The sequence below is a fragment of the Camellia sinensis genome, chromosome 7 (genome assembly GCF_055761805.1).
Source record: "Camellia sinensis isolate YWXY chromosome 7, ASM5576180v1, whole genome shotgun sequence".
NCBI lineage: Eukaryota > Viridiplantae > Streptophyta > Magnoliopsida > Ericales > Theaceae > Camellia > Camellia sinensis.
This window is the reverse complement of record NC_138967.1, coordinates 151,637,679-151,755,000: the sequence shown is the minus strand read 5'-3', so window position 1 is coordinate 151,755,000 and position 117,322 is coordinate 151,637,679. Positions and strand designations below refer to the sequence as shown.

Below are 117,322 nucleotides of genomic sequence, written 5' to 3'. Positions count from 1 at the left end.
CTTACTCAGGCCCGGAACTCGAAAGGGTATTAGGCAAGCCTAGAGATCCGAGGCACTCAGACTCGAAAGGGTTCTGATCCACGAACCTAGAAGTCCGAAATACTCGGCTTCGAACGGATTCAGACGCAATCTAGAAGTCGCTCCGTTAATGAGTCCCAGAACACTTGCGGGCTCGGAGCTTTCCGGGATCTACGCACCAGAACCATGGGCGTAATGGAGTTCGAACAAAGGACCCGATCCCGAGGACGGTGAGTGGAGACAAATTCACTCTTCGGTTAAACTAGCCTATACCCGGGTCGAGGTGGCACGACCCCAGGGGGTCCATGAGACTCGGCAATATTTTGCGGCAGGACGTCCTCTGGGACTACCCCTGACCCTTTGGGATGATTGGGGATCATTGGTTAGGTGTGGCTAAGAAGAAGGGTTCGCCGAGGGATTGATCTCCTCTTCGGGGTTTTCTCATCCTCGGAGAAGTCACCTCCTCGGAGAAGTCACCTCCTCGGAGAGGTCACCCCCTCGGACAAGGTGGCTAGAGAGAATATCCCCCATGTGCCTTGCACATGGGCTCCATCCTACATCATGAGGTGCCTATAAATAGCACCCACCCATAGCTTTACAAGGGAGGGATTTTGGAGATTTTTAACTCTTGGGAAAGAACTAATTTCCCTTCTCCATTATCAACCTTGAGAGTGAAAGTGGGAGATCAATGGGAGAGCCTTGCCATTATTCTATTCTCTAGCCATTTTGCCTTCTTCTTCACCCAATCTCTTATCTCCATCATCTCCTTTGTTGTTGTGTTCCTAAGTTGAGATTATTAAAGAATCTAAGCCTCTCATTATATTCTAGAGAATTCGAAGTTATTCTTCAAGGATCTTCGAAGATCTTCGAATTTTTCAACTCCTTTCTTGAACCCTCTCCTACAGATAAAAAAGTCAATCATAAATAAGAAAATAAGAAAAGAAGACAATTAAATTTACGTGATTCTGTAATATTGTCTAAGTTCATGGTTTATAGTTCACTAATAGAAGAGAAGAGTATAATGTGACTGTTTATATAGACAAACACAATTTTAGGATTGAATTTATAATCTAACAAAATATATAATCCTACATTTGACTGAGATAAGAAAGTTAAATTCTAAACTAACATAACACTCCACCCCAATATGGTATCCCTATATGGGGAGATTACTAAGTCCCAACAGTGAGGGGGGATAAAAAATAAGATATTAAAGAGTGGTTCAAACTAACTAGTAAAATTACAAAATTTATAGAATTTTGTCAATCATTTTTCATAATCTTGAGTTAATTCAAATATGCGATAATATACACAATTTTAAGGGTAAATTGCAATTTGCATCCCTGCATTTTGTATCAAATCTTTAGCCCTTACACATAAAATCATGACAGTCAACCCTCTGCACTTCTGTTCAAATTTCACTTTGGTTCTTATATATGAAATTGTGACAGTCAACCCCCTATACTTTTATTGAAATCCCACTTTGATCCTGATTTCATGTATATATACTAGGAGGCGAAAATAAGATTTGGTGCAAAGTGTAAGGATGCTAAGTGTAATTTATCACCATTTTAAAAAAAAAAAAAATTGATAATTCTACCTAATCTAGTTTACTCAAACAAATATGACCTCAGTACAAATATGACCTAATCTAGTTTACTCAAACAAATATGACCTCAGTACAATTTGCTCATGCTATGTAATGTGCAATACTAATTAGGGTGTACAAGGATCGGATTGGTCCGATTTTAAAGTAAACTAAGATGTGAACTTTTTTTTTTTTTTTTTTTATAGTTTTGAAAAAAATTGGAGCCGTAAATGAACCGTTAACTTGTAGAATTGGACTAGAACCGTACCATAGAAACCGATTCAGTTCGGTTTGGTTTACGATTTTAAGAATTTTATATAACAATAAGTGCTCGTTTGGCAAGTAGGGTTTGGGGTTTTTTTAGCTAAAATACCTACAAAAAACAAAATAGGCGTTTTAGTCCAATAAGACAAAACATCACATGCAACCCATAATCATTATATATTATTTCTTTCACAAAAAAGTCAAAAAAGTCAAAAGCTATTCCCAAACCAAGCTTTTTAGCCCCAAGCTAAAATAGCTAGAAAAATCAAAAAGTCAAAAAATCAACTCACTTCCCAAACGAACCCTAAATATGATATGTATTTTATGTTAGTAAACAAACTAATAATAATTAGGGTTTGTTTGGGAAGTGGGTTGGCTTTTGGCTTTTTGACTTTTTTGACTATTTTAATCTAGAGCTAAAAAACCTCATTTAGAAAGGGCTTCTGGCTTTTTTGACTTTTTTGTGAGAGAAAAAATGTAATAATTATGGATTAGATGTGATATTTTATTTTTTGTGGCTATTTTAGCCAAAAAAAAGCCCAAGGTTTGACTTCCCAAATGAAGCCTTAGTTTGGTTAAGTTGGTTAGAGCATATTAATTTTACTATGATGGCTAGTGTTCAAATTTTATAAGAAATATTTTATATTTTTATATAAAAATATAAAAAATATATCACGGTCTGGTCCGGTCTGATCCGGTTGGAAATAGTAAACAAAGCCTTGGAACTAAACCAATTGAAACGGTTCCACTATTTTCACAACTATAACTAAAATCATAATTAAAAAAATCAAACTAAACCAATGATTTAAATCAAATTAAACGGATTTATCAATTTCGCCGATTTTTTGAACACCCCTTAATCAGCCATCACATAGGTGTGCAAAATATATTTTATTTTATTTTATTATTTATTATTATTGAGAAACTCACGGTTGTCTGCTACCCTTATGAAGCCACCAATGCCAAGTATTGAAGATAAGCATGTCTACCCCTTTCCATGATTTGCCATTTTCAATGGAATCCAGCTTTAAAACTCTTCCTATCTTCTCCCTCACCAAATCCACTAGAAATGCATTTCGAGATATCATCACAGATATATTATATTCCTGCAATTCCCACCACACAATTTTCACTTGTTCACATTATTCCTAATACATATTCGACAAGAAATAAAAGACAAAAAAATAAAATCGAAGCCTTTATTACATCATTATATTTTTTTAATGGAAAATTATAAAAAAAAAAAAAGAAAAAGAAAGAAAACCCTCAGGTTTGACCCTTTTAACAAAATAAGACCTTAGTTTTTTATTTTGTCAATTTAAACTCTTTTCTTTTGAGTTATTTTCAATATAAACGATCAACCTATTTTTGTTAAGTAAACCGACAGAAAAATAATATTTTAATTATTAAATTCAATGTGAAAAAGAATTTTAAACATTTTATATGCATATATATTGAGTTTAACAATTAAAATATATTTTTCATCGATTTTACTTAACGGAATTAGATTGGTGGTTTATATTAAAAATAAATTTAAAAAATTGGAATTTAAATTAATAAAGTTAAAATTTCAAGTTTATTTTGGTAGAACTGTCAAATTCGGAGTTTTTTTTTTATTTATTGTAATTTTCTCATTTTGCCAATAAAAAATTAAAAAAATAAAAATGAGCGAGAACCTGTAAGGTAAAGGTGGAGAGATCGTCTTTCCGTAGAATGGAGAAGTGTCGATTGGGCACAGCAGCATGAATCATGCATGTTAGTGACTGCCATTGATTCAGGCTTAGAGAGTCCCCCACAAACATTATTTTCTTTCCCCTTATTCTCCTCAACAAATCCTCACCATTAAATCTGCACCCACAATACCAGATTGGGTAACGTTTGATTTATTAGAATGATTTGAAATTGAATAATTATTTTATTATAATGTAAATTTTTGTATTTGGTTGACCCAAAAAAATGATGAGAAGTAAATTATAAATGAAGTTACCATTCTCTATTTTTTTAAAATTTTATTTTATAACTTAGAGTGTTCGGGTTAGTTTGCACGCACCTCAACTAATCTCTGGGGATTAATCTCACTGTCCACTAATGGGGGCCCAATTAAAGTTAGAGCAGAGTTTTATATGGACACTTAATACAAATACAAGGATTGATAATACTTCAAAGGTTTCGAATCTGACACCTAGAGAGGAGCAAATTCTTAAGTCTCAAGCCTACACCATTAAGTATTTTATTCTTCTTTTTTCTGGTACTCCGGAAAGAAATCACCATTCTGTATTGTAATCATTCCTTCCATAGAGAAGCTGATGAATGAATATTTCATTTCATTTTATTTTATTCTAGTGAATGTTGTTTGGTGAGATTAGATACAGGGACTAAAAGGGTAATTGTGAGGTTTATGCCGTAAGATTTTGTTCTGAATCCTTCCTAGGCTGGTGTTTGTTTGCTCACACGTGCATTACTATTAATTATTGTATCGAGAGCTATTGAATCTCACCTCACCCCCCCCCCAAAAAAAAAAAAAAAGAATTTATTGATGTAAAATACTCAAAGAAACACATCAATAAAGGATAGCAGATGTTGGTGCAAATCTTTCGGAATGACGATGACGACGTAACTTCGAATAATAGCTTCCAAAATTATAATTGAAGTCGCGTTATGAATGTAACTTTTTAAAGATAGTATTTTTCCTCACAAGATTGTCTACACCAAATTATCATATTTTTAATATGGGATAAGTCATAAAACTTAAAAGAACTTTTTCAAAAAAAGAAAAAAGATTTAAAAAAATTAACCCATTTTATTTTCGAAAATTCCCAACAACCGAGTCTGGAAAGAACTTAACCCAATTTAAGTTGGCTTAAGAACCACCAACACAGAGGAGATGGCAAAGTGCCCTCACCGAAAAGGTGAAGAAAATAACAAACAGAAAGTAAAACCACCCGGGATTAATTGCAAAAAATTGTATTTCAAATTCTATCTCATCTTTTATCTACATTACAATAAAATAAAATATATAAAAAAAAACACGTAGAATTTGAGTCTTATAACAAAATAAATTCAGAATTTTTAATTTTGTCAATTTAAATCATAAACGTTTGATTTATTTTCAACCTAAACGTTCCTTTATTTTTGTTAAATAAAACTAACAAAAAAAAAGAGTATTTTAGTTATTAAATTTAATATATACACAAAATGTGTAAAACACCATTTTTCATGAGTTTAATGAATAAAATATTTATTTTTCCATCGATTTTATTTAACTAAAATAGACAAATGATTTAGATTAAAAATAAATACAAAGTATAATGTTTAAATTAACAAAATTAAAAAGCTAGGATTTATTTTGTTACATGTCTCAAATCCTGGGATTTTTTTTTTTTGTAATTTGCACTTTATCCCATTTTAACCATAATTTCATAATACTCAAAAAAATAATAAAAATAAAATAAAATAAAAAATTGTGAGATCCGCAATCTTACTTATCTTTCATATCCATCTAATCCTATCGTCCAAACAAATATTATGTACCCGCACAGTCAATTGTTCATATATCACGTATATTGATTAAGTTCAGATTTTCCCGCTACTAAAAGTAAACTTAAATTTTTTATACATTTATGATTGAGCTCATATGATAAATAAATAAATATACATCATACCTTGGCAAATCACACCCATTGGGCTTCCATTTATACTTGAGATAAAGCTTATCTGGCCGTCCATTTCTCTGGCAATCAAATTCTGGCTCAATGAACGGACAGATGGACAAGTTGTAGAGAGGGTATGTATCATCATAGACCCAACTTCCTTGGAACAAATCACAGCCGCTTGATTTTGCTGCTTTTGGCTTGATCAGTTGTTCTATTATGGCACAGTAAGACAAACGAAAACATGAAAACACAAAAACAAAAACAAAAAGGATACATCGAAAAGAGCATAAGATGTGAAGCCCATATTCCATTGTTAGAGAGAGAGAGAGAGAGAGAGAGAGAGAGAGAGAGATAAGATGATGTGAGAATTGATACTTGGATTGGCTTGAAGACAAAGTCATCTTTTTTATTTGAAATATGTCTATATATTCATAAAATATCTAGAAATTTATGTAAGATGTAAGTTTAGACCGATATGGTTTGATCGTGAGTTACAATCAAGATAAATTTAGGCCAAGTTTGGTAAGTTAAAAAAAAAGTCAAAAGTTATTTAAAAAGTAAAAAACTTATTACTATTCACCAAAATTTAAAAATTACGGCTGCACAGCTCTCAATTCTAATTTTTCCCTACACACTAATTTATATAATTTTTTAATATATATTTTTTCATAAAAAGTCAAAAAGTTAACCCAAACAACCATATTTTTTTCCTCAACTTTTTAGTCTAAAAAGTCAAAAAATACATTTATTTAGGATATTCTAAACAACCCACAATTTACACATTTTTAAAGTTTGAGTATACGTTTTGAAGTAAAAAGATTTTATTATATATATATATATATATATACATATATATTTTGATATGTGAGGGAGTCTACCCCAACAGCAATGATTCATCCCACTAAAAACATCACCACTAATAGCACTAATGCATTAAAAAAGTAAAAAAAACAAAAATACAACTCTAAGACCAAAACATCACATCATTAATGACGGGACCCACTGCCACCTAATTAGTGGGAGCACTAATTAGTGCCCCCAAACATTTTTCTCTGCCCCAATCCAAGACCAAGGCAAGCCGCATGTCTCAGCGATAATTTATATTAAACTTAAAGATTTCCTATCAAGGAGGACTGCTGACAGTTGAATTCGAACCTAAGCTGTGAAGGCAAAGAATCTGATGCTTACCAAGTCATCCAACCTCGTTGGTTTTGTTCTTAATGATTGTTACGAAATAAAAATAATAATCATGACTATGGATATATTGATCTCAATCAGGACATTTGGATTAGTGATTATTCAATACCCTTTGTGAGGTTTTGGAATACGAAGATAAGTTTGATTTCTAGCTATTCTAATGTGAGATCTTGGGTTTAATTCATGTAGAGATGAATTTGATTGAAGGCAAAAGGATGTAAATATTCAAGATGCTTTAAAAAATTATAAAAATTATAATTAAAGAAAAAAAGATGAAATTATTTTTTCCATAATTATTGAAGGGTTACAAAAATCTAAAAAAGTTATAATTATAACTTAAAAAAATCTCACCTTTATATACATATATATATATATATATATATGTTGTGGGTTATGGTTATTGGTTGGAGGCCGCAGTATGTTGCAGGTTATGATTGTTGGTTGTTCTTGTGTTTGTATTTGGAACGATAAACCTGAGTTGTATCTCCTTCTAAAGGAGGAGGATAACCACCATGGCTGCATCTGTTTTTGTCTGAACTTTTAGATACCGTTTGGTAACACTTATCTTTTCAGTTTTTTGTTTATATTTATAAAAATTTAAAGAACTCAAATAAAAATTTGTTTAGTAAAATTTTTGATTTATAAATCAGTGGTCTCAGTTTATAAATTTGGCCAAAAAATAAAAATATAAAAAATGTGTTTTCATTTTGAGTTTTCGGTTTTTTTTTTTTACCACCCAACACTAGTCACCACCCGCCACCATTTTTCACCACCGTCTTCCGCCACCACCACCCACCACCCACCTACCACCACCACTCACCACCCACTTGCCACCACCACCACCCACCACCTGCCACCACTACCCACCACCCACCCACCAGACACCACTCACCTGCCACCCACCCCTCGCCGCCACCGCCGCTACCACCCACCACCCACCTGCCATCCACCCGCCACCCGCCACTACCATCCACCGCTCGCCATCACCACCTGCCACCTACATGCCACCACCACTCACCACCCACCTACCACCACCATCCACCACCAGCCACCCACTACCACCAGCCACCTGCCACCCACCCGCCATCACCCACCACTCACTCGCCACCCACCACCACCACCACCACCCACTCGCTACCACCTACCACCTACCACCTGCCACCGTCACCCACCCACCGACCACCACCACCCGCCACCTACCGACCACCACCACCAGCCACCCACCACCCACTACCCACTCGCTACCATCTACCACCCGCCACCGTCACTCACCCACCCACCTACCCACCCACCATTACCACCACCCGCCATTCACCACCCACTTGCCACCACCACCCGCCACCACCACCACCCACTCGCTACCACCTACCACCCGCCACCGTCACCCACCCACCCACCCACCACCACCACCACCACCACCCGCCACCACCCGCCATCCGCCACCTACCTGCCACCACCACCTACCACCCACCGCCACCGCTACCACCACCACCACCCAGTCGCTACCACCCACTACCGTCACCCACCCACCCACCATCACCACCCACCCACCTACCACCACCACCCACCATCACCACCACCCACTCGCTACCACCCACCACCGTCACCTACCCACCCACCACCACCACCCACCCGCCATCCACCACCCACCACCTGCCACCACCACCCATTCGCTACCACCCACCAACCGTCACCGTCACCCACCCACCCGCCACCACCCACCACCACTAGCTACTCACCACCCACCGTCACCACTAGCCACCACCGTCTTCCGTCGCCACTTGCCACCACTTGCTATTTCTCACTCTTTTTTATATTTTTAAATTTTTTTAAACATTTTGTCAATTATCAAACGCGTTTGTAGTTTATGTTTTTCTAAAAATAAACAAAAACCAATTTGTAAAATTTTTGTAAATATAAACTGAAAACGTAAACGTTACCAAACACACCACTTTGAAAAAAAAAAAAAAAAAAAAAGTAGGAAAATCCAAATAAGTTCTAATATAAAATTGCAACCAAACACCATTCGGCTGAATAAATAGGAAAATTCGAATATGTTATAATATAAAATTGTAAGTTGAGTTTTTTTTTTTCCCCTGGTGGAATAAGTTGAGCTATAAATCCAATCACTAAAAATAAAAAAATAAAAAATGTGTTGCCAAAGAAAACAAAAGGGGTTTATTATATTTTCTACCTCTAAACTATCGCTAAATTATCTACTTAACCCCTAAACTATAGATTGAATTTATTAAGACCCTAAAATATATAAATAAAAATCAGGTTAGATCCTAAACTATTGATTGAATCTATTAAGTTCCTAAAGTATTTAGTTTAAACATATTTAGTCTCTGAAAAAAATTTAAAAATAAAATATAAGTCATAAATATTATAAATTAGTAAAAACCCTACCTAGTTAAGATTTTATTCTAACAAAAACCTTAAATTTTTATTTTGTGTTTGAAAAGTGAATCAGTTCTTCTATTGAATTTTCTTTATAAAGATAAGGGTAATTTTTTAATAATTCTTTTACTTATCTTCTACAATAACTACTTGCTTTCCTTTATCTAGTATTATATGCCATGTGGCAGCTGAATTGTAATAACCCGACCCTCGTACATGTTTTCTGGTATGCTTTCAGTTCCTTACTCTGTGCAATTATATGCTTGCTGTGAAATTCCATGTGAAATTAAGTTTAATTGAGTGAATCTTATGATTATAGATTCATATCTGTCTAATAAGAGAAATATCTGTTACAATTAGGATGTTTGGATCAAAAATTGGAAGCCGTAGAAACTTGATAATCTGAAATTGACTTTATAATTGAGTTCAGCATAATTTTTAGATTATAATATGATTTTCCGTAAAAATTTGATTCGGAATCATTAAACTGATTGAATTTTGTCTTATTTAACCTTTTTATATCTATATGTACCTCTTTGGACATTTGACATAGAAGCTTTCTTACTAAAAATATCTCCTAAGAGAGAGAGAGAGAGAGAGTTTGAGAGGGAGAAGAGAAGTTCATCAAGGAAGAGATTGGGAAAATTGAGAGATTTGTAAAGATTTGAGCTCAAGGTAAGTTTAATCCATTTACAATAATCCCTTATTGGACTTGAATAAGGTTCTCTTTGTAATTATATGGTTAGGGTTTGTAATTGAATTAATTGTAAAGAGGTTGTATCATTTTGACCATTTTGAGCTTTATAGAGATGAATTACATTCTATTCCTTCCTTTTACATGCTTGAATTTGTGTATGTATTTAGATGATTACATATTTGAGAAACTAAATATGGTTAGAAACTCAAAGTGATTAAATTGTGTTTATGAGTTTAAAGCTTTTAAGGATCAAATTGAGTTTGTGAAGTATGTTTATGGTAATAATATATCCTAAAACTTACATTGTTGTACCTATTTTTCTACTCTTCCATTTGTTGGCTTTGTTGAATTTGTATCTTGGTTTGGACTGCAAAACAGGCGTAATCGCCGCATATGTGGGGCTTACAGTTGCACGTGCGGGAAGCACCACCGCACGTGCGAGGCTCACAGCCGCACGCGCGGAAAACATGGGAAATTAGGGCTCAAGACACTGCAATATATGCACGTGCGGAGCGCACGTGCGGCCACTTACCCGCACGTGCGGCGAAGGGCCCCCGCACGTGCGCCCCACGAGGAAAAAAATTTATATCCTCCGTTTCGTCTGCTTGACCCTCTGGGATTACAAAAATTTGTGTTTGATGCTTTTAAAATGGTTGTAAATTCATTAGAAGCGAACGAATATGATATTGTTTAAAAAGGAAACTGAACTAATGTATGAACTGTATGTGTGTATGTAGGTCACATACAGGAGGGGACTATCGCTCCACCACAACACAGTGAGTAATAGTACTGCAGTAGTACATTTGTTTATTGTTAATAATTATTATTAACGCTCTGTTATTCACAAGTTAACTATGCTAACCTACATAAACGACTGGAAAATCTATGTACATCTATACGACTCTGGAATTATTTTGCTTTGTTGGTATCTGGGCTAGAGGCCGATCTGTAAAGTCTGTTGGGACAGAGGCTGTAATGTCTGTTGGGCCTGAGGCCGTTCTGTATGTTACGGGGCTTGAAGGCACTCTGTATAAAGATTGGGCCCAAGGCCGTTCTGAAAATATTTACAGAATAAGATTAATCATTTGACCTCTGCACTTACGTACATTATAATTCAGGTTTATTCATTGAATCATGTAAGTACTATTGTTCACTGAGCCTTGCTCACTCTGTGTTGTGTCTGTCTTTGTAGGCAATTAGCTTGGAGGTCAACCCTAGCCCAGCTTTAGCAGTTTTCTTTTGTCAACCCCGCCGTGTCTATGAAGTAGATGAAGCTTATTCATTTTTGTGGAGTACCTTGTATAGCTCATAGCATTGGCCTAACCTTTTGTTGAAAATTGATAATCTTGTATTTCCCCCATATCCTTGGGGCTTTTGTTATACCCCCGGTTACGGGGTTGGGACTGTATATACATGTATGTCTGTGAATAGCCATTACTTTTGTATATGTTTCATTATGAATGTGTTATCTGTGAATGTTGTGATCCTGGCATGTAGGCGTTAGCTCAATGGATGTTTATCTAAAGTTGATATTTGCTTCTGTTCAGGCCCCAAGTTATATAATTATCATATTTAGGGACTGTTTTGGGTTGGTCATGCCCAAACTTTTAGGGGTAGGTTTGGGGCGTGACATGAATATTCTGAGGGCAATAAGGACAGATACAGGTATGAGATCAGTCATGGACGTAACTTGTATTCGGCATTGATCCTAGTCGATCGCAGAGCCGAATAAATATACATGCAATGGATTAAGGGTGGGTGAGAATATAAATAGAGGATCATCAGTAAGAGAAAGGTATGTAAGAAAAAAATAAGTTTAACTTGAGATATAAGCAACCAATGGAGTATGCACTGTATTCGTTGGAGTGCTAATTCCAGCATCTCTGACCAGAGTGTTTATTCCTTTTCTGATGACTAGCTGAGAATCACGAGCGTCTTACTGGATCCAAAGAGTATTTCTGAACCACTTCCCCGCAATTAGCGCCATCTGTAGGAATACTCCAGCATATCCATGGCAAGCGTGACGGAAGATCCTCCAGTAGTCCCTGACGACGTTACACCACGAGATGATACCACTCCAACAAACATGCTTGGACCAGAGAATATTGCCGCACGAAGGACCTTGAACTTCGACTCACCTTCGACTTCAGCACATGAGACAATGCAAGCGATTATGGATCAAGCGAAGCAAAATGAACAGAGGTTGGAAAACATGATAGCTGAGAACGAGCGTCTTCGACAGGATTTGGCTTTGGAGGTGGCAAAGTCCCAACGGACCGCACGCCAACACCTAGGCCAACCTCTGAGAAAGGGCGGTCGACGACCTCGAGTTTGGAGACACGATAGTGGCAGTGATTCTGACTCATCATTCCCGGAACCTGCAAAGAAGGGATGAGTCGAAGTCTCCAACTCTTCTGAAGGAAGCCCGCGTGCATGAAATAAGCGCAGAAGAAATGATCCAGACGAAGAAAACTGACATGATCCCTTTGTGCGACGGATTGCAAGGGCCGTACTACCCAAAAAGCTCAAAGCTCCATCGTTCACCCTATACGACGGGAAATCGGATCCCACTGATCATATCCGTTATTATAAGAAAGCCATGACGCTGCATACAGATGATGAGGCCCTCATGTGCCGAATATTTTCGAGCAGTTTGGGATCGTTGGCTGTCAGATGGTATTACAAATTGGAATTGACATCGATTAAGAGCTTCCATCAACTTCAAAAAACCTTCAAGGCAAGGTTTATCACCAATGAGGTCCAGCCGAAGCAAGCCGATTCTCTCTGGGCAATGCAAATCCAGCCAGGGGAAACCTTACATGCGTATTCGGCGCGCTATTGGGAATGCTTTAATCTCGTCGATGATGCCTGCAATGACTCCATGGCCATCAACGCCTTGAAAATAGGGTTGCATCCTGATAGTGCCCTCCGCAGTTCCTTGACTAGGAGGCCCCCTAAAACAGTCTGGTTGTTAATGAAGAAAATCAAGGAATACTGCAAAGTGGAAGATGATGCTTTGCGGGTCAAAGCCGGGCACAAGGCCAACAAGATGGCCCCATCTGAAATCGTTCAGCCGATAAATTCTGTACCATCAAGGAGCCCTGAACTACGAAATCGGACTAAATGAGACAAAAGACGCGATTCACACTGATCAAATGACCAATGTCCACACCGGGCTAATGAACAACTTCAAGTGGATAACAAGCGCATAAGGTGTATGGACAAGAAATATACGGAGTAGTCAGAGCCGATCAGCATGGTTATGTCTAAAGTTCAACATTTGCCATTCTTCAAATGGCCACCCAAGATGGTGAGACCTCCCAACACGAGGAGACGGGAGAAGCGGTGCGAATATCACAAAGACCACGGTCATGATACCGACAGGTGCTATGCTTTGAAAGATCACCTTGAGGAGTTGGTACAAGACGGTCGGCTTAAGCAACATGTCCGAAAGAAAAACTCAACCAAAATAGTTGCTATACGGTAGGATTCACCTCCACTCGGCGTAATCCATATGATATACAGCTTGCCGACAACATCTGTCGTACACACAATTCAGTCGCATCCTATTCCCCATAAGCTATCACTCCAGCGAAACGGCCCCATGAAGCTGCGAGTATCACTTTCGATGATTCAGATTTGGCCGGTGTAACACTCTCCCACATTGATCCCTTGGTCATCAAACTACACGTAAACTGATTCACCGTTGAACATGTTCTCATTGACCAGGGGAGCACCTCGGAAGTTATGTACTAAAAGACCTTCATCAAACTCGACTTCACTGAGTCGGACCTGTCTCTTGCCCATTATCCGTTATTCAGCTTCAACGCTAATTTGGAATATCCGTTGGGCAAAATCATGCTTCCAGTCCGAGCAGGCTCCCGATCAGTGGATATGGAATTTTTGGTTGTCAAGCTTCCTTCATCGAATAATCTCATCATGGGATGAACTTGGCTACATACCATGCAGGCTGTGCCAAGCACCTATCATCAACTACTTCGCTTCCCAATTGAACGCGGCATTGAACAAATTCGTGCCCAGAAATCGGCACAAGCATGTTATCTTCTTGCCGTAAAAACACCAAGAGAGCTGGAAGTGAATTCTATTAAGGTGCCGGATCGAGAGAGCCTTGACGATGTTGGGCGACCCCCAAGTGAAAAGGCAACCGAGGCATTGGATCAAGTTGAAATTGACGAAAATCTTGACAAGTTCTTCATGGTCGGCGCTACCCTAAATAAAGTCGACAGGCAGCAGCTAATTTCATTCTTACTCGGCAACCTTGATGTATTCGCGTGGTCGCAGTATGAAATGCCAGGGGTGGATCCATCTATTTCTTAGCACCGTTTAAACGTTGACCCCAAATGTAAACCGATTATTCATAAAATCCGACGGTCAGCCGCAGAACACACTATTGTCATTGTTGAAGAAGTTGATCGATTGCTTAATGCAGGGGCAATCCGGGAAGTGACCTATCCCACATGGCTGTCGAATACTGTCGTTGTCAAGAAGAAAAGTGGGACTTGGTGTGTTTGTGTGGATTTCATGGACTTAAACAAAGCTTCTCCCACGGATTGCTTTCCCCTCCCCAGAATAGACCAACTCGTAGATGCCACTGCACATCATCAACGTATGAGCTTCTTGGATGGCTACAGAGGCTACCATCAAATTGCCATGCATCTGGAGGACTAAGAGAAAACTGCATTCCTCACCCCAAGAGGAGCCTATTGCTATAAGGTTTTGCCTTTCGGGCTGAAGAATGTGGGGGCAACTTACCAAAGACTAGTCACTGCCATGTTCAAGGAGCAACTCGGCCGTACTATGGAAGTATATATTGATGATATGGTGGTCAAGTCCAAAGAAAAGTAAACTCACCTGGCCGATCTGGAAGAGACATTCGACATTCTACGCAAGTACAAAATGAAGCTGAACGCCTCTAAATGTTCATTCGGGATCAGATTCGACAAATTCCTTGGCTTCATTGTTAACCACTGCAGAATCGAAGCCAACCTGAGGCAAATCACAGTAATCCTTGAACTCGGCTCTCCTCGGTCGGTCAAAAAGGTTCAAAAGCTGATAGGGATGGCCGCTGCACTCAACAGGTTCATCAGTCGTTCCACAGATCGATGTCGACAATTATTTCATACTCTTCGGCAGGGTAAAGCTTTTGAATGGACCTCCGAGTGCGAAGCCGCTTTGAACGGTTTGAAGACTTACCTCCGATCAGTTCTGTAGACGCGCCCTCGGGCCTCACTACAGTTCAGACTCAATTTGTGTCACGGTCCTATATCTAATCTCGCGGAGTGCAATGCAAGACCGATGAATCATCAAAGAGTCCAAATCCAGCAAATCGTTTTTGAAAACATATTTTTTTGAAAGAAGTGCCAAACATGGACTGCTTTGCCAGATACAGAGTTGCCACCTAAATATTTTATTTTGGAAAATTTAGGAAACCCTGACTCGTTGCCTAAGGCCACGTGTCCGTCATCACTAAAGTTGCCTCGGCTCGGGAACTTGGGTATGATTGGGGAAGGTCACTTCGTGAGCACCCCCGCTCGCCCGATCAAAGACCGGCCTCTACTAACCATGATATCTAGTTTTGAAAACATTATGCGTTCTTATTCCGGTTATTAGCCTAGATTTACTATGTGATGCGCACAACATACAAGTATAGACTGGGTCGCCTGAATTGGAACAAAACATTTCATGTTTTTTTATTTGAAAATGGTTTGATGGTGCTACCCGCAAGTAGGCTAAAATGTGGATTTGCCACCCTCAGGTGGGCTTAGAAAACATGATTTTGCCACTATCTAGTGGGCTTGAAACTCGCAGTCGATGAATTGTTCCAATTCAAATAACCCAACTTTCACCCACAGGCATTCAGGCAGGTATATCATATAAGCAAATAGCCTCATGGTAAGCATGCTATCATGGCAGTCACTCACATGCATGCAAGGATGCTAAAGCATAAAACTTACGGAGTACTCCAAGCCAAAACAAAAAGCTATGTTAGAGATCCATGCATGATCCTAACTATATTGGAATGCCTAATGCAACACATGCAAAATGCTACTACAATAGGCTCGACTATTCTAAGATGGCATATGGTGATGCTACAGCTAACATGTATTCAACTTGGAATTGAAATACAAATGCAGTTAGTATGATGCACCGAGCCCGGTGCATGCAATACAGATGAATGAATGCAAACATGCTATCATACTGTATGCTAATTGAAACATGCCTTAATCTAACCATCATAAGCAGGTAAATAAAAGGGAGAAAGACGTGGGATTGGAAGACATACATCACACGCACGCACACTTATTACAGTTGTGCCCTTGCTCGGAGGGTCCGAAAGAATAATACAGTCTGAATGAATAGTACAATCCGAATGAATAATTAAATATTACAAAATCCTAATTAATTAACAAATTAACTAGGAAAACAATAAACTAGCACGCAAGCCTATGGACTGCCTCAGCTCTGTTCCGAATGGTGGAATGATGCATGCTTGAGTTGCCTGGCGTGGAAATCCACTGCGATGCCCCGATTCGCCTCTGTTTGCAATTAACCTCAGAATGTTGTGCAAAGCTCCAGAAGGCTGCTGATTTATGATTTACTGCAACAGAGAGCAACAAAGGGGCATGGCAAAGTATTTTCACATATGTATGCGTGACTACCCTTCAGGGAGTGTAGTCCTCGATCCTTGTGCCACCAATCATGCATATCGATGCATGATGGCCGAGGAGCCAAATTGCACGACTCAATGTGAAATGAATGCACATGAAAACACAACAAGGCCTAGACTCCATCATTGTTAATCCGGAGTGTCGGGGACCGGGGAATTGAGCCTCGCAAACCCTGATAGCCTTTCAAACCCAGTTTTGGACCAAGCCTATCTTTTTTCAGTCTGCAACCTCTAACGACCTGCCAACCACTGCTAGAGACTTGTTGGACATCACGTTTTGCTTGCCAACCTGGTGCCAACCATTGATGTGGCTTGCAGGCCACCAGTGTGTTTTGCAGATATTTTATGCCAGCTGTTTGCACAGATGCATGCATATATCCCCACGTGTAGGGCTGGATCTCCTTGAGGGAATTTCATGTTTTCTGTATATAGGGGACCCCTCTCTCTTGTTTTGGGGTTAGAAAATTTTGAACTCAAAATTTTTCCTCTCTACAATTCCCTCTGTCTCTAGCATTTATCTACACTTTAGCCTCCATTTCCTTAACCTTTGCCTATACACCCTTAACCAAATCTTCTCATCTTTGAACTGAGGTGTTCCTAAGCTTGGTTTGAGCTTTAGAGGGTGTACTTACTTGGTTTTGTTGCTTGGGATTACTCTTCTCTTCAAAAGGTATAAGGCTTTGCCTCTTTGCTTGCTTTCTCTACTATTATTTCTACTATTTTCCCACTATTTTTGGGCTGTTAAAACTTTGTGTTTTTTGGGCTAAAGCTTGGGTTTAAGGCCATTAAAGGTTGAGGGGTCGATAGCCCTTCTTTGTACCTTGCTTTGAGGCCTTTACCCTTGTGTTTCCCACACCTTCTACTACTTGTTTTTGAGCTTTTAAACACTGATTTTCAGAGCTTTTTCAGTAGCCAAAATCACTTAAAGTCCAAATTTGGAGGGGTTGGCCTCCCCTCTTTGTGTCTTTTTTACTAACCTAGTTTATGCTAAGTGTTAGCTTAATTTTCTAGCCATTTATAGCTTAATTCCAGCATGTTTTAACCTCTGATTTGGGATATTTTAACTTTGTTTTGGGCTGGTTAAGTCATTTGAGCCTTATTTTGCATGGTTCTAGTGTAAGTGTCCTCACAAGCTTGGTGTTTTAGGTCTTTAGACACTGCTTGTTTGAGTTGATTGCCTTGTTTTAGTGTTTTTCTCACTTAATTTCAACAAGCATAATCTCTACAACCTCCCTCATTTCTCCACTCTTTGTTTGCTTTGAGGGTTGTTTCAACCTTGGGATTGTTTTTGCTTAAGATTGAGATCCATGCTTAATGGTTTAATCCTCTTTTGGGGGTTCATTATCAATGGCATGACACCTCTCTCTTGCCTTAAACTACCGCTTGTTTGACACTTCCTTATCTTTTAGTGGACTCAACTCACCAATGGACTTAATTGGTTAAAGAAAGGAAGGGTAATTAAAAGGAGTAACTAAAAGTTGAAACTAAAATTGTGCAAAGAAAAGAATTTGATTGTGTCTTGGTGTGTTCAATCGGATGTTAATTGAACACATGAAACTTAGACCAATTTGTAGACACTCCATTTTTGGCCGTCCTCAAGATTTGGACGTCATCGTTTGAACACTCGATGATCATCTATGTTTGTGTTCGTTTTGAGTTCTCGAAAGTCTCGGCTGCGCGCCTTGCCTTAGGATCTCTCAACTTGACTGTTTTGTGCTTGGTTGCGGACCAAGGACTTGTGGTTTTTGCACCTAAGGGTAGGAAGTGGCTCGTTGGCCACCCCTCAACCCACCGGCCATGGCCTGAGGCCACCGGCCTTGTTTTCTTTCCACCGGCCAAATGTATTGGTCGATCGGCACTGTATTTGGTCGGCCGACCGGCCATTGTTTTGGTCGATCAGCCACATTTTCTAGCTGAGGCCTTTTCTTTGCCTTTTTCAGGCATTGTGCATGCCAGCTAGTGAGCACAGACTCTGCCCTTCATACACGTGTATGGAGGGATTTCATCCTTACACTTAGCTTCCCTTGGAAGCTTGGAATTGGATTTCCTATAAGAGGAGGGTCTCCCTTCCCCTTTCAAAGGTTGAACAATCTGATATATGAGATATATATCACTCTCTCTCTATATCTTCTCTCTCTCTCTATAGTTGTGTGTGTAATAGTGTTCTAAAGGGTGTTTTGATCATATTTTTGCACTAAAGCACCTAGTGGTACACTATCCTTTAGTTATTGAGGTGCTAAGAAGTTTTTTCCAGAGTTTTTGAGTTGGTTTTGATCCAAAGGAGGTGCTGGGGTTGGTGTTCTTGAAGTGTTCTTCAAGGGTGAGAAACTACTCTTTTATTCCCCATTTTTGCTTGAGCTTTTAGCAATACTTGCATATTGTTTTAAGCTTAGTGTCCAACTGAAACAAGTTCTATTTTTATATTCTAAGCATGTTTGTTTAAGGTTACTTTTGGGTTTGGGGTTGTTTACCCCCTCTTAGGCCTTGTTTGGCCCCATTTTTGTGTTTTGTTTTTGTGAGCTTCGGGACCACCTTGTATTGGCCTTCTCACCACTAAAATTCAGAGGGATTTCAATGGTGGGGATGGTGTTTTGAGGTCCTAAGAAGGAGAGGGTCATCCCCTCTCCTTGTTGTCTTCAATACTTGTCACATTTGCCTTATATGTGAGCACCTTTGTTAAGTTCATGTTGGCCATATCTTAGCTGGTATTTGTGGTTATTTTGCTGTGATATACCACTGTTTTTGCCTATCTTGATCATTCCATGCATGGTCTATACACTTGTAGTGTAAATTTTGCAAACTAGTCTTGTATGCTTCATGTTTGAGCATGTCCTTTTAGACTATGTTGACCTCATTTCAGTGGGTTTTTGGTGTTGTTTTAGCATGCCATGACTCTGTTTTGGGTGGGTTTAGTTGGCTCTTACATCCTTCATATACTTGCTTTGCAATCCCCTCATTTTCCTTAACGTGCACCTTGTGTTTAGACCACCATGCTTACATGTTTTGGCTTAACTTTGAGAAGCTTTTAGCTTTGTTTGACCATGCTTAAGATCTGATTTTGGTTGCTTGGGTCACATGTGCCATGCTTTGTATTACCACCATGCAATCTAGCTTGTTAGCTTTGAGTGTTCAAGTCATTAGCATGCTCTATTTCGACCATTTCAATGATTTGGCATCACTTGTCATGTTATTTCAGTCCATATAGTATGCTCCTATGCTTGCACTTGTGACTCTTTTAATGTTTTAAAGAGTTGGTATGTTGTGCCTCATGAATGTATCATTGTGTATGCCATCATGTTTATGCCTTTAAGATGTCATCTAAGTGGGTTTTTGGGCTCATTTTGGCGTGCCATAACTCTGTTTTTATTGGCTTAAAACATGTTATGTTTAGTTGTCTTAGGCGCAGTGTAATACCTCTTTGGTAGCTTTACATGCCTCATGTTCTTGCCCCTTTGTCTTAGCTTGTTTTGGCTTTGGTCATTGCATGTTTTAGGCTTACTTTGCCATGCTTTAGGACTATTTTGGGTCATGCTTTCCATATGCCCTTTGTTTTGTGTAGCGTTGGTTCAAGTCCTTTCACTAGCCTTAAGCTTTAGGCCTCCTTGCATGCTACATTTGTTTTGTTTGGTTGGTTTGGCATCACTCCTCACATGATTTCAGAGCTTAATGCATTGCCATACTCTCATGTTTATCACATCTTGCTCATGCTTGAAGATTGTGCATTGTTGCCTAAGTGTTGGACCATTTGCATGTGCATGTTCGTTTTGCATCCCAATTCATGACTTCGGCCACTGTTTTGGGTATGGTTGTGGTCTTCCCATGTCGGTTTAAGTCTATCTCCGCATGTGTTGCATGCTTGTCTTGCACGTTGCATGTTTACACGTTTAGGTTGCATTAGATTTGGCGTGTTTGCTACCTTAAGCTTTGTGTGCATACTTGAGTCACATTGTGTTTGACATGCATGCATTGCATTGTGTTTGGTTTGGGGTGTCAAACCAAACATGAGGAATGAGGGACGTTCGTACTTGAAGTGATGAAACGAACCTCAATTCTTGGTCGCCGACGCTCTTGATCAAGCATGATAGAGTTCTAGGCATTCATGTGTTTTGTTGCATTCACTCCACATTGATTTGCACACTTGGCACCTTTGGCCATCATGCATTGAAATGCGTGATTGGTGATCTGAGGGTCGAGAGCCATACTCCCTCGAGTTCATAGTATGATAGGGAGGGTGGTCGTGCACACATTGTCTTGTAAACACCCTGCCATGCACTGTTTGTCCTCTGTTGCAGCAAAAACAGCATTCTGCAGGAAGGGATGGCCGGTCGGCCATCTTCAGTGCCGGCCGGCTAACTTAACCTGGCCGAGAGCTCCACTTTTGGTCGGTGATCATTTTCCCATGGCCGGTGACTTCATCTATTGGCCGGTGACCTCCCACAGTGCTCAGGGAGTGTTTCAGAAGCATCTTAAGGATGTTCACAATTTCCAGAGATGCAAAACAGTGCAAAGAGAGGCAACATGTGGCATGGGAACGGGTTTCCGAGCAAGGCGATCGAGCATGCATCATTCAATTATTCCAAGGTGGAGCTGTGGCGGCCTCTTTTTTTGTAATTAATTTGCTAATTAATTAAGGGTTTGTAATAATTAATTAGCTAGGATAGTTAATTAATCGTTTGGGTTTGTATTATTTATTTGGACCCTCCGTCGAGAGGGTGACTTTGTAATAAATGTGCGTGCGTGTGTGAATTCCTTCCAACCCCACGTCTTTCTCCCTTTTACTTACCTGCTTTTGATGGTTAGCTTCAGGTCATGTTTCAATTAGCATACTTATGTTAGCATGTTTGCATACATTCATTCGTATTGCACGCACTGGGCTCGACGCATCATACTAATTGCATAGTATTTCAATTCCAACTTGAATACGTGTATCGAGTTGTCGCATTTCACATGCCATTCTTAGAATAGCCGAGCCTGTTTTAGTTACATTTTGCATGTGTTGCATTAGCTATCTTAACATGAACTAGGATCATGCATGATTTCTAACTAGTTTCTTGTTTTGGCTCGGAGTACTAGGTAAGTGTTAATACTTTAGCATCTTGCATGAGTGTAAGTGTTGCCATGTCAGCATGCTTGCCCTGAGGCTATTTGCTTATGTGATATAACTGCCTGAATGCCTGTGGGTGAAGGTTAGATTACTTGAATTAGAACAATTCATTGAAATGCGAGTTTTAAGCCTACTTGATTATGGCAAAATCATGTTTTCTTAAGCCCACTTGAAGGTGGCAAATCCATATCTTAGCCTACTTGCGAGTAGCACCTTCAAACCATTTTCAAATAGACACGAGATGTTTTCTTCCAACTTAGGCGGTCTAGTCTATACTTGTGTGTTATGCGCATCACATAGTAATTCTAGTTAATAACCGGAATAAGAACGCATCCGTTTTCAAAAACAAGATATCATGTTTAGTACAGGTCGATCTTTGATCGGGCGAGCGGGGGTGCTCATAGATGACCTTGCCCAATCGTACCCAAGTTCCCGAGCCAAGGCAACTTTGGTGATGACGGACACGTGGCCATAGGCATGAGTCAGGGTTTCCTAAATTCTCCAAAAAAAATATTTAGGTGGCGACTCTATATCTGGCAAAGCAGTCCATGTTTGGCACTTCTTTCTTAAAAATCAGTTTTCCAAAACGATTTGTCGGATTTGGACTCTTTGGTGATTTATCGGTCTCGTATTGCACTTTGCGGGATTAGATTCAGAACCGTGACAAATGAGTCCGAACTGTGGAAAAGCATGAGGCCCTCGGGGCGCGCCCACACATTTCATACTTGCTAGTGATGAAATGATCCAAGTCTCCAAGGTCAACCACTTTCCTTGATCTTTCATGAAAGGGACAATGTTTGTGTCTTTTTTTCTTGCATTTATTGAACTTGCGCTCTTGGATTCACAAGCCATCATGCAATGAAATTGCTTGAATTGGTGGTTTGTGGCTTAGGTTCACCACTCCTTGGATTTCTTCATGAAAATGAGGGGTGAGTTGTGCAGACAATCCTTGAAAATACCCTGTATATGCTCTGTTCATCCTTTATTGTAGCAAGATGAACCTAGGCATCAGTGGCCGACAGGTGGCCGGCAGACCACCTCCATGGCCGGCTGGTGGCCAGCAACCTTCATCTTTGGCCGGCTGGCCACTGATGCAAATTTTAGGAGAGTGTTGGTAAGATGGAGCAAAGTTGTTCTGGAAATGTTCAACTATGCAAACAGAGGAATTCAACAGCAAAACAATGGTCTTTTCGGGTGAAATCCGAGCACGCGCATGCACATCTCTCATTTCCTGAGGCAGAGTAGTTAGTTTCTTAGTTTAATTACTTATTTTAATTACACTTGTGCTGTAATTATTTAATTAGTTAGTTAACTAGTTAGTTAATTCAAGCGTTGTAATAATTAGTTACGTAGTTTAGCCAGTTATTAATTTCTTTTTGTGATAGTTAGCTTAATTAGCTTTAGCTTAATTAGTTGCTAGTTAGCTTAGTTTATTTATTCGAATTCTTCTTCGTGAGAGCGTAATGTAATAATGTGTATGTCTTCCAACCCTACATCTTTCTCCCTTTTATTTACTAGCTTACGATGGTTAGTTTAGGGACATCATGTTTTGTTTAGCATACTTTATGTTTGCATCCATTTGTATTTCATGCACCGAGACTCGGTTCATCATTCTAGCTGCATTGTTAGTTTAAAATACATTCTTTGAATACGTGCTTAGACCGCATGCTGTTTAATCGATTCACATGTTAAGTAGCCGAGCCTATTAATTGCATTCTTTGTATGTGTTTCATTAATCATATAGCATAGTTAGGAATCATGCATTTTTCTAACTTATTTCTCTTTTGGCTTGGAGTACTAGGTGAGCCTTTACTCGCTTTAGAATAATTGCATGAGTGTGATTGTCATTTTTGTCATGTCGAGCATGCTTGCCATGAGGCTAAATGCTTAATTGATAAATTGCTTGAATGCCTGTGGATGAAGGCTTATTGCTTGAATTGGAATAATTTGAGTAATGTTCATATGCCATCATTTTTTCAAGTGGTACATTTTCGAAACAATTTTCAAAACAAACATGAATCAAGTGTTCCAATTCTTGCGATTTAGTCTATACTTGTGTGAGTGTGCATCACATAGTAATGCTAGCCTAATAAACCGGAATAAGAGCATATAATGTTGATAAAAATCATATCATGATTAGTAGAGGCCGATCTTTGATTGGGCGAGCGGTGGTGCTCAATTCATGACCTTCCCCTCTCGTACCTAAGTTCCCGAGTTGAGACAATCTTGGTGATGACGGACACGTGGCCTTTAGCACGAGTCATGGGTTTCCCTTTAACACAATTCATGGGTTTCCTAAATTTTTTCAAAATAGAATATTTAGGTGGCGACTCTGTATCTAGCAAAGCAGTCCATTTTTGGCAATTTGATTCAAAATCGATTTTTAAAAGATTTGCTAGATTTGAACTCTTTGGTGTTTATCAATTTCACATTGCACTTGTGAGAGTAGATTCAGAACCATGGGAGTCCGAACTGTAGGGCTTCTTTTAAACTTCTGAAAGGGGGCGCGAAAAAGCCGAGCTACAGTTTCTGGTGACTTTGCTGGGGACTTAGAGAACTTGACTTGAAATTCATGATATGAAATTTTATCTACACTTATATGTTCTTTGCATTGCATTTGCATTGGTGCGCTTAAGTCACTGTGCTTTCCATCTGCTATTCCTAGATGGTTTGCCGGAGGCTTGCTTGAAAAGCTTGCCGAAAGGCTGATCGGTCATGGGCTCTACCACGATGGGAACACAACCCTTAGATCTGGACCACCGCTGTACTGTTTAATCCTCCCTTCACTTCTCAGTGTTAGGTGTGAGAGGTATATTAGGTAGTCTTGCAGAGGTACCCTTTTTGACCATATGGGTTAGTTGCATATTGAGAGCCGTGGAGACTGTTCCAAACTAGGACATGATGCTTACCCAAATGTAGGATTGCGTGAAACCACTTTGTTTGAATAGTGAACCCTAGTTCCTGACGAAACTAGGACAAGGTAACCCTACCTCCTCATAGGGATGTTTTGGCTCTCTTTAACTGGTATGTGCTTTACAGTGAAACTGTACATGAATGTGCATATCAATTGCAAGGTTGGTATCCATTTTGGGGCAGAATACAGTGGGGAGTACATTTATTCAGCTGTGATCATATCTATTATAGTGAAATTGGGCTGAGGTGCTGTCTGTTTTCTCTTTTGCTAGGCAGTCTTGGAACCATAGCTTCAGAAGTCTTTGATATCCCCTAGGTACTCTGGACTCATGTCGATAGACTTCGTCAGGATGGAAATTTAGTTCAAGGGCAACCAGTGTTTCCTTCACCGGTGGCAAGGCAAAGAAGGGCCAGACAGGGCTCACCGGTTCCACTGTTCCGACATTTACCAGCTAGATCACCACTGTTCAGAGCACGACCATCTACCCCTATCATGGCTCAGCCTCCTACAAATCTAGAGGATTTACTAATCCGTCTTTAGTAATCAGTAGGTTCATTGCAGCAAGATATAGCTAGGCAAGCTGAGATATTGCAGAAAATGATATTCAACTTTAAGGGCCTCCATGAAATTGGGGTTCAAATCAAGGAGGCCATCAGACAAGGGCTCATTGTGGAAGGTAATGAGCTTATGAGGAAGAATTTTGTTCACAATTCCAATGCTACTACCAGTGGTAGCACAGTTGTGAAATGTTCAGAAGTAAACACTGTCACCATTCCCATCAATAGCCAAAAACCAACCACTTTAACTCGGTCCAAGCCCGAAATTTTCATCCTCTTTTCATGAGTCTCCCTTAAGCTTTAATAATGCTGCTAGAAAAGGACGCCTAGAGCTCCTAGAACCCTGACCCCTTCCAAATCCTCTTCCACCAAGACATAACCCCACCAAATACTGCGTGTATCATCAGCAGCGCGGTCATGGCCCCGATCGTTGCTACCGCTTTCGTTATGAGGTTCACAATCTCATCGACAATTAAATGATGGCTCTACCTCAAGACCCCAATGTTACCACCAACCCACTTCCTATCCATGACCAAGTATCTCCTCCTTATCTTAACCTCATCCATACATCACTTCCTACCTTCAACCCCAGCATATACATCACTTTGGTCCATTTACCCAAGCCTGAGGTGTTCATGCTGGAAAGTACTGATTTGTGCATGATGGATGCACCCAATCTAGCTCGGGTATGCCAAACCCACTACTAGTGAGATGTTGGGAATGATTGAAAACCTTTAAGGAACGGTGGTGGATTTAACATTTGGGGTTTCGATCCCGTCAAAAATCTCTTCAATCCTAGGGCGAGCTGCAGATGAAAAGGGAAACCCGAAACTATCTCAAGTCTGGGTGATGACAGATCAATAACAAATGGGTCTCGCTTTGATATAGACACCCAATCTCTTGGCTAAGCAGAAGCAAGTGACAAGAACAAGGCCGGAACAAGTATTGATCCCTATGCACAACTTCAGTGGGCTATTGAGGCTTTGAAGGGCAAAGGGCTGAACAAGCAACAAATGCTTGCAGTTGTTGCAAAAACTGTGGATGACACTTTTGTTGCGCAGGTTGGGAGCATTTTGAATCCAGGGATAAACCATGAAAAGGGCTGCCGTACCAGAAACATTCCTTTAAGCTTCAATCCTACACTCGAAAAAGATCATCAAACCCAGTCAGGACCTGCCAGCCCCTTTGTCAATCATGTCAGGACTGGTAACCGTACCTTCAATCCCCTTTACATGACCTTGTCCAAAGCTCTCCAAATCCTCATAGAGCAAGGCTATCTCAAACCCCTTGACCTTCGACCTCTCCCTGATCTCCTTCCATCCAGGTATAATGCTGCCAAGTACTGTGCCTTCCATCAACAAACCGGCCATGACACTAATGGTTGTTTTCATCTTCGCCATGAAATACAAGATCTGATTGACAACGAGGTCATTGTTGTACCCGGTCCTATAAAGTCTATTGGCGTTGGATCGATGAACTTGGGGGAAAATGTGACTATGTGATTGGGGATGAACCACCTACTGATGGCGCTCATTTTACTCTAGATATGGCGGATAGCACGCACTGTTTTGAGCAATTTGCAAATGTTGTTTATTTTATTTTCATCCTTAGGTATTGAGTCAGTCTTTTTGTATTGAGGTTCATGATTTCGAGGGTGTTAACTTGGACATCACTTTCTTATTTTGTGTTTGTCTTTTACACTTTTTCTTTTGCATGTGTTTATGCCATTGAGCCAGTTGTGCCAGAAGATTTGAATAAAATGGCAGTAATTTTCACCTGCTTTTTATGTGCCTTTAAATCAATACGTTGACCAAAGTTTTTCAAAACTGTTTCCAAAACAGTGGTGCAAACAAAGAGGAAGGAATTCCTCGGGATTTGTAAAAGTTTGATCAATTGAGAGGAAGAGAGGCGTGCTAAGCCCTTAATGAATGAGATCATGTTTGTTAATGTGAGTACTGAGAAGGACCCAGGCTTGATCCAGATTGGTTCTACATTGTCTTCAGAAGAGCATGAGCGACTAGTCGCTTTATTAAAAGATTTCAAAAAATGTTTTGCGTGGTCCTACGAAGACACGCCTAGAATTGATCTTAAGATTGTACAGCGTAGGATCACTCTCAGCCTCAAGACTTGACCCCTTTGTTATCAAACCTTGAACCTTGATTCATAATGTTCAACAATCAACCACATTGTGAGGCTTGCATGGCCGGATTTGAAGCAACTCGTGAACTATGGGCAATAAGATCGTATGTCATCAAAAGAGGCTTGTATGTCCTGATTTGAAGTAGCCCTTGAATTAGGGGCAATAAGGCCGTATGTCATCAAAGGAAGCTTGGATAACTAGATTAGAAGCAACTCTTGAACTAGGGGCAAAAAAAGGTCAAATATGTTCAAAGATTCAAAACTAGGTCATTTCTCAAGCCAATGGAGATTGACAAGAAAGCCAAATCCCAGAATCTAAGAGAAGAAAATTTATTGTTTAAAGGCCAATCGAGTTCCTATCCACGACACTAGGGGCAAATTCAGACCCAATAGGATGGGCTCTTACATCATCAAGACTATTTAGTAAGAGACAACAGCCATTCTCGTGGATCCAAATGGCTTGGAGATCCTACGGCCAATCAACATAGACAAGTTAAACTTTTCTGTCCTTGAGAGGCTCGCTGGGCTGAAAACTCGAAAGGGCGACCAAGGCAAAAGTTAGAGCAAAAGAAAAAAGAAAAAAAACAAGAAAAAAGAACAAAATTGAAAATTTGAAAAAAATAGAAGAAAAAGAAAAGAAAAACAAAGAAAAATGAAAAGAAAAGAATAATGGAACTCATAAGGTTGAAACCCGAAAAGACGGCCTTGGCAAAAGTTAGAGCGCAAAAGGAGAGTGTTAATACCCAAGTGTACCTTAACCCCAGAACTACGTAAGGCCTGATTCCCATCTTTGGGATACGTAGGCAACTTCATCCTGAAGTTCAACCCCGACCATTTTCACCCTGCTGGTCTCATCCGTGTTGATTGGCTTATCTTTATTCAAAGTCGACTATCCTCTCTATGTGCAAATTGGCTCATCTTCATACTAATCTTCATTCAAAATCAGATTCAGCTGGAAGACAAATCAAGTTCAGATCTGAGGTTGTGCATCTCAAGAGTTAAATCCACGTCGATTGAGCAGTGGCCATTTGCAAAAATAGTTTTGAGATTTTTTTTAATGAGATGACTAATTTTCTTGAAAATTATTCCATTTTTTTCAAAACTGGACCATTTCTTAGACCCAGAAAAGGAAAATTTTTAGTGCTCATAGCCTGACTGACATGATTTCAAAGCAGAAAGTCGAACAAGCACGTTAAGCTAACTCTCATGTTGATCAAAATTGTTTTAGCAAAAAGCCAAAAACAAAAAATGGTCAAAGTGATAAACTAGGGGTACAGTTGAGTCAGGTTTTCTGTCTTTTCGCCATTATCAACGTATTTGCCAAAAATGGCACAATTGAAGCTAATAGGAGAGGGTCGAAAGCTCTCTCATCCTCCAAGTAGCGAGGTATCAAGCCAAGTGCGAAGCACGAACTAGAAATTGAGCTAGATATTCGACCCCCTCATCTAGACGGGTTTGATCACACCCAAATTGGTGTTTGACTCCGAATGGGGACGTAGAAAACGTAATGCGTGAGACCAATCAATTGTATACCTGGTTGGTGGGACATACTGTAACTCATTTCGGTCAAGTTAAGCCAAAGACATCGCCAACCGATGTCAATTGTAGATCTGCTGCACGTCCAGTCGCACCATAACCCCTCTACGGGAAAGCTCACTAGTTACGAGAGAAAGAAGGAGAATCTAGCAGAAAACCAGGGGCAAGAGCCCACAACCTCCAGCTTATCCATCAACCACCAAGGGAAGGGATAAAAAATAAGAGAGATTAAAGAATAGAGAGATGTGTGCTGAGAGAAAAAGTGAGGAAATGGCTTGTTAGAGAAATAGAGATTGAGTGCCAGAGTGATGTGAGAATCACAAATGAGAAAGGGTGGAAAACAATACCCGGAGAAACAGGCTCCTCGCGAAGTAAGAAGTTTCCCGCTGATGGAAAGCAAATGTCCGAGTGTTGTGTTTGTGGTTTTGTTTGTTGTGAGTCTTGTTTTGAGTTGTTTTGTGTTTAGGTTGTTTTTACTTTCCCTTTGTCGAGTCATTTTAACTGTGGTCAGTCGTAGGCTCAATACCCGGTCAAGAACTTATTCTCAATTTCAATTTCAAAAATAAATCGTTTTGTACTCAGAGTGCCGTGACATTCTCAACATATGTGCAAAACAGGATTCTTTCTTTTACAAACTGTAGGGTCCAACCTCGATCAAGAGAGAGTAATAGAAGCAGGACCTATCTGAAGCTATATGGGTTCCGGACTGCAAATCAAAAGAAAAAAAGAAAAATTTGGAGCATCTTAGTGTGTTTCAACTTCAGCAAATTCTGAGACTGCATTCCAGGTGCACCTTCTCAGGCCTCACAATTTCTCTAGAGTTTGAGTGTACCTCAACCCAAGTTCAAGCCTCCTTCAAGTCAGAATGGTGATCAAAACGGCATGCAGATGTTACCCCTTGCCAAGATGAATAGGATGTATCCTTTTTGAGCATGTTGCAAAGTCTCCGATGGGTAAATTAGAGGTTGTCGCCAAACAACACCTTTTGTGCGATCTTTCGTTCTGCGAAATTACATATTTGATTCTCTTCTATTGTATAGAATGTGCACTTTCACATACACTTATGTTGCATGCATGTCTTGCATCATTCTTGATTCATGCATAGAACATGCTTTCAATTTTTCATAGAATATGCTATTGATTCATGCATAGAACATGCTTTCAATTTTGCATAGAATATGCTCTTATTTCTTGCATAGAACATGTTTTCAATTTTGCATAGAATAACTCTGAAAATCAGAATTTAAAAGCTCAAAAACAAGTAGTAGAAGGGTGGGAAACACAAGGGCTAAGGCCTCAAAGCAAGGTTCAAAGAAGGGCTATCAACCCTTCAACCTTTAATGGCCTTAAACCCAAGCTTTATCCCAAAACACACAAAGTTTTAATAGCCCCAAAACAGTGGAAAAACAGTAGAAATAATAGTAGAGAAAGCAAGCAAAGAGACAAAGCCTTATACCTCTTGAAGAGAAGAGTAATTCTAAGCAACAAAACTAAGTAAGTACATCCTCTAGAGCTCAAACCAAGCTCAAGAACACCTCAGCTCAAAGATGAGAAGATTTGGATAAAGGTGTATAGACAAAGGTTAAGGAATTAGAGGCTAAAGTGTAGAGAAATGCTAGAGAGAGAGGGAATTGTAGAGAGAGAGGAAAATTTTTGAGTTCAAAATTTTCTAACCCCAAAGCAAGAGAGAGGGGTCCCCTGTATATAGAAAACATGAAATTCTCTCAAGTAAATCTAGCCCTACACGTGGGGATAGATGCGTGCATATATGCAAATAGTTGGCACAACTAGCATAAAATATATGCAAAACACACCAGTGCCCGGCAAGCCGCATCAATGGCCGGCACCAGGTCGGCAAGCAAAACGTGATGGCTGACATGTCTCTAGCAGTGGTCAGCAGGTCACCAGAGGTTGTAGACTGAAAAAAGATAGGCTTGGTCCAAAATTGGATTTGAAAGGCTATCAGGGTTTGTGAGGCTCAAAGTTGTGGCATTCCGTTGAGGACTTCGAGCACTTGGCGAGCAAATAGACTCATCATCGGGTGTGCATGAGAGGATGTCCAAGTCGCAAGGGCAGTAAAAAATAGGGTGTCTACAGTTTAACTAGTTAGTTAATTCAAGTGTTGCCATAATTAGTTAAGTAGTTTAGCTAGTTATTCATTTCGTTTTGTAATAGTTAGCTTAATTAGCTTCAGCTTAATTAGTTGCTAGTTAGCTTAGTTTATTCATTCAGACTCTCCTTCGTGAGAGCGTAATGTAATAATGTGTATGTCTTCCAACCTTACATCTTTCTCCCTTTTATTTACTGGCTTACGATGGTTAGTTTAGGGACATCATGTTTTGTTTAGCATACTTTATGCTTGCATCCATTTGTATTGCATGCACCGAGACTCGGTTCATCATTCTAACTGCATTGTTATTTTAAAATACATTGTTTGAATACGTGCTTAGACCGCATGCTGTTTAACCGATTCACATGTTAAGTAGCCGAGCCTATTAATTACATTCTTTGTATGTGTTTCATTAGTCATATAGCATAGTTAGGAATCATGCATTTTTCTAACTTATTTCTTTTTTGGCTTGGAGTACTAGGTGAGTCTTTACTCACTTTAGAATAATTGCATGAGTGTGATTGTCATTTTTGTCAGGTCCAGCATGCTTGCCATGAGGTAAATGCTTAATTGATAAACTGCTTAAATGCCTTTGGATGAAGGCTTATTGCTTGAATTGGAACAATTTGAGTAATGTTCATATGCGATCATTTTTTCAAGTGGTACATATTCGAAACAATTTTCAAAACAAACATGAATCAAGTGTTCCAATTCTTGCGATTTAGTCTATAGTTATGTGAGTGCGTATCACATAGTAATGCTAGTCTAATAAACCGGAATAAGATCATATAATGTTGATAAAAATCATATCATGATTAGTAGAGGCCGATCTTTGATCGGGCGAATAGGGGTGCTCAATTCATGACCTTCCCTTCTCGTACCTAAGTTTCCGAGTCGAGACAATCTTGGTGATGATGGACATGTGGCCTTTGGCACGAGTCATGGGTTTCCTAAATTTCTCCAAAATAAAACATTTAATTGGCGACTCTGTATCTGGCAAAGCAGTCCATTTTTTGAAATTTGATTCAAAATCGATTTTTTAAAAGATTTGCTGGCTTTGGACTCTTTGGTATTTATCAATTTCACATTGCACTTATAAGATTAGATTCAAAACCGCGGGAGTCCAAACTGTAGGGATTCTTTCAAACTTTCGAAAGGGGGCGCGAAAAAGCCAAGCTAAAAGCCGTTGCGATTGTCAAAGGAATCAAATGGAATGTCTAATCGGAGTCTCAATTGAGATTGGCCATGACCTATGAGTTAGTGTTTGAATATGAACTTGGGTTCGAACAGTAGCAGGTATAGGAGAAGAGGAATATAGGGTTCCTCAATTTTCACCGCCAAAGAGAGATACTCAGTGGTGGTGAAATCACCAGAGATGGAAAGAGAGGTCGCCGGTAGCAATGGCAGTGGTAGTCGCAGGTGGAGATGGTGATAAAAAGGTTGGTGGGTTAGGGTTTGGGAAATTAGGGTTGAAATGTTAGGAAAGAGGGAAAAAATGTAACTACATGTTTGGACAAAATTGGAATTATAAAAAATAAAAGAGATGGGAATTACAAAAAATAAAATAGATGGGAGGTCTAAATAAGAAATGTTGGTGCTAATAGTAGCACTCATATTTTATTTTTGTAATTATTTCAAGGATTAAATAAGTTTGAATTAAATATTTTAGGGACTTAATATATTCAATCAATAGTTTAGGAATTAAATATATTTTAAGGACTTAGTAGACAATTTGATGATAGTTTAGGGGTAGAAAGTGTAATAAATCCAAACTAAAATGGTTACATAACGTTTTTAAGTACTTAGAATGATTAAGTCTATGTGCAGAGAAACTAAATACAAAATGAGACAAAACCCCCTCTCACAAGGGGTAGGGCCTACATGTGGAACCCATCCCTTGTGAGAGGGTTGTGTCCCATTCTGTATTCCTAATATTACTGACTCCAAATTAGATACGGAAAGAAAATTGACCTATAAAATAAATGAACGGTTGAGATTAAAATGGTATATTGTGAATTTATATATAGATTAAATCTAAATCACATATTCATAATTCAAGTAGATATAAATTTTAACGGTTATGCTACATGCACCAATTAGTGTACTAACTAGTTATGTTATTGTATTATTATTGACTATACTCATTATACAAATTACAAATATCAAAGATCGCTTAAATTATATCACATCATCAATTAGTGCACTAATTGATATCTTAATTAATGCATATAGGATTATTCAAATTTAAAATATGTTGTGTGATTGCGTTTTAAATCAATTTATTTTCCTATTATATTGCACCTGTTTATGGTTAGTGACGTAAAGCCAGTTTTTTCATGATTAGTTTCGTCATAATTGCTTGTGACCCTTCTAAGGAAAGGCTTCTTTTCACTCTCTTGTGCTGTTTGGTTACTCGAAAAACACAAGAAATGTTGAGAAAAAAAATGCGAGTGCTTTGACAGGCTAACGAACTTGTAAGAAAAATGTAGCAACACAATAGGAAAAACCAGCTAAGCATGAAAAGACAACATTACATGTATAAAATAATGACAATTGACTACTCACCTCCTCAATTTATAATGTGCACAATTTGGTTTCCACCCACCACCACCTCCAACCACTAATAACTCTATAGTCACCTCTCAGTTTCCTCCGTAGACCTCCAAGCACCCTCGATCTCTATTATCATATACCATTTAGCAACTCATTAAATATGTATTTGTTTTTGTTCTCTATGTCTTTTCAAAATATTTGTTTGCACAAAATAAATTTTGTTTTTCACATCAATAAACAAAAATATATTTTCCAAAACATAAAACATAAAATTAAAAGTTATCAAACACCCAAAAAAATTTGTTTGTCTAAATGACACTCATTAAGCATACTTAACAAAAACAAAAAGATTGAGACACATAATCTATTTTACAGAATATTTTGATGAATTTCAGAGAATGATATAAATTTCCTATATTATACTTCCATTATATATATCAATTTTCAATGACAGATTACATTGATATTTATATACATTCATAACCATCTAATCTAACTCTAGTTCTAACTAATTCTAAACTCAACATACTCTAACTACAGCTAGTTACAACCACTAACTAATACAGTTATTATTTTGTTACACTTGATGAGCTGGCACTGCTTATTCTGTTACACTGGATGAGCTGACACTGCTTGTAGGGGACTAATGTTGCTGCAGCTTACTCTGCTTCGGTTGCTCTGAGTTGTGTGATATCCAATCATCCCCCCGCAAGCGAATGGGTGGAGGAGACACCAAAAGCTTGGTTGTGAGAAATTGAAACCGGGAAGTGGAAAAAGGTTTGGTGAACACATCCGCAAGTTGATCCAAAGTAGGAATATAGCGAAGAACTAACTGATGGGCAGCAACCTTTTCTCCCACAAAATGGCAATCGACCTCGATGTGTTTGGAGCGATTATGGAAAACGGGATTGGCAGCATGGGAAAGAGCAGATTGATTATCACACCAAATGATAGGAGGAGAGGGAAGAGAAATGGCAAACTCAGCTAAGAGCATTTGCAACCAAGTGACCTCAGCAGCAGTATGAGCCAAAGCCCGATATTCAGCTTCAGTGGACGAACGGGACACAGTAGCCTGCTTTTTAGAAGACCAGGAGATGAGATTTGACCCAAGAAAAATGCAATAGCCGGAAGTAGAACGCCGGTCTAAAGGATCACCAGCCCAATTGGAATCTGTGAAAGCCTGCAACTGAAATGAGCTAGGAGAAAAGGTGAGGCCATGAGACAAGGTACCCTTAACATAGCGGAGAATCCGCTTGACAGCAGAAAAATTGGCATTAGAAGGAGAATGCATAAATTGGCAAGCTTGATTCACAGCATAGGCTAATTCAGGCCGGGTAATAGTCAAATATTGAAGACTGCCAACAATACTGCGATAGAGAAAGGGATTAGAGCAAGGAAGAACATCAGCTGCAGAAGAAGAAGGCTTGCTAGAGACTGGGGTGGCACAAGGTTTACAAGCCACCATACCAGCTTTTACCAACAGTTCAGAAGCATATTTATGCTGGGAAAGAAAGAAACCAAGGGAAGAAGAGGTAACAGAAATGCCCAGAAAATAGGAAAGGGGACCCAACTCTTTCAGGGAGAAAGCCTGGTGCATATGTGTTAACAAGGATTGAATATAAACAGAGTCATTTCCAGTGAGAAGTATGTCATCAACATAAATGAGCAAGTAGGTAATAGTGGAAGAAGTTTTGTGAACAAACAAGGAGTGGTCACATTGACTCATGACAAAGCCTTGAGAGATAAGAAAGGAAGAAAATGTAGAATACCAAGCCCGAGGTGCCTGTTTGAGGCCATACAAAGCCTTATGAAGTTTACAGACCAACTGTGGGTGAGAAAGATCAACAAAGCCGGGAGGTTGAACCATATAGACCTCCTCTTCCAAACGACCATGGAGAAAGGCATTGGAGATGTCCAATTGCTTTAAAGACCAGTTAGAGTGCAAAGCCAAACACAAAAGAATGCGTATAGTGGGCTGTTTGGCAACAGGACTGAAAGTGTCCTGAAAATCAATGCCATGTTCTTGAAGAAATCCCTTAGCAACAAGGCGGGCTTTATGCCGAGCCACAGTACCATCAGAATTTTTCTTAAGTTTAAAAACCCACTTACACCCAATGGCTTGTTTATTGGGTGGAAGAGGAACCAAGGACCAAGTGTGCTGCATTTGCAAGGCAGAATATTCATCTAACATGGCTTGAAACCAAACAGGAGAGGTAAGAGCAGATTTGTAAGAAAGAGGTTCATTTGAAGAAACCGGACTAGAAGTAAGAAAACAAGAAGAAGAAGGAAGAGAAGAAGAAAGTTTAGACTTGGATCTGGTTTGCATACTATGAGTGTTAGAATTAGAAGGGGGAGGAGGAAGAGGTAAATGAATAGCAATAGAATTAATAGGAATAAGAGGCTGGTGAGACTGGTGAGACTGCTGAAGCTGTTGTGTATGCTGCGGAGATTGCTGCGGGAGTCGAGGCTGCTGGAACGGTGGAGGCAACTGAGATGACTGAACAGGCTGTGTGGACAATTGATTAGGATGGGAAGGTGATAAAGGTGTAGGCAGAGGCTGTGACGGCAACAGAGGAGACTGTAAAGGAGGCATGGGATGCCGAGGCTGTGAAGGAACAGACTTAGGAGAAGAAGACCAAAAGAAGGAAGAGAGAGTAGATTGAGTGGGTGTAGTAAATGTAGGTGATGGAGTAGAAAAGGGGAAAATTGTTTCATGAAAAACAACATGTCTAGAAATAAGAGTGTGACCAGTTTGTAAATTGAAGCACCTGTAACCTTTAATGGATGGATGATAACCCAAAAATACACAAGGGCTAGATTTAGGTTGTAGCTTATGAGTGGAAGCAAATCGAAGCCAAGGATAGCAAAGGCAACCAAACACTTTAAGCAAAGAATAATATGGAGAAGTGTGAAATAAAAGTTGAAAAGGGGAGGCATGAGACAATGAAGCACTAGGAAGCCTATTAATAAGAAAAGTGGCAGTGGCAATAGCATCAAACCAATAGGTGGTGGAGAATTTATTAATCATCAAATGGAACATTTTATCAAAACACATGGCATTTTGCATCAACAATCTTGCCCTCATACACCCTCTCAAAATGGTGTTGATATAAATTTCCTATATTATACTTCCATTATATATATCAATTTTCAACGACAGATTACATTGATATTTATATACATTCATAACCATCTAATCTAACTCTAGTTCTAACTAATTCTAAACTCAACATACTCTAACTACAGCTAGTTACAACCACTAACTAATACAGTTATTATTCTGTTACACTTGATGAGCTGGCACTGCTTATTTTGTTACACTGGATGAGCTGACACTGCTTGTAGGGGACTGATGTTGCTGCAGCTTACTCTGCTTCGGTTGCTCTGAGTTGTGTGATATCCTATCATATTTTACCTGCAACTTACAAAGGAATAGACCCTTCGCATTGTGATTTCAAAATTAAAATATAGAGATAAATATGGAAAATCATAAAAATTTTACCAAGCACTTTTCTCATTTCCAAGGTAGATTTGTTTAGTTTTAAAATTTAAGCGAAACTCAAAATATGGTTTACCTAGTGGAGCCTTGAATGCCATACGATATCAATTTTAATAAACTGATAGTTTTCTAATTGAAATTGTCAATGTGATCAAGTAATGACTTGATTTTTTTGAGAAACAATATTATAAAGGATCTGGTTCTAGTTTTAGCACTGGGTTGTTTTGTGACAGAAGTAGTGGAGATACTCTCAGCTGTGGTCTGCTCTACAGAATGGAGGTGTATGGTTGCATGTTGCTGTATTTCAGTGATGCTGTATTGCTGTGATGTTGCTATATCAGATCAGTTTGGGGCTACTTTGGCACTAGTTCTGATGCTGCTGGTGTTATGTGGATGTTCTTGCCTCTGCAGAAAATAAGCCAAGCCCCAGTTCCCAGAGAGTACATAGTGTCCCTTGTTTGAAGTCTGTGTGGGAAGGCAGCATCAAATAGCCATGGTCACTGCCAGGTGTTTGTGATCTCAGGATTGAGTAGCCAGATTTTGAAGATTTGACTGAGGAGGTGTAAGCATGCTAGGGTGTGTAGTTGAGAGTGTATTTAGTTCAATGTATGCCAATGCTTTTGTCTTATCTGTTGTCGTGTTGGGTGGTCCTCTTTCTCGTTGGTCTCTCACCAACTCAGGGGGTGCTAGCAAATGATAAGATGAGCTAGATGGTGCCAAACTCGTTGTGATGATTTAGCTCATTGTGATACTTTTGCACCTCCCTTTTCTTTATTGATGCAATTCGCTCTGTACTTGGTACTGGTTTATTCCATCAATAAAGTTCTTTTTTTTGCCGATCAAAAATAAAGGATCTGGTTCCAAGTATCAGGGACTCTAGCAACGCACCAATGAGTGGAATCAACACCATTCGTACCACCATTTCCATAAATAGAAAGGTGTCCATCTTTTCTCAACAGCGAGAGAGTTGTTATGTCAAGTAAAATATCTTAATGAGTTTATTGAGAAATGTGAGCTTAATGATCTGCCTCTTCATGGAAAGACATTCACTTGGTGTAATGCTTAGGAGTCTGAGAAATGGAGCCGTATAGATAGAGTACTGCTTGGTCTAGAATGGTTGATTAATTTCAGAATGAAGCTATGGGTGCTGCCTAGATTAATTTCAGATCACTGTCCTCTGTTGATGATAGAGGATGAAAGAGATTGGGGGCCCAGACCTTTCAGGTTCCTAAATGCCTAGTCTCTTCATCCAAGCTTCTCCAAGTTCTTTGTGGATACCTGGAGCAGCATTTCTGTTTTTGGATGGGCTGGCTTCATACTTGTACAAAAATTAAAGCATTTAAAGTTACAATTAAAGAAATGGAATGTTGAGGTGTTTGGTAATGTCTCATCCAAACTCAAAGTTTTAGAGGTGGAATTACATGCATTAGACATCTTGGCAGAGGGAAGACCTTTGGTTGAAGTTGAAATGGCAAGAAGAAGAGTGGTCAGAGGAGAGATGTGGAAACTGCACAGAATGGTGGAATGGATCTGGTATCAAAAATCCAGATTGAATTGGACTATAAATGGGGATAAGAATACTAGGTTTTTCCATGTTTTTGCCAATGCTAGACAGAGTAGGAATATGATTAACTCTATTGAAGTTAATGGGGAGTCTTGTGAGGATCCTAGCAGGGTTAAATTTGAGGTTAATCAACACTTCAAGAAACAGTTTGCTGAGGATTAGGCTAATAGACCAGTCTTGGGAGGGGTATTCAAGACCATTGAGGCATGTTATGTTTCTCACCACCTGGTCTTAGATTTCAGTGAAGCTGAGGTATCGGCTGCAATCAAGTATTGTAATAGTAACAAAGCTCCTGGCCTTGATGGTTTTAACTTGCTGTGCTATCAGAAATTTTAGAAGGTCATGAAACCTGAGGTCATGCAATTTTTTGCAGACTTCCACAGGAACAACAAACTGACCAATGGCATCAATAGCACTTTTATTAGTCTAATTCCCAAAGTGGAAAATCCTACTGGCCTATCAGATTTTAGGCCTATCAGCCTTGTAAGTTCTCTCTACAAAATTCTGGCCAAGGTATTAACACATAGGCTGAACCCAGCTCTTCCCTCAATCATTGGTGAAACACAAACTGCTTTCATAGGTGGGAGGAACATCTTAGATGGGGTGTTCATTGCCAATAAAGTAGTGGATGGATGGAAGAAATCAAGAAGCATGGCCTGATCTTAAAGCTAGACTTCGAGAAAGCCTTTGATTCAGTTAACTGGGAATTCCTATTCTCTTTGATGTTCAACTTTGGGTTTGGGGTTAAATGGATTTCGTGGATGAAAACTTGTGTTTCTACAGTCAGAATCTCCATTCTTGTGAATGGTTCACCAACTAGCGAATTCTCTCCACAAAGAGGTCTTACGCAGGGCGACCCGCTCTCACCTTTTCTATTCAATATAGTTTTTGAAGGTTTAAACATACTTCTGGGTAGAGCAATTAATCTTGGCATACTTAAAGGGGTGCATGTTGGGTCTAAGGATGTTCTTTTGTCTCATCTACAATTTGCAGATGATTCAATTCTCTTCTCTAAAACAGATTGGGATCAGATGGTGCTTATTAAAAAAATTCTAAGATGCTTCGAAGTCTTATCTGGTCTTAGAATAAATTACCACAAAAGTATGGTGTGTGATGTTGGTGTGGATGATGCTCTTTTGCTCTCTTTTGCTAAGCTTCTCAACTGTCAAGTTCATAGCTTACCTCTAAGATTGCTGGATCTGCCTCTCGGAGCCAACCCTGGAAAAAAGTCTACATGGAAACCTGTGCTTGACAAGATCAAATTCAGACTTTAGGGTGGAAGAGAAAATTGCTGTCTTTTGCAGGTGGACTAACTCTAATCAAGTCTACCTTATCTAGTCTACCAATATATTTTCTCTCTTTATTTAAAATGCCAGAAGGTGTGGCCAGAGAATTTGAGAGGATTGAAGCAGCCTTTTTATGGGGTGGAAATGGCCTAAAAAGGAAAGTTCATTTAGTAAAATGGGGGGAGGCAACAAAAAGCATTGATCAAGGGGGTCTAGGCATTAGAAGAATCAAAGATGTAAATGCTTGTCTATTGCTCAAATGGTGGTGGAAATTTGGAACTCAAATTAATTCACTTTGGAGGAGGGCTATATGTAGCAAATACAAGATAGATGAGGCTTGTTGGTATCCACCAGTAAGATTCTCTTACAAACATTCTAGAGTTTGGAAAGACATCTTATCTATTGGAAATCATAACAGCATTATTTATAATTTTTATGTGGATAACTGCCAAATTAAAATGGGGGATGGAAATAGAATTAAATTTTGGCATGACAGGTGGTGTGGTAACTCCTGTCTTAAGATTGATTTTTCTCTCCTTTTTAATCTTCCAACTGATAAAGATGGCACTCTTCATCAATTCTTTGCAAGGAAGACCAGCAAAAATAATTGGAATTTTCCCATAAGAAGAGTGCAGTTCACTTGGGAATTAGATGAAGAAACTAGATTGCTTGGAGTCCTAGCTTCAGCCCTTTCTCTGACTCTTCTCAAGGCTGACTGTTTTATTTGGGAAAATGCTTCTGCAAGCTCTGGTGAGTTCTCTGTTTCTTCCCTCTACTCTTTCAGTAATTCCACCCTTGGTCCACATATTCCAATCTGTAAACATATTTGGAATAGGGCCGTCCCACCTAAGATTTCTTTTTTCTGTTGGTTGGCCTGGAAGAATAAAATCAAGTCAGCAGAATTTATGCACAGGATTGGTATTTTAGAATCTTCTATCTCCATCAGTTGCACCTTTTGTAGCTTTGAATCTGAATCTGCTACCAATCTCTTGCTCCATTGCCCTTTTTCATGGCAGATTTGGTCCTCTATAATTCATGATTGGGGGCTCTCTTGGTGCATTCAAGATTCAGTAGATGGCCTTCTCCAATGGTGGCTGAGTGTCAAATTTATGCATTCTGATAGGTTAATTTGGAGAGCTATCCCACACATTGTCCTCTGGTCGCTTTGGAAACATAGGAACGAATGTATTTTTGCAGAGGCTTTACCCAACTTTTCTGAAACAAGTGATTCTATCAAAATCAGATCAACTCTCTGGCTAAAAACATCTATTAAGGACCTTCCCTACTCAGTTACTGACTTAATCTACAATTGGAGACAAATAAGAGATGGGTTTCCGAATCAATAATTAGGCTGGAATCTCTGATTTTGCTTGTTTACTCTGTTTGTTCTGGTTCCGGGTCTGATTGTGGTTGGCTCTGGTTCTGCTGTGCCTATGGCTTTGCCCTGGCTTTTACTGCTATACAACTTTGGATTGTCATCAGTGGAAGTGTATGTTTTTGCTGGTCTGCATCTGAGCTCTACTGTAGGTTGGGTGGTAGTCTTAGTAACTGCTGCTTTGGATTGGCTTTGTTCATCTCAGTGAAGATCTGATTGCCCTGTCTGCTGATTTATCTTAGTAAAGTTCTGTGGTTCTAAGGTTTGGTGATGTAGGGTTGATGCTCTTAGTATTTTTGTTCTTTCTGGTTGAGTTCAATTTTAGTTTTTGGCTGCTTCATAGTCTGAGTTCTGGGGTGCTAAGTTCTGAAATGAATTTCTGATATGTTGTGCTGAAGTGAATTTCTGCAGTTTTGCTCTCAACTCTGGTGCTGATATGTTGGATTGGTTTTGGTGCTGAGTAGTGTGCTAACCAGGGTGAAGTCTGGGTTCCCAGTCATGGTCTGAATTCTGTAGCTGCCTAATCTTTCAATTCATGGTTGTTGATCTGTTATGCTTTTCTTGTTCTTGTTTTGTTTGTTGGTTTCTCACCAACTGGAGCTTGGAGCTTCAATTGGATCCAAGCTCCTCTTTATTCATGTTATGTATCTTATTTGCATGCTTTCATCAATAAAGATTTTCTTTGCCGATCAAAAAAAAAAAAAAAAGAAAGTAAAATAACAGGATTTTTAATCTTTCTTATTGCCCTCTTCACCACCTCTACTACCGGTGGATACTTCCCCGCATATGTCGAGCCTGCCACTGGTGGTGCTGTTTGCCCTAAGCATTTGTTTGCTTTGGGTTCATTCCAATCCGAGCCACTACTTTATACCATAAGAGGAACACAATGAAGATAATGTGTATACGGTTAGTACTGTAAATGTACTCAATTATTTTTGACTCTTCAAATGAGTAAGATTTTAATTTGTGTTTTAAGATTGAGAGTACAGGTTCCTCCCCTCCATAAAAAATTTGGGGCAATATCAAATAAGTTTACTTTTTGTATAAAATTTTCATTGACTCAAAAAAAATTTATAATAATTATGAGATAAATGAGACGTATTGAAAAAAAATTTGTACCAATTTTCAACATGTTGACTGATTTTCTTTGGTATACATCTTGCACTTCAATTTTGTATTTGCGATTTAAAGTGAGATGGGCGAGAAATTATAATTCGTTCCGTGCTTCAGAACCCCCACATTTAATTACAAAATGTTCACTTATATTGATGGGATCGCCACTATTACATAGTAGATGGTCCCACAAACAAGGTGGTCATCTTACATTTGAGTAAAAGTTCTAAGAGCAATATGCAAAATTAGTCAAATTTTTTAAAATTTTTTTTTTTATTTGTGGATAAAATGAATTTTTTATTAATGCAAAATAAAAGTACAAAAGAGTAGAAAGACCTTACAAGTAATGGGATGGAGAAATGCCTTGAAAGAAAACATAGTTTTGATTGGATCAGTGTTGGTGCCCACAACCACCCCATGTAATCAGAGCCCTCTCAAATGCAGCCATTCTATCCATGTCCTTCATGACTTGGTTTGAATATAATCCCATCTGCATGTTAAATACAAACAATTTGATAATTTTGGCCATATTTGTTTCAAGATTATTTGTCTTGGGACTAATGTGAATTTTCAAATTTTTTGGATCATATTTCCTGGCACATGTTTGAAATGTTGTCAGATTTAGAATACAATTTTTAGATTTTAGACTACATGATATAATGATCATAATTTGAGGATATTTTGGTATGTTTCCTCTTATCCAAACCCTCTTAATATTTTATTTTGCATCACACCTCCCTATGGTACTCAAATATTACCCTTTATGGGGGATATACAATCTAGAGTGGCTGTCAATCTAGAGGTTCATTTTTTATCCGAACCTGGATTTCGGAATTGAGCATATAAAGTCCAATCCCATAACTTAATCCCAAAACAAACACAATCTTAAGGTTAAAATTACACTTCACCCCTCTAAATTATCACTCAATAGTCAATATCACTTTACCTTCTACTAAAAAATGCTACACTTTGTCACGTTGAACTATCAATTTTGTATCAATATGAATCTTTTGTTAAGGGTCTGACATAAAATTTTGCACATGACATCTAAAATATTTCTGAAAGGGAACAACTTGCCTCCGATCCGAGATCGAACTGGACGGGACTGTTCGCCCCGTGGAGGCCCACCACGGGTTCCGTTTTGATAATCTGAACCGTTTAATGTGTAGATCTCGTCGAGTACTATATGCATGTAAAAAATTGCATTGATCGGATATCGATAGCTATGTGATTAAATCAGTTTTGTATATAAAAAAAAAATAGACGGTGAATAAATTAACGGTTAACAAAAAACTAATACGATGAGACAGTTATCGATATTTAATCAACGTGATTTTTTGTAGACATATAGTACTCGACGAGCTTTACACATTGAACGGTTCGAATTATCAAAATGGGACCGGTGGTGAACCCCCACGGGCCAAACAACACCGTCCAATACGATTTCGGACTGGAGGCAAGCTACTTCCTTTATGAAATATCTAAAATGACATTCTTCTCTTTTTCCTTCGTTTCTCCTATCTGTAGCCATATTCATGTATCCATAGTGTAGACAATTAAAATTGCTAATAATATTTGAGATATCATGTGCAAGTCACATTAATTTCCCATCAATGTAACAATTGTAAACAAGTTACTACAAATTGATGGTTCAATAGAATTATACAACAAAGTGTAGCATTTTTTTTGTTAAAATGAGATAAAATGATACTGAGTAACAATTCATGAGATTAAAGTGTAAAAATATTAAGGTTGTATTTGAATAATAAATTTGGCTAAAAAATTAAAAAAGAAAAAAAAAATGAAATGTCAATAAAATATCTTTACATTTCATTCTTTTTTTCTTCTTTTTAAATTTTTATCTAAATTTATGTTCCAAACATAACTAATAAAAAGTAAATTTGAAGAAGGAGTATTGACGAACGGTTGTAGAGCATTTCAATAATTCCACCAATGCCAGGTGTGCATCCCTTTCCAATTATTGCCACTATTCACAATGGAGTGCAGTTTCAAGATTCTGCCCTGGCTCTCCTTCACAATGTCCACCAAAAACATATTCCGATCCAACAACACTTTTACTCCATACTCTTACATCCAATGTCATACATGTTTATACCATTTGATAATTATAATCAAATAATTTTATCACATTTACTTTTTAAAAAAATAAAAAGAACTAAAAAGATATAATCTTGTGATTATAATTATTTGATTAATCTGATTATAACATTATATATTCTATATTATATAAATTAAATGTTTGAGTTGGTATTAACACAAAATGTCACAAATTTTACTTTTCGAAAAATGTCTTTATGTAACTGTTTGTCTCCTGTAACTATCTAGATCAAAGCCTCATATAATTAATTAAATTTAAAATCAAATCAAAAGTTATAACCTCTTATGAATTTAATGACACATCCATCTGGTATGCACAAACTGCTAATTATATTATGAGTAGAATTTATTTCAAAAAAGGAAAATGATAAATAGAATCTTTTAATAGAATTCTACGAGAAATTATGTGATATCATATTTTTAAAACTAGGAATCAGAACTATATATATTTTAATTTGCAATAAAAGGAACACATAAAAGGAAAAATTCAATTTGTTAAGCATACCGTGATTGTGAATGTGGAAATCATACCAACTCTAGTTAGAGTGTATTTTAAATTGGGAGTTGCATTGTAGAGCAAGCATGTTAATGACTGCCATTGGTCTCGACTCAAGGAATCCCCTACAAACGTGATGCTCTTCCCTTGAAATTTCTTCAAAAACCCTAGCCCATCAAATCTACAAAAACCAACATTTGTTATCAATTTCAATATACTTAATTAAGATCAATGAGAATGGAAAAGTAGAAGACATAATATAAATAAGAAATCATAAATTACACATACACACAAAAATACGATATTTATATGCTTAAATCCAAGACTGAGGTTATGTCCATATTTTGTTTTTAGTCAACTGGGAAGAGATTATCTATTCTATTATAATATGTGAACATTTGAATTGTTGTTGACAAAAGTGCCTCAAAATACGTTCACAAGAATTATATAATTCCCCATGTATTTACTTTTTTAATCAACTAGAAAAATGTTAAAACCCTAAATTTAGGAAGGCAATACTCTAATATGTGTCATGTCTTCCACAACTGTCTAAATTAAAGCCTCTTCTAACTAATAAAATTTTATTAGATCAAAATTTATAACCTATAATAGCACATTCATCCGGATGGGCACACCGCTAGTTTATGAAAATGATTATATCACTGTTGGAAATTAGACTTTTAGTGGTGTTTAAAAAACACTGCTATAGCTATAAAAAATGCCACTAATTCTTTTTGTGACGTTTCGTACCAAACGCCGAAGATGCGGCCATCGCTGTAGCTTTATGACGTTTTAAAAGCATCACTATATTAGTATAGACGACGTTTTTGAAAACGCCGCTAAATGCACTACATAACGATACAATGACGTCACGCCATATTTAACAATGTTTTAAAAACGTTGTGATAGCTCTTTTCTATTTTAAAAATAAAGTCGTTAGCACTATACTATAGTGGCGTTTGAAAACGCCGTTATAGCTTTATTTTTTTTAATTTTATTTATTTATTTATTTATTTAAAATTGTGCTAATTCTCTGAGATTTAACCAAAAAAAATACCTGTAATAAAGCTAAAAAATAGGAGTAATATGGATAAAAAAGTCTGTTGCTATTTCAATATATTGAGTAAATTTAGACAAACATTGCATAATTTTCTAAACCAAAATCAAGCAACAAATACAACCAAAGGAAAAAATGTTTTATCACATATGGCAAACCTGTCAAAGACAAATTCAACAAGACAAGCAAAAAAAACATGATTTCAACAGAAGTTTCGCATCAATTTTCTACAATCTTGGTTAGCACAATAATAAGCAAATAAAAATGATGAAATGCTTGGGAGTTCACAAAGGAAATATCATCCAACAAGCCCAACTTCATAAAGGAAATATCATTCAAAAGATCTGTTGGTGGGAGTGGGGTGCAAACCACTGTTGGTGATTCATAATGAGAGGTTTAAAAACTGAACCAAACTGAAATTCAATTCGCTCAAAATAAATTCTGAAAAACAAACAGAGCACTCTTGCTCTTCTTTCTCCCACACTCTCATCAATATCTGATACACCACACACAGCTATATATATAGATAAACTAACAGTGTGAACATATTTATTGCAGATACAACTATCAGTGTAAATGCATTTAATGCGTATACAACTATCAACCACCGCATTGAATGCAGCAACCAACGCATTGAATGCAGCCTCTAATTAAGATTACTTCACAACATCCCCCATTAATCTTGATTCTCCATGCTACTTCATCCCGAGCATTATCTTCATTCTGTTGAACAGATCATTTTTCAATGGCTTCGTGAAAATATCTGCAAGCTGATTTTGAGATTTGCAAGGAAATAATTCCACCTCTTTATTTTTCACATGCTCTCGAATGAAATGATAGCAGGTGTCAATATGCTTACTTCTTTCATGATAAACTGGGTTCTTTGTCAATGCAATTGCTAAGCGATTATCAACATAGATCTCAGTGGGTGTTTCTTGTGGAAATCCCAAATGCTTCAGTATGTTCCGTAACCATATTGCATGGCACACAGCTGAGTTGGCTGCAACATACTCAGCTTCGCAAGTTGATAATGTCACAATGGCTTGTTTCTTGGACGACCATGTGAAGGTTGCATCTCCCATAAAGAAAGTAAATCCCGTGGTACATTTCTTTTCATCCAAGTCACGTCCCCAGTCGCTATCTGAGTAGCCAACAAGACTAAAATTATCAGTTGATTTATAGAATAAACCATCATCGATTGTACCTTTGATGTAGCGAAGAATCCTCTTTGTTGCATAAAGGTGTGACTGATCCGGTGTTTCCATATATATGCTGATTAGTCCAACTCCATAGAGTATGTCTGGCCTAGTGCAAGTAAGATAGCGAAGACTTCCAACTAGGCTCTTGAAATAAGTTGGATCCACATCACCTGCCTTCGTACCTTTTCTGAGCTCCACTCCACTGTCTACAGGAATGTCCACTGGATTGCAATTCTCTATTCCATATCTCTTGAGAATTTCCTTGGCATAGCCACTTTAGGAAATAAAAATTCCATGTTTTCTTTGTGCCACTTCAATGCCGAGAAAATGAGCCATCAATCTAATATATGTCATTTCAAATTCTTAGACCATGCTTCTTTTAAAGTCTTTGAACATGGCTGGATTGTTTCCGGTGAAGATTAGATCATCAACATAAAGACAAGCAAGCAACATCCTTCCATCAGCTGCCTTCTTCAAATATAGTGCGCGCTCATATGGACATTTTTCAAAACCATTGTCATGAAAATACTGATCAATTCTAGTATTCCATGCACGCAAAGCTTGCTTCAATCCATAAAGTGTTTTCTTCAATTTGTACACTTTGTCTTCATGCCCATTCTGAACATACCCCAAAGGTTGTTCAATATTGATTTCTTCTTCAAGGAAACCATTAAGAAATCCAGATTTCACATGAAGCTGATAAATCTGCCACTTGTGCTGGGTAGCCAAAGAAATCATTAGCCTGATAGTCTCCAATCGAGCAACTAGAGCAAACACCTCTCCATAGTCAATTCCAGCTCTCTGCTTGTAACCTTTTGCTACTAACCTTGCCTTGTAACATTGCACTTTGCCTTGTGCATTCCTCTTTGTCTTGTATACCCATTTCACTCCAATGCGTTTGTGCCCTTCCAGTAGATTGGTAAGCTTCCATGTGTCATTTTTCTCAATGGCATGAATTTCTTCATCCATTGCTTTCTTCCATTTATCTTCTTGGATGGCTTCTGAGAAGGTAAGTGGATCACTATCTGCAAGTAGACAGAACAAATTCAGATCTGCTTCTTCTGGAGCTTCTTATATCTCCTTCAAATTTCTCATTGGTCTTGGTTGTTTGAAAAAACTATCATCTAATGATGCTGATAATGATGATGATGATGCAGCACTTCTGTGAGAAACTGGTGATCTAGGTGCAGGTATTCTATGTGGAGGAGTTTGTGGCTCGTCTTGAACTTCTCTTGTAATTTCAACTGGAGCTTTTGATGTTTCATCTTCAAGAATGAGTTCTGCATCTTTGACAACTTCATCTTGATTCCAGTTCCAAGCTTCTTCTTCTTCAAATATCACATCTCTACTCATGATCACCTTTCTGGTAATGGGATTATACAACTTGTATCTCATTTTTCTATCTCCATATCCGACAAGGATACATTTTTCTTCCTTATTATCGAGCTTGGTTCTTCTTGCTTCTGGAATCTTGGTGTACGCAACACACCCAAATATTCTGAGATGGTTGACACTTGGCTTATGTGAATTCCAAGCTTCTTCTAGAGTCATAGAATGAAGGCTCCTAGTTGGGCATCTATTTAGTAAATACACAACACATGATACGGCTTCAGCCCAAAATTGCTTGGGTAGTCCCTTTCCTTTCAATATGCTTCTTGCCGTATCTAAGATTGTGCGATTCTTCCTTTCAGCAACACCATCCAGCTATGGCGTATATGATGGTGTTGTTTGATGCTTGATTCCATGCTCTTTGCAATAATTCTCGAAAGCATCTAATGTATATTCTCCACCTTGATCTGATTGCAATGTCTTGATGTAGTAGCCGCTTTGCTTCTCTACAAAAGCTTTGAATTCTTTGAAGATACTGAACACCTCCGACTTGCTTTTAAGAAAATACACCCATGTCTTTCGGCTATAATCATCAATGAAAGTGAGAAAATATCTATTCTGTCCATTTGACATTGGCTTCAATAGACCACACACATCAGTGTGCACTAGCTCCAGCGGCTTTTTTGCTCTCCACTTCACTTCATTGGCAAAGCTAGTTCTGTGATGCTTGCCAAGAATGCAGCTTTCACAGACCTCATTAGTATGAGCAATATGAGGGAGCCCTTTCACCATATTCTTGCTTGACAACAGCTTCAAGCTTCCAAAGTTGAGATGTCCAAACCTCAAATGCCATAGCCAGTCTTTGTCTTTGATGATGGCACTTAAACACTTCGCAGCATCATGTTGGATGTTCAATGCAAACATCCGATTCTTGGACATTCTTACCCGAGTGATCAAATTACCATGATTGTCTTTGATGGTAAGATGACAATCTTTCATGTTGATGTCGTATCCTTTCTCTAGGAGTTGTCTCATACTCAAAATGTTGTTCTTCATGGCAGGAACATAATAAACATTGGAGATGTAATCAAGATCTCCATTCTTGAGCTTCATCAGAATATTACCTCTTCCTTTCGTTGGAGTCTTTGAAGAATCACCAAATGAGACTTGTGCTTTTATAGTCTCGTCAAGCTCAACGAACAACTCTTTTTTACCACACATGTGATTACTAGCTCCCGAATCTAGATACTAAACATTGTTTTGGTTTTCAGTGTCTCCATTGTGGACAAACAGGACTGTAGGTCCAACTTTGTTTGTTTCCTCTTCGGCAAAATTTGCTTGCTCTCCAGCTTCTGTTGTTGCTCTACTTCGGCATTCATTGTTGTAATGCCCGAACTTGTGGTACTGGTAGCACTGAACATTGCTTTTGTCAAATCTTGGTCGGTTATTGTAACCTCCTCCTTTACCTCTTGCTCTTCCTCTTGGAGCAAAGTGTGGTTGACTTCTTCCTCTTTTGACTGGACTTCTTCTACCTCTTCCTCTAAAACTAGAATTTCGGTAATTGTAACCACGGCCTCTTCCTCGGCTTCTTTGTGATGTCCTCCTTGCTTGTTTCTGTCATCTCTGAAAGATAACTTTGATTGAAGAGCTTGCTCTAGAGAACTTGAGGGAGTCTTCTTGTTGATCCTTTGTTCATGAATCTCAAGTGTGCTCATCGGTGGTCATGGCACTGAGATCCTTGGACTCTTCTATTGCTACAACCACATGCTCGAACTTGGGATTGAGTGATGGGAGAATCTTCTCTATCACTTGAAGAGATTTCATATTCTCTCCATATTTTCTCATCTGATTAAAAATGATCAATGTTTTGTTAAAGTACTCAAAAATTGACTCATTCTCATTCATGTGCAGTATCTCAAATTTGCCACGTAACACCTAAAGTCAAACTCTGATCGTCTTCTCAATTCCATGGTGTGAGTTGTGAAGAATACTCCATGCCTCTTTAGAGATTGTTGCTGCTGAAATCTTCTCAAAACTTGACTCATCAATGCTTTGATAGAATAGATACAAGGCCTTTTTATCTCTCTTCCTTGAATCTTTTAACGCCGTCTTCGGAGCATCATTTAAATTTCCTTCATTTGCGAGAGTAGCTGGCTCGTCATATCTTCAATCTACTAACTCCCACAAATCTTGTGAGGCTAGTAGGACTTGCATTTAAATATTCCAATTTTCATAGTTCTCCTTGCTGAGTTTTGGAAACTAGGGCTGAAAGAAGTTGTTTGTGTTGGCCATTGGTTGTCTTTAAAAATCTACAAATTTTCAGGATGGAATTTGTAAATTCTGACAGTATAGATGTGTCTGGAATACTCCAAATAGTTGGAAAGCACTATTCGATCACCAGAAACAGACTCCGAATGGCCCAGATCAAGCCAAAACAAGTTGAACAGTTCAGATCTGTGGCAGCACCTTAGCCGCGTCACACTAGATTAATCCTCCGTGTGCTGATGTCAGCGACTCAGTCAATGGCTCAGTCAACATGTCTTGGTTAGCGGCGCGACTCAGGCTCGGCTCCGTCAATGGCTCAGGTCAACGGAGGCTTGGCTCGGTCAGTGGCTCTGGTCAACGGCGGCGTATCTCGGCTTGGTCAAAGTTGGTCAGCAGCTCAGATGACGTCAGTGGATGATGTCAGGCTCTGGTGCGCGGGCGTGCTTGCGCGTTGGATGACGCGTCTTCTTTCTCTGGTAGCGTGTGTGGCGCGTGGGTGCATGGTGGCGCATAAGAACAGCGAGGAGGCGCGTGGGGCGCATGCGGGGCCATCTGATCTGCGTTTTCGACTCGGTTTTCACAGTTGTGCTCGTCTCATCGGGAGTTTCAAGCTGATGTGATCAAAAATGAATTTCGACCACTTTGATTTCTAGGCAATTTTTGAAAACACACTCTGTTCTTGAAAATTTTGCAAAATGTCTACAAATTGAAGCTACCTTCGGCTCTGACGCCACTGTTGGTGGGAGTAGGGTGCAAACCACTGTTGGTGATTCACAATGAGAGGTTTAAAAACTGAACCAAACTGAAATTCAATTCACTCAAAATAAATTCTGAAAAACAAATAGAGCACTCTTGCTCTTCTTTCTCCCACACTTTCATCTATATCTGAAAAACAACTATATATATAGATAAACTAGCAGTTTGAACATATTTATTACGAATACAACTATCAGTGTGAATGCATTTAATGCGTATACGGTTATCAACCACCGCATTGGATGCAGCAACCAACGCATTGAATGCAGCCTCTAATCAAGATTACTTCACAACAAGATCTAGGCTACTTAGAAGTTCTATGAGCGCTCCTCCACAGTTGAAAACAAAGAAACAAACAAAAAAGTCAGCAGGTACATTCTGCATCATTGGCATTAATAAATTGAAAACTAAAAAATAAATTCTTCATCAATCAAAAGAGAAACAATACAAATATGCCAAAATAAAAAATGGTTAGACCACTAAAGAAGAGCAAAAAAGCTAAAAACAAACCAAATCCATCAACACTCTACAAAAATCCTAAACCTACAAACCATTATACGTGATAATCTAAACCGAGAATTACACGACCAATGTAAACGATATCTCTATATGTATATAGAAGTGTTTTGGTTAGATTGAATTTGTGGTTTGTCTAAGTGTGATGAAGTCGATGTTTAGACCAAGGAATATTTGATCAAACATATAAATCAATCAGAGCTAAACAATACAAACATGCCAAAAATGGAAAATGACTAGACCTCAATTGTTGGACGTAGCTGTAGAAAAGAAATGGAAGGTTCAAATATGGTTTACATATATAGATATATGATATAAGGTACTACATGAGAACAAAAGCTCTCTCTTTATTTCCATAATCAATAAGTTCTTGATTCATCTATTGAGGTAAAGAAAAAATAAAAAGATAAAAAAAGAAAGTAAGGCTAGCATAAGTGATCAAAATGAACATCGACACACAGTAAAAGCAGGGCCTTGGGCAACCAACATGTCCTTGCCTAGGCTAGACATGGTATTTTAAATATCATGCTCAATTAGCTATTGAAGCTTTAATAGCTAGTTGATAACTTCAAATTCCAAAGAATAACAACCTAAATTTTATTCTAGCATGATTACCAAAAGGGTTGTTGAGCATTGACATAAAATAAAGGCATATCTAACAGGAGATGTATCTTGTCTATTGTGGGCAGGGATAGTCATGTCTGAAATCATTATATGTAGGTAATAGAACTCAGTTAATGGATAAAAGTGCACCATCCATCTGCATCAAAATGTCCACACATTGGAAATGCAGGATCAAATGCCATTTTAACAATTAGGAAATCAAAATCCAATATTTCCAATTCCTTGTTGATGGGTGGGTAATAGAATATGAGAATAAGAAACAAGATTTCTAATAGATACTAAATCATCAAATTTTGTTTTCTAGTGAGGGTGAAATTGAAGAAAATTGCTTTTTAAATGAAAAAGAGATGAAACACAAAGATGCTGGAAAATTTGTTATTACAATTTACATGCTATCTGCCTAACTAGATGCAACAATGCTAACATGTTATAAGAGTCCTTCCTAAAAACCAAAATATTTAAAAATTGCCTCCAAAGAAAGATAAAATGAATATTTCCTCAGAAAATTCCTACTCCATTCAGCTGTTTCCTCCTGAACCATTGCCAAGTTAACATTCTATAGTGTAACAAAAATATATGGCCATCTGAAATAAGTAGCCTTAGTCTCACATCACACCTTTTTTGTAGTTGCCAGAGGTGTCACAAATTCAAAATGCTTCAATGGTAAACAATACTAACGCCAATTAAATAGATAATGATATTTTTGGACATCAAATTTGTTCTGTGTTCAAACAAGACGAGTTGGCAGAGATTGGACATACCTGATTACCATCTAAGTCAAACTCCTTCCCAAGTGACTCCATGATCAACTGTTGTAAATACCTACTAAATAATAATAGGCTATCCTTGTAAGGAAGAACAATCATATCTTGTGGAAAAACAAAGAAACCAGAGCATAAATATTTATGAGTGAAATTGAAACGTAACATAGGTAGAAATGAGGCTGAGAAAAAGACAGAGTGAAGCAAAACCTTGGATCCTACTCCACCAGAGGCCCAATACCAGCTTAAAGCCAACAATGTTACAGGGTTATCCCTCACCTAAAAATAAATAAATAAATAAATAAATAAATATAAATAAAAAAAGGAAACTTTGATATTCTGTTATCATAACTTATTTTCCTACTTACAAGCATGAGCAATGAAATAAATAATCATTTCACATTCAATTATGCAATTTCACATCAAGTGTAATGCGTGTGTGTGTGTGTGTCCACTTGAAAAGTAAGAATTCAAAATGTATCCCCCTAGCCAAAACTGGGATTTGAACCTTCAACTTCTCCCCCACTGGCTTGGCAGGAGATAGCACCAAGATAATAGCTGGTGGCTACAGGTCTATAAGTCATCAAGAAGGGAGATGAGATACTCCTTAGAAATTATAGCAAAATAACCAACATTCCAATTGATGACATGTATTGCACAAAGCTAAACCAAAACAAAGCCTTGCCAAGATGTACTGCTTGGAAACAACTGAATTTCAGGACATATGGAGGAAAACTGATAAAACAGAAAAACAAAACTCTTAGTTTAGTGAAATATTTGTGTGGGTTGTGCAATTTTGATAATGGTCTAATCAAACAGCTTTCTCATAATGAATAAGTAAATCCAAACTGATTTGATTAATCATTTTTTAAAATAGAACCAACCAATTTTTAACTTTAATTTCCCTATCATGATTAGTTTACACCAATAAACATCTCCACCTACTCCCATTTCATTGACTATGCAAGAAAAATAACCTTTGCAAATACACCAAATCCTCGCCTATTTTTTTGTATATAATATTTAAGTTCAATAGACCACACAAAAGGTACACAACTATTGTGGGAGACATACACCTCAACATAATATAATACCTTTGTACAGCGAGAACGAGATGGACCATCCTTTGCAAGGCCAGAAAAAAGAAATATGGAGGAGAAGAATGAGAAGATGAAGAAAGTGAAGAAGATGTGTAAAACAAGTATAACGCAGCGGGTAAAAATTATCAGATCATACCTTAGGTGATCGAACCTGAAGCGAAAAATCTTGTAGGTAAATCACGTGCTTTTAAAATGCGAACAACGAACACCCAGCAGTGGAGTGATACCACAATATGAGTATCACCCACACAAGTCATAGTGCAAAAAGCTCGATCGTTATTTTAATGGGAGAGAGTCAGTATGGGAAAAAACATACGTTATTTGATTCATCCCATATCCCATATATCATATCAGATATATAGGCTAAGTATATCAGCAATCCATATTAGTTGATATGATAGATATAGATATCATGAGTGGGTTATCCAAATAGGTTTTGAATTCAAATTCGAACTTATATGGATAAGATTCAAAAGGGTCATGGGTCATGCCACATGGGCGTCCAATTTCTAACATCTCCCACTCGCACATGAGTTGGCATGACACTGCCACATCTCTATCTCAATCTCCCCAAAAAATGAACAATCTCATACTAGCCAATGCACCGTGAGACCGCTGAGAACACCTGCATGTGGGAGCTCTACACTAGAAACTCAAAAATGAGCCAGCATAGAGACATCAACCAAAAAATAAAAATAATGTTTCATTGTAGACACCCCATTTTTGACTGTCCTCAAGACTTGGACGTCACCATTGGAACACTTGGTGATTACCCTTGTTTGGGTTCGTTTGGAGTTCCCGAAGGTCTCGGCTACGCGCCTTGCCTCAGGATCTCCGAACTCGACTGTTTAGTGTCTGGTTTTGCACCAAACACTTGTGTTTTGCCTTGAAAGGGCAGGGAATGCCTTGTGAGGCATCCCCACACACCACCGGCCATGGCCAGAGGCCACCGGCTGGTTTTTGCTTCCACCGGCAATGTATATTGCCGGTCGGCATTATTTATTGCCGGTCGGCACTCCCTTTTGCCAAAATGGCATCTTTGGCCGGCCGACTACTGTGCATCTGCTTTTACAGATATTTTATCACAGCTGTCTTGCATTTGGCTCCCCTCCATACACGTGTATGGAGGGATCTCCCTCTTTAGAAGCTTGTCTTGTAAGCTTTACAAGACAATAAGCTCTATAAAGAGAGGTCTTCTCTCTTGTTGCAAGGGTTGGAGACTTTGGACATTTTAGAGACAAAAAACACAGGAGAGAGCTCTGGTTTTAGGGTTAGGGTTAGATACACATTCTATCTCTCTTTTTCTCTCTTGAGTGTTCTAGGTGCATTTATTCTTACTATTGCACACAAACACCTAGTGTTTCACCTTCTCTTAGCTACTAAGGTTCTAAGAGGTTAGTTTTGGTGTTTTGGAGCTGGATTCAAGCCAAGGAGGGTTGTTGGAGCACCATTGTTGAAGGGGTCTTCAAGGGTAAGAAACTAGTCCATTTATTCCCCATTTTTGCATTGTATTTTTACCTATCTTAAAATTGTTTTTGAGCTTGGTGTATAATACAAAAAAGTTCTGTTTTTTAGCCCTCTTGATTGTTTATTAAGAGTGTTTTGTGGTTTGGAGGTGTTTGACCCCTCTTAGGCCTTGAAAGGCCCCATTTTGTGCTATTTTGAGTGAGTTTCGAGACTTTGGTGTTTGGGCCTCTTCACCACTAAAATCTTGAGGGATTTCAGTGGCGGAGATGGTGCCTTGAAGTCTCCAAAAGGGGAGGGCCACCCCCTCTCCTTGTTGTCCTTGAAAGGGACCCTTTTTGGCCTCTTGAGGGAGCATCATGTTAGACTATGTATTGATCATGTCTTGGCTGTTTTCCATGCTTATTATGCCATGATATAACCTTGTTGTGTGTTGGTTTTGGTACACCATGCATGCTTAGCATACCTACCTTGTAATGCCATGTTTAGGCCTTAACATGCCTTAGGTTGTAAACCCTTATTCTAGCATGTTTTAGGCTTAGTCTTGTGAAGCTTTTGTGCGTATTTTGCCATGTTTAAGGTCTGTCCATAGTTTTCTGGGTCGGCTTTGGCATGCTTAGTATAGCCCCTTTGCATTCCGGCTTGTTGGCCTTAACTATTTGAGTGTTTAGCATGCCATTCTTGCATTGATTTAGTGGGTTGGGACTATCCACCATGTCATTTCAGTCCACTTAGCATGCTTATATGCTCGTATTTCATGACCCTTTTGATGTTTCAAGAGTTGATGTTTCATGCTTCATATTTATGCCATTGTGTATGCCTCTAGGATTAGGTTATTTGGATGCCATCTAAGTGGTTCTTGAGGCCTGTTTTTGCATGATTTGGGACTGTTTTGATTCAATTTGGTCATTTGCTTCATGAGTCATATGATCATGTTTTAGGTCCTTGGGTCTCGTTGCATGCATAGCTTGCATTGGTAGGTTAATTTGGCATCATTTCCTACATGTTTTCAAGGCTTATAATGCATGTCATATGTCCATGATTATTCCCTTTTAAATGTGCTTAGAAGTAGCCCTTTGATGCTTAAGCATTTAGGCCTTAAAATGTGCATGCGTGTATGTGTGTTTGGTTCCATTTTCTTAAGCTTTTGGCCACTGTTTTGGCCCTTTTTAGAGTTGCCTAAATCATGTATAAGTCCACCTTTTCATCAGTTTGCATTGCCTCATGTTTGCTTGTATGCTTGCATAAGTGTCTTGCCATGCCATGTTGCATCCTTAGCTTGCATGCCTAGGTTGCATTGCATCTTGCATGCATGCCTTGTTCCTTGACTTGGTGATAGGAATTGGGCCTTGGTTTGTTTGTTTGGTTTGCATTTCATTTGACATCAAATGTGCACACTTGGTCCCTTGAGCCATCACGCATGGAAATGCGCGATTGATGGTCCGAGAACCGAGGAGCATGTTCCTTTGAGTCATTACCATGATAAGGGACATGATTGGTGCATATATGCCTTGAATTGTACTGCCATGCTCTGCCTTGCCTTCTGTTGCTGTCAATTGCAGATTCTGCAGGAACACTCTGCCGACCAGCAATGCCAAATGCCAACCGGCAATCCTCTCTCTGCCGATAGCTTCACCAATGGCCGGTGGCCACATAACACTGCCGGTGGTAATCCTACTCAGCCGGTGATGTCTCCCAGTATCCATAGAAGCAATCTTGAGGTTTTTGCAGCCTCCAGAGGAGTAAAGAAAGGAAAACAGAGGCAGCCTATGCATAGCGGTGCACTTCCGAGCAGGACCGAGCATGCATTGCATCGAGCTCTCCTCCCGAGGCGGTCTATCTGTTTTCCCTAGATTAGTTAATTTGCTTAACTAATTAGGTAGTCTGTAATATTTAATTAGCTTGTAGGTTAATTATTTGTAATATTCTTTCGGTCCCTCCGAGCGAGGGCGAATCTGTAATAAGTGTGGGTGCGTGTGTGTGCATGTCTTCCAATCCCCACTTCTTTCTTCCCTTTTACTTATACTTTTGGATGTGGCGTCTGGCATGCATTTTTGAGCACCGTTGAAACCGAGTTTTGTAAATTCTGGCTTGGGTATCGAGTCAGTCTTTTGTTTTGAGTCTGTCTCTTTGTCTTGAGTCAGTCTTTTTGCTTAAGGGTCTGTCTTGTTGTATCGAGTCAGTCCCCTTTGTATAGAATACCAGGTGATTCTGGGGTTGTTGTCCCGAACACCGTTTTGTCTTGTAATTACCCGTTTTTGTTTTTGAGTTTGTTCTTGCCGAGGGGCCAGTTACACCAACAAATCTGAATGAAATAGTTGTTGCTATCTCATTTTCATGCTTGCTTTCACTATAAGTACCAGAGGATTTGAATGGACTGACAGTACATCTCGCCCACTCTCCTGCGCGCTGAACTCATTGCATTAACCTAAGTTTTTCAAAAACCTTTTTGAACACTGCGGTGATAAAAACAAAGAGGAAGGAATTCCTCAGCTTTTGCAAAATTTTGATCATTTTGAGAGAAAGAGAAGCATGCTAAGCTTTTTTAATGAATGAAACCATGCTTGTCAGCATGAGTACTGGGAAGGACCCTGGCTTGATCCAGATTGGTTCCACACTATCTTCGGCACGAGCAATTCGTCGCTTTCTTAAAAACTTTCAAAAACAAATGTTTTACACGGTCCTGTGAAGACCTATGTGGAATCGTTCCTGAGATTGTGCAGCCTAGGATCGCTCTCAGCCTCAAGATTCGACCTGTTTGTTTTGAACCACGAACCCATCCGGAACATTCAACGGTCAACTGTCGGAGGGGGGCCCGTATGGCCAGTTTTGAAGCAGCCCTCGAGCAAGAGGCACCGAAGTCAAATCAAAAGATTAGATCCCACGAGAAGAAGCCCGTGAAGCAACCATGATGGATTCTTCTGCAAATCATTGCAACAGCCGTTCTCCTAGATACAGAGAGGCTTCAATTTCAAAAATCATTTGGCATGGACTTGTTACACTTTTACCCTTTGAGAGGCTCGCTGGGCCGAAAACCCGGAAGGGCGACCCAGACAAAAGTTAGAGCAAGAGAAAAATACAAAAAAAAAAGAAGCAAAAAAGAAAAGAAAAGAAAAGAAAAGAAAAAATGTGGAGAAGAAAAGAAAAAGAGATGAACAAAAAAGGAGAAAATGAAAAGAAGCTCGCAAGGTCGAAAACCCGCATCGGGCACCTTGGCAAAAGTTAGAGCCTAAAAAGTGAAGGTTAAAATACCCGAGTGTACCTTAACCAGAACTACGTAAGGCTTGATTCCCATGTTTGGGATACGTAGGCAACTTCTTCCTGAAGTCCAGCCCCCAAGGCTTTCATAGCGTCTCGGTCCATGCAATGGTTTCGATTTCATCCCAAAGTCCAGTCGCCGACGCCTTCCAAGGTGATTGTGTCCATATATTCATTGTGACCGTCTTCGTCATCTCTGTGTCCAAGCGTTCGACCACCACCAATGAAGACTGTCTGCGGACTGCTGCGGCACCATCCAAACAAGGGGCAACTTTCCGTTGCCACGAGTCGTTGTGAGCCGCCATCCAAACAAGGGACAACTTTCCGTTGCCATCCACCCCCTTTAAGCCAGGGGCAATTTTCCATTGCCTCCGACCCGAGGTTGTGCATCTCAAAGAGTAAGTTCCATGCTCGTTGAGCATCAGCCGTTTGCAAAAATAGTTTTTGAAAATTTTTACTGAGGTTGACTATTTTCTCGAAAACTATTCCATTTTCCAAAACTGGACCATTTTCTTGGACCCAAAAAGGAAAATTTTCAGTGCTTACAGCCTGACTTGCATGGCTTTCAAATCAAAAATCGAACAAGTACGTTAATCCGACTCTCATTTTGATCAAAACTGTTTTAGTAGAAAACCAAAACAAAAAAAATTGTCAAAGTGATGAACTAGGGGCACAGTTGAGTCAGGTGTTCTGTCCTTCCCCCATCGTCAATGTACTTGCCAGAAGGGCGCTCTACCCACCAGAAGAAATAGCTGTGAGCTAATGGCATCGGGCGCGAACCCGCAACTTCCTATTCATTCATTAATCACCTTGGGAAGGGACGAAAAATGAGAGAACAAAGAATAGAAAGGTGTAAGTTGAGAAAAAAAAGTGAGCCAAAGGGTTTTGAGAGAAAAACCGAGCCTGAAGGCCGAGTGATGTGAGAATCACAAATGAGAAAAGGGTGGGAAACAATACCCAGAGAAACTGGCTCCTCGTGATCTGAGGTCCCCCGTCTTCGTTAACGCGTCTGTATGTCGTGTCTTTTGTTGTTTACCTCAATCTTTGTTTTAGGTTTCTCCCGAGCGTGTCTCGTTGTGTTTAGGTCGTGTACCCTCTTTTTTTGAGTCCTCCCCACTGTGTTTAGTTGTAGGCTCGGTACCCCGGTTAAGAAAACCCTTTTTCCGAAAGTTAATCGTTTATGCTCAAAATGTTGTGCCATTCTCTATATTCGATTGTGTTTCAACTCCAGCTGATTTCACCTCCGTAGTCCGTCTTGTCAGATTGGGCTGTTTGTTCGGGATTTGCTATGTGCAAAATGAACCAAATGCTGTGTTACGGGCTGTATGCAGATTAATCCCCGGCAGGGTAAGGGCTGTGTGTCCAGAATCAGGCAGTGGGTTGCTTGGGTTATTTTGCTGTTGGCTGTTTGGTTATCTGATTAGTACCGTGCAAGTGTTCAATTTTCAGGCAACCAGTCAATTCCATTTACATTGAGGTGTAACATGATGTAACATGATGCAATACATGAGATATGTAAATGTAACACTTTTTAAGATAAAAAGTTCGTTTCATTTCATAATCTTTTAAGTACACAAGTTTTGGAAAACAAAAATCTGCCTGCAGCAGTATAAAGTATCCTAACTACCAACAAAAAAGGAAAAGTACAAGAAAGAGAAAAATAACAAAAATCTCTATCCATATCAAGCGACTCCGAGGGCTAGCGGTCTGTCCTAGTCCTCTTCCTCAACGAAGGTCCAGGAGCATCATCAGCATCATCGTCAGAGCCTGAGCTAGTGCCGTCTCCGGCCTCCTCCTCCGATGACTCCGCCTCCGATTTTGCCTCCGCCTCCGACTCGTCATCCTCGTCATCATCATCATCAGGGACTAGAGCTCACGAACTACTCCCGACATGAGTGCGCCCCGCCTTGGTGCGGGGGAATGCTCTGCCCTCCTCATCTCTCCCTCGGGCAGGGACGGAAGGTCCAGCTGGAGCACCTCCTACCACGGGAATCTGGAAGGGAGACTGAAAAGGTACATAAAAGGCAAATGCATCAGTATGCTGCGGACAGTTTATCAGTGCAGAATGCAGTGTATGAGTACAGTGTGTGTATGCTGTGGACAGTTTATCAATGCAGAATGCAGTGTATGAGTACAGTGTGTGTATGCTGTGGAAAGTTTATCAGTGCAGAATCCAGTTTATGAGTACAGTGTGTGTATGCTGTGGACAGTTTATCAGTGCAGAATGCAGTGTATGAGTATAGTGTGTGAATGCCGTGAGCAGTTTATCAGTGCAGAATGCAGTGTATGAGTACAGTGTGTGAATGCCGTGAGCATATATCAGTGCAGAATGCGGTGTATGAGTACAATGTATGAATGCCGTGAGCAGTTTATCAGTGCAGAGTACAGTGCAGAATGCAGTGTATGCAGTGTATCAAATGCTGTGAGAGCAGTGTATCAGGTGTCGTGCCGTGCATCAGATTGCGTGAATCAGTTTGTGAGTGATTTGAGGTCGTGATCAGAAGAACATACCAAAATGCTGTAGAGGGCCAGGAGATCAAAGGTCCGCTGTAGCATCCCCATCATGGAGGCATTCATCTCCAATGACTGCCGGGTGTACTCAGAAGAGGCCTGCAAAAGTATCAGATGCATCAATATTCTGTGGAATATCAAATAAATTGAAATGAAATGACTGTACAAAAATGCAGTAATACATACCGGAGGCAAGTCGGGGACACCGACAAACTCGTGATCAGCCGGCGGAGGGGCGAAGGGGATCTGATAGGTCGCCCCACCCTGTCCTCGGAAAGTCAATAAAGTGGGCAGAACAGGCCAACCGGTCCCCCGTCCTCCCTGGACTCCGCCCCTGCCACGGACTCGAGCCCTCCTCGAAGCTCCTGCTCCAGCTTCCGCTCCTGCCCTAACTGCTGGCGCCACGGGCCTGGCTCCCTCAGCTCGACGGCCACCGCTCAGAGACCACATAATGTACGTCTGCACGTACTCTCTATAATCGCCGATGCCTCTGAAGCGGGTCGCCTCCCAGCCGATAGTATAATCGGCCATCTGCTCGGTAGTGAGCCTCTCGGTCTCCCTCATATCCTCAGGAGGGTGAACCGGGACTATCTGCTCCGGTAACCCTAGGGTCTGGCATAGGAAACGCTCACCCAAGTACCAAGCCCGACAGACCGGGCCCTCCAGTAACATCCGGAAACGCGAGGTCTCCTCAGCGCCGGCAAATCGGTCCCGCATCGTCGCCGGCAACGGAGCCCAAGGCTGCCAAGTGATCTGAAAGTGACATACAGTCTGTTATCTACTGTTATTGAAATATGCAGTGGAAAGGCGAAGCTTAAATGAACTGCAAGTAAAACATACCTCGGCAGGGGTGATGGTATCGAAGTAACGGCGAAAGAAGTTGAATGTCTCTCGCGGCCTCCGGGTACATCTCCCGTCAAAGCGATGCGAAAAAGGGACGACCAGAGGAGTCTCCGTCGCCGGTACGGGAACGAGCCTAGGAAAGTAGGCATAAACCCACAACTGCAAGGTAAATACCAGTACATTCGTTAGATAAAGCAGAATATAGAGTAAAAGCAGAAATAGTAGAGCCATGTGTTGTACAGTGTATTGTGCAGAGTGTGCCGTGTGTACAGTATACAGTCAGTGCAAAGCAGAGTATGTGTGTGCCGTGTGTACAGTATACAGCAAGTATAAAGCAGACTACAGTGTGTGTAATGTACAGAGTACAGAAAATATGGGATAGGAATGAAAGGCAGAAAAGGAAATGTACCTCCCAAACATGCCAATAGCCCCTGAGCAACTGTCCGCTACCGCGGGAAGTTGAGCTCATATATCCGTAGAGAGTGGCCAGAGCGGCGCCACCCCAGTCGTAATGCAAGATGTCTCTGACGTCCACCAGTGCGCTGAGCAGGCAGAGAGGCACGGTGTTCGCCCGGTCGGCGAAGATGGTCGTCCCCAGCAAGAACATGAGAAAGCCGCGCGCATACCTCTCCACGTCCTCCTGAGTCATCTGCACCTCCTCTACCAGCGCAGGCTGAACCCTGAACTGCACCTCGAACCAGGAATATCGGACAAAGCCTGGACGAGCGAGAGGTGACACCTCACCAAGCAGATAGATTTGGGCGGCAGTCCACTCATCCATGTCAGTATCAAAAGGGATCAGATCACCCCCTACCCTGATGCCTGTGAGCATCGAGAAATCGTAAGGGGTCATCGTCATGTCCCCTGCCGCGGAGAAATGGAATGAATCGGTGGTGTCCCACCACCTCTCCACCAGAGCGGCGAGGAGAGGTCTGCATGTAGTGAGCCTGGAGAGTCCTCTGCAGAAAGCACCGAACCCCGCCTGGTCCACTATGCGACGGACCGCATCAGGAAGCTCGGCATACCACTCCCGAGCGCCAGTATTCCCATACCCACGGATGGTATGGGAATCCCCCTGTAAACAGAAAATAATGATTGCAAGGCAACATTCAAAATGCAGTTCTAAGAAGCATATAGATATACAGCATGTGTGCAAGTTTGACAGATTCAAGCAAATACCGGGTGCCGGTGTGCTTACAGTGAACTACAGCGTGTGATGCGTCAGCGTGTTCGGGTGGTTCAGTACAGTATAGCATGTGTGCATATTTTCAGACTCAAATAAATATTGGCTACCGGTGGGTATACAATAAAATACAGTATGCACCGTGTGTTCGGGTGATTCAGGGCTAGTGCAGTGTGTGTGCATGTGTCAGTCTCAAGCAGGTATCAGTTGTACGAATGTTTACAATCAACTACAGTATACAGGGTATCTGAGCTAAAGCAGTTAAAGAGCACAACTAGCTACGACAGTTTTGTGTCCTACATTGCAGAAAGTAAAGCAGATAAAAAGAGAGTTACCTCGGAAGCGCTGAAGGACGGGTGGGAGGTAGGCTCACGCAGTAATAGCTCAGGTGGCATGTGCCTTTCGAAGCTCCGAAACTGGCGAAGTCCATCAGGGGGCAGAATATGAATCGCCGGCCGGAAGGTCACCGGGTCGAACGGGCACTCGCTCAAAGGTAGGAGCTCGACCCCGGGATCCATCTCGTGATCCGGGGGAGTCCCGCCCTGTGGAATATCGTCAGCCATGTCAAGAATGGTGAGAAAATAGCCGGAGGGAGGAAAACCGGGCTAGAATATGGATAGTCAACCGAAAAGTCAACCCCCAAGAAGGTCGAAAATGGCCGAAAAGGCCAGGATGTGAAAAGGGTACGGAAATCAAGAGGAAAGTGAGCGGAACAAACCCCAAAAAGGTGGGAACGGCAAAAGAGGCACCAAAACAAAGATTTGTTCGATTGAAAATGTCCGAAACGCGAAGAAAATCGCGAATCCGACGACGAAACGGGCGTAGAACGCGAAGAAACGGAGAAAAGAGGGTAGGAAAACACTCTAGAAAGAGAGGGTGTGGAATTTCGGCGAAGGAGGAAGTGAGAAATAGGGTTTAGAAACCCTATTTTAAAACACCCATGGTGAAATGTCGAATCTGCCCCGATTCAGGAACTTTTTGCCGGTCGGCAACATTTTGTGCCGGCCGGCAGAATATTGTGCGGATGAAATTATTTTGCAGCCGGTGGCTTTCCCTCCCGGCCGGTGGTGTTCCCACAACCTTTTTTAGGCCATATGAGTAGTTTTTGGTCTTCATAGCTCAAGAAAGTGCAAGAAAGTGTATCTCCGACGCTCAACCGGCCTCCGTTTTGACCTTGGACCGCGTCTTCTGTGCGTAGCACTCCAACTCATACAATGTTGTATCCTTTCGTATCCTTTTTGCCTTTTACAAGATCCAAAAGTTACCCCGTGTGTGTTGCACGCGTTCATCGCACTGTTTCGGTGCATTACATCGCGCTATCATGCGCCTCACAGTTGCCTTGTTATGCACATACTACATGCGTTGTAACACGCACCCCTTGCATTGTCATGCACATCTCTCATGCATTGTCATTGCATTTTTTATTACAAGCATTGTCATGTATTTCAATACATACGTCGCCTCGTGCATTGTTCGCATTGTCGTGCATTCCCTTACCATGCATTGTCATACATTCCGAAACACGTGCGTTGTTACGCATTTAAGTCCGTTCGCATCATTTTACACTCCGTGTGGCATGCGTGTTACACCTGACATCATTTTGCACCTTATGAGGCATGCGTGTCTTATTTGTATCATTTTGCATCTTATGAGGCATGCGTGTCTCATTTGTATCATTTGCATCTTATGAGGCACGCGTGTCTCATTTGTATCATTTTGCATCTTATGAGGCATGCGTGTCTCATTTGTATCATTTTGCATCTTATGAGGCATGCGTGTCTCATTTGTATTATTTTGCATCTTATGAGGCACGCATGTCTCATTTGTATCATTTTGTATCTTATGAGGCATGCGTGTCTCATTTGTATCATTTGCATCTTATGAGGCACACGTGTCTCATTTGTATCATTTTGCATCTTATGAGGCACGCGTGTCTCATTTGTATCATTTTGCATCTTATGAGGCATACATGTCTCATTTGCATCATTTTGCATCTTATGAGGCATGCGTGTCTCATTTGTATCATTTGCATCTTATGAGGCATGCGTGTCACACTTGCATCATGCCTCATTTTCATTGGCACGTGTGCCTCATTTGCATTGGCAGGTGTGCCCCATCTTCTTCATCGATATGTGTGTCTCATTTCCATTGGCATGCGTGTCACATTTTCGTTGGCATGTGTGTCGTCATTTGCATTAGCATGCGTGCTTCATTTGCATTGTCTTACATTCCTTGCGACCTGCGTTGTCATGCTTTCATTTGCATTGTCATGCATGTTGCTAATAACATTGTACCTGTTAAGTTTGTTTTCTTTTCAGGCACGATATTGTATGTACGGTTCATTTGAGGCTGGAGCGACCAGACGAACCGCACAGGTATTGGTATGGTCTGGCGAGACCTTAAACACGCACGGTCTAGGAGACCCTAAATCCTCTGAAGGTGCAAGTCCTTCGGTGTTTGTCGTGCCCGAACGAATTTTGATAAGTTGCATCATACATGTATCTTAAGTCGCGTGTTGTCGCCCATTTCATGCAACATGCATTTTATACATCATTTGCATTTCAAAAACAAAAACAAAAAAACACGCATTGTCATGCATCATCGTAAGTAGTTGCATTGTCATGCATCATTGGAACACAATGCATATTGTATTATAGATTGCATGCATTCATTGCATCACTTCTATCTATGGCTTGCGCCTTTCCATGTTAAGCTTGGTCTGGTATGTGCCCATACTTCTCGTGTCAAAGCATAGTTCAGTGGACCGTTCTATGTTAGCCGTGGCTTGTATGTGTACAGGCCTTTCCTAGGCAAGATTTGGTTTGGCCCGCGTGCCATTTCCATTGCATTTCAGATTGCATGCATTCATTGCATCACCTTCCATCTGTGGCTTGCGCCTTTCCATGTTAAGCTTGGTCTGGTATGTGCCCATACTTCTCGTGTCGAAGCATAGTTCAGTAGACCGTTCTATGTTAAACATGGCTGTATGTGTACATGCCTTGCCTAGGCAAGATTTGGTTTCGCCCGCGTGCCATATCCGTTGCCATTTCCCCAGCATTTTCATTACACATTACATTGTAGTGTATTTTTTTTTGCATCCAGCATTAGGATCATTGTCCTTTCCCCAGCGGGTCGTTTCCCCACTTGTGTCAATTCCCCCCCAATACTTGTTCTTGTGTCTGTCTACGTTGCTCATAGTTCAGTAGACCGTTCTATGGTAGACAGACTTGTTACCTCCATCAATCTATTTGACATAGGTGTGGTTCCGAACCACTCGTGATTGGATCATGATTCAATTGCTTTGCATATAGTTTGCATTGTTTCAATTACATTGCATCTTCATCTGCATTGTTTATACATTGTTTTGTATATATTGCATATCATTTTGCGTCCATTTTGCATTGTTATGCATGTTGCTAACAATATTGTACCAGTTAAGTTTGTTTTCATTGCAGGCACGATATTGTATGTACGGTTCATTTGAGGCTGGTGCAACCAGACGAGCCGCACAGGTATTGTATCCTCCGAGCGAGACGTATTGAGAATTGCATAATTCTCTTACATCATTTCTGCATTGCAGTGTAGTTCGGTGTATGCTAGCTTAAAATTGTCGCATGTGTGCTTCATTACAGCTTTCTTTGCATGATCATAAGTTATGCTCGACTTCGTGCATTGTCTTGCATTTTGCCCCTGTCTTCGGGCGCATACCTTGTTTGTCTTGCATGTTTGTCTGAGTCTTCGGCCTTGTCAAAAATGGGTCGTCTCTGGGCTTTGACATTCACTCCCGTCATTGTTATGACTTTCGAGTTCTGTCAAAGAGGGGCAACTGTAGACACCCCATTTTTGACCGTCCTCAAGACTTGGACGTCACCATTGGAACACTTGGTGATTACCCTTGTTTGTGTTCGTTTGGAGTTCCCGGAGGTCTCGGCTACGCGCCTTGCCTCAGGATCTCCGAACTCGACTGTTTAGTGTCTGGTTTTGCACCAAACACTTGTGTTTTGCCTTGAAAGGGCAGGGAATGCCTTGTGAGGCATCCCCACACACCACCGGCCATAGCCAGAGGCCACCGGCTGGTTTTTGCTTCCACCGGCAATGTATATTGCCGGTCGGCACTATTTATTGCCGGTCGGCACTCCCTTTTGCCAAAATGGCATCTTTGGCCGGCCGACTACTGTGCATTTGCTTTTGCAGATATTTTATCACAGCTGTCTTGCATTTGGCTCCCCTCCATACACGTGTATGGAGGGATCTCCCTCTTTAGAAGCTTGTCTTGTAAGCTTTACAAGACAATAAGCTCTATAAAGAGAGGTCTTCTCTCTTGTTGCAAGGGTTGGAGACTTTGGACATTTTAGAGACAAAAAACACAGGAGAGAGCTCTGGTTTTAGGGTTAGGGTTAGATACACATTCTATCTCTCTTTTTCTCTCTTGAGTGTTCTAGGTGCATTTGTTCTTACTATTGCACACAAACACCTAGTGTTTCACCTTCTCTTAGCTACTAAGGTTCTAAGAGGTTAGTTTTGGTGTTTTGGAGCTAGATTCAAGCCAAGGAGGGTTGTTGGAGCACCATTGTTGAAGGGGTCTTCAAGGGTAAGAAACTAGTCCATTTATTCCCCATTTTTGCATTGAATTTTTACCTATCTTAAATTTTTTTTGAGCTTGGTGTATAATACAAAAACGTTCTGTTTTTTAGCTCTCTTGATTGTTTATTAAGAGTGTTTTGTGGTTTGGAGGTGTTTGACCCCTCTTAGGCCTTGAAAGACCCCATTTTGTGCTATTTTGAGTGAGTTTCGAGACTTTGGTGTTTGGGCCTCTTCACCACTGAAATCTTGAGGGATTTCAGTGGCGGAGATGGTGCCTTGAAGTCTCCAAAAGGGGAGGGCCACCCCCTCTCCTTGTTGTCCTTGAAAGGGACCCTTTTTGGCCTCTTGAGGGAGCATCATGTTAGACTATGTATTGATCATGTCTTGGCTGTTTTCCATGCTTATTATGCCATGATATAACCTTGTTGTGTGTTGGTTTTGGTACACCATGCATGCTTAGCATACCTACCTTGTAATGCCATGTTTAGGCCTTAACATGCCTTAGGTTGTAAACCCTTATTCTAGCATGTTTTAGGCTTAGTCTTGTGAAGCTTTTGTGCGTATTTTGCCATGTTTAAGGTCTGTCCATAGTTGTCTGGGTCAGCTTTGGCATGCTTAGTATAGCCCCTTTGCATTCCGGCTTGTTGGCCTTAACTATTTGAGTGTTTAGCATGCCATTCTTGCATTGATTTAGTGGGTTGGGACTATCCACCATGTCATTTCAGTCCACTTAGCATGCTTATATGCTCGTATTTCATGACCCTTTTGATGTTTCAAGAGTTGATGTTTCATGCTTCATATTTATGCCATTGTGTATGCCTCTAGGATTAGGTTATTTGGATGCCATCTAAGTGGTTCTTGAGGCCTATTTTTGCATGATTTGGGACTGTTTTGATTCAATTTGGTCATTTGCTTCATGAGTCATATGATCATGTTTTAGGTCCTTGGGTCTCGTTGCTTGCATAGCTTGCATTGGTAGGTTAATTTGGCATCATTTCCTACATGTTTTCAAGGCTTATAATGCATGTCATATGTCCATGATTATTCCCTTTTAAATGTGCTTAGAAGTAGCCCTTTGATGCTTAAGCATTTAGGCCTTAAAATGTGCATGCGTGTATGTGTGTTTGGTTCCATTTTCTTAAGCTTTTGGCCACTGTTTTGGCCCTTTTTAGAGTTGCCTAAATCATGTATAAGTCCACATTTTCATCAGTTTGCATTGCCTCATGTTTGCTTGTATGCTTGCATAAGTGTCTTGCCATGCCATATTGCATCCTTAGCTTGCATGCCTAGGTTGCATTGCATCTTGCATGCATGCCTTGTTCCTTGACTTGGTGATAGGAATTGGGCCTTGGTTTGTTTGTTTGGTTTGCATTTCATTTGACATCAAATGTGCACACTTGGTCCCTTGAGCCATCACGCATGGAAATGCGCGATTGATGGTCCGAGAACCGAGGAACATGTTCCTTTGAGTCATTACCATGATAAGGGACATGATTGGTGCATATATGCCTTGAATTGTACTGCCATGCTCTGCCTTGCCTTCTGTTGCTGTCAATTGCAGATTCTGCAGGAACACTCTGCTGACCGGCAGTGCCAAATGCCGACCGGCAATCCTCTCTCTGCCGATAGCTTCACCAATGGCCGGTGGCCACATAACACTGCCGATGGTAATCCTACTCAGCCGGTGATGTCTCCCAGTATCCATAGAAGTAATCCTGAGGTTTTGTCAGCCTCCAGAGGAGTAAAGAAAGGAAAACAGAGGCAGCCTATGCATGGCGGTGCACTTCCGAGCAGGACCGAGCATGCATTGCATCGAGCTCTCCTCCCGAGGCGGTCTATCTGTTTTCCCTAGATTAGTTAATTTGCTTAACTAATTAGGTAGTCTGTAATATTTAATTAGCTTGTAGGTTAATTATTTGTAATATTCTTTCGGTCCCTCCAAGCGAGGGCGAATCTGTAATAAGTGTGGGTGCGTGTGTGTGCATGTCTTCCAATCCCCACTTCTTTCTTCCCTTTTACTTACCTGCTTTAATGGTTAGTAATAGGACATATTTAAATTAGCATACCTTATGCTATGCATGCGTGCATTCATGCATTTGTATTGCATGCATCAGGCTCGGTACATCACGCTAACTGTATTTGTACTTCAATTCCAAATTGAATACGTGCATCAATTGATTGACTGCATCTCACGTGTCATCGTAGATTAGCCGAGCCTATCCTAATCACATTTTGCTTGTGTTGCATTAATCATTTTAACATGAACTAGGACACGCATGTTTGTTAACTAGTTTATCGTTTTGGCGCGGAGTACGATGTAAGTATTTTCGCTTTAGCATCTTGCATGCGTGTGAGTGCTATCATGACAGTATGTTTACCATGTGGCTAGATGCTTATGTGTTATAAACTGTTTGAATGCCTGTGGGTGAAGGTTGGATTGTTTGAGTTGGGAAAACTCGTTGAAATCCGTATTTTAGCCTACTTGCGAGTAGCAAATTCCAAAACATTTTTTTCCAAAACAAACGGATATGCAATGCTTATTTCCAAATTAGGCAATCTAGTCTATACTTGTTTGCTGTGCGCATAACATAGTAATTCTAGGCTAATAACTGGAATAAGAACACATAACGTTTTCAAAAACGGATATCACGGTTAGTAGAGGCCGATCTTCGGATCGGGCGAGAGGGGGTGCTCATAGCTGACCTTCCCCAATCGTACCCTAGCTCCCGAGCCGAGACAACTCCGGTGATGACGGACATGTGGCCTGCGGCACTGAGTCAGGGTTTCCTAAATTCCCCCATTTTAAAATATTTAGGTGGCGACTCTGTATCTGGCAAAGCAGTCCATGTTTGGCACTTCTTTTCAAAAATCTGTTTCTCAAAACGATTTGCCGGATTTGGACTCTTTGGTTCAAGATTAAGAACCGTGACAATTCGAGAGTCCGAACTATAGTAACCCCAAATGAACAGAACGGGACTCACCCTCCCGGGGCGTTCGGGGACGTCTACACTCATATACCCCAGACTGATCTAATTACACTGGTCCAAAAAACATCTCTAATTCCTCAAAAAAGCACGTTTGACCCTCTCAATTCTTGCAATATATTCACACTGAATCTGCCTCTCATACAGAGCGGTGTGAGTTTCCAGCAGTGAATATACAATAGTGGTGTAATACTAGATGATCTTCCCTTTGCCCTCATGCCATTTAGTTTAGGATTGACTGCTTTCCCAGTGAAGTCCCTTAAAGTCGAATCATACATGACCTCAGGCAACATACTAAAGTAGCAGAACATCAACCCCTTACCTTATAACATAGTCAAAGGTCACAAAAGGGTACATAAATGAAAGTCATATCAATAATGATACGTAATACTCCCACGGTGAGGAAACAAGGATCCATTCTCTCACCTCATTCCTCGGTCGCCAAGCACATATAGTATGAATACATGTTACGGTGGAGTAACTCTTCCAAAAGAGTGACGTCATACTCGATACACCGTACAGATCTTAGTCTAGTCGGTTTTTAGTGCCTAACCCGAATTCTCTATTTGCTCGCCTTCCAGGTGCCAAATGAGATGTCGCATCTGGCTAATCATAACAGGCACAACATGGAAAGTGGGTACTAGCATCCATGTTTGGTCCTTAACACGACCTCATCTTGGTTATAACCAAGGCGACATACATAGTGGATAATTTGTCTCTCTTGGCTCCAAATAAAAATAAACCACTAGTCTCATCCTTGCTTGCTCCCAAGCGCCAAGGGCGATTGCTCGTGTGAGTGAGCCAATCTTGCCTGCTGACATCATCATCTGCTAATCATTATGACACAAACCATAGTAGTGTCAACATCTCATCATCTCACAACAAATAAGTGATCGATTTAAAAAAAAAAAAAAAACACGATCACAGCTTGTGCAATTCTAGATTCCAAACATAAGTCTTATCAGCACCTCTTGCGATAAGTATATACAACGGAATCCACCATGTGCACCTCACATGAAGTGATTCAAGATCACTACCTCTTGCGCAATAACATCTCTAAAGACATTTTGGTGACAAATCTGTGTTCATTCAAGATGCGCCCAACTAGGGCATTGAATCTTACAAGGAGAAAATTAATATACTACTAGTAAAGCATTCTATCCACAGTCTAATGAGCAAGGTCAATGTCTAAACAACTCAGTTGACCATTTACCAAAGATAACACTTATCATGCCAAACACGCCCACATAACGTATTTCAAGCTCCCACAACCAAAAAAAAAAACAAGGAATATAGGTCATCTGTTTCTCCCAAAGAAAATCCGATAATTCACTCAATAGCTAAGGCTCTGGCTTTTACCGATAGGTAAGTTAATGGGTTTGCAATTTTGCATCTAGAATTATTCTAGGATATTCCTTATGTAAGTCATCAAAGACAAACCGGAAATTCTCTCAAAACAATCCCTAAGGATCGTACATCCGAGCATATAAATTGCATCACTCATGTCCATCATATCTAAAACAGAGGACCGCCCACCCTATGTGGCGACAACCTTATAAATTCCTAGCTCATAATGATTAAGTAAGGAAAAACTTCTTTTGGACCATTGATCATGCCTCAGTGGTCTTCATCGATCATCATTGGCTTATCATGGCTCGACGAAATCTAAGAACCACTATTTGGATAATTGTTTTAGGCTGTAAAAGATTTATTGGAACTAGCAACCTTTTTGCGCTCCTAACTTTTCACCATAAAATCAGAAGGTAAATCCTTACGGATCTACTTATCCAATTCTCCAACGAGAAGTTGGGTCACAATGTCCACAAATCAATGTTCCAAACTTATGTCAATCATAGCCTAAGTCAAAATAACCTCACTCCCCAGGAGGAAGTCTTCTCATGGTCTACACTTTTCTCAATGGTGCGACTTTTCGGTATCTAGCGAGCCTTATGCATCAACAATGACTATCCAAATTGCACATAACTTTATAACAGTTTCGCGTCATAATGGAAAGTCAACCAAATTATAGAAATGGTTCATCCTCAAAGACTTTGTCTTAAACTGCGCAACGTTGATCCACTTTCTAAAAATAGGGGACTAGAGCCTTTGGCATTATCCTAGGCTCTTTATCATCTTGCGGAGCAATCATGAATGTTTCCCTCTCAATCACCCAGTAATGACGTGAAAATTTTTCACATTCGCTACCACGCAACAAAGAATGTAGAGTATTCTTCTCTAGTGGAGTAATCCACTAGTAGGCACATCGCTTCCACTGTCCCTAGGATATTGGAAGTTTCTCTCCATTCTCAACTAGGCTACATAAAGCGCTGTGCTTAGAATTCTCTATCTTATAGAGTTCCAAAACTCTATTCACGTCACCTTTACTAAGAAAACTTTATGTGACTTAGTTACACTACCACAAAGTTGCTTACCTATATGCACATGACCCAGAGGGTTTACATGACAGCATACAATAATGCGCCACATGACCCTATGTGTTTACAAGACAGCATACAATAATGCACTATAGAACCCTAGGTCTTAACTTCGCAACCTTATGAGAAGTAAAATAAAGATAAGTTGCTTAACGGTTACAGATCACCCATAGATGGCTCTTCACTAACCCATTACTCAAATGAAGTGTAAAATCTGATATGGAGGGCACTTAGTCAGGGATATAGGCAACAAACTAAAGTGCAATTCCCAATTGGGAAACATTTTGCGCCATCATCCATATAACATTAACAATACTTAATTCCTTATCTCTACTACACTCTTGTGTTGCTGAGTACTAGGAATAATCAATTTTCTAAGCATCCATTTCTCTTCACAGAGCTTTCTAAAAAATAACTCAAATAGATACTCGCCACCTTGGTCAAAACTAAAAGCACGAAAGCTCTTATCTAATTGATCTCGATCTCATATGTGCAATGTCAAAAATTATTTCAAAACTTTTTGACTTATGGGAGATCAACTAGTCTTGACTAAGATGCGTATTATAATCTATAAATGTGTCGATATTTGGGGCTAGTTATCATACCCTTACACATATCCAACCAAAAATATCATAGTGGACTAAATGTGCCAATACAAATGCCCTTCTGCGGCTTTCCTACTTACTTTGTGTGCAACCATTGCAAACAAAGTTACACATTCACATGAGAGTAGAATGTCACAAGCGAGTGGGCCCGAGAGGGCCTACTCAAACCATTCAAGTCATCTTCTCATTAATGTGATTAAGTATAATAAGCCACCGGTTCATGACCAATGTCATAAACTAATTCTAATCATCCTAATGTGTGAGTTCTTGAAGACAAGTTTTAAAGGTTTAGGCCCAACTAGGTAATGACTCACGACTAATTCATATTCACTAGATCATAAAACGATGTCATGGAAATATCAAGTGCGCCTAAGTCGCAAATTTAACTAGTAAGTGCTAATCCCCTGCACCTTCAAGTCAATTTTATTCTCCATACACTTTACTGCATCTAGTTGAAAGATGACGATACTCCTCTTGCCATCTCTATTTCTCGCTTCATAGTTACTTGCAATTAATTCTACTATCCACAAGAAGGAGAGAATAAGCTATCAATCTATGGCTGCTCCCGAATTAACTTAAGCGCGAATTAGGCTAAAGAGTCTAATTCAACACAATGCTCTCACGAGCCATGCGTCAAATTCTTAGAGTCATAACAACCTTGTCAGCCTTGACCTTTTCATTACTATGCTACAACGTTTGCGCTTAGTGGTAAACGTTATTCAAAAACATTAGCCTAGCTAAGGAACCATGCAAAGAAGCACCTTATCATGTCTCATACTTAACTAGGGAAACAGTAAATGTCCAGACTTAGACAAGTTGGCAATGCTAATAGATTTTGTAGCCAATTGGCGCTAATCTTTTCACTTAGTGTTAATAGATTTTGCTGCTACTAAGCACTAATCTTTTAACTTCAAGTGATACTTCAATGCACACTATTATAGTGCGTGAAATTTTGCTCCATCCACTCCCAATAGTTGGGTAGAGAGCAAAACACTACTCGTATTGTCTACTCGTCTTACACTTAATTACTAACTTATTTAAGCTCACATTTCTTGGATGACGTGACTCTTGAATGTTACTTCATCCAATGATGCAACATCATTACAAGTCAAATTACAAAGTCAATCCGCGCAGCTCAATAGTCAAGATCATATACAGATCTATTGAGGGCTTACTAATTTCAGAACTCCAAAACTCGCCAATCAAAACTACGTAGCCTGCCGCTAACCATAGCACACACATCAATTTTTATTATGCCAAACAAGGCAACAAAACCATGGCAACTTTGAGTCATGTTTCTTTACTTTGGCTTAATTAAGGTCTGACCTAAAGTCTCCAAGACTATTGCTTATCTAAAGAAAAGGAATACATTATTCACATTTGAACATCTCTACTAAATCTAGGTCAACCAAATTAACTTCCATAAACTAAATCAATTTAGAGAGAAATTCACATTGGGATTAATTTCATTAGCATAATATAATTTTGCCACAAAAAATCAAAATTAAATAGTGACAATATTACACAAGTCGCAAGATCGAAAATCCGCTATGCTCGTAATCATCTCTTGCGCCACAGGTGACAATTATCCAAAAATTTAATTTAATTCATGCGCAAAATATTAGTTTTCGAGAGTAAATCTACAAAGATTTCTCTCAACCGAATAACCTCCCACTGATTATGGCATGTCTAAAATCATGATAAAATATTCTAATTCCATACAATAATATCTTAATGTAGATTCACAATCAACTCATGCCATGTTACATTTAATAATGGAATTTAAATAAAAAAAATAATTAATCATGCTATTCTAATTACAACATAATAGAAACTCTAGGCAAAAAATAATAATGTGTTGTGTTTAATATTCAGATTATGCCATAACAGAAAGTATATCACTTCTGGAATTTTTTTGAAATTTTCTGGAATTTTAAATAATTAATAAACACACATAAAATCATAAATAAATATTTCAGAATTTGGGAAAATGCAACAACCATACCAGTAAATAGTAAACCATTACAGTGGTCTATAGTAAAAATTTCAGCATCAGAAATTTAATCATGCAACACCAGATGCATTTTAAAGCAGAAATAATGAATTATTATTTCAGGAAAAATATCTTTTATTTTCATAAAATTTTGAAAATTTTATAGAAGATAGAAAATTTAATTTTGAATCTAACAGTACCAACCACGCTTAAAACAAAGCTATAACGAATTACTTATGACCATTTAAAGAAATTCTGAATTTTTAAAACAAACAAACAGAACCTTATACCCAGCTGCCAAACCAACCAAAACTGGCGCGGAAAACGGCGTGGCTCGGCTCGGTGTGTGGCGCAATGCAGGGCGCACGCATGGACGCTGCAAGACGGGCTCGTGGAAGACGCAGACAGCATGCGCGTGATGGCGCATGGGAAGTGCGCCTGGCGGAGCTGACGTCGTCAGATGGCGCGTGCGGCTCTCGCGCCGCCTGTCAAGGTATTTTCTGGTCCAATTTTGGTATTGTCGGACTCCATTTTTCAAAATAAAATCAATGTGGTATCAAAAATTACATTTAGCAAACCCAAATAATATGGTGTATTACACTCTCTCTCAAATGAGAGTGAAAGTGCAGAAACTCTGCACTTCATCTTCTTCCTTAAACCACCAAAAAATAAAACGAACCGAAATTAGGGTTTGATGTATCTCATCAATCGTAAATCCAAATCTAACAAATAATATATGGTTTCAAAGGTCACGAAACAAGGATTTTAAATATGTAAGATTTGCAGACTGAAATTAAAGCATGTAAAACCATCATGCATGTAAAGTTTCAAAAATATAAAATGGGTCTCCATTTTTCTTGAAATCTAACCGTTGGATTTTCATGAAACTTTGCAGATATGTTCTACATTAAATATACTACAATATATATAAATTTCAGGTCGATCGGAGATAGTTCGAAAAATTATTAATTTTCATACATATATCGTGTATATATTTATATAAAATAATACACCTATTTTAATGCATAAAAATAAGCACAAAAATATCCATTAAAGCTCTGATACCAATGTAAAACAAGTGTAACGCAGTAGGTAAAAATTATCAGATCATACCTTAGGTGATAGAACCTGAAACGAACAATCTTGTGGGTAAATCACGTGCTTTAAAAATGTGAACAACGAACACCCAGCAGTGGAGTGATACCACAATATGAGTATCACCCACACAAGTCATAGTGCAAAAAGCTCGATCGTTATTTTAATGGAAGAGAGTCAGTATGGGAAAAAACATACATTATTTGATTCATCGTATCAGATACATAAGCTAAGTATATCATCTATCCATATCAGTTGATATGATAGACATAGATATCATGAGTGAGTTATCCAAATAGGTTTTGAATTCAAATTGAAACTTACATAGATAATGTTTAAAAGGGTCATGGGTCATGCCACATGGGCGCCGAATTTGTAACAAGATGAAAATGCATTTCTCACAATTGTAGAAAGTCCATTATTCAGTTGCTTGAGAAGACAAGAATAGTTTGGCTACTCAAGTAACAAAACTACTATTAGAGGACAACAATGATTAAAAATAATAGTAATAATAATAAGAGAATGAATAATAAATCTTTACCACAGTGGTCCTATTTGCCTCATCCATCAATGATGCACCTTCAACATTTCTTTAATGTCAATTCCCTAAAATAAGAATCTATTATAAATAATTGTGAAATCCTGAAGTAGAAAAGATGACACATTGGATTCTGCATATAAGGACAACTTGCCTAAAGCGTTGCTGAAGTAGAAAACTCTCTTAGTTGCTTCTTTCTTTTCAATTTTTTTTTTTTTTTTTTGATCAACAAAGAGAGAGAAACTTTATTGATGAGATGAGCAAGAACAAGCATCAAGATACATCAATAAAGAAGGGAAGTGCAAAAAACATCATAGCTAACACTCCAAAATCCCAACTAGGTTGGCACTAAGGAGGAAACACAATCATCTGTTAGCACTAAGCCCACAGATTGGCGAGAAGCCAATCCAAAACAAAAGACAAAACAAAAGAGAGAAATAAAAACCACCCTGCTGCCTTATGCCCAAATTTACTCTTAAACCACCCTAGCAGATTCCAGCCAAATGCCCAAATTTACTCTTAAACAACAAAACATCATCACAGTGGAAACTTCAGAACAGCACCAATGCAGCATAATGCAGCATTTGGGTGGAATGCATGACAGCAGAAACTTCAGAACAAGTCAAATGTATCATAACAGCAACACAGCAATGCAGCATACATCAGCAGACAGCACAATAGCAGAACAACAGAACACACAGCAAGCAGCACAATAGCAGAGCACTATAGCAGAACAGCAGAACACACAATAGGCAGCACAATAGCAGGCTGCATACATCAACAGGTAGCACAATAGCAGAACAACAGAACATACACACACCAGAGCACTCAGCAGAACATTCAGCAGCAAAACACAGAAGCAGAACAACATTGAATTCATCAAATGCACCTCCTGGTCTGGTTGAAGTTGAATACAAAATCATGAATGGAGTATGAGTATGAGTTCCCAATAGAGTGACTCTTCAACGAAATGGCAACTCTAGTCTTGATAAGCTCACAGAGCTGCAGGGAGTTAGGTTGAGCACTATTAAACACACAATCGTTCCTGAGCTTCCAAATTGACCATAGAACAGCAGGTGGTAAGTCTTTTCATATTTGGAATTCCTTCTTCCTGATTTTAGTGCCAATCCACCAATCAAATAAGGCCACCACAGAGCCTAGACATACCCAGTTTAAATCCCACCAATCTATAATGTCAGACCAAATTTTCCAGGTAAAGGGACAAAGGAGCAATACATAAGTAAGGGACTCAGGTTTTTCTCTGCAAAAGAGACACTGAGTAACAGCCTCGCCTCTAAGAACACCAATACTATGAAGGAACACAGATGTTTTGATTTTGCCTTTCCAAGCCAACCAAGAAAAAAATTGAACTTTTGGTGTGTGATGTTATTCCAAATGAGCTTAGGCAGAGACAAATCTAGACCTCTATTAGATTGCATCCAACAAAATAAGTCACTTGATCTGAAGGCACCCTAATTTGAAGCTTTCTATCTCATACTATCCTCCACCTCATGCCTTAATAATGGCCCATTACCCAGTAGGACTTGCAAATTTTGAACTTCCTCCTCTTCCTATGCCAACAGGGGTCTCCTAAAGGTTAAGTGCCAGTTAGGGTAGCTACTTTTCCTATCAATGAAATCTTTAAGAGAACCATCTTTATCAAAAGAAAAACAAAATAGTCTAAGAAAAAGAGATTGAAGGCAGTCACCACCTAGTCAACAATCCTCCCGGAAGGAGATGTTGGCCCCATTACCAACAACCAATTCTGAGTTAACCAAGAAGTAGTTGAGTAAGGTAGGGTTATCTGCAGCTAAACCCATAATGTCTTTCCAGATCCAAGAGCAACTGGTAATAGTACCTTGGGAGTGAAACCAACTACCTGATCTGCTACTGTACTTGCAATAGATCAATCTTCTCCACAGGGCTTGTTTTTCATTATAGAACCTCCACCACCATTTTGCAAGTAAACACTCAATTGTTAGCTTTTTAAGCTGAAAAACAAACTTTCTTTTTGGCTTAAACAGCCAAAAAGTGGCTTTTTTAGTCGAAAAAACAGAGCCATCAAATAATGACTAACCATTAGCAAGTACTAATAGTTACCAAAATCGTACATTATTGTATACAAAATCTACAAATGGAAAGGATGGTAATATGTCAATGGCATATGCTGGGCCATGAATCCAAGACGGAGAAATGCTACAAGTTTGATTCTTCTGGTTATACTTCACCAATATTATAAAACTTCGTACCTTAGGAATTTGAAAGAACTCAGAACTCAAACCATGATGATCCAGAACTCGTGGGATGAGGTGTCGAATTGCTATTTTAAGCTTTTCTTCATGTGTATATCCTGGCAGTTCAATGACTTCCATCCTGTCTAACAGTGGTGGAGGAATAGGTTGCACCCTATTTGCAATCGCCACAAAAACAACCTTCAAAAGGTCAAATGGAACAATTAAATAGTTGGTAACTTCAATTAAGGAATCATTATGGATATGTTACAATTGTACTATAATGAGTACTTCATTCATTGAACATTCACTCGCATTCTTGATTCAATTTAAAATATCTATCAAACCTATAAAAGGAGTACTGGAACATATTGAGATTGATTTTGATATAACAAGAACTTGACATATTCTACTTGCTTGCTTGTGGATGGGCTGAGAAAGGCACTAACCCATTTATTTAATTGCGTTAAAAACCTTACCAAAAGAGAGAAAGAACAAGTCAATCTATCAAAAACTGGCATTACAAAGCTATGGCAGGAATTTGAGACTAACGCAAGAGGAAAATCATCAGATGAAATTACCTTCATGATAGTGTCAGCACCAAAGTCTTTCCTCCATTGAAGCATCTCAGCTCACATATGCTTTGTTTTCTTAATATCAAACTTCCTCCCTTTCAAGAATCTGCATGGAAATTGACGTAACAAAATAAATCAACACCATCTCGCATGCAACGTAGTCAATCAAATGAAATTTACAGCAACATAAATTCAGTCTAGTACGCAAAACGTACAAAAATTTAGAAATTCAAAGACACAACATTATTTAATGTTAATATGTGTTAGCTGATTCTTTGACAAAGAGTGTTGATTAGGAGGTACAAGTGCTAAAGCCTCATGTTCATTGATGTCATATTCCCTTAAGAACACACCACAAATGGAATTAACTTGTATAAATCAGCTAGTACTTTTTTAGAGTATAGCATGCTGCCTATAGATATTTGAAGTTTCATATGCAAGGAACAGGGCATAACTAATAGCAATATGTTTTCACTATTGACCTACTCTAATCTTGGCTTCACATCATAACCAAAGTAAAACAAAAGAGAAAAGAGGTAAAACAAAAGAGAAAAGAGGTAAAACACGCTAATTATAAATACCATGGCATACCACAATATCTTGCGTTGTTGTATTCAAGGGCCTTTTTGACCATTAGGCCACCAGTTGGATTATTTTTCTACTGCAGTAAGTAGTTGTTGTAGAATGGTAAACAATAGTCAAAAGTGTAAACATTGCCACATTATTTTACTATTGCAGTACTCTAGGCATTGTTGCTCCATCAATATAGAAAAGAGAGCCATGAACTTGTGACTTGCCCTCATTAGTTAGCTGAAGGAGCAATATGTTGATGAGCATGTATCAGCATACGCCTATCTTGTTATGTTGCTTTATTTAGAAAATATGAACAATAAAGTTGTCTTGGCAACAGTATCGTCCTGGTGAAGAGCTCAACTCAATGCTTCATAATTTTTTTTTTCTTTTCTAAATATGGTCCAATTTCATGTTGCCATCACGAGACATATAAAACTCATCATATTTTAATATTCTTTTATTGAAATTATATCTACTTTATCTGGAACTTAATTAAGAAAACAAAGAAATCGATAATGGCTTAATATACTTTTCAAGGATATTCTGTGATGTTAGTGGAGTATTTGAAAAGCACCTGTGGGCTGACCAGGAGCATTTAAGCAATTACTCTTTAGATTAGATGTAAATATCTTAGATTAGTATAGTTGGTATTTGTTGAGCTTTTTTTATATGACGTCCCATTTTAATCTATTAAGTCTATAGTCGGGGTTGCCTTTCTAGTTCACCTCACCAATCTATATCTGCTGCCGTGGCTGCTGCTTAAGGCTTGTTGAGTTCTCTGCCAAACAGGCTATTAGATTCATTTGAATCATTTTGCTACGGTTAAAGGTATAATAGGTGCACTACATCTGTGTGCTACTACCAGCTAAGAAACTGGATGCTACAGGTTTAACCCTGTATTCACATTTTTATGAAATGAGGCATTGTGTTTTGGATTCTTAAAGATTCACTGCTTTTATTGAGTGTACAGGCTGTTACATGTTCCATATCTTTTGGTTGTATTAGGCATGAATGTGGTTGGAATTCTTTGTTCAGCCTCACATGCCCATGCCCACCCCTACCCGTACCCCTACCCCTACCCATACCCTCTTCTTTGGTAACTGAATGTTTCTAAAATCTGTACAAAGAAGAAAGTTTCTGACTCAATTCAACAATAACTTTCATGGTAGTACGGATTCAGTGTCCTTTTCTTTTGTGTTAAAAACTTACTGATGCACGCTATTTGGTGGTTGCACTCATCTTCCTTGAGCAAATATTTTGTCGATTGCTTATCTGAAGTGTTTAATCTTCTGCATATGTATGTATACAGGTCTAATCCATGTGATCAATTCTACAACTTTGAGCATTTTAAATCTTTCATCAAATATGCTATCCGGTTCTCTGCCTTCTTTTGTGGGAGGATGTCTCATAGTGGATTTGAGCAGAAATGTGCTCACCGGTGATATATTTGTTATGCAAAGTTGGGAAGAAACTTTGGAGATTCTCGACTTGAGTTCAAATGAGTTATCAGAAAGCATTCCTAACCTGACATCTCAGTTCCCGAGTTTGACAACTCTCAATATTAAAAATAATTCTTTAGAAGGTACCTTGCCTTCTGTGTTGGGGAACTTTCAAAGGCTGTCTGTGGTTAATCTGAGTTTGAATAAACTTGATGGACTTATTCCACCTAGTTTTTTCACATCAATGACCTTGACAAACCTGAACCTTTCAGGAAATCATTTTACTGGACCTATTCCTCTTCAAAGCGCACGCGCAATTGGATTATTAGTTCTACCTTCTTATCCACAAATGGAGTCTCTTGATCTCTCTGATAATTTTTTAGCAGGTACCTTGCCTTCGGACATAGGTAATTTAGGTAGGCTTAAGTTTCTAAATCTTGCAAAGAATGGTTCATCTGGACTGATACCAAATGAATTGGGCAAGCTTGGTGGGTTAGAGTACCTAGATTTATCCAGTAATAATTTCAACAGTAACAAGTCTAAAGGTCTTTAATGTGTCTCATAATTAACAAGAAATAAGAAAAGATATTCTATTCATAATCAATCTTTACACTCAGTCATGTGCCTATTTATATTTGATACAAGAGAGTTAGTTAGGAGTTTGTTATAACAAACTCTAACTGAATCCTGACCACCACTACTACAACTCTGATATTTATATCTTTTTGCAGCTATATTCAATACACTAAGCTGGTGTGGCTTCAACTGCTGTGACTTCAACTGCTGAGGCTTATGTTGTAATGGCTGCTGATACAATGGCTACATAGTCTTATTAGTGCCCCTCAAGATGATGGGGCTAGGTAGCAGCAGAAGATATCAGCAGTATGATCATCAGTAGCAATATAAGCCAAAGAGATTTGTTTAGAAACCACTCTTTCTTGGATGAAATGACAGTCCACCTCTATGTGTTTAGACTTAGAATGGAACACTAGATTGGAGGCTAAGGCTATAGCAGAGACATTGTCACACCATAGCACAGGCACAGTGGAAGAAGGAACATATAAATCTTTGAGCAATTGTTGAATCCAACATATTTCTACTGTAGTGTGAGTCATAGACCTATATTCAGCTTCAATGGAAGATCAAGAGACTGTGGGTTGCTTTTTAGCAGACCAAGAGATGAGATTTGACCCAAGATATATACAAAATCCAGAAGTGAATCTTTTGCCGGTGTAGTCCCCTGTCCAATTAGAATTAGTAAAGGCATGGAGATCATAGGACCCTTTTCTGAAAGTAAGACCATGAGAAACAGTGCCTTGAATATATCTTAGCAGTCGTTTAACTAGGGCACAGTGAGCATTAGTAGGGGCTTGCATATGCTGACAAGCCTGATTAACGGCAAAGGCAATGTCATGTCGAGTAATGGTTAAGTACTGTAAAGCACCAACTATACTTCTATAAAAGGAAGGCTAAGCATAAGGAAGCACATCAGTGGAGGAAGGAACAACAGAAGACTTTGGAGCAATAGGTGTAGAGCAGGGCTTACAATGAACCATGCCAGCTTTATAGAGCAGCTCTTGAGCATACTTGTGCTGAGATAAAAAATAACCAGTGGAATGGGATTGAACAGAGATGCCTAAAAAGTAGGAGACGTCTCCTAGTTCCTTCATGGAAAATGCCACATGCATCGGAGCAAGTAAAGCTTGAATCAAACTAGAATCACTACCCGTAAGCAAAATGTCATCTACATAGATGAGAAGAATAGTGATACTAGTAGATATCTTTTTGACAAAAAGAGAAGGATTAGAATGACTATGACAGAAGCCTTGAGTAAGTAAGAAAGAGGAGAAGGTTGAGTACCAAGCCCGAGGAGCTTGCTTGAGGCCATACAAGCTTTGTGTAGTTTGCACACATGATGAGGAAATATGGAATCAACAAATCCTTGAGGTTGCAATATATAGACCTCTTCATCCAACTTGCCATGTAAGAATGCTTTGGAGATGTCCAACTGCTTGAGTGGCCACTGATTTGAAGTGCAAGACACAAGAGAATACGGATAGTGGGTTGCTTAGCAACAGGACTAAAAGTCTCATCATAATCCACCCCTTTTTGTCACAAGTATCCCTTAGCAACTAAGTGAGCCTTGTAACGAGCAATGGTACCATTAGATTTTTTTTTTTAATACGAAACACCCACTTGCAACCGATAGCAGATTTGGTAGAAGGAGAAGGAACAAGAGTCCAAGTACCTTGTTTATGTACAGCCTGAAACTCTTCATTCATAGCAGTAAGCCAGAGAGGAGAAGTTAAAGCTTGAGTAGCAGTTTGAGGCTCAATAATAGTAAGATCCACTGGAGGAGTGTGAGCAAGATGACAAGAAGGAGCTAGAAAAGGCTGAGAGAGACAAAACGAAGCTTTAGACCTAGTAGTCATAGGATGAGTATTACAGGAAGAAGAGTGAAAAGGGAGAAATGGGGGGTTGAATAAAGATAGACTCAATAGGAATAGAAGAAGTAGGACCAGCAGGGACTTCAAGTACAACATGAACTGAGGATAAGGGAGAGACTGCAGGAACAGAACTGGCACATGGAACAGAAGAAAATTCTCAAGACTGATAATGGGACTGAGTTTGTTAATCAGCAAATGGATAGTTATCTTGCTCAAAATGGTATTCTTCATCATCTCACTTGTCCTTACACTCCAGAACAAAATGGCATTGCTGAAAGAAATATCAACACATTGTCGAGATAACCATTGCATTAATGTATCAGTCTTGCATGCCTCTTACCTACTGGTTTGAAGCTCTAGCTACAACTGTGTTCCTTATAAGTAGAATGCCTAGTTTGTCTCTTCATCATAAACCTCCTTTTCAGTTACTCTTTTATGTTATCCCAGATTATGAGTTTTTCAAAGTGTTTGGTTGCCAATGTTTTCCTTGGCTTCAACCTTATATTGATCATAAACTTCAACCAAGATCTTCACCTTGTGTTTTCTTAGGCTACCACCCTTCCACTAAAGGATACAAATGTTTGGATCCCTTCCTACTTTACCCACTCTTACATCCTTTTTCTGGTCTCCTTCTCAGTCTGCAGCCTATTCCTCACCTATTCCTCTTGCTACTTCCTCATCTTTTTCTCCACTGGCTTCTATCTCTGACCATCCTATTGCTCCTACGGTTTCTTCTGTTCCACCTGTCAGTTTTGTTCCTGTAGTCTCTGCCTTACCTGCAGTTCCTGTTGTACCAAAAGTCCCGGCTGGTCCTACTTCTTCTATTCCTATTGACTCTATCTTCATTCACCTTCCATTTCTCCCTTCTCACGCTTCTTCCTGTAATACTTATCCTATGATTACTAGGTCTAAAGCTTCTTCTCTCTCTCAGCCTCTTCCAGCTCACTCTTGTCATCTTGCTCACACTCCTCCAGTGGATCTTACTATTATTGAGCCTCAGACTGTTACTTAAGCTTTAACTTCTCCTCTCTGGCTTACTGCTATGAATGAAGAGTTTCATATTCTATTCACAATCAGTCTTTACACTCAATCATGTACCTATTTATATTTGATACAAGAGAGGTAGTTTGGAGTTTGCTATAACAAACTCTAATTGAATCCTAACCACCATTACTACAACTCTGATATTTATATCCCTTTGCAGCTATATTCGATACACTACGCTAGTGTGGCTTCAACTGTTGAGGCTTATGTTGTAATGGTTGCTGATGCGATGGTTGCATAGTCTTATCAATAATAATCTCAGTGGACCTGTTCTAGAAAACTTGAGAAACTTCCCTAATACTTCATTTTAGCCTGAATTTAGAAATATTATTTATTTATTTATTTATAAGTAATTGTTTGTTAGAGAAATAGATAGTAAGCTATGAACTGAAGATAAATATAAAACAAAACATTATGAAGCTAACAATCATAAGAATGAAAGCCAGCAAGTGGCTCACAAAATAATAATACGATACTTGCAAAGGCAATTGCAAGTCTAACTTTAAAATATTAACAGGTTTAATATTCTCTTCAAACATGAGGGCTTTTAGATGCCATGTCATTCTTGTTTCTAGGTACTAGACAACCTATAGAAGCATATTGATCATAAGTTTCATTATTCACGCTTAGCAAACATTAATTAACAATACCAAGTTTAATTGAGCTAGTAAGTTGCATTTCTAGTGCTACCCTTGGTAAGTTTATCACTGGATCAAGCATGACATAGTTGATGGTCTCAGGCCCAAGTTGGACCGTATCAAGGTTACCAGTATAGTACTTAGATCAAGGCCAGTTGCCACACCTATGTAACATGTCTTCCAGCTAAAGGTTCAACAGTCCAAGCAGCTTACTGCTTACCTTAATGACATGCTCAATTGTGCATACGTCTGTGTATTGATTTACATATGTATGTCTTTTCTGTGTGTATTCAGACCAAGATGGATTATTAGGTCAATGCCTTTACAGTTAAAGGTCCTACCAAACCTTAGCCTTGCAGCAACAATGCTACAAACATTCAAATCATACCATTTGTCTCATAAACTTTCACTGCAATATTTCCAAACTTAAGAACAACTAAGTAGTTCTCAATGCAAGTAACCAATAGGTTGTCTTCTTTATATTTCCAAATACCAAATACACAGCTAGGGCAGCAAGGACATAATCTAGGCCACACCATGATATTTAAAAGCTTTCCTACAGTCTATAATAGGCCACACCATAATATTTTAAGCTATCAGTTTGCAGCAAAAGATGCAAAATGTTTCTGGAACTCTCGAGTTGACAAGTTAATTTGTAGGACGAAATTTCATACAAAGGAAATTCAAAGTCTGAGATCTTGTTTTCCATTTCTTCCATGCTTCTAGGCAAATGGTCTTTTCCTGTGGGTTATACACTAGTCTTAATGAATGAAATATAGACTAGAGATCATGTCCCATATACACTAGTCTTAACGAATCAAATTTGTAATGCCTTGGCCAATAAGACCACAAATAGAGAGAGAGAGAGAGAGAGAGAGAGAGTACCAATTAAAGTTCAGAAATAAAGTAGACTATTCGCCGCCATTGGAGCCTGAAATGCTAGTAATCGAGGGGTCAAAGTTCAGATCTGAGCTTCTGGAAATCACTGAATCTCTACAAGTGAGGATCAAGTAAGAATGCCTTAAAACATTGATTTCGTAGATCTAAAGAGAGAGAGGAGAGACGGTGGAGCTCGCTACCTCGCCGGTACAGATGGTGTTGGCGATGGAGCTTCGAAATCACTTCGATGGAGCTTCGATCTAAATCTTTGATGGAGCTTAGATCTAAATCTTCGATGGAGCTTCGAAATCGCTTCGATAGAGCTTAGATCTGAATCTTCGATGGAGCTTCGATCTGAATCTTCGATAGAGCTTAGATCTGAATCTTTGATGGAGCTTCGAAATCACTCCGATAGAGCTTAGAAAGGCTTGAGAGAGAGAGAGAGAGAGAGATGTGTGTGTATAAAAGTTTGAGAGATAAAAAGGGCTCAGATTCAAAATAAGGGTTTCAAAAAGAAGGCGGGTGTGGCCATCGCATTTGGAGGCGTTTCTAAACACATCCTATTATAAAACAGTGTCATTTTGTTTATAATAATATGCGGCACTTGATAAATGCCATTAAATATTAATAACAGTGACGTTTAAAAAAATGTCGTTAAAAAAAGACACCATACCCCATTTTTCCTGCAGTGCATATAGCTATTCATAGTCCAACAATTATAGAAGTCCATAAGAAATGAACAATACGACAAAGAGTCCCATAATAGGAGAGAAATTATATCAATCTTTGTGTTTAACAAGAATTGATCACATCTCAAAAGTGTACAAGGGTGATCAAGTTCACTACAACAAATTACAATTTTGGTGACTAAATTTTTAGTCACCAAAAGTCATTTTTTAGTTGCCAAAAATTTTTACCGACTAAATTTTTTGGTTGCCAGCTTTGTCGCTAGGTGATTGTCAGGAAAGGTATTGGCAACTAATTTTTTTTTTTAGTTGCCGAAAGTCACCAATTGGCGACTAAAAATTTAGTCGACCAAAAGAAAATATTTAGTCGCCAAAAAGAATTTTTTTTCCATCTTCAGTTTTTTAGCTACCAATTTTTTAGTCGCTAAAAACATGACACTCCTTTTTGGCTACCAATTTTTTAGTCATCAAAAACTTTCTTTCTTTTTTTTTTGGTTACTAACTATTTTGTCGCCAATAAGTTCTTTTTTTATTTTTTGGCTACCAAATATTTTGTCGCCAAAAGCTCAAGCTCTATTTATTAATTTTTTTTTTAAAAATGCACAAATAGAATATTTTTCATTAATTTCTAAATTATATACATTTCATTATCAATGCAACCTGTAACTTGTACATATACAGAATAATATATCTATCAATTATAATCTAAATCCATTATCAATAATACCGATTTCATTATCAACTATTCAAAAGCTTTAACTTGTAACATCATATTCCAAATATCATATAAATCCATACAAACCAAGTATAATCCATCTAAATTAAAAATTACATACAAAAACACTAGATTTCCAAAACAAAGGATTATTCCAAAATAAATGCCTTCCATATATAGAACAAATGCTTTTCGTACATATCCACAATAACCCATGCATAAGAAATCTGTAAAAAAAGATTTTTTTTTTTTTTACCATTAGCACTTATTTAATAAAATTGACGTTTCAAATTATAACAATTATAAAATTAATAATTTAGATATATTATACTCTGCATATAATCCCATCAAGATCAACAAACTAAGTACCACAACTATTGTAGTAAAAGACAAACTTGTAACACCCCAAAATAAATATGACAAACCCATCCCATTTGCAGAAGTAGAATTGGAACAACACACTTTCATTCATCAGAGTTAATATACAAAAGGTGACACATGTGATATACATTCATAAATGTCCTATCCTAAATCTACTAATAAACAAAATATGAAAGTTGAAAAGATAATTAAATGCTCTAACGACTTACACCTTTCCAAGCCATTCCTCAGTTACAACAAAATGAGTCTAGCTCAATATAGTTAAAGCCATTAGCTATACAAATTAAATACAACAAAAACGAGCACTTGCTCCAAGTCTCTCCACACTGCTGTCTTGGGGAAGACATGTCGCCAGCACTTGAAAATGATTTTTCCCAATAGGGTGAGCCAAAGCCTTATGTCTACATTGGCATGTTTGGGGATTAAACATTTTAGTTAAAAAGTCATTAAAAATTGTCACATCACTCTCTTTATTTTTCTGCACATTTTTGTAAAAAAGTCAAAAAATTACTAAAATAACATGTTCCCAAACGAAACCTTATACTTTCATTGTGATAAAAATAAATAAATAAAAGTTACAAACGAGATATAGAGATAGTTGTGCTCTCCAAGTACATACATAGTACTAGGGTTATAGATCACAAGTACAAATATATAAAAATAATCTTATTCTTATTCTAGAACTCAGTAAATTGGCATTTAAATTAGGAGTTGAAGATGGAGGTCAATGGAGGGTGGAAGCCGGTGCTAAGAAAACATGGGGGGGCAAGGTTTTAGGAATAACGCCATGGAGAATGAGATTCACACGATCTTTGTGGATAATCTACCAGACTCTACAGATCCAAAAGGGCTGTATAAAGTATTTACCAACTTTGGGATTGTAAAGGATGTGTTTATCCCAAACAAAAGAAGGAAGATGACTAGATCAAGATTTGGTTTTGTTCGTTATGCCTGTCCAGTGGTAGCAAATATGGCAGTCCAAAAAGCTCATGGAATCTGGTGTGATAACAGAGTGTTGAAAGTAAAAGAAGCAAATTTTGTAAAAGGTAAGGAGGAAAAATAGAGGCCACTAAATGTAACAGGTGGAAGAAGGGATATTGGCAGTACTAGTCGAGCTCCAAATCTGGTACAAGGTGGGAAGTCATATGCTCAAGCTTTAAGTGGCAGAGGGCTAGTGACCAATACAAGCATTACTCTAAATGCTTTCAAGAAAGGAAATGGTTGGCTATATGAAAGTGTGAATGTTCGACTTAAGCCAATACACTGTGCAGAAGCATTTAAAGAGGAATTGAAAATTAGAGGCATGGGAGACATTCAGGTTAGAGATAGTGGTGGTAGAGATATGGTCTTAACTTTTGAATCAGTGGGAAGCCTGAAAGAGAAGCTGAAATTAATGGAGGGATGGGTACATGATTGGAGTGAGTCAATTAAGGAATGGAAGTAGGGGATGACAATTGAACAAGAAAGGCTGGCTTGGATTACATGTTATGGTGTGCCATTAAATCTCTGGAGTAGTAAAACGTTCAGTAGCATTGGAAGGCTGTGGGGAGAAGTCATAAGTTTAGATGATGATATAGTCAGATTGAACTCATTCCACAGTGGGAAAGTGAGGATAGCCACTAAATGTATGGAGTCCATAAATAGAATAATCAACTTGAGATGCAAGGGGACATCTTATCTAGTGTGAGTATGTGAAGAATAGGTGGTTATCTCAGAGGTGATCTATAAACAGTGCAAGTGCTATACTGGGTAGAACATAGGGGTTAAGCAAACCTCTACTGGTGATGAACAAGAGCAAAGATCTGAAGTGGGAAGCATGAAAGTTGATGATGAAGCTGATGTAGAGGGCCAGGTTGGTGGTGATCTGGACAAAGGAGGTGCTGAGAAGGCAGGAGGAATGTGGGTAAAAAATGATGATCATACTGACATGGATGGTCATGTTCGATGGCCAAGCGTGTCTATGGTGGCGGAGACTGCCATGAACATAGAGAAGACAGCCTGTATGCAGATTCAAAATGTAAGCAGTGGGGACGCATGCAGGGGAAGGCCAGTCCAATCAGAGTCACGATCTGGCCAGATTCAAAAAGAAGGAAATCAGGTCGTTGATGATGGAGCTCCTACTTCAGGTTTCATGAGGAGTCTAAGTGGGTTTGAGAATAATGGGCCTGGGCTAAACATTGAGGTTCTATTAAATAAGGCCAATGCAGTTGAGTGTGGTGATATAGTGGGCCATAGAGTATCTGAGGTAAGGGACTCAGAAATACAATCTCCAAAGGAGACTGGATATCAACACAGAGAAGGAGAGGAAGCCCGTGAAGAAATTGAACAAGAGCATCAATGTGTGGTAATAACAGTTCAAAAAAGAAAAACAAGACAACAAGAGAAAGAAAAAGGAGCTGGGAAATTTCAGGGGAAGAGAAAAGGTAATTTACAATTGGGGGTTGGACTATCTCGGTAACTCAAAAAAGGAGCTATATTCAGGTCTGCAGTTGCAGTAATTTCTTTATCAATGGCGAGAAAATCTGGGAGTGGTCAACTATTACTTAATGAGGCTAAAGCATCACTCCAAATAGGGCAAGTTCATGGGATGAAGTGTAATGGAAATGAGGAGGAAGTGCTCAGCAAATTGATGAAACTGGAAGTAAAAGACAAGGAGAAGCTGGCATCAAAGAGTGGGAAGGCAGATTAATCTGTTCCTCTGGTGAATTGATGAGTGCACTTGTTTTTAATGAGGTTATTAACCTGGAATGTTAGAGGGCTAGGCAAGCCTATCAAAAGAAGGAAGATCAAAAATATATTCTATGAGAAGAAGGTGGATATGGTGTTACTTCAAGAAACAAAGAGGTCAATAATCAATGAGGAATTTGGTAGATCATGTTGGCCTAGTGAGAAAATGAAATTCATGGCAGTGGATTCAGAGGGAGTAGCTGGTGGATTATTATGCATCTGGAATCCAAAAGTATTCTCATTGGTGGACTGTTGTAGTAATAGGAATTTCATCATTTTGTCAGGTACTCTTTATAGTAGTTTTGAATGTGTTGTTGTAAATGTATATGGCCCAAATGATGGTGCAAGTAGGAAATAAGTTTGGGCTATATTGAAAAATCTAAAGCAAATATATGACAAACCTTGGTGTTTGGGGGGTGATTTAATGAAGTGAGGACTGTTTCTGAGAGGGTGGGTTGTTCTATAAGAAATAGAGAAATGAGTGACTTCAATGAGTTAATTGATAGTCTGGAAGTATGATATTCCAATAATGGGGACAAAGTTTACTTGGTGTAACTCCCAAGAAGGAGAAAAATGGAGTAGATTGGACAGGTTCTTACTCAGTCCAGATTGGTTACAGAATTTCAATTTGAAATTGTAGGGATTACCTAGAAGGCTCTCAGATCATTGCTCTATTTTACTCATGGAAGATGAAAGGGATTTGGGTCCAAAGCCATTTAGATTGCTGAATGCCTGGTCACTTCATCTGAATTTCAAAGCTTTTGTGAAGAAAAGGTGGGCTAAAACTAATGTAAATAGTTGGGCTGGATTCAAGTGTCTAATGAAATTTTTGGTAATGTGGACTTTAAACTAAAACTTCTAGAGGAGGAATTACATGTTTTTGATTTGGCAGCGGAAGAAAGGCCATTGACTGAATTAGAGATAAGTAGGAGAAGAGAGGCAAAAGGTGAGGCGTGGAAAATGAGTAAATTGGTGGAGTGGATATGGTTGCAGAAGTCTAGAGCTAACTGGGTCTTGAATGGGGATAGAAATACAAAAAAAAATTCCTGTTATGGCTACCTCTAGAAGCAATAAGAATGCTCTGTGCTCAATTACTGCCAATGGGGTATTGAAGGATGATCCTGAAGAAGTAAGAGATGAAGTTTTGAGTCATTTCAAGAAGCAATTTTTAAAATCATAGTTCAATAGGCCAAGGCTACTAGGTCCTATTAAATCAATTGGGGGTGATGAAGTTAGAGTTGCACTGGAAGCTGAGTTTTTAGAATCAGAAGTTGCTGCAACAGTTCAAAATTGTGATGGCAACAAAGCCCCAGGTCCAGATGGTTTCAAGTTGATGATGTTTCAGAAATGTTGGTAGATAATAAAAGGGAATGTGATGCAATTTATGGAAGAGTTTCACCAAAATTCTAAGTTGGTGAGAGGTCTTAACAGCTCATTTATTGCTTTGATTCCAAAAAATGATAATCCTACTTGTCTTAGTGAATACAGGCCCATTAGTCTCATAGGTTCGCTGTACAAAGTTCTTACGAAAGTATTAGCTAGTAGGATTAAACTAGTATTGCCAAAGATTATAAGTGAGTCTTAATCAACTTTTATAGGTGGAAGAAGCATCTTGGATGGAGTGCTAGTGGCAAATGAAATTGTTGATGGTTGGAAGAAGAAGAAAAAGCAAGCCATAGTTTTAAAACATGATTTTAAGAAAGCATATGACTCAATTAATTGGGAGTTTCTTTTTTCTATGCTCTCAAATTTTGGGTTTGGCACAAAATGGATAAATTGGATGAAGGAGTGTGTTTCAACAGCTAAAATTTCCATCTTGGTGAATGGATCACCAACTTTTGAATTCAGCCCCCAAAAGGGTCTTCGGCAAGGTGATCCATTATCACATTTTCTCTTTAATATAGTGGCTGAAGGTCTCAACATTTTGCTGAATAGAGTTGTATAGTTGGGGTTGATTAAAGGTACAATTGTTGGTTCAAATGATCTAAACATCACCCACTTACAGTTTGCAGATGACACAATATTATTTTGTGAGGCAAAAAGGGAGGAGGTGCTTAATATTAAAAGGATTTTGAGGTGCTTTGAGATAATGTCTGGACTAAAGATTAACTACCATAAGAGTGTGGTTTGTGGCATTGGTATTCATAAAGAGCAAAGTAAAGAATATACTGCCATCTTCAATCATCAAGGTTTACCATTGAAATATTTGGGTATGCCTTCGGGTGCTAATCCAACGAGAAGAAGGACTTTGCAACCTGTTATTGACAATTTCAAAAAAAAGTTAGCTTCTTGGAAAAGAAGATTTTTGTCTATTGCTAGTAGGTTGACAATGATAAAGTCAACGCTCTCCTCCCTGCCTATTTTCGACTTATCCCTGTTTAAAATGCCTGAAGGGGTTGCAAAGGAGATAGATAAAATTCAGTCTAGTTTTGTTTGAGGAGGTGATGAGCTGAGAAGGAAAATACATTTGGTCAAATGGGGGGAAATCACTCAAAGCAAAAGTAAAGGGGGTTTAGAGATTAGAAAGGTGAGAATCATGAATGCCTGTCTTCTTTTGAAATGGTGGTGGAGATTTGAGTGTGAAAATGACACTCTATGGAAAAAAGTGATTTGTAGCAAATACCCAGAGGGTGGTGGGGGTTGGTGGCCACTACCTGTTGCAAGTACAAGGTTGTCTATGGTTTGGAGAGATATATTGGGGGTTGCTGGATCTTACCCTGAGATGGTGGATTTTTTCAAGGCTAACATAAAAATTAGTATTGGTGATGGGAGGAGAACAAGATTCTGGCTTGATAATTGGGTTGGTAATGGGTGTCTAAAAGATATATTTCCTAGATTATTCTCTGTGGCTCTTGATAAAGGTGAATCAGTTGCAGAGATCACTAGCAGGAGAGGTGGGAATGAAGAGTGGGGATTGGTCTTTAGAAGAACTCTGTTTCAATGGGAAAGTGAAGAACTGAGGAGGTTGATGATGATGATACAAAATGCACTAGTTCACAGCAAGGGACTGTTAGATACATTAATCTGGAATGCAGATAAGTCTGGTAGGTTTACAGTTGCTTCAGTCTACAAGGGAAGTGAACCACAATCTGAAGTTAATGTGAAATTAGGGGAATTCATTTGGAAGAATAAGGTGCAATTTTTTGGGTGGTTAGCATGGAGAGAGAGAATCAAGACAGCCTGTTATCTCCAAAGACTTGGAGTTCTAAGTGAAGCCTCAAATGTAAACTATATTTTTTGCAGGAATGATATGGAAACTGTGAATCATGTGCTGCTATGTTGCCCTCTTACTTGGAGGATCTGGTCTAATATAATCAACTAGTGGGAAGTGTCATGAGCTATGCCGGGGTCAGTGGCAGGTCTATTGCAATGATGAGAGGGATATAGAATTAAAAAAAAAAAGGAGGAAAGCTATTTGGAAGGTCATCCCATTGGCAGTGTTATGGTCCATTTGGAGGCAGAGGAACGAGAGTATTTTTAATGGCTCTCAAGTGGACTTGGAAGGGCTGTGTGAGCTTATCAAGGTCAGGATTGCATTGTGGGTCAGAGCTTCTAACCCTTCCTTTAGTTACTCTGTTAATGACATAGTGAATAATCTGCAACAGGTGAAAGTGTGCATCATGGTTTGACCATGGTTGTTGTTTGAGGTTGACTCTGAGCTGTGTTTTAGTTATACATTTTGATCTGAAATGTGTCTGCTGCTCTGCTAAGGTCTTAATGTGGTGCTCTCTGGTGTTGTTTTAGTCCTACACTTTGATCTGAATATCTGAATATTTGCTTTGTTTTCTGGGGTGATTTAGTTCTGTATTTTGATCTAAAATGTGCTTGCTGCTATGCTGAGGTTTTATTGCCTTAGGTGTTTGGTTGTCTGCTCTATTGTGTTCTTATTTTGCCTTATCTATCTAGTAGTCTGTTTTGCTTGATGCTGGACTGATATGCTTAGGTGCTAGCATTGGTAGGATTATTGTATGGTCTGTCTCAGATGATTGGCTGATTGCTGATGGATTGCTCTGGTCTTTTTTTGCCTTTGAAATGGTGGCTAAGCTAGAGTGGAGCTGTCTGAACTACTATGCTTTGGTTGTTGCCTCTGGCTGCTATTTTGGGGAGTTTTTGCTGCTGTAAATGGACTGCTATGCTGAGGTGCTAGCAAATAGCAAATGGTGGATGAATGGCTGTTTGTAGGGCTATTATGCTGGTTGGTCTGTCTTGATGAATGGTTGTTTGTCTGAGTTGGGTGGCTACTTGGCTATGTGGCCCTAATTTAATTGCTGAATAGTTTACAAGACAACAATTTGTGGACCAAAGGAATCCAAGAGAGTGGCTTATGGGAATGGGATAACTTGGTGATGGCAGAAAATATGAAATTTGAGGATCTTGAAAAGTTTTTTGACTAAAGGCAAAGTTGGTGCATTATGTATTATCTTAGAGTTTACCTAGTTTTCTATATTAGACTTTGATGTACATTTTGTAGTTAGTGGTTGCTAATGATGTTATATAAAGATTATTATGCTGCTGGTATGCTATGCTGCTGATCTGATATGTTCAGCTGGTGCTATGCTGTTGACTCTAGCGCTGTTTGGGTGTTTTGCCTGTTGGCTGCTCACTTATGCTCTGGTTAGTTATGTTGTGCTATTATTTGTTGAGCTTGCATCTTGACTGAGGGTCATCTGAGCATGGTTGCTGCTATGATGGACTCTGGTGAGCTGTTTTGTTGATTTGTGTTGATCTGTTTTCATTGGTTTGGGGTCTAGCAACAGTAGTGGTTCAGCGTGTTGTTACTGTGGTGTTTTGGTCGGTTTCTTTCATTGGTTTCTCACCAACTCTAGGGGTGCTAGCAAATAATAGGATGAGCTTTTTGGTGCCAACCTAGTTAGGATGATTTAGCTCATTGTGATGCTCTTGCACTTCCCTTTTCTTTATTGGTGTAATTTATTTTGTACCATGTACTTGTTCCTTACATCAATAAAGTCTTTTTTTGTCGATAAAAAAAAAAAAAAAACTCAATAAATTGAATCTGCAATCGAGTGATTAATGTATAATACATGGACATTGCATGCAGCTTTATACAACAAAATGCACCTTTGGCTACCAAAATTGGCGACTAAAAAAAATTTAGTCGCCAAAAGTTGTAGAATTGGTGACCAAATATTTTTTTAGTCAGCAAAAGTATAATATTTAGCTACTAACTTTTTTTAGTTGGGGTATATTGATTATTGGCGACTAAAAAAACTTTTGTCACTAAAAATAAAAGAATTGGCGACAAAAAAAATATTTTAGTTGCCGTATTTTGAGTTTTGGCTACTAAAACAATTTAGTCGCCGAATGTAAAACAAAAAATTATTTTTTATCTTTGGCGACCAAACGTTTAGTCACTATGTATTGAGTTTTGGCTACTAAAACCATTTGTTTTGTTGTTTTTCATATATGAATGTTTGTAGGGTTTGAGCACTGCCTAGAACTTCAAATTTTGCTAAATCTTTTGATTTTCTATTATGAATTTCCTACTATCATGCCTCACTAAAGAACACTATTAATGTTTACCATTGCAAGCTATTTGTCATACTCCTTGTCAACATCGTTGTAATTTCCATTAGTTTGGAGAAAAAACCTCTAGAATTTGTTACTGGTTTCTTCATGGAAATGCCTTTTATAGATCTCTTGAAATATAAGTTATTATTATTGTTTCTTAAGAAAACTACAAAATATTAAAAAAAAAAAAAAAAATCCTTTCTACACAATTATTATTAGCTTTTTAGAACAATGCTTTAATGGAACTAACATGAGATGCGTATGTGTTAGCATCTTTCTATGGTAAGTGTGTATGTGCATTTTTATTTTCTTACGAGTAAGAAACAATTTTAAAAGAACTATATGTACTTATTAATTGGAGTCACCTTTGAGAATGAATAATCCAAACACACATTTATGGAGGAAATCCCATAATGGACCAACACAGATTAATACACAAAAAATAAAATAAATTATTTTTTTTTATTTTATCACATAAATAGAAAATCCTATAATAGATATATTTCATAATTGTTTCAAAAACAATTGGGTAGTAGATCCATATGTTCTTCTCTTATTTTCTCCTTGAAATAATGTTATATATACCAATTAGTGTACTAACTAGTGTATCAATTGATAATATGACACAATTTAAGAGGCTTTTAGTATTTCCCTTTTATGTATTTTGATATGGTACGTGAACTACCTTTATGTCTTAGTGTCTCTGATTATTGAAAGTGACCCCTTGCTTATATTTCAAATGCCAAATATGTTGTTGGAAGGTATGGACATTTTTTCTTTGAGAACTGGAGTTTTCTAATTCTTTACCTTCCCCTCTCTCTGTCTCCATCTCTCCATTTTTTTTTTTTCTTTTTCTTCTTCTTCTAACGTATTTTGTAATTATGTGGTTTAGGGAAACTTGTCGAAGAGATCACTCCACAGTAAAGCAGAGAAGTTTGAATTTCAGGGTGAGGTGTCTCGGCTTATGGACATCCATATCAACTCACTTTACGGCAATAAAGATATCTTCTTTAGGGAATATATTTGGTGTGGTAGTGAATATATTTGTGTATGGAGGACATGTTTTGGTATGATTCTATGTTTTGTATGGAATAATATTATTATTTTAGGTTGGAGGACAGGTTTTGGTATGATTATCTGTTTTGTATGGAATAATATTATTATTTTAGGTTGGAATATACTTAATTTGTATGAAATTTGACATTAAAAGTAATTACTTTTTGGATACTTTTTGGATGATTGGAACTGAAATAGATGCAAATTGCGGAATGATTGATAATATATGTATTGTTTTATTTATATATATGATATAGGTTGCATGGAATACATACATGTTGTGGACAAATTAATTAAAAAATAAAATAAAATTATGTTTTTGGCGACTAAACAATTAGTAGAAAAAAAATGAAGTAAATATTTTTAGTGACTAAATAGTTAGTAGCTAAAAATAAAAATAAAATGGAAAAAAACTTTTGGCTACTAAATATTTAGTAGCTAAAAATAAAAATAAAATGGAGAAAAACTTTTGGCTACTAAATATGTAGTAGCTAAAATAAAAGCAGACTTTAGCCGACTAAGAGTTTAGTATCTAAAAAAAATAAAATGAAAAAAAAAATAAGAAGAAAAATAAATCCTTTGGTGACTAAAACTTTGGTCGCCGTAGATACTTCAAGTTTTGGTAACCAAAATTTTAGTAAAGGAAAATAAGATTTTTGGCGACTAAAATATTATTTTTGACAACTAAAATTATTAGTCGCCATTTATAAGACTTTTGGCTACTAAATATTTTTTAGTCGCTAATACCTTCCCCGACAGCCTTCCCGCGACCAAAATATTTAGTTGGGCAAAATTTTTGGCGACTAAAATCGTACTTTTGACGATTAAAAATTTGATAGCCAAAAGTGAAATTTCTTGTAGTGGTACCAGAAGAAAATCCACCAAACAACAGCTTGGAAAACAAGTAAGAAAGTACAAAAATTTCTATTTTGTGCCATTTTTAATTTCTATTTTTTTTTTTAGAAACCATAAAAAAACAATGTGGCAAATTCTTTCCAAAAAAGTAGTTTCTTGAAAATTTCACCAAAACATCCGTTTTTAAAACTTTTAAATCGGTTTCAAAAAAGTTCGAAAAATATTTGCGTGCAAATATAAAAATGAGGCGTCTTTTTTTGAACTTTTCGTTATTCTGTTTTTAAAAAGGATACCAAACAGGTTCTTAGATTTTTCCTATCAAAAGATTGTGTTGCAAAAAAATAAAAAATAAAAAGTTATGTCATTATAAAAAATTTTAAAAAAAAAACGACAGGTAGGATACAATAATACAATACATCAATGATAATAGCCACCGCCCAATAAATAATGTCACCAAAAAAATATTTAAATCTAATATACATTTCACACACACGCACATATATATATATATATATATATATATATATTCCTATGCATTTTGTTATATATTTCTATACATCATTCATACATCTTCCGGCATTAACATTCTACATTTTAAAAGGAAATGACACTGCCCTCCCAAGCTCTACTGTTTTAACATAATTACATTGAATTCTCTTTTAATATGGTCAAAATGATCGAAATTAATTTAGATTATATGAAAACATAAGACTATATATATATATATATATTAGTATAAAAGATCTGAAAAATATTACTTTGTTCATTCATATGACTAATGAATTATTGATGAAAATAAGACAATATTATGTGAATTAAAATCTTAGGGAATCTAATATAATTATGTAAAAACTGTTGGACTTGTTATATTTTCACCAAATTTCAAAGAAAATCAGTGTAGTTTACACTTTAAAATGTCATTGACTCATCATTCTTTTACAACTTTTTGTATAAAAACTCTATTTTCAAATAATTTTCTTGAAGAAAAACCATTATGTATATAACATATAAATAATCGTAAATTATTAATGGTAAAATGGGTACCTTGGTAAATCACAGCCAATTTGGGGTGCCACCTATATTTGAGGTAGCTGGTATTATGACGACCATTCCTCTGGCAATTGGACTCTTTCTCAATGAACACGTGGTGGCATTGTATAGAGGGTATGATGGGTCACTCACCCAACTCCCCTGGTACAAGTCACAGGCACCTAAACAGTTCTTTACTTTTGCAAGTTGAACAAGAACAATGAGCACCAATGAAGGAAACCCAAAACCAACCCATGAAGCCATTTGAGAGAGAGAAAAAAGATTTCTTACTGTAGAGGGCTAGAAATTAAAACCCAAACTAAATATGGACCTAAGCACTGAGATCGCCCCAAAGAGGTGACGAGGGATAAAAAAGGAGCATGGGCCAACGCCCAAGGGAAGTGGGCCAACAAGTGGGCCGAGGCAGGTCCGACCAACCAACGCTCCAGACGGACTCCTCGAAGAAAAATGCCCAAGTTAAGTTACAGGGGCAACACCTGCAGTGGTGAAGTTGCAAAGGGAACATGTGCAGCGGCAAAGTTGCTGAGACACTTTGCCTCAGTGCCGCCATTAATAATATCTTCGGTGCCGCTGCCATCTGAAATTGCTGAGGGAAAGATAAAACTGAAGTGACTAAGTTGCCGAGGCAATACTTGCAGCACCCAAGTTGCAAAGGCATTCTGTCGGCGCCGCCATCTCTAATATCTTCGGTCCTACTGTTTGAACTTGCCATGAGAAATGACTACCGCAACAACTACTATCGCAGCAACTAAGTTGCAGAGGGAATATCCTACCAAGGTGATAGCAGCCTTTGAGAGAGGCTTCCCTCTGCAAGTAGAGGCTAATGCTTGGCACCGAAAGTAGGGCCCAAGGCATTACTAGCCTAGGGCTGATAGCAGGCTCCACAGTTTATTAACTTGGCGCTAATAGCAGGCCCGAAGACTTACTGGTTAGAGCTGATAGTAGGCCTAGAAATACTAGTTTACCGTAGTAACCCTGCGAAGATGGGAGCAGGGTAGCCCGAACATAAGGGATTCCCTTTCTATTTACCCAAGTCATAGACCTGCTTACTCGCATAGGCAAGACTAAGAAAGCCCCCTTGGGCTTGGTACTAAGGCACAACATGGCCGATAGCAGGCTTGGCTGTGGCCTTCGCCCTGAGAAGCTGGGGAGTTTGTGGTTAGGTGGCTAAGGGTGCAGGTTTCGCTGAGGTGAACACGAACATAGTTGATAGCAAGCTAATGGAGCCTTGAGAATGCATGTACTGACCAAATAGAACCGAGAAGGCAAGTGCAGCGGCGAGGTTCACCGTTGCAAGTGCACTTGCTGAGGTTCAAGCTAAAAAGGCAAGTGCAGAGGCAAACACTCCTGTTGTAATTGCACTTGCTGAGGCTTAAAAAGGAGTTACAACGCTAAACACTCCCGTCATAACTACACTTGTTGGGGCTCAAAAGGTAGTTGCGAAGGCAAACAGATAGTACACAGTACAGGCAGAAGGACGCATGGCACCTTCAGCCTGGTGGCTCAAGGAAGAATATTCCATGTAATATCTTGGGACACATGTTTTTCCTCTATTTGGCCACCTGGTATCCTCTTGGTACCAAGGAAAAGCCTATAAATAGGACCCATTTCCCAAGGTTCAATAAGGAAGAATTTTGGAGATTTGGGAGAGATACTGCCCATTTTGGTACTGCCATACATTTCTTCTTGAGCCACTTGCTTCACCCTCATCCAACTACACACTCTTAAACTCCCAGATAGTTGCTGCTACTTATCCTTCAACCACTTCCACCACTATTGGACCATTAACATAGTTTTGCCTTTGTAATCACCTCTCTAACCTTGAACCTTCCTAGTTTTCTAGCAACTCCACTGGAGAGACTGCTTTGTTGATGGTTCATACCCACAGTGGCTTACACACTTCGCTGGAAAAGATGGTAGAAGATGAAGTTCAGCAACCCCCACGGCAGCAAGGCTCTTCCAATGGCGGAGCACCACATGCGGAGGACCATGACCACAATGTTGTGATTGAGGTAGTTCAGTCACTCCAGGATACGTGGAAGGAGATCCTGGCAACTTTGCAAACTCTCACTGAGGCTATTATGGCCATGGCTTCTAGGCTAGCCCCGGTGCAAGAACCTCCTCCTGTAGCAGTCCCAAACCCAGTGCCGAACTTGTTCCCTGAGGTTCGGGCTCCGATCCAAGTGCCTTTGGTGGTACCTCAGGCGAACGGAACGACCGTTGGTTTAGCTACTCAGGAGCAGATTGGACCATTCCAGCCCAATCACTTTGTTACTCTAGCCAACATACAAGCTATGCTCGAGCAAGAGCGCAACAAGAAACAACTTCCATCTCTTCCAGACCCAGATGTGAAGCCCCCATACTCTCAGGAGATATTGACCATGCCATACCCAACTGGGTATACTATGCCCAAATTCATTAAGTTTGATGGAAAACAAGGCAATACCAGAGAACATGTGGTGAGGTTCATTGAAACTCTTGGCTCCCATGGCAGTGACCACTCTCTGCGCCTTCGGGAGTTCTCCAAATCACTTACTGAAATGGCTTACAGTTGGTATGTGAACTTGGCTCCCAACTCAATCAAGAGTTGGGAGGAGATGGTGAACAAGTTCCACACGAAGTTCTTCCAAGTCCAAGAGAAAGTTACAACCCTCACACTTGGGTGAGTTGTCCAAAAAGAAGGCGAAGATATACTGGACTATGTTAAGCAGTTCCAAGACAAGGCTATTGACTGTCATGAGCCGGTGGATAAGGCTCCCTTAGTCAGCATATGTGTAGAGGGTGCCATACGCGACTACAAAAGGTTTTTAGTGAACCATAATCTGCCTACATTTTCAGCCTTGATTGAGGCAACTAGAAACCTTAGCACCACTTGTCCTTTACACAGATCTCGTGACAGCCACCGCTACTCTCGCAGTAGTAGAGTTGCTGAGGTAACCTCTATAGGAGGGAGCCACTCGCAAGTAGAGGCCTCGTCCTCTCGAAAGAGGAAGAGTTATGAAGACTGGAATCCATATCCTTGCAGCCTTAAGAATGTTAAGACCTAGTGTAGACGTCCCCGAACGTCCCGGGAGAGAATCTCCCGTTTTGTTCATTGGGCTCACTACAGTTCAGGACTCAATGTCACGGTCCTGTATCTAATCTCGCAGAGTGCAATGCAAGACCAATGAATCATCAAAGAGTCCAAATCCGACAAATCGTTTTGAAAACAGATTTTTTTGAAAGAAGTGCCAAACATGGACTGCTTTGCCAGATATAGAGTCGCCACCTAAATATTTTATTTTAGGGCCAGAAAGGTGGTCTCCAAGGAGAAAAGGTGGTCTCCTACCCTTGTACCACCTTCCAAACAATGAAACTAGGGTCCATGCCAAAAATGAACCAAGACGGATGCAAAACGAGGGTTCGGGGGTCAAAACACGCGGCCGGAGGCCCCGAAAACTGACTGTTAAGCATCGAAAGTGGCGTGCGACCACGAAGGTGGTCTCCTGGGCCACAGTGTCCCTCTAGAGAGAGGAAACAAGGTGTCTGCTAAAAATCGGAGCAAATGGAGAATGTTAAGCGGTCCCGAACCGAGGCGCGCGGCCGACGGCTCCGAAAATCAAAAACTGGTCTCCAAACGGGAACAGTGGTCTACAACCACGAAACGTAGCCTACGGCCACTGAGAGATGGTCTACGAGACCTCTCCCTCCCTTCGGGAAGAGAAAACAGAACCTGGTTCGCAAACCGAGGCAAAGCACAAAAGATTTTGAGGCTCGAAGGCAAGGCTCTCAATCGAGACTTTGAAACCTCCGAACGAGCACAACATGCGCAATCACCGAGCGCTCAATCGATGACGTCTGAGTCTTAAGGTCGGTCAAAAATGGAGTGTCTACGCCTAGGTTAAAGAATGGGTCGCTGATGGTGAACTTACTTTGCCTCCGGTTGATGTTACTCCAACCAAGAAGGACAAAGAAAGCCTAAATTATTGTGTCTATCACAGAACCACCAGACACCCTACTAGGGACTGTTGGACGTTGAAAAGTATTTTCAAGAAGAAAGTTGACGCAAATGAGCTGAAGTTCAAAGATACCAATAATCGTGACGTAAGGAAGGATCCCTATTCTAATCACAAGGAGAAATGGAAGGATGTACACATGATTGGCTATCTTAGGCCTGTGCACGATCAAGTGCACATGGCATCCTACTATGATGAGTTAGAAGAAATCGCCAACGACCAGCTCCCTGAGACGGCACCTGCAGAGGCAAAATTCGCAGAGGATACTCATGCTCAAGCCTTGTAAAACTCTGTTAAGTTTTGCACCTTCTTTGACCAGCTGGGGCAAAGCCAAGCTGCCGTGATGGAAGCAACATAGGCCCTCATCAACATCTCTGAAGTGCACTATGCTGAAGTTGCTGAGGCTGAGGAGTATGTGCCTCGGCGCATCCATGAAGATTATGGAGCCATTACTTTTTCAGAAGTAGATAGAGCATACATATTTCCTCATAACTGTCCTCTCTTTGTCACAGCTTACATCAATGATGTAGAATTCAAGATTGCTTTCCTTGATGGTGGGGCGTCCATAAACATCATCACTACTGACACATTTGTAAAGGCTGGTATCTAAGAGTCCAGAATGATTCGCCAACCGATCACTGTAACGGGTTTTGGTGGTGAGAAAAAAGTTACTAGGGGCCATGTTCTCATAGAGTTAGCAGTTGGTGAAATCCAAACCATAACTAAGTTCCATGTGATTGAAGCATACACAAATTACCATATGATACTTGGCAGAGCTTGGATGCACCGATATGGGGGGCTATCCCGTCCAGTTATCATCAATGTGTGAAAGCAAAGTTGGGAAAGCGCATAGTGACCATAAATGCGTCTGAAAAGCCATTCGGAGTGGAAGAGGCACACTATTCAAATGCAGTTTTCTTTACTGAGTTGTCAATGGATGAAACTCCAAAGACTGGTAAAGTTGTAGGGGTAAAATTACAGAAGTGGGAAGACATTTGGAATGCAGAGGCTGCTCCAAAAAGCAGTGGATAGAAAAGGAGCAGCAAATCCACAAGTCTTCGGCCCAAGATTGTTAAAGTGCGCGAGGGTGGCAAGACAGTTTACTACTTATGACAGTCTTGGGGGCCAAACTTCATACCTTGGAAGGATGGCCCCGAGACGAATAAATGTGACCGTGAGGAGTCCCAAGAGGGGTTGGTGAAGATGCCTGAGCTTGCCCTTGAATGCATACAAGATAAGCCCAAACCCCAGCAAGAGGTACTTGCTGAAGTCAACCTCAGTGACTTACTTGCGCAAGGCAAGCCGGTGTTTATCAGTGATATAACGGCTCCAACAGCTAAGGCAAAATTGATAACACTACTAAAGCAGTACAGGATGTCTTTACTTGGACATATGACGAGATGCCTAGTCTTGACCCATCCCTTGTCACTCATCATCTGGACACTTTTCCCAACTCTAAACCAATCAAACAGCATGCTTGAAAGTATCACCTCGATCTTCAAGCAAAGATTAAGGTAGAGGTAGAAAAATAGCAGAGGGCCAAGTTCATTGAGCCTATATAGTATTCTGCTTGGCTAGCAAATATTATGCTTGTGCAGAAGCAGAACGGTCAGATCAGGGTCTGCGTAGACTTTCGCGACCTGAATAAGACCTGCTCGAAAGATAAGTTTCCATTGCCTTATGTTGACACACTTGTCAATTCTATTGTGGGCCATCAGATGTTCTCCTTCATGGATGGGTTTAGTGGTTATAACCAGATCAAAATGGCACCAAAAGATGCAGAAAAGACGGCATTCAGAACACCCTTCAAAAAAAATTTCTATACGGTGATGCCCTTCGGTTTAAAAAACGCGGGGGCAACCAACCAACGGGCTATGACTGCAGTGTTCCACGACTTGTTGCATCACGAAGTGGAAGTATATGTGGATGATCTGGTGGTCAAGTCTACTAAGGCAAACCGCCACCTCTGCGACTTGGAAAAAAATTTTCAGTGTTGTCGCAAATTCTACCTCAAGATGAACCCTTCCAAGTGTGCCTTTAGAGTTATCGCCGGCAAGTTCCTTGGCTTTTTTGTACACCAACGGGGGATCGAAGTAGATGGGGATAAGATCAAGTCAATCATAGAGATGCCACCACCACACTCTCAAAAGGCATTGACGAAATTCCTAGCCAAATGTAATATCTCAGGAGGTTCATTCCAGCCTTTGCTGAGATAACCTTTCCTTTGGGACACCACTAAACGGGAATCACAAGTTTGAATTGTTACAAGAACACCAACAGGCGTTTGATATGGTGAAGAAAACAGTTACCTCCCAACTTACAATGATTGCCCTACAGCCCGAAAAGCCTCTGCTACTATACTTGATCTCTACTACTTGGTCTATCAAAGCTCTACTTGTCCAAAACATAGACGGCATTGAGAAGCCAGTCTATTACATTAGTCGCAATGTCAATGGTGCCGAGTCGCGATATACCCCAATTGAGAGAGCATTGTTTAGCCTTAATCTTCATAGCGCAGAAGTTGCGCCACTACTTTTTGGCACTTCCGATCCAGGTTGTGACCCGGAGTGATCTAGTCCGCTACTGGCTGAGTAAGCCCGTTCTAACTGGAAGAATGGCAAGATGGCTCTTGGCTCTAGCAGAATATGATATCACTTGCGTTACTCCCAAGGCTATTAAGAGCCAAGCACTTGCAGACTTATTGGCCCAGTTCCCATCTGGTGAACATGAACCTACGGAGGTGCCTTTACTAGGTAAAGTTCATGTCTCAACAGCTGCAATTGAGACTTATTGGGACTTAAAATTTGATGGAGCTTCCGGAGTTGAGAAAGGTGGAGCTGGTGTAACACTAACCAGTCAAGAAGGAGAGAAGTTTCATCTATCATATAAGCTTGACTTTGAGTGTTCCACTACAACAAAAAAGGATTTTTACCGTAAAAACCCTTCTATGACGTGCAGTGCGCGTCATATTATGACCAGTCATGGAAAGTGGTTCACTTTCAACGACATACTTCGTACGCCGTTAAAAACTATTTAATGGTAGAGTTTGTGCGTCGTCATTACTTTTTCTACGACATGCTGTAGTACGCCGTTAAAAACTATTTAACGACAAATTTTGTGCGCCGTTATTATTTTTTCTACGGTTACTTTTGCACGCCATTAATTGAGAAGACAAAAAAAGATTCTGATTGTGCACCGTAAAATATGTAATACGACTTATTATACCTCCATAGAAGATGCAATTTTTTTATTTTTAAATTCATCGGGTTCTATTTGACCAATTTTGTACAATTTAACAAATATTACAAATAAGCATCACGAAACATCAATCAACCACCAAAATGTTGTTTGAAACATCAAAAAGAAACTATATCCATAAATTATAAACATTCAACAATTGTCTATACATTCCAAACATTCGAAAACTATATCTTTAAGTTCTAAACTGTACAAAAAGTTTAAACCATCCAAAACTATGCATATCTAACTTTCTAAACGTATCGACAACTATTTAAAACTACCGACAACAGTTTCTATAGCAGTTGCAGCTGCAACTGTAGCAAATCCACTTGCTCCTACCATAGCGACGAGGGTGCCCAATGTATGTGCTAAGGCACCTAAACCTGCGGCTATAGCTGGAGCACACACAACAGTAGAAATTATAAGACAGAAATTATAAGACAAGAACATTGTAGGTGATACAGAATTGTCCAATAAAATGGAAACACCAGTGGATACAAAACCAAAAACATTTGTAGTAGAAGCAAAAAGAAGTAAACATAACAGAAACTCCAACGTAATACAATACTTAAAGAAACTACTTCACAGAATGAAAATAACAATCAGAGTCATAAGAGTATCATTTCAAAATAACAAAAACTCCTCTTTCTTTGGTGGGTTTTCTCCCATAAACCCAGAAGAATTAAAAACCCATAATACCAAAAATCTAATGTTTTTATTTTGCACCTTTTCTGGGTAACAAAACAAAGCAGAAAGAGAAGGAAAAAGAGATTACCTTGGTGAGAATCATGTCAAGTAGTTCAGTTCCTGCTCTAGAGTCAAAAATTTCTATTTGGTAACTAGTAAAAACAATGAAATCAACAAAGAAAGAGGAGTGAGGAATTTTAGAAATTAATGATTCAAACCCATTGGGGAACAAATTAAAGATTCAAACCCATTTCAAATTTCAGAAATCAAAACCCATCAAACCCATTTCTGAAATCGTAATTTTTATAAGAATTTAATGGATTTAGAAAGACGAAAAAAAAAATTATTGAAACTAAATCTCTGGTGTAAATAATTATTGAAACTAAGGATTGGGTGCCATATTTTAACTTTGGCTTGAGTTCTATTAGTTTCTGATTTAGTTCTAAAATTAGCGGAACTCTACAAACATAAATACTTCGGGAAACAAAAAAAAAAACAAAAAACAAAAAACAAAACAAAAACAAAAACAAAAACAAAACAAAACAAAACGAAAACAAAAACAAAAAAAAGACAACAAAAATACGTTGTGACTTCGGTCAAAGGCAAACAATCAAACAACCCTGTCAAGGACAAAGAAAAGAAGAAAAACAAAACAAAATTTTTGTAAGAAAAAGGAAAAATATATCCAGAAAAAATAAAAGGAACCAACGTATAAGAAAGGAATAGAAGACGTTTCATACCTCAATAGAACAAAAACAATCCTTCAAATACCAAAAGGCTCACCTAATTGCACCAATAGAAGAGAAAACATATCACAATTTTAGAGAGGAAAAAAAAAATACACTCAAATACTGTATAAAGAGATTTGAATACACTTCAAAAAAAAAAATTCTACAGACAAAAAACATATTAGCTTTATTTCCTTCTTTTGATGTGTCTATATGAGAGAGAAAATGAAGTTTAACACAACGTCAAATATTGACAATCCAAATCCACTTACAGAATCTACGTCTTGTTAATGGGTGGCCTAGGTTCTACCCAGGGTCACAGGTTCTGTACTTATATTTTTATTTTTACAATACATTAAATTAAATAATAATAACCAAAATAGTTCATAATTGAAAAGGAGACTGTAAGCTTACTTCATGAATTCGAATTCACCATCTGGTGGCACAAAACTGTCTTTTCGGAGTTAAACCTTGTCAAATTTACACATTGATGGAATGTAACATCATTGAGCTCTATAGTTTTCCCACCACACAAGGTAACATGGGCAAAGATTAGGTTATAGAAAAGGCATAAGGAATCCATCAAGCAGAGACACAAATTAAAATTGCATGCTCAGCCAACCACTTAATCAACATGGGAAACAAGATGCAATGCTCAATACAACACCGAAACAGCTGCAATAAAAGAATCAAGCTTTTTTATGGGTTTCTATAAAACTGCAAATTCAAAAAAATTAAAAATAATTGAAGCATTGTCATCTAACATGTGAACTAAAAAGTTCAAAACCATTCTCTCCTAGGAGGTGATGTACGACTGTTTTTCAAAACAAATTTAAAAAAAAAAAAAAATTATTAACAAACCCAATTAGGCAATTTAATTTTACTTCAAACATTTGTAAATTAAGAAAGCATGCAAAGAATATGTGGGAACACTTTTGGGAACATTGATTCACAACATACCTAAATAAGGAACTCAGACCAGAATCATTTATAATAAAACTCAAAAATAAAAAATAAGAAATAAAATGACATATTACAGGATGACAAGAAAGAAGCATTAGTTTGCTTAAATTCCAAAATAAGTGTACATACAAATGAATATGGGAGGGGAGTACGCAAAAAGGATGCCTTCGGAAGTTACCTCTTAGTAGGACGTGATTTAATTTGCGACTCTTTCTCAAGGCCAATTTTATCATTTAGACCCAATTTCAAATCAAGCATTCTAGAAAGAAAGCACCTCATTAGAATTTTCCCAGTCACATCACAACGCAAAACACTACCTATAATTACCAAATGTGTATGAGTGACCAAAGTAGGAGTACATCAACCAAAATCCCAAAATATAACCTTTCACACCTTTTGACGACATAAGAAGATTGACACTTTCCACAATATCCAGAAAGACCTATAAAGAGACATAAGCGTTATAACCCATCGAGATGGTCATATTCACCAGAAAGGAGATCGGAGAGAAAAATGAAATTACCTCATTCTTTTTATAAACAAGACCCTCTTTACGCCAGCCAACAACACCTATAACTTGTAAGGTTGCATTAGGGATTGGTTTATCTGTAGGCTATTTTTTCCCCATATGGCACCAAAAATCAAAAAAAGAATTCCTATGTATTCATTTTAGACACACAGATGAGAATCAACCCAACACAATGACATATCTATAGGAAAAAAAATATTCCTATGTATTCATTCTAGACATAGAAGAGAAGAGAAAAGAAGAGAGACCATGACGGAGTAGGAGAGCGATAAAAGATATACAATTCTAACTATGCTCAATCCAGTGTTCACTTCATGCTCGAAAAAAATCAAAATAAGAAGCAACAAAATCAAAATGCTTTACAAATAAATGTTGCCTATAGTATGTTGCAATCATCACCATAAAAGATAGGCTAACAAATCTTTAAGACTCTGTGTGCTGCTGTTAACCTTGTTGCTGTTGTAGAATGGAGTTGCTGTTGTTGTTCCTACATGTATGCATGTATGGAATTCATCTCAATTTCGTCATATTCATGGTAATTCATGCTCAACCATCTCAAAACTCATGCAAATGATCCTACAATTCCATGAACTTAGTTCCTACATGACTTAATTCCAAGAATTTAGGATGAGTTTCTTACCTAATGTGTGAATTCAAGTGTGTTATGGCTCCAACCTTCAAATCTCTCTAAAGTTGAGTTCACCTTTCTTTCCTCTCAAAATCTCGGCCCATGTATTTGTATATGTGAGTTCAAGTCATGTATGAGGCTTATATAGTGTAATTAGCTTAGCCTAATCAAAGTTGATTAAGGTTAATTAATTAGGCTCAATTCCAACTAAGTTCAATCAATTTATTCTAATTATTTTGATTTGAATCAAATTTTGACGAAAGTTGCCATAAAATTCTAAATATTCTAATTAATCTATTCGGCTAGTCAACTTTGGCTTCTGAAGTTGTTCAAGCTTCCAATTTCTAATTGTGAGTCGATAAGTGAACATATATTCCATGTAATAACAGATAGCTACAGAATTAAGAATGTAATCACATAATTAAACACACAATCATGCAATTAAACATATTGGGACAACATAATATAATAGTTCGAAGGTCAAAGTCGTCACACTTATCGTCGAACTAGTCTCGCCGCCGAAGATATGAGTGCACCGTTCGCCTCTCACAGTAATTGACTTTGATCCTCTCTCTGTTTTTGAGTGCACCGTTTGGCTGTGATCCTCTCTCTATTTTGGGACACTGTTGTAAAACTTTGAAGAACCTCGAAAGGGCTTTAGGACCGTGGTGTTCGCCTTCGATCACCACAGCTATTTGGTTATTTTTATTAAACAAACAAATCTTATTTTTTTACTCTAATCAAACAAATCTCAAATCAAAGAATAAGTAGTTTTCCTAAAAATTATGTGTCACTTATTTTTCTTGCAAACATTGAGACTAAGGTAAAAAAAAAAAAAAAAAAAAAAATCCTAAAAATTCTCTGTTATTTATTTTTCTTACACACCTTGAGACTAAGAAAAAATAAATAAAAGTAAAAATTCCCCCCCCCCCTCCTCTCCAATAACACCCAATCCAAATAGGCTTGCCAAGTATTTTAAGCATAGTGTAAGTGTATGTACCTTGTTCTTGTTGATTAGTCTTTTAAATTGTGTTTGAATCATAAATTTTAGTAGAAAATTAAAAAAAAAAAAAAAAAAAAAAAAAAAAAAAGTGAAATATGAATAAAATCAATTTTGCTGTGAAAAATCAATTTTGTTGTAGTGTTTGGAAACATTGATTAATTAAGTTGTATATTTTATTAACTCCCTCTCTCTACTTTCAATGTTTTATCTCTGTTTGTATAAGTGGACTTCTCAAAACAAACAAAAGAACATAAACTTAAATACTTTGTTTCATTTTCTTCTCCTCAAGTTTTCCTAGCCACCAAATGGTGGTGGTAACATTAAAGCATCCATGGATTGAGACCAAATTCAGAACTCTTTTTTCAAAACCAATCTTTAAATAACCACTCATTTGTCCAATTACAAAATTCCATCCAATTGTGATACCAAAACATGCCAACATCAGTTATCCAATAAGTGTCCATCCTTCTATAATCTTCAAAATTAGTTAAACAACTAATTGGAGCAAGTACAAAACAAGTTTATTTTCAATATCGATAAAACAATTATGTAGAGCACATAAACTAGTAACAACATTTTCAATATCGATAAAACCATAAACCAGCAGCAAATAGAAGCTACCAGCGTAGGAAAAAATAGACAAAACAGTAACAACATCGACAATATGCCAACTGTGCAACACTAGCACACAACAGCACCAACACAAAGCAAAATTACAGCAGGCCAGCAGAACAGCATAGCAGAACAACAACACAGTAAAAACATCGAAAACGCAACACAACAGCACAGCAGAACTATAGCTGGCTATCATCACTACAGCATCTCACAGTCCAAATTTCAACATTCCCTCATAAGTTCTTAATATGATAGCACAAGTCAATATGCAAAATGTAAATTGCATTCATTCACAAGGTTCAGAACTGGCTCTTAGAAGTTTTGTGTGTGCGCATACAAACCTGGCACATACAACATCATTGAATCACTGGAAAAACACCAAATTTAGCAATACTAATGGCATGCCCAATGAACATATTGGTACTTTACTACTCATAATCAGAAAGCAAGCAATGCACAATCAATGAAGAATTTAGAAACTGTACAAGGGATAAAGAACCAAGAAAAAATAATTCCTTCAAAATTCTGCCACTGCCAATGTTTTTAATAAGAAATTTCAAATAATCTGTACAAAATGCACGTCAAATTTACATTAAAAAAAAAATCATATCTCAATTCATTCCTTTCATATAATTGTAACTATAACAAGAAGTAAAACCACTGCAAATGTAAAAGCCTAGTGTGCCAGAATTATATATATATATATATATATAAATAGCAGCATAGACACAAAAACACATCTAAATGTGTGTTTTCTCTTTAAAGGTACAATCTTTTCATGAGCATAAATCTAAACAATAACATATATATACATGAAACCAACATTGCAATTCAAGAGATGGAATAGGGAAAAGCATCTAGACACAATAATCAAAAGAAAAGTATTATAGCTTCTACAAAAAAGAGATTTACTGGAAGGGAAAAAAGAATACCCAAAAAAATGAAAGCACAAGCACATACACATTCAACATTCAAAATAAACTTTCTCTTTTCAGATTATGAAAATTGAAAACAAAACCAAACTGAGTATCAGACCTTCCTTCATTGATTGAATTTTAAGATGTAGACCAAGTAATAATTTATTCCCATGGTATGTAGGGGGTTGCATCAACATGTTTAGACTTTACATAGCGCCAGGAAAAGTTTGATGATCTATTCTGGCATTTTCACATTGTCATTAGTTGATGATTCCTTCTAATTATGTTTTATTAAATTCTAGTTTGGGACTCTAATATATTAGATTGAACAGTGGTTAAAATAGTGAAAACAAATAAGTCAAGAAAATACATATCTACAATTTACAATTTACAATTATGACTAACCCCATCTAAACCGGTGTTTTGGTTTAGTGCCATTACAGTACCATGCAATCAGCAGAAACCAATGCCACAAGGTCTAATATTGAATTGGCTTTCCAGTTGACATGAAAATAAAAGTAACAAACAATTATATTAGCAGTGTTGTAATAGTATAGAATTACAAAGATCACCTCAAGTTCTTAGTTCCAGTGGATCTAGGAGCTCATACACTTTCATGTGGCCATTTGAATATGCAGCAATCTGTAACGAAGTCAAAGAAAACAACATAGCAAAATATGACATCATCAAAATCACAATTCACAATTCCTTGTTGTACTATGTTTCCGTAGAGCAATACATCTAAAAAAATAATAAAATAAAAACTGACAGCATAAATTATAGAAATTTGAAAAACCCAAAGCTATTTAGAGCAGAAAAGGGGGCTATTACAAATTAATACAAAAATAACCACATTTCAATAACCCTTGAAATCTTCTTCTCATAGAACCATCCAAATTCACAGGAAAACTATAACTCAATTTGCTCTTGTCCTTGTCCAATCGATCCATGTTTGCAACAGAGGCAGATAGTTAAGGGCATGTTTGGTTTGTCTCTGAAAACATGTTTTTGGAGAAAAAAATTCCAAAAACTTGTTTGGTTGAAATTTTTTTAAAAAAATTCCAAAATACCTTAAAAATCAAAACACGTTGGGCCTCATATATTTTAAGATATTTCATCAAATTCCTCACTATCAAAAACCCTAGAAATCAAATCCTAGCATCATATACTAGCCGAAATCCATGCGCATATCATAAACCCAAAACACTAGAAAACAAGACCCTAAATCCATACCTGCTTTTCGGGTCAGACCCATTTGCCGTTGGTCCACTCCCTATGAAAGACTTAAAAAAAAATAAAAATAAATAAAAAATGAAGTACAAAGTGAGGACAAAGAGTCCTCTACAATTGAAAAAAAGACAACACCACACATATGACGAAACAAATCATACATCACAAATAGCTCTCCAATATCTAAAGATAAAAAAAAAAAAAACAAAGGAATCCCTTTAAATGGGGGTGAAGCCAAAATGATGCCAAGTGACACACTCTATCCCACAACGATTCCAAGTCATCTAATTTGTCCTCAAAGATCCTCGCATTTCCCATTCCAACGAAATTACCAGAAAGATTGAGAATACAACGCAATACCACAGCACTTCTGCTTTCTTCTTACCTCCAAAGCCCCATAAATAGATTATAATCATATGTACACAAGTTCTCGGTGCCACCCAACAAGAATCAACCAAATGATAGAGTCGATGCCAAATTCCAAATTTCCAATAACAGTTGAACAAGGAAATTAGAGAAAACAAAATTTATTATTTTTTTTTTGTTAATTTAATACACATCTATTGAAGTTTAAAAGCCCAACAATCTCCAAACTCAATTACAATAGAAAAACTACAAATAACCCAATTGAACTCTTCTCCATAGAAATTGAACCACAACCTCAAACTACATAGTGGTGCTACTCAATCAATAGGCCAAAAATCATAATTCACTTACCCATTGTCTTTCTCACATAACTTTCACAAATTGTTTGAAACATTGCCGTCAAATACAATGTACTAATATCGACTTGTGGCCAATGTTATTGTCATTTTAGCATACATTCTAGAATTCGTTTTTTTATTTTTATTTTACTTTTAAATAACCAAAAACATTTTCTTCAAAAAAAATTAAAAAAAATCCAGAATTTTTTTATGTAAGGGCTGTTATATATAACATTTTTATTTCACCAAACTTTTCATCTCCTTGGTGATTTCTCATATATAACATGACAAGTTTCAAATATAGCCATTTACTTTATATATATATATAGAGAGAGAGAGAGAGATAGTTAAAACAAAAACTCACAAGAAAGCAATTTAAAAGTATAGTAAGAGCCAACCACTCTCAGTAGCATTTTATCAAGCACCTAGGAGGCATAAATAACATGTATATAATTTTTTTCTCTGCTAGACAGTAGAAACAAAATAAAGATATATAGAGATACCTAAGCAAACATAGATACACAAACATAACCAGCCAAATACAACAAAGAGAAACAAAGACAAGCAAGCATCATACACATAACACAAATCATCTTGATATAGAGTCACAATTCTGGGTATATGTTAATATTTAGATACATACAAACATGTGCAAACATCACAGAGAGACAATGAAGAGAATCACCTAATACGAATTTTCTTTCCAGCAAAAACCTAGCACAAATCTTGAACAAAAAGAATGGTCAAAGTAAAATAGGAGCCATTAGAAGTAAAAATCAAAATTACTTGAAAAATTGGCAATGGCAACAAAATCTTAATTTTTCAATCAAAACCCCCAAATGAAAACCCTAAGTTTTCAAATTATAACTTAACTTCTCAAAACCATTTCCCCCCCCCCCCCCCCAAATCACTAGACATATACATGAAATAGAACAAATGGTGATAGAAAAATCTGAACAGAGTTTTGCAGGAGACAAAAAAATCTGTATTCGTTCAATCAACACCTCTTGACAGTGGTGGTTTTGAAACCCTAGCTTCGTATATATATATATATATATATCGAGAGAGAGAGAGAGAGAGAGAGAGAGAGAGAGAGAGGGTGAAAGAGAAGAAGCAGCAGTTTACCATAAAAAGAAAGAGAATCTGCAATAAAGAGTTGAAATCGAAATCGATGAGACGATCAAAATTGAAATAGTAATCGAAATCAAAACCAAACAAACAATGAGTAATCAATTTAATAGAAATCAACAAAGATAAGAGAAAGGAGATGAGGAAGCAATGTACCAGGT

At 38.7% G+C, this 117,322-nt stretch overlaps 1 protein-coding gene, 1 long non-coding RNA gene and 1 pseudogene across 29 annotated transcripts in view; all 3 read right to left on the bottom strand.

Annotated features, from left to right (window-relative positions):
- Positions 1-5,910, bottom strand: part of LOC114280140 (protein trichome birefringence-like 41) — a 22,672-nt gene extending 16,762 nt beyond the window's left edge. Inside the window, exons 1-3 of the mRNA XM_082879587.1 lie at positions 5,533-5,910; positions 3,547-3,718; positions 2,801-2,976 (exon numbers count right to left, since the gene is read on the bottom strand). Coding sequence (XP_082735713.1) covers positions 2,801-2,976; positions 3,547-3,718; positions 5,533-5,834 — 650 coding nt within the window. The 5' untranslated portion in view covers positions 5,835-5,910. The remainder of the gene's footprint in view (positions 1-2,800; positions 2,977-3,546; positions 3,719-5,532) is intronic.
- Positions 5,911-42,592: 36,682 nt separating this feature from the next.
- Positions 42,593-101,057, bottom strand: LOC114280144 (protein trichome birefringence-like 41; annotated as a pseudogene).
- Positions 101,058-108,136: 7,079 nt separating this feature from the next.
- Positions 108,137-117,322, bottom strand: part of LOC114280145 (uncharacterized) — a 9,435-nt gene continuing 249 nt past the window's right edge. Inside the window, exons 1-12 of one of the 28 annotated variants that reach the window (XR_014336222.1) lie at positions 117,318-117,322; positions 117,159-117,176; positions 116,719-116,758; positions 115,333-115,382; positions 114,672-114,741; positions 110,931-112,240; positions 110,801-110,849; positions 110,586-110,666; positions 109,859-109,957; positions 109,457-109,499; positions 108,805-108,868; positions 108,137-108,424 (exon numbers count right to left, since the gene is read on the bottom strand). The exon at positions 117,318-117,322 is cut by the window's right edge and continues 246 nt beyond it. This is a non-coding gene — a long non-coding RNA (uncharacterized LOC114280145). Of the gene's footprint in view, positions 108,425-108,804; positions 108,869-109,299; positions 109,337-109,456; positions 109,500-109,858; positions 109,958-110,585; positions 110,725-110,800; positions 110,850-110,930; positions 114,742-115,332; positions 115,383-116,718; positions 116,759-117,158; positions 117,177-117,317 lie in introns of all 28 variants that reach the window. The other 27 variants (XR_014336221.1, XR_014336203.1, XR_014336201.1 and 24 more) reach the window with 27 other exon arrangements.